The following is a 125,348-nucleotide window of genomic DNA, read 5'->3' as shown; positions in this document are numbered from 1 at the left end:
TTTTGGCTTAACAGCCCCTTCTGGGAATCAGCAGTAGGAGCCCCGGATATTTAATGAGCATTTATTATGTGCAAAGGCTATAACCCTGGTGGCGTAATGGTTTGGTGCACAGCTGCTAACCAAAAGATCGGCAGTTCAAATCCTCCAGGGGGTCTTTGGAAACTCCATGGGGCAGTTCTACTCTGTCCTATAGGGTCGGTATGCGTCGGAGTTGCCTCGACCGCAACGGGTTTGTAAGGCGATTTCACGTACATTATCTCACGTAGTCCTCAAAGAAGTCCTGCGAAGTGTTATTCCTTACTTCGCACATTAGTAAACGAAAGCTTAGACGAGTGAGGTGACTTACCCAACGTCATACAATTAAGTGGAGTCTGATTCTATTCCTTGTCTAATTCCAAAATTCTTGCCTAGATTAAGCTCTTTCTGCCGGTACAGGAAGAATATAAAATCTCCAGAAGTTACTGTTTCCTTCATGCCGTGCGTCTCTCCCTCCCCCAACCGACACCCCAATCTATCTATTCAGCTACTGTAATAAGCCACAGAAAACCTCTTGTTCAGCTTTCATTTTCTGGGCCTAAAGAATTTATGAGCAGTTTTTTCCTTCTTTCTGAAGACTTTTTAAGGGACAAAAAAAAAGAATCCCTTATGGGGCAGCCTTCACCTTTTAGAATCCTTTCAATCGCACGCAGCTGCTTAAAACACTAGGATGCACGAGATCAGTGATTTGCACGATATCCATATGAGGAATTATTTGAGGGGCACTTTATTGCCATAACTTAACTCACTGGAATTAGAGAGTGCTCTGAAAGCGAAAATAGGTTCATGGGAAGGAAAGAGTTGGGAGGCAATGTATAAGCAAGGAGCTCTTGGCATGCTGTTTTGAGAATGAAGCTTCCAGGATGCACCCTCTCAAAGGAAGGTACTGCTACAAGCAGGGTTGTGTGTGTGTGTGCGTGTGTGTGTTTTCTTGCAGCTGAGCAAAGAGACAATTTGGAATTCTCACCTACTAAAAGGCAGTTAAGTAGCCCCAAGAAAGCTTTCTGGATAGGAGGATGGGAAAAGGCAGTCCTCCCAGAGCCCCTATCCCCTAAGAGGTCCCAATATGGATGCATATACTAAGGAAGATACTGTATTTCCATCTTCCTGGTGAAAGATCAGTCAGTGTTGCAAAGGCAGAGAGATGTGAGGTGTCCTTCTCTCTTTTTACCTCTCCTTCCCCTTTTTCTTTCCGTCCTCATCAAACCACATTCTTTTTCAAGACTCTTAAAAATTAGAATTGTGGCAAGAGCTGTTCAGAACTGGATGGTTCCTCCCCCTGCTTCTTTCCTCTGCAATTCCATCCAGATCCACTCTGTTACAGGCTCAGGCCCCCTTTTTGCTCAAAGCAGGACATTAAGAGAATTCCTGCTTTAGTAACAAGAAGCAGCTCATCTTGGTTATGTAAAGAAAACAGTTTTCAAATTAAGTTACTTCTCTGGTGTAAAATTTTAGCTTGATCAAAAACAATCTAACTCAAGTCTTTTGTTTAAAAGTATTTTTCTGAAAGTGCTTTAAAAAATAGAGCATAGAGCGTGCCACTCTATTCAGCTTTCAATTGTGTATGTAAATGTAAATTGCTTACAGAAAGAAGACTAGGATTACAGACTACCTTGGATAATAGCAGTTATCATGTCCTGTACTGGTACTGAGTGTGTATATATATATATATACACATATGTATATGTATGTATGTGTTGGAAACCCTGGTGCCATAGTGGTTAAGTGCTACAGCTGCTAACCAAAGGGTTGGCAGTTCAAATCCACCAGGCGCTCCTGGGAAACTCTATGGGGCAGTTCTACTCTGGCCTATAGGGTCGCTATGAGTCGGAATCGACTTGACGGCATTGGGTTTTGGGTATGTATGTATGTATTATGTCATTTAATCCTCATTAACAAGCTTGTACATCTTTACATCCTTACTTTACAGATGAAGAAACAGAGGCTCAGAGAAACAACTTGCTTAAGATCACACAACTAAATAAATGGCCCTATTGCTGTCAAGTTGATTCCAATTCATAGTGACCCTAGAGGACAGAGTAGAACTGCCCAGTAGGGTTTCCAAGGAGCACCTGGTGGACTCAAACTACCGACCTTTTGATTAGCAGCGGAGGAGGGCTGGGTTTTACATCTAGGTTGCCTGACTACAAACCATGACCCTATATTGCCTATGTATATGGTACATGGACACCTCAAATCCAAAGCCAAACTTATTTCTCCAACATCCCCCCTCCAAGTTGTTTCTCCTACTAGGTTCTCTTAGTTCATAGTGTCATTATTCACCAAGATGATCAAGCTAAGAAATCTTGGGATAATTTTAGACTTCTTTCCCTCACCACCCCTACCCTACTCCTCCACCCCACCATACACACACACACACACACATCCCTCTACTTCTCTTTCCAAAATTCATCCCATCCTCCTGTTACAGCTTTAGCTTAGCCTCACATCACTTTCCTGCTATACGATTGTAAAAGCTTCCTAATCATGTCTGATTCCATTCTTGATTTCTGGTTTATGGAAGCCACAAATTTATGGACACAGTGTTGTATCGTGTAGATATGAATCATAATACCTCATTTATCTGAAGGTCACTCTTCCTGCAGACTCAGCCTTCTAAATCATAGCCTCAAACACCTATGTGAAGTCACTGGGGAACTTTCTAAATAGCAAATCTAAACCCTGTGCTATGGAAAAGCTGTGAGGCTGTCATTCAGGATTTTGCTGGCTTCTAATTTGACATGAACTTCTTTGCTAGCTTAGTTTATGCTTTTGTACAGGCTGCAGCAGATTTAGCATTGGTAAGATTCAAAGCAAGTGGAACACTGCTGCTAGAGGAGAGCCATTTAAATCTTCGTTACTCCAAAGCGTGGACGCCGGACTGGCAGCATCAGCATCGCCCGGGAGCTTGCTAGAAATTCAGAATCTAAGACTCCACCTCAGACCTGCTGAATCTGAATGTCCACTTCAAAAAAATCCTCAGGTAATTTGTAGGCAGATTAGTTTTAGACGCACTGTTTTGAAGAAAATTACATATTTGAAAATTGAGCTCTACAGCAAACAAATTGGGGGTGATTAATCACGTTTCCAGGAGACTGACATAGGCCTCTTTTTGAAAATAAGCTGTGAATGAATTTTAAATGACTCAATTGCTTTTTAAAAAGCTTGTATCAGGGCTATGCCCATTAAAATTTTCTCAGGCAGTGGTTGAGAACTGGGGTATCATTTGGAGTATAACTAGGGGGAAAAAACTGCCACTTACTATCCATGCTAGCCCTTACTTATGTACACTACTGCCTAACCATCAAAATCTAGGTATGCCCATGAGTGTCTCAGATTCATGCTATCTATGTTTCTGCCGAAAAAAGATTGAGAACTACAGGGGTAGTGTTTTTCAAACTTTCTACTGAATTAACTCTAATGGTAGAGGACAATGAACATTTATCTCTGGAGATCAAAGTACCCACCATAATCATGAATTTAAGTCTAATGTAGTATGTTAATCTAAATTTTATATTGTTTCATGTGTATAAAAATCCCACTCCCAACAGAAGAGGCAATGAGCAAGGTAAATTCCTCAAAATTTGTTATATCCTAAGATGATAAAATTTCTCCAGACATTATACAATTAAAATATCTCATAAATGAACAAAAACTAGATGTAGAAAGGGAAGAAGGTATGTTCCTAGCATTCCAATGGTATATCTAAACGTATTTTTACTAATTTACCTGGGATATATATATATGTATATTTTTTTTTCAGGGGATCAGTCAGGAGGGATCAGTCCCTGGAGAAGGACATCACGCTTGGCAGAGTACAGGGTCAGCGGAAAAGAGGAAGACCCTCAATGAGGTGGATTGACACAGTGGCTGCAACAATGAGCTCGACCATAACAACGATTGTAAGGATGGCTCAGGACCGGGCAGTGTTTCATTCTGTTGTGCATAGGGTCGCTATGAGTCGGAACCGACTCGACGGCACATAACAACAAGTGCATATAAAAGTCATAATTACGCTATACTGTGGTCTATAGGGAAACCTTGGTGCTGTAGTGGTTAAGAGCTACAGCTGCTAACCAAAAGGTCAGCAGTTTGAATCCACCAGGTGTTCCTTAGAAACCCTATGGGGCAGTTCAACTCTGTCCTATAGGGTCGCTATGAGTTGGAATCGACTCAATGGCACTGTTTTTTTTTTTTTTTTTAATGTCTTGAATAGTATAAGGGTGGACCAGCATCAAGGTCTTCTTCTAGCCTTGTAGTATTACTAATCAACCTCATTATCTTGATTACATTAAAAAAATTAATGGTAGGCTCAGTGATATTACAATGGCAGCAGTTCCTCTCCGTATAATACGTAACTACGTATCACACTAAAGTTTTAGTTTTTAGTTGGTCAACTGGATCAATGACCATTTACATACAACCATTTTTTCTCCCAAATCCAGGCATACTACATGTGAAAGATTAGTATGACAACTAAACTGAACACTCAGACACAAACTTTTATTGGAATATTTTATTTACATTTTATATTTAAAGAGAATCAATACAAATTGTGAAATATTTACAGCATTTCAAATCAGTGTACAAGAATGCAATGGTTTCATCCATTCTACATTCAGCAAACAAAAATACACGTCTATTCCATTTTTGCCTAAATTCTGCTGGAAACTATACTGGAAACAAAACTGTAAAACAAAAGGTAAGCCACACAGAATACAAATAAAGTGCATTTTTTTAACAGCTCTATTTAACTTTGGTGGATGAAGCTTCAAACTTTGTAGTAAGGCACCTGGAATTCTCTCCCCACCCCTTAATTATTTTTCAAACACCAAGAGAATGCATTTACAAAATTTATAGGTACATGGACAGAATTTTAGTTTATCTAATTTTAGCCCATTGAGATAAAATGTAAACGCAATTTTCCAAGTCAACATTATTTGGAAAACATTTCCTACAGATTAATTTCTGACAGCACTTTTTTTTAGATGAATTCAGACATAAAGACCAAGGACCAATTTTTGTGACTTACCCCTTCACATCACCATTTTCAAATAGCGTTGTAATTTACATACATACTGTGCTTTTGAAAATCCCACAAGTTTGAGAAATAATTACACAGCATTTTTGTAAGGAAACTTTTTGTCTATAATCTTTTGTCAAATTGATGTCACTAATATACCAATCTATTCGGTCCATATTCTCAATAAAGTATGCTTGACACACACATAGAGTACATTTAGCCTAATTTTCAAAACAAGAAATGGTTAAAATGAATATTTTGCTTTAGTCTTGTTCTATGAACTTAAGGTAGCTTAAATAGACGTTTCATGAAGTAGTAGCCTAAGTTTGCATTGCTTTTTTACATTACAGTTCCAGACCAATACAAGCACCTGGAGAAAAACCCTGACAGGTATAGCCCAAAGCTAAAGTAGTAGTAGTATTTTTTAATTAAGATACAATCACAAAATAAAGCGATTACAGCTACTTCACATTTTAAAAGCAAGAAGTTTTTATAAGAAAATTGTTATAAATGAAAAACGTGACTACTTGAAGAGAGTTCTGAATGTTTAAAAATGTTTTTGCTATCACCATTGAGAGGAAATTTGCCTATGAAAAACATTATAATGGGAAAAGGTTAATAGGTTAAATATTTTAAGCCATTAATTATAGCATAATAATAGTCATCTCAGCACTTTCAGTAGCATCCTTATCTTATTAAATTTATCCAGTTCATTAACAGTAAACTAGGCCCTGATTAGCAGTTCTGTTATTACTAAAGGTTCAAGTTTTCTATTGACACAAAATTTATGATTTAATTTCTCGAACAGCAGCCTCTTGATCAGGAGTTTCATCTTCTTCAAAGGTTGGGTTGTCAACATGAGGAACAACATCCACTGCCATGGAACTTGCTTCATGGTTTACCAGCTGGAGATTTTCATCTTTACACAGAAATGGCCAAAAAAAAAAAAAAGGGCAATTTTAGGATGATTTCACCCTTTTCTTCTTTTAAAACAAAAGTCAACACTCATTTCCTAGAAGCTTTTCTTGTCTAATTCCATCAAACTCTGATTATTACACTTATTTCCTTTTTTAAAAATAATTATATAATTTATTCTATGTCTTACATAAAGTATGTATGGCATTATTATATTGATTTGCAATTACTCTTTTGTTGATTCATGTATATGTGTTTACTTCTACCTAGATTATAGCCTCCTTAGGAGCAAAAGTCATGTCTTCTGCTTCTTTTCTATCCTAAATATATCAGTTCTCATTTTGGTTGCACATTTCAATCACCTGGGGAACTTTAAAAAGTTACCTGTGCTTCATATGCAATATATAAATACCAAACTAATAAATAATTAAAATTAACCAGGAAGGGCAGGAAGGGAGACCCCAAATGGAATATGAACAGTAATGAATGAATCTAATTGTATTACAAATGAGAAATATAACCATCCTGAAGAGGGTGGAGAAGAAAAAACTAATCTAACTCTGGGAAAAACCGTATCCTGTAAGGCTATATCCTGTAACACTGTATCCTGTAAGGCTAAAGACATAAAGAACTGTACACTAGTTAGTTAATTTGTTTTCCATAGGGATGTGACTTAGCAATGCTGAAACTATTTTATGTATATTCTAGGACTGAACAAATAAGTAACTATATTGTGGATAATGACAGCCAGTTTCCCACTGTTGGAGAAAGGATTTACAACTAAGGAAGGAGAGAGTAGAATGAACTCTGTGATGTTGGACTGGAATCAGATGTGTCAGTCTGAGCTCACTGTTTTACACATACACTATATAGATGGACAGATAGATGGACAGAGCAATAGATGTAGAGGTATGTATATATGTATGTGAGTACCTACTGTATTGTCTAGCTCTGTCCATTGAAAGGGCCTATAGCAACCACAGAACCCCGGTGGCTCAGGAGTTAAAAGCTCAGCTGCTAACCAAAAGATCATCAGTTTGAATACACCAGGCGCTCCTTGGAAACCCTATGGGGCAGTTCTACTCTGTCCTATAGGGTCACTATGAGTCAGAATTAACTCGACGGCAACAGGTTTGATTTTTTGGTTTATAGCAATCATGCCCCAGTAGCAATGAATATATCTAGTGCCTAAATCTTGTTTTTGAATTATCATTCTCCAATAAAAGGAACCATGGCTAGGGCAGGGAAGAGTATGAAATTAATCTAGATTCTAGCCTAGCGGTCAGCCTACAAACCAATATGCGACAGAGACTAATGACCCTCATAGCCTGAAATATTTTCTACCTGTCCCTTTACAGAAAAAGATTGCCAATCCTTTGCCTGGAATATCTTGTGGTGCCAGGAAGTAATGAAGTGATTAAAAAAAAATGATGGGGGCGTGTTGAAAGGACACCGAAGTCAACTTGAAGGAGTTCTCAATGGCCAAATCTAGGACAATCTCATATTTGCATAGGCTCTAAGTGTCTCTCCGCAAGATACTTAGTAATTACAAAAATAGCAACTTCACAAAGGAGAAATCTGGCAGACACCACCTTAACCGAGTGATCAAAGTTAGTCATAAAATAAAAGTGATTATTTTGTGTAACAATATTTTTTTTAACCAGTGAAAAGATATGGATATCATGTGCCTTTTGATATGAGACTGTGAAAAGGGCACAATATCACTTCTGTTGTATTCTTGCCAAAAATGGATGATTTTAATCATTAGGAAACAGCAGACAAATCCAAATGGAGGAACATTCTACAAAATAACCAACCATTACTCTTCAAAAGTGTCAAGGTCATGACAGACAAAGACTGAGGAACTGTCACAGATTGGAGGAGACTAAGGAGACATGACAATTAAATGCAATCTGAGATCTTGGGCCAGAAAAAGAACATTAGTGAGTCAACTGGTGAAATTTGAGTAAGGTCTGTAGTTTAGTTAATAGCATTGTATTAGTGTTAATGTCCTGGTTTTATTTCATAAATGTGTGATGTTAACATTTAGAGAAGCTGGGTGAAGGTCATACAGGAATTCTCTGTACTATTTTTGAAACTTTTTATCGGTCTGTAATTATTTCAAAATTTAAAACAAAAAAACAAAAAAACCTGTGTTTGGGCCTCACTCCTCATGGTTTCTGATTTAACTGCTCTACGGTAGAGCCCAGGTATACGTTTAAAGTCTCTCCAGGTGATTGCAATGTTCAGCCAAGTTGAGAACTCATGTTTTTACACAATAGTTCCCAACCAGCAGCAACAGCATCACCTGAGAAGTTGTTAGAAATGAAAAGTCTCAGGCCTCACCCCAGACCTATTGAGTCAGAAACTCTTGTGGTAGTGTTCAACAATCTGTGTTGAACAAACCCTCCAGGTGACTCTGATTCACGCTACAGTTTGAAAACCAATGTTCCAATGGAACTTAGAACAATGATGTGACATACAGATTTGAACTAATCAATTCTGTGTTTAAAAAGTTACGGATATCAACTATCATCATCATAATCGATGGCTTATATGCAGGATCCCTAAACTAGTAATTCATAATAGATGACATGCACATAATCATAGATAAAATTAAATCTATTCTAGGTAGTCATCCATTCAACACATATTTGAGTATCTACTATGTGGCAGGCTGTGCTAGATGCTGAGTGTATGATGTTATTGAATAGTAAGACATTGTCCCTACCCCAAGTAACTACAAAAGTTGTAACACAATTTAGTGCAATACTGCAATGATAGAAATTCAATGCAAACAGACCTAGGGCCATGCATGTGAATAAGGAAGGCTTCTCAAAGGGGGGTGAATCTTAAGGAGGAATAGGAATTAGACTGAGTTTTCACAATTTCTTGGAGGAGGAAGACCGGAAGAAATGGGCAAAGAGAAGACAGTGTCTCAAACTTATCGGTGGAATTAAGGTTAGAAATTAGGGGGTGAATTTGAGAAAAAAAAAAAAAAGATGTTGAATCAGTGGGAAGGAGGAGAGGGAAGAACCTAGGATCTTCCTAGTTTCTGGTGGTGGCACTACCATTTATTTAGATAAACAATATAAGAGGAAGAACACTGATTATTATTTCATCTGCTTTTCAAATTCCATGCAAAATCTGTTCTGCTTACACCTCCCCCGGAGAATAAAACACAAAAAATTAGGTTCGAACATTTTTTTTTTTATGTCTAGCAATATATTGAATTATCCTGTATGTTCTCCTTTATCTTCACTGAATTCTATTATCACATAGTTATGGTAGCAAAAGATCATCCGGGGCAAATAGACAATGATTCTCTATTACACATAGAATAATCCACAGATCATTAAGATTCTTATGACTACTTTATACTCTAGGTAATGTCTAAAGATTAGATTATAAGAAATATGAGGCCCGCTTTTGCATAGTAGTATTCCCCGTGACACCTTCAGAAATGGTACCTACGGCACTGATAAGCCTGGATGACAAAGGTTTATGTCATAGGATGCTGAAAATTTCCTCAGTCATCCTGACGATGAGTTTTTTTCCTACTTTTATGCTAGAATTAAAGTATCTTAAAATGAGGATTGAAAAATTTCTTTCAAACCCACACACACACACACACACACACACACACAAAAACCTGAAAAAGATTTGAGGCTAAAGAAATGAAGAATAATTTTTTTGTAGGAGTTTTCTCTTTCAAGGGAAAAAAAGTAACAATATCCTAAAATTTTTCTATTGGCATAGAATTACTTCGTTGCAATACTAATTCACATGAATTTTGAAAATAACATTCAATTTTAGTTTCTGGGATTTGTTCATTTCATGGTAAATAGCCAACAGGTGGCGGCCCATACCATTTTAAACATAGTTTCTTATCTGCACAAAAGATGGGCTCCTGAGAAGTTGTATGTAAATCAAGTTTTTGTAAATTGAATTCTATTTTATTATTTCAAGATTCCTTTATCTTAATTTATGATTGACCTGCAATAAACAATGACTTATAAAGTTTAAAGTTTCTCCTTAGCCCTGTAAGTAGTTAATAAGTTAACACTTTTGAATCATCCCCACCCCTGATGTATTTCATGCTTCATGTACATTTGGATATGTGTATATTAAGTTAAGGTAGGGGTACACCCTGTATTGCATTCTTTTAAGTAGAGAAAACTCTGAATGTGTTCATGGAAGAATGGAACATACGCTTAAAAAAAGCTGGCCTATTCTGAAGGGTATACGATCCGCAATGGATCACGTGGGGGGCGTTCGCTGACCCTTCGTATGGTGCTTACTTGCTGACTGAACGTGTTCCTCCAGCGGTGGTTCATCTGCTCCCTGTACTGAGGCATACCCAGATGATGCAGTCTCGCTGCGATTGTCTTCTTCATGAGGAGAGGTACTATTAGATGTTTCACTGGATACAGGCACTTGTAAAGATACTGATCCATCTTCAACATCCACCTGTGGAAAACAAGCAAATCCAAAGAGTCTCAGAGAATACATTTTTCATTGATATAATACAAGTTTCTTTGTAGGTGACTCATGAGAGCAATGTTTCTTAATCTTTTAAAACTATAATCTCTTCTTAAAAAAGATTTTTGTGGTAAAAATATACATAACAAAATATACACCATCTCAACAATTTCTACATGTACAATTCAACCTATAACCTATTAATGAACACAAAAATCTCTTTGTTGGCCCCAGCCAGAGCAGTTAGGGTAACTGGGTCCATTAGTGGGGAGAAAGACGATACCGGCAGGCTGCCCTCACATTGGACACGTTCATTTGGTTGATCCCAGCACTTCCTAACGTAATGCCTGGTACAAGGTAGGCACTCAACAAACAAAAAAGCAAAAAAAAAAAAAAAAAATCAAAACTTCATACTGCCCCCTAGGGGACCTGAGAATCACTGTCATCTACTAATCTCAACTCAATATTTAGTTGAGCTCAACTTTCTGTTGTGTATATTATGAAAATAGGTGGGTTTTTATTTATTAAACATAAAATAATTTAATATGATTTTTCACACTATACATGCTCACTTAACTGTAAGTTTTAATACTATGTAACAATAAGAAAGTAAAAAAAAACAAAGGGGTCAAAAGCCAAGTTTATAGTTTATGTGGTCACCATTTCAAATTCTGACCAAATAATATGTACATTTGGGGAGAGGGAAGAGCAAGGAAAATGGAGGTGGACCAAGATGGCACCTCACTGTCTCTATAAAAAATGACATACAGATTTCCAATTTTAGGTATAAACTATATCTAAAAAATAAGGATGTTATTTTCCTGGAGGCCTAGGTACATAAATAACACAATGCTTAAGTTCTTTCATATAAAAAGGGGCAATATTTACCTCAATTCCCAAAGCTTTGAGTATGTCACATTTGCACATGGGGCAAGTCCTGTGTTCTAACAGCCATGGGTCAACACATGTCTTATGGAAAATATGGCTAATTTAGGAAAAAACACATAAATTTAGTTGGGAAATAGTAACAACACTTTGCCTAATATACTAACAGGTTACCCTGTAATTTTAGTTAGTTTTTTAATGGATGCCTTTTTCTTTCTTTTTAAACTCTATTATAGCATTAATACTAAGAAGGAGCCACAGAAGCAAATTTTGGAAATTTTATAATACAGTACTTTGAACTATAAAGGCCTCACTACTCTAGGTTCTCGGCACTGGGTTTTTACTGGGTACTCTAGGTTCAAAAAACCATTTTTAGTACTCATTATTTGAAAAATGGCTAAGATGCTACCCGAGATGAAACTTTGTTCAGTATTTCAGATCTGAAACAATTATCTTGTCATTCCCTAACTGTAAAATGGTACAGTTTGTCATTTTCAATAATATAATACAATATAGTACTGACTACAACATAGTACTGATATTTTAGGCAATGTGAAATGCGATACATTTCAAGAAAACCATTATTTAACAGCTAAAATACTAACCTCAACCTTCAGGAGAGGAATAATAATAAAATCTAAAGAGTGAAGACTTCTATGTATGTGCTTACAAGTTGATTTTATTTCATTTTTTTCTCAAAAGGATTGTTATTCTAAATGAATTTAAAATTAAATAAGCCATTACTACCTTATTATACATATAAGTGTTGTGCTGGTTGAGCTCTCAATTTTGTATGGAATAGTCTAGAACAAATCGTACCAGATTATGGAAACTTTAAACAATTAGACATATCAATTTCAGTATTATTTAAAAAACCAAGCATTCTTCTATGTTTAAATAAAAATAAAAGTAAACACTTTCATTACATCAATTTGGAGACATTCAAAAGTTTTCCTCCATCACAAACATTTTTGAGTTCATCTAAGTGATGATATAAAAGAAAATCAAACTTACTTGCAGGTTAAGATTCGCACCAAATCATTCGGTTTATACAGTTCAATACACACAGCACAACTATCTCCATCTGGGCCGATTTCCTATAAGCAAATAGTAAGAAAACCACATTAAATGACAGAGCAAGATCAGAATATACATGTATTTAACCAGTATAAACTCCTCTAGAGGGAACAGCATCATATCGCTAAATATCACTAAATGACTATGTAACTATAAACTTTCAATAAGTCATTTAAAATTATTTGGATTGTTAAAAGATAAAGGAAAATCAATCAAAATGGGAACATAACAAAGAGAAACATTAGCACTGATTTGAAAGATTTTTCAATTCACAAAATGCCATTGGTACAAGTTCTATAACTGTAGTCAACTTTCCCTCTGCCTCCCTCCCTAAGGACACTTGTAATTACATTTAGGGTCCATCCAGTTAATCCAGGATGATCACCTCATCTCAAGATCCTTAATTTAATCACATTTACAAAGTCTCTTTTGCCACACAGGGTAACATTTACAACTTCCAGGATTAGGACCTGGCTATCTTTGGGGGCCATCATTCAAGTAGACAGAGAAGTCAGTAAGATTTACAAATGCCAGTGAAAAACAAAGTTTATAATAACATTTAACTTGAACAAAGGCCAGGTAGCATTGCTTTAATACAACATATACCTCGTCTCCTTGTTTCAGTGTGCGCAGTTGAAGTCTTCCAATAGCTTTTTTAGCATCTGCCTTTAATTGCCTCTGTAACCAAAAAAAAAAGCAGGTATTAAACTATTTTTCAAAAGAAATAACATGTGAAAATATGAAATATTTTTATAGGTAAAAGCCAATGTATAAATGAATTTTAAAAAGATAAAAGTATTTAATTCACCATAATAAATACCCCCATTTATCTGGTATCAGGCTGGATTTTTCAGATTACTGAAACTTTTCACTTATCATATTTTCCTGCCTTCTTAAACAGGCACCTTTGGGACCACAATGGTAAGGCTATGTGTTTTTATACCAAATGGATTTGGATGCTACACTTTTTCAAAGTAATTTTCCTATTTTCAAGCTCAGAGGACCTTAAAGTGCATCTTTTCCCATTTATTTTTTGAATCATGTCTTGTTTGGTAGAAAATGCACAGGATTTGAATTCAATGGATCTATACCCAAAATTTTACTTTGTTACTTACTAAATGAATAAGCCCTGAGCAAGTCATTTAATTCATTGAGCTTGTTTCCTTATCTATAAAATGAGAATAATAGGTGTAGTGGTTAAGAGCTACAGTTGCTAATCAAAAGAATGGCAGTTTGAATCCACCAGGGGCTCCTTGGAAACCCTATGGGGCAGTTCTACTTGTCCTATAGGGTCGCTATGAGTAGTAATCAATCAACTCGATGGCAACGGGTTTTTGTTGTTGTTGTTTAGTATGCTAGTGGACCACATGAGGGCGCTAATGTTTGGCCTCGCAAAGCCTGTTTCCCCTTCAGGTTTTTTTTTTTTTTTTACAGTGCTATTTGCTATCAGGAAGAAGAAATCGCTATTTACAACCAATACTGCCTTATACGGAGGGGAGATTCTGAGAGTAAAATAGGTCTTTTTTTTTTGTTCCACTGAACATATATATCTTGATGAGTTTGTTTATACAAAGGTAAATCCAAGGCTCATTTAGGGAATAACGACTAAAATGATATACACAAGTGAATCAGAAGTTGGGGGTTGGGAGGAATCTAGGAGGTGACAGAAAGATGAGGAAGAGAGGAGTCAATGAGAGACTATGTGGGGTGAACTGTTCAGTGGAAAAAATCCCAGCTGGTATGAGTTAGGTAGATAGATTGCTGCTGTTGACTTCGACTCTGAGTCATGGTGACTTCTGTACAAAAGAATGAAATGTTGCCTAGTTCTGTGTCATCTTCATGATCGCTGATGTGTTCAAGTCGACTACTGTGGCTATTGTGCCAATTCATTTTACCAACAGTATCTCAGGCCCCCACTGGCCCCTCTACTTCACCAAACATGATGTCTTCCTCCAGTGATTAATCCCTCCTGATAACATGTCCAAAGCAAGCAAGTTGGATAATGTTCTGTTGTGATCCATAACGTTTTCACTGGCTAATTTTCAGAAGTAGATCACCAGGCCTTTCTTCTGAGTCTGTCTTAGTCTAGAAGCTCCGCTGAAACCTGTCTACCATTGGTGATCCTGCTGGTATCTGAAATACTGGTGGCATAGCTTCCTCCATCACAGCAACACACGAGCCACCACAGTATGACAAACACCAAACAGGTGGTGGTATAAGATGTAGTTGTTGTTGTATGCCGTTGAGTCGATTCCAACTCACAGCAACACTATATGACAGAGTAGAACTGCCTCCACGGGGTTTCCTAGGCTAAAATCTTTATGGGAGCAGATAGCCAGGTCTTTTCTCCTGCAGAGCCACTAGTGGGTTCAAACCACCGACCTTTTGATTAGCAGCTGAGCACTTAACCACTGCACCACCAGGGGTCCTTTGTGGTATAAGACACTGACGTTTTTAGGTGCCATCGAGTTGGTTCTAACTCAGCAACCCTATGTACAACAAAACGAAACGATGCCTAGTTCTGTACCATCTTCACAGTCATTGCTGTGTATGAGCCCATTGTTGAAGCCACTGTGTCAATCCATCTTGTTGAGGGTCTTCCTCTTGTTCACTGACCCTCTACTTTACCATGCAGGATGTCCTTCTCCAGGGACTGGTCCCTCCTGATAACATGTCCAAAGTACATAAGACAAAGCCTCGCCATCCTCCCTTCTAAGGAACATTCTGGCTGTACTTCTTCCAAGAGATTTGTTTCTTCTGCTGGCACTCCATGGTATATTCAATATTCTTCTCCAACACAATACAAATGTGTCAATTCTTCTTGGGTCTTCCTCATTCACTGTCCAGCTTTCAAATGCATATGAGGTGACTGAAAACAGCATGGCTTGGGTTAGGTGCGCCTTAGTCTTCAAGGTGACATCTTTGCTTCTGAACACTTTAAAGAGAGGTCTTTTGCAGCGGATTTGCCCAATGCAATGTGTCATTTGATTTCTTGACTGCTGCTTCCATGGATGTTGATTATGGATTCAAGTAAAATGAAATCCTTGACAACTTCAATCTTTTCTCCATTTATTATGATGTTGCTCATTGGTCCAGTTGTGAAGATTTTTGTTTTCTTTATGTTGAGGTGTAATCCATACTGAAGGCTATAAGTCAGTGTTAATTTGAAGCAATTTGTCATGCTGGGAGCAAGTCTTTCCTTCCGTTTCAGTAAAATTAACCACATGCACAAATGCCTCAGGTGAATATATGTGGAAACTGAAGAAGAGGCTAGGTTTCACACCTGGATGGAAGCTGTGTGGAACAGTGATACGTGCAGCATGGCAAGATGATAAGCAATCTTCCTATTTTGAACCAAAATGAACTATTTTACCAGAAATTCAGCAAAAAGTCAGTGCTCAGAACCAGAGGTGATTATGAGGATGTAAATTGCTTCTTTGTGCCCCTAAATGTACCCCTCACCCCTAGCAGGGAGAGCCCCATGTGACATCTAGTTTGAAAATTAGTGATAATATAAATAAAGTATCTAATACAATGTCTGGCATATAGCAGACACTCAATAAAATAATTCACTAAATTAAAACAAAGTACCATTCATCAATAAGCATAACATGTCTATCCATATTGGTAACAAAAGTATTTTGGAAGGAACGATCCATGATATGGACCATGAGGAATATGTGAGGAATCTCCTTAGTGCCCAAACCTGTCTCCTATATAATTTTGTGAAAGGCTTACTGCCTAGGGAATTACTAGCCAAATGATTTCTTCGCAGGAAGAGCAGAAACTTCTCAGCAGACCAGCAAATATAGCTTAATAGAAACAGGTCTAGATCCTTAGAAGGAAAAAGGTGGTAGCCAAGGCCCTTCCATTCCTATTTTGGGACTTAGCTGTGAGTTAATTAACTCACAAGGGGAATCCTATGAAGGGCTTTATTCTGAGCACAAGTACTTGATTTTCAGCACCTCTCCCCTTCTATTTTCTTACTGGCATCATAAGTAAATAGTAGAGTGGCAGTGAAAGGAGGTACATTTGTATCTTTAGAGCTAATGCAGAGTTCACTTTAGTCCAATATCTAATTTGACAGATAAGAAAACTGGTGCCCAAAGAGGAAGAATGTCTTGCTCAAAGTCTCAGAGCTGGTTAGTGTCAGTCCCACTGAAGCCTAGAGTTAAGCGTTCCTTTCCCTTACATCAAGGTAGTGATTTGTTTTGACTATACCTTGGAGCAAAAAGCTAGTACTACTGCTTTCTTACATTTATATAGTTATTTTATAATTTAAAATAATTTTTTATAGCCATTAACTCATTGAATACTCAGAACAACCCCTGCAAGGTATCATATCTCCATTTTTAGGACAAACAAGCAGAGGCTTGGAGAAGTTAAATAAAATTTTAGGATAAGCAAGCAGAGGCTTGGAGAAGTTAAATAACTTGTCCAAAAGATGGAGCTGGTACTGGAACTATACTTTTCATATTCTAAGAGCCCATCACAATACACTGGTCCATAATTCAGCTACCTTTTGAGGTTCTTTAAACTCCTGGATTCTATGGTCTGCCAAACTGGCTGGTCCTAGGGTGAACAACCACACATCCATAGGGTCCTGCCAAACTTCACTACTTTCTTTTCCCATAGATCATAAGCTACTTAGACATTGAGACAAGAGAAAGATCCAAATGAGAAAAAATGGTCAACAAGAGAAAGTAATATAGTTGATAAGTTTTTGACAATCATTTTGCTCTTTGTCTTTAGAGCACTTCTGATTTAGGTTTAAGCAACAGGCAATATGACAGAATTGGGGAAATGCACTCATAAGAAAGGGATACATTTCTAGTGTATTTACTTGACTAAGTCTATATGTGCATATATATAAACAAACCTGTTGCTGTCCAGTTGATGCCGACTCATAGAGACCCTATAGGACAGAGTAGAACTGCCCCATAGAGTTTCCAAAGAGCACCTGGAGGATTCAAACTGCTGACCCTTTGGTTCGCAGCTGTAGCACTTAACCACTACGCTACCAGGGTTTCCCTTGTATATATATATATATGTATATTTATATATACATATATATATACACACACACATGCATATAAAATCATTGCTGTCTAGTCAATTCCAACTCATGGCGACTCCATGTGTTACAGAGTAGAACTGCTCTATAGGGTTTTTTGGGCTGTAATCTTTCTGGCAGATCACCAGGCCTTTCTTCCATGGTGCCACTGGGTAGGTTCAAACCACCAACCTTTTAGATTAGTAGTAGAGCCAAGTTTAAACCGTTCGTACCACCCAGGGACCTTAAGTTTATATAGTCTGATTTATTTCTCATTCTAAAGTATTCCATTCAACGTAACATAGTGCCTGAGTCTCCGGTACTAGTGCTTATCAATTTACCAGGAACAAATGTTAGATATATACCAAATCAAACTTGTTGTCGTTGAGTCGATTCCAACTCATAGTGACCCTGTAGGACAGAGCAAAACTGGTAGATTTGAACCGCCAACCTTTTGGTTAGCAGCCGTAGCTCTAAACCACTGCGCCACCAGGGTGCTGTTAAATATATAACCTTCTTTAATTATAGTCTAGACTGCAATGCAAATTAATTTGGAAGAGGGATCAAAGACAAGCTTTAAATATAATGTTTGAGTCTATGCCCATGAGGATAATAGAACTTACATTAATACCAATGCTAAGAAATGGAGTGAGGGGAAGAAAACAATTTAGGGTAAAATCCAAGATGCCAAAAGATCCTAAGCAAAAATTCCAAGAGATCTGTAAATTCAAGGATCTCTAAAAGATTTGTAGCATAGCACAAAACAATGTTTAACAAAGCAGCTCTGTCAAAAACATGTTTAAAAGGAAATTTGGATATTTCCCATAGCTCCTACTGAGCTTACATAAAGAAAAGAAAAGCCATTTTCTTTAAATATGGATGCAAGAGAAGTAATTTTGGTCAAAAGAACAAACTGGTATTTTTAGAACTCAAATGAAGGTCACTGGTAAAAGTGCCATTAGTTCTCAAAATATTTCACTGTCACATTGATACTAAGAGTTTCCAAGATGCATTCCTCCCTCTAAAAACTGAAATATGAGAACAGCATTAGGACCAAGTAGCCTTAATCATTTCTGTATTTCCCATAGTGCCTAGTCGTTGCTTCATGAATACTTTCCAAATTTAGAAAAAAGAAATAAACTGTCATGATGTTCTCACCCAAATCACTTCTCAGTCTTACTCATTAAAAGCCTCTACTCCACTAAATTTGGGAAAAGTTCAGAGAACATTTGTTGGGCACCTACCATGTGTCAGGTTCAACCCTAAGCTTTTTGCATGTGTTGTCTCATTTAATCATTAACAATCTTATGAAATAGGTATTTTAATATCCAAGTTTTATAGACAAGAAAAGTAAGGTTCAGAAGCTTGACTAAAGTCCAGACAGCTGGTTAGTTGCAGAGCTGTGATTCAAATGAAGCCCAGGTTCTATCTGGCTTTAACGCACACGATTGCCCCACTGTAGTACACTGCGTCCATTGTGTAACAGCAAAGAAGCCTTTAAAAGGCTTCACATTCCTTGTGAAGAAGATAAATGAAAGGAATAAGGGGGGATAAAAACCCCAAAAAACCTCAGGTCAGCTATTACCCAATCTAGCAATTCTTCCTAAATCGGCTATTTACTGTGATTTGGGTAAATTTTTTTAAAAAAAGTATTTCATACCAATAGCATTTATCTGTCCTACTCCTTCCCAATCCTAAGAGATATCTGGTCTAAGAATATTTGGCAGTAGAGTTGAAGACTCATTCAAAGAAGTTGGTTGTTAGCCAGTTTTCTGAACAGAAGCTTAATAACACTACTCTGACTAGTCAAAAACTGTGATCTCTCTAGTCATTGAATAATCTGTTACAGAGTTTTTTCTTTTAATTCTGACTGGAACTTTATTGGGGCTGAAAATGAAAAGTCAGGCCAATTCTTATATTACATGTGAAATTTTAAAATTATAGTGAACTTAAAGATATTCACCTAGTTCATTCGTGTATTTATAATCCAACTAGATATAAATACACAAATGAACTAGGTAAAAAATACATACTTCAGTCTAGTGATTTGTCAGCGTGGTTTTTATTTCCACAGCTTTCAGGCTTGAGCTTAACTGACATCCATATGAATGACACCAGGCTTGTAGTCACACCTAATTACTTGATGGGGGGGGGGGGAGGCGGCAGGGTGAGCAAAAAAATGAGAAGGGCTGATATAAGCAAACTGGATTTTCCTGCACTTAAATCACCACCCTTTTAAAGTAATTTTTTCTCATAAAAATTTGGCTCAGAGCTCTATAAAACAGGACCATTAAAATCAAGAATTGTAATCAGAGAGTTATTTTTCTCAGATCTATTCCTGTGACCAAAATCAATGTCTGATTCGTGTGGCTATTTAGGTATATGAAAACTGAAAGAAATCTGAGAAATCTATTTTTTTTTTTTAAATAAAAACCTATGATAACATTTGGATGAAAGTATTCCTAAAGGTAACAGGAGATGAAGGGTATAAAACAGATTCCCATAAGTCTATGGAACTACAGAGATGGGGAGAAATAGGAGTACAGCCCACTCCCATGAAGGTGATCACTATGACTGTAGGAAATGCAGTATACAGAAGAGCAAGGAGACTCAGAAGATAGGGTATGGCTCAGATTACAGCATTTTTCAAAGACAATCAACACCTTTAGAATTAGCAACATAAGAACAGAATAAGAGTAAGTGACTATATGAAAATTCTGGGGCCCATTATAAGAGCTGCCTTTTGTTCAGTGAGCAAGTCAGAGAAACACTGTGAAACTAGGTCCCACTTAGACAAGAATTTGTTTAATCTGCTCTGCTTGTATAAGAGCCAAAATTCCAACATTTCAAAAAAGGATCTGAACAGATAACATACACACACCCACCACAATGTGTATATATTGATAGTTGCACAGTATTCAGACATTTGATTAATCTTTCAGTTAACTTAATCTACTAGTAATGTAGAGAGAAAACTTAATGTAACCAGAAATATTTCAGATCTTTCTTAGTCATGCTTTAAGTTCAAGGACAAATTTTAAGACATTAATGGAAGCTAGTTCTTCCTTGTCTAGGGCCATACAGGAGTGCTTTCTCTTTCACAGTGAACTATAAGGACATGTGTGGAATATCTCTGCCCAGGGAGCTCATTTGAGTCTCAAAGTCCAAGGCTCAGATGAGTAGACTGGTCACACAGGCACATTCGGCTAGCACCCAACCTTGTTGCCTGAAACTCAAGAACAGAACAATGAAACCAGGTGCACGTCATCAGTTTTGATTGTTGTACAAAGCAACCCCGACAAGCCAGTAGGACATGGTTCATTGCTCCAGGTGTATATAACAAAATAACCAATCACTCACATAAGGAACACTTTAAGGGCCACACTCCCAGTGTTGGAAAAGGCCATTCATGGTTCCCTTGGAGACAAACAAGGAGTAAGCAACTAGACATGCTCTGTTATCCCACTCCTCACAATCCATCCCCTTACCCTTGGTCAAAGCCTATTTATAGCAAAAGGGTCATAATTATTCAGGCAACTACAGTTAGCACAAGATTTACATATAAAGTACAGTAAGACCCACAACATAAGTTTACTTAATACTTGTAAAAGCCAATGAGAGGTAGGAAAAGGCTCAACAAAACAATTCACCTAACCTACAAGACCATTATAAACAAGTCCATTATAAACAAGTCCATATTGTTGTACCAATTTAAATTATCCATTTACCCTCTTGAACTCTGTAATAAACTTGTGCAGAGCTATTTAATACAGTAATGAACTAAAACTAGTTCTTCCTTAGGCCAATCACTCTGTATTGGTATCCCATCCTGAGGAGGCTTTATTCAGTTTCCCAATACATTTGATCATCAATATCAGTATTATCATATGATTTATTTATATAAGGTAGTTGAATTTTATCAATAATACCAGCACTACATTGTATCACAGTATGGTTAAGATACAGTTGGGTTTGGTTACAGAATAATTCAGAATATCACAGAAGTGTTTATTAAACCTTCTCAGCAGAATTGGCCTTTGCCCATATGCCAGATATTATTATGGAGAGGTGTTGTCACCAGTGGTGATGATTCTGTCATTTCTAGATTCCATGTTAGTTGGGGACAAAGCCAATCATTTGTCTCAACTCACACTATTGTACAGTTTATAGGTTCCCATTGAGTGTTGTTGTTCAGCAAGGTCCATCTACCTCTGATGGGGTGCACGCGAGTATTGTTATTATTCCTATTTCTACTAGCTGGTCTTATTTTGGTCCATCCTTGGGTCAAGATCAGCCAGGATTCAGCAATGTAACTTACACTTTCCCCCAGAAAACGTCTATAAACTTGGGGATCCATATGTTTTCCAAAGATGCTCTCCCTGGGCCTCCACAGCTAAAATGGAAGGCTATTACCCCATGACTACTTGGGCTTCCATATGAAGTAAAATAGTTAATAGACTCTGCTGTGTCAGAGTACAAACTTTCCCAATATTGAGTCCCAGCATTCTATAGCATTATGTATTGGGTCTGAGTGAACACATTATTAAGGCTTTATGATCTTTAAATGTGGATTCCCACCTCTTGGAAGATGACTCCTTACAATCTATTTTAGCTAGTAAATCTTTTTCTTCTGAAAGTCACTCTTCATTAAAATTGAATTCATATTGCCCCATCATACCTAAGCTAGCTCCTATTTCACTTGGAGCCTTTTTTTGTTTAGTCTACCACATGTTGTTGCCATTTAGTACTAACTGCTTGAGTACAGTCAGGATACATGTACTACACCCCAAAACTGTTGGGTTCCCCATGCTGGAGTCAAGTGTATGGTGATCACTCTCAAATGTAGTTTAGTCTGAGTATGCCATAAGGTTTCCCATAATCTTCCTTGTCTCAGGTTAGGGTTGTTCCTAGGAGGAACATGAGTCCACCATGTAATCCCTAATATGTTATTTTCATCCCCAACCTATTAATACTTTCTATCCTGTTTAAAAGTTTTCACCCACAAAATGGAAATATGTTCTTCTATGACATCTTGGGCATGCAGCTCCTGTGTGCTGCCTACTATACATCTGGGGACCCATCTGAGCACATGGTCATCAAAATTTACAGCTACAGATTACAGTTATCCATTTGCCTGACATTATATACTTTGCATCATAATGGCTCAGAGGAAGAAATTACTGGATATACTTAATTTTTCCTAATACTTTAATGAAGGATAAGCTTCTATAAGTCAGTTTCATCACCATTTCTACTAATAAAATGATGAAAATGCAAATAAATGTTTAACGATAGTTATTACCATCACATGCATCAAGCTCTACCTATTAAAAATAGGAAGTCAAGGAAAATAAAAATTAAATAACATGTAAATGCCATTTTAGCACTCTCAAATATTTACAAGCAAAAGCGATTATCAACTGTACTTTAATCCTTTAGTCCTCAAATAAACAGATATAGTCCATTTAGTAGAAAAAGCAGCTCTTTCAAAAGCCTTCTTCAAAATGTGAGAAGTTTTAATGCAATTCTCAACCATTTGTACAGAATTTAAATTTTATAAAATATATGAAAATTACTTAAATGAATGATGAGATCAGAGTTAAATGTCCAATGAAACTTAGACAATACCAGGCAAAGTTCTTTATGAACCTTATTACGTGCTGATGGGGTTTAATGCCATGTTAATAGATTTATTACAGATAGCAGTTATAATACAGAAACACATACCCACCACAAACATACACACACCAAACACTTGTCATTGTAACTATAACCTCTGAATAGTTAGTCATACTGGGCATCAATTTTTTCCCAATCTCAGAGATAAAAACAGCACAATATACAAATGTCAAATATTAACACAGTGTGAAGATACCACATGGCCCAGGAATTTTAAACATCCTTTTGACCATGGCCAGTAACAGGCTGAACCTGCCACCAATGTGATAAGCTGCTTCTCTGAGAGGGACAGAAGTCAATTAACTTTAAACATTGAGATAGCAATTATTCATTACCATATGCTGATGTCTATTCTGTATGAAAGTTTTATGATAAGATTTCAATTTCTCATATATTCCTAAATTCAATTAACTTTCTTTCTAAATAGAAATCCTTCCCACACCCAGTACCCCAAAAAATAGAGTTGCTCTTTGCTTGTTGGAGAAAGAAAGCTTGAAGTGGCCAGGATTTCACTGAATTTGGAGAGATTTCTTCATATATATAAAAATATATTCTGTTGCCCCTACTAAACGATCAGTTGACAACATTAAATCCCTACTGGGCATTCTGGAAAAGTGGCACACTACTCTGTTGTGTTGAAAATAAATTTATGCGTTGGGCAAGTACAGTGAAATGAGTTCCTTTATGTGGCCTTTTGCCTTGGTTATTTGGAAACACAGCCTGAGAGATTTTTTTTCCCTAAACCCTGAGGAGTTACCTTTGTCTTAGTTTTCTACTCCAGAGGGTTTGTTACTTTTGTCAAGGTTGATTAACATTTCCTGGGCAAACTGTAAACAACTTGGGTTTGATATTTTTTGTCTGGTCCTGGGCTGCAGCCTGCCCTCTGACTGGTATGCACCTTGCAGGGATTGGTCAATAGACTATGTAAATGAGGTAAGTTGTAGCCTACTATACAAATGAAGTGCCTGTGGACTACTGAGAGGGGATTGGTCAGTTCGTGGCCCTGGTGGGAGTACCATGCCTTGAAATTGACAAGGTGTTTGTGTATTTAAGCAGCCAGCCCCACAGAGGTTTTAGAGACAGAAAGAAGCAGGAAGAGAAGCAGCTGGAAGAAGCAGAAAGAAGCTGAGAGAGAGAGAGTAGGCAAGGAATCTCCAAAAAGAGCTATAACACAGGTCAAGGGCTGTAACTACTGAAGACAATCAGAGGCCCAGAAGGGGCCCAGCAGCAGAGCCAGCAGCAACAGACAGCCAGCCCCACAGGACCTTGTCCCGAGGGGTCAGAAAGGAGGCTTGCACAGCCAAAAGGAGTTGAGAGGGCTGTCCTGAGCTGATGGAGACTTTGCCTACATGCTTCCTGATCCTGATCCTGAGTTGTACCCTGTTCATTAATAAACCACTGTATGGTCTGTGAGTTTTGTGTGGCCATTACAATGGATTATCGAACCCAGAAGAGATGTAGAGAGTGCTGTAGGAAGGATGGCTGGTGTCAGAATTGGTAAAAAGGTTGGAGAGTGGAGGTATGCCTGACTTCCACCTCACAGGGATCAGCTTTGGGCTGATCCTGATTCACATTATCCCCCCTGAAGTTGGATTCTGAAGCAACTAATAGTCCAATTTCACAGCAAGTAAGAGATGATGGTGGCTTGGACCAGGGTGGAAGCAATGGAAGTGGTGAGAAGTACTCAGATTCTGAATGTATCATGAAGGTAGGACCAGCAGGATTTGCTGATGGAGGTTATATGGATGTCAGAGAAAAAGAACAATCAAAATAACTCCAAGGTTTTGGCTTGAGCAACTGGTAGAATGGAGCTGATATTTTCTGAGATGAGGAAGACTAAGGGAGGTACAGGTTTGGAGGAGAAGATGAGGAGCTCAGTTTGGGCATGTTAAGCTTGAGATGTCTGTTAGAAATTCAAGTGGAGATGTCAAGTAAGCAATTGGATATTCAAGGTCAGAGGACAGGTCTGGGGTGGGGGTATAATTTGAGAGTTATAAATGTATAGATGAAAATGGCTGAGCTCACCAAAGGAATTTGGATAAAGAGGAATCAAGAGACTGAGTCACAGGGCATTCCTATGTTAAGAGGTCATGGAGATGAGGAGAAGCTAGCAAAGGAGGCTGAGAAGGAATGGCTAAAGAGACAGAAGGAAAACCAAGAGAGTGTGGTATCTTGAAAGACAAGTGAAGAAACTGTTTCATGAAGGAGGAAGGGATCAGCCGTATCAAATGCCAAGTCAAACAAGATGAGAACTGAGAAAAGATCATTGTCTTAACAGTACGCAGGTCCCCACTGACCTTAAAAAGAGCAGTTTTCTATGGAATGACGAGGGGGTCAGGGTCTGACTGCAATGGGTTCAAAAGAGAATGGAGGGAGAGAAATTGGATAGTGAATATACACAACTCTTTGAAGCAGTTTTGTTGTAAAAGAAAGGGGAGAAATGGGGCAAGTGGCTGGAGGGAGTGGTGGGGTCAAGAGAAGTTCTTCTGAATACGGGAGCAATAATAGGATGTTTGAGTGTTGATGGGAAATATTCAGAGAAAAGGGAGAAATTGTTAAAGTAGGACAGTGAAAGGGGACAATTTCTGGAGTGAAGTCTTTGTGAGTAGACAAAGAGGATAAGGATCTTGTATTCAAGTGAAGAGGTGAGCCTTTGCAAGGGGGACAGTTCATTCATAATAACACAAGACAAGGCAGAAGATATAGACACAGATGCAGATACATAGTAGATGTGGTAGGTGCTTGTGGAAGTACTCTTGATTGTTTCAATCTGCTCAGTGGAGTAAGGTACAAGATACAAGCTGAGGGTAAAGTTGGAGGAGGTGTTAGAAGTTTAAGGAGAAAGGAACACGTAGGATTAGTTACCTAAGCAAGTAGAAGAGCAAATGGCTAAGAAAACACAGACAGTATGATTGCTGGGTAGCGTTAAGGGGTTACTCTAAGTTTGTGGGCATGAATTTAAAGTGAGATCAGTCAGTATAGATGTAAATGTTTCTCTGCTACTTCAACTGTCCAAGATGCAGGCACAGAGTATGTGGAAAGTAGGATTTAACCAAGGTTGTACTTTGCCATCAAGGAGCAAGGGAACTGAAGATGTATGCAGAGACCATGGAATTTAACTTGGGTAAGGAGAAAAAAGGGGCTCCATGGCTGGCGTAAATGGTTAAGAGCTCAATTACTAATAAAAAAATTGGCAGTTTGAACTCACCCAGAGGCACCTTGGCCTGGAGATCTACTTCCTAAAAGTAAAAGCCTTGAAAAACCTAGGGAACACAGTTCTACTCTGCAACACATGGGGTCACCCTGAGTCAGAATCAACTCGACAGCAAACTTTTTTTTTTTAAAGAAGAAGAGTGAGGATATCAGGGGGATGAAGGACAGCTTGAAGGTGGTAGGGTCAATGACACACAAACACGGGTACTTCCCTGTTCAATAATGCTTTGGTATTTTTGCTCTATTATTTCGGTATTTCGTTCCTGTTTAAACATCAGTGTTGTACTAGGGTAGGAATTAGGAACAGGTGATTCTGTTTGGAGCCTAACACTGTATCATACACAAATTTAAACTAGTTTCTCTCCCCACCCCACCCCCATGCAAATACACACATGCACAAGCACACGCATAGATGCAAAAGAAAAACTGAAAGAGCACACACCAAAATAACAATGGTTACTTTTGGGTGGTGACTAGTTATTTTATGTGGGGTTTTGTGTGAAGGTTTTTTTCCCTTATACTTTCTAGTTTCTAAATTTTCTATATTGAGTATGTATTGTTTTTATAATTAACAAAAAATGTTTACTTAAAAGAACATATGTATCTATACCCGTATATAATTAAATGCTGGCTGTGCTCCCTAATGAGGTGTTAGAAGACTTGATCGAACAGGATTAAGTTCCTTGACAAGCTACAGAAAATAAAGATTTGAGATGATGGAACTGGTATACTTTTAAAAACTAGCAGGGCTCATAAAGCACATGCATGGATCATTGTGTAGCAAATGAAATACATTAAAATGCATGACACTAAGACTACAATTAAAACATCAGAAATATCTTAAAATTGGATGAAAGGACCATTACAAACCTGCTTCCTGCTTTGAGCTCTTGCATTCCGTAATCTTCGAGCAGAATAAAAGATAAAATAGCCCACAGTTGCTGCCGTAATTATAAAAAAAGACACAGAAACGAAGAAAATTGAATAGTGATTCACCCAAGGGCCATGTTTTTTCCCTACTTCGATGACCATTGTGACTTGTATGCCTTTTTGAATAGACTGTAGAATTTTTGTGCCTTTCAGATTGCCAATCATGATTGCAACAATGTCTCCTGCACCTGTAAAAGAAAAGGAATTCAATTTTAGTGTGGTAAAGCCTCCTTAGCATAAACATTCAGTTGCTAAGGTGATTTGAAATGAATCCCAATGAGACAAAGGAAGGATACTTACTCATTCAATTAACACCTCAATTGTAGGGGATATCAGCTACTTGAGACTTGGTTCCTGATTTTAAGGAACTCATATTTTAATAAGGAAGCTATGACATAAAACAAAGAAATAAAATATCTCCTCCCTGGCTCAGATTAACTCGAATATGGGGCCCCGTTTGCATCTTATATGAAGGCTTGCTTAAAGACAACTAAATAGTCCCCTGAATGACAGAAAATGGGGCTTACATCCTGAAGAATCTGAGATTTGGGAAATATAGAAATATTTAACTATTGCTTTCCTAATTTATAAGGTGATAGACTATATCGTGAACTCACTACCAAAATGTATAAGGATTTACATATCGAATTTAGTAATCTGAGATAAATAATGTTCACAAGCCCAAATGTAAAACCTATACATATGTCCATGAAGTGTCATTTTTCTATGCCCTCAAAAGTATTATAAAATTTGTCCATGGTACTCTAAAGTTTCACGTGGACCTAATCAGGTTAGCAGTGAGGATAACAAGAAAAACTGATAGAAATGTATGTTTCTATTCAACGTCAATTAAAAACAAGCCTGAAATTAGACCACACTTATTACTGAAGGTTCAATATTTATAATACCCTCCTACCCCCAACGATATATGTCTTGTGAAAAAAATAAAGAACAAACATCTTTCCCAGTGTTGTAAGAATGTCAGAGTACTCATGCCATTTCAATGCTTATCAATGTTTATGTCCCTTCTGGTTTGTATGACCTAAAACCAATAATCTTAAGCAAAAGAAAAGAGCGCTTTCAATGTTAAGAGATTGCCAACCAGAGAAACCTCCCACTAATATTAGGTTAAGGTACTAATCTGGGTTAATGATCAAACTCTAATCTGGAATAAACAGAAACACATACACTCACAGGACTCTAAAAAGCACCTTCAGACTAGAATTTAAACAGAAAAGTACTATATTAAAATAGTGTTCATACTTTCAATGATCAAATTAAGAGTAAAAATCTTAAAAAGCCATGTAAAGAGCAGAATCATCACCCAAGTAATCCCTTCAATTTGAGGTTCCTGGTGGTCACAGTCGGAATCGACTCAATGGCACTGGGTTTTTTGTTTTTTTGGGTGGTCAGAGTCTACAAAAGATTAGGCCCAACAAAAATACCTCACAATACACTAGCTGGGATCCTCTCCTTACTTGAAGTTATTAATTCAAAAAAATGTTCATAGGGTATTATCACAGATTTTTAAAGTTCCAAAAGACTATTTGTTACATATGATAGCCACTTAAACTCTTTTATAAATTTACTGACTCATGTAAGATCACTCAGTTCTATCAGAAGTTAATGACTCACTCTGTTCTAGGTTACGTGGTGAAATTTTCAAAAGAAATGGGGAACGAAGGAGTCTGAGATACAGATACCTTCTGTAGTATCTTTTTTCCTTTTTCAGTATAACATGACTCAAATATCCCTTACGAGCCTGGAGCTTTGGTTATTTTACAAGGGAGGTGCTCTTTTTTCAAATTGTTTGGGGGACTTTAAATATCTAGCTATGGCACTAAAAGCATAGACATTATTTTAATTCTATTTTGTCATTATTTGCCTTTTTCTACAAGCCATCTATCAGGAAAATTTCTGGTTATACAATTTTGACTACGTAATGTAGGATTCATTTCTGATACTGTAAACTATAGTCTCTGAAAGCATAGATAATTTAAAGATCAGGCTTTGAAATATCATAACTTTAAAGATCTCTTTTTAAATCACGTATGTCCTTCTACTAAGTTTTTTGACTAATAAAAGTAAGTTTTTATTCTTTTAGAAGATATGAGGTGGGTGGCAGGGCTGGGTGCTCAGGAACATACTGGCCATTGTGGTCAGATGGAAAGTAAAAAACAAGGATAGTCCAGACATGTACATAGTCTACACATTAGGAACAATACTGTGTTTCAAGCCCCTCAATCCATATTCATACATTATATATAACCCAACTATAAAACATCTATTGAATTAGCCCCGATCCTAACCATTAAGATATATATCTCTTCTTCCCCCACACTTGCAATCATCTAAAAACTGTCCCCCCTCCACTGTGCTTAATCACTGTTAATGGCATGACAACCCTTCTGGTCACCTTGGTTAGTAACCTCAGAACCATGTTTGAATCCTCACTGCTTATCTAGTCAGTCATGTAGATGTTGCTTCCTTGGTGTCTCCCATCATCAGATCTTTCTTTCCATTCCTGCTCTCTTAGTATACCCATTGCTGTCCAGTCGATTCCAACTCATACTGACCCTACAGGACAGAGTAGAACTGCCCCGTATGGTTTCCAAGGCTATAATCTTTACCGAAGCCGACTGCCACATCTTCTTCCGGAGTGGCTGTTGAGTTCAAACTGCCAACCGTTTGGTTAGCAGCCCAGGGTTTAACCACTGTGCAACCAGGGTTCCTTGCTCCTTTCTAAACTATTTCAGTACCCTCCTATAACTGGTCTCCCTATATGCAATTTTCCCCCTCCCCTTAAAGTTTCATTAGAGTTTCCTGGTTGACTTTGTCATCACTTGTTTGAATCATGCCTCTTCCTAGCTCAAAAAGTCTTTAGTGGTTACTTATTACTCATTAAAGTCTGACTCCTTGGCCTAGCATTTAAAGTCTTATATGATCTGGCCCCAACTAACCTTTCCAGTTTGATATATTTCTACTACTTCCCACCTTCTGAACAGTAAGATCCAGCCACATGAGACTGTCTAAATATTAGAGTTACTCACTTCTCATACCTCTCCCCTTATTTATTCTTTCCTCAGGCTAAAATGTCCTACACATCTGCTCTGATATGCCCTGCTCCTTCTCTTCCTACTTATTACTCAAGTCCTGCTCAAATGTTGCCTCCAAGCCAAACCCACTGCCGTCAAGTCAATTCTGACTCATAGCAACCCTACAGGACAGAATAGAACTACCTCATAGGGTTTCCAAGGCTGTAAATCTTTACGGAAGCAGACTGCCACATCTTTCTCCTGTGGAGTGGCTGGTGGGTTCAAACTGTCGACCTGTTTGTTATCAGCTGAGCACATTACCAATGCACCACCAGGCTTCTTATACAGTCTCCTAAATTGCAAGTGAGAATGTAAATGTTCCTTCTTTGTTCCCCTAACGCTTGCTTGGCTTTTAACCTCTATCCAGTACCTCATATTTTGTTTTACATTTCAATTGGCATGACTTATTCCTTTTCTAGATTAAGAACATTTTATAAACAGATTGTTTCTTCATTAGCTACAGTAATGCCTTCTTTTATCTGGTATTGTCAGGGGATTAGGTGTTCTATATAAGCAAATTTTTCAGGTAACAAAAGTTTGCCACTTTACACAAATATTTAATTTTAACAATTTTGAATGGACATTTAAAAAAGTAACCTATACTGCCCCATTTTCTTAACTAGGATATATGGATTCTGATTTATTGTTGACACTGGATCATCTTTATAAGCCATTATTTAATACAGTAAGTAATGTTATTTGTCCCTAAACTGCTATGATTTTGGAGGCCTAAGAATTATACAGTCTGACTCATTTTTTAGTTCTTGCTTAACTTGTTGTTTCTAGCAACAGCTCTCCTCTCTTTCTAATTTGATACTTTTAATCTATGGTTGTCTCTGAAAAAAAAAATGATCAAACTTGGGTCTAAAGACAGAATAAAATAGGCTTCTAGAGGGACCTTGAGGGCTTCGGTGCAAGTGCTCTCTGACATTTATATCGGTTGCTCACTGACATTTTTGTTTACTTCCTGAATCCTGGCTATGCTCTGGATAACTGAGGTTGCCAGCTAAGTGACTGGGTTTATCAATGAACTAGGCCCTATTCTAAGTGCTTTCCGTGCATTAACCTATTTAATCCTCACACCAACCCTATAAAGTCGGTGTTGCTATTATCTCCGTTAAAAAATGAGATTGACTAACTTGTCTAGGATAACACAGGCTAATAAGGTACAGAAATGGTAACTGAACCCAGACAGTTTGGCTTTAGTGCCTCTGCTTTTCACCACCATTGTATGTTAGCTCTCCATCTTCAATGAAACCTAACGCTATTAAGTTAACTATAAAAACGAAAATTAAATAGGTACATTCAGGGGTGTAGTGGTCAATGTTTAACAACTGGAAACTGGGGGTAGGGGAAGGAAGTACTAATTTGTACTGTGCACCAATTTCCATGGTATCAAATACTCCCACCATGACCACATTAACGCAGAGTTAGGAAGACATGGGTTAAACTGGCTGAACAAGCCAGCTCTAACACATCATAGTTCTGAATTGTCAAAACTGAAGTACAAATAGGATACAATTCAAAATTTAACTTGTAGCAAATGTACTTTGCTTACTCTTTTCACTTATTCATATCTACTTTTAAAAAACCAAAGTCCACGTACAATCCCAGGTTATATTTGTTTTTCTACTTCTAACTCTGTTGAAAACCACAATATAAGAAATGTACTCTGATACCCCAAAGAACAACAGGCTTCTTTTTGTGGAACAAACAAACAAACCTTTTCTGAGTGGTGTGTATATGTGGGTTGGGGGTGTTGCTAAATCAAGCCTTGCTGAGTCTTTTTCTCCCTTAAGCTTTTCTCTGTCCTTAAAATATGAAAAGACCCAAGGAGCTACTGTTATTCTTCAGCTGATTCTAAACTGCTGAAATTGAAATTAGTGTCTTTCTAAGTGATCTTTATAAAAGATCATAAAACATATTATGTGTGTAAAGTTAACCATTTATTAAAAACAGTATAGTTATGGTCATATTTGAAACTTATTCTGAACATTTTACCTCCCTGATTTCTGGTGTGTTGGAGAATAGGAAATTCAGGAAACATTTAAAATATACACAAAGGTCAGAAGCTTTTCTCCTCTTAAACTAGATTTGGAAAATGTGAAGGACAATATTTTTTTTCTAAGGGATGATTAAAATATAATCTTTTGCCTATTTGAAAGGGTGAGGTACTGCTATTACCTTCTTAGAGAAACTCAAAACATCTTCAGTGCCTATGAGATTTGACCTTCCTTGAAGACAGGAGTTCAGACCCTCAAGAAACCAAGTTCAATTAACAGATAATGAACCTATGTCATTTATGTTACAGAATTTTGCTTTTCAGCTGATTCTCTTACAGTAAACAAAAACAAAAGTAGAACATATTAAATAGATACAATTTTACCACAGTCTGTAAAATCACTGCTATATCCTCAAATCGAAGGCACTGTTTTTTTTTTTATATCCTCAAAATATTCTTACGGTTGCTCTTTAAGAACAATGGCAATGTACTAACAGACTCTTGTGCAGGTTCTAGAACTGTCTATTTTTCTATCCAAAATTTTCATTATAACAGCTATCTCCTTTGAAAAGTGCCAGGCTTAAGAAGCCAAAATGACTTGCACAGCTCAGCTGATTAAAACACAGTTCTAGTGAGATTAAAAAAAAAACAAAAAAAAAAACCTGTTGCCGTCAAGTAGATTCCGACTCAGAGCCATCAAGGCTATAATTAATTAACCTTCTTGTGGACCACTTATACAGAAGACAGATAGTACCCCTAACCTCATTCATTAAGTAATTTTTAAGTATCTACAAACACGCCAGGTACTGCGCTAGGCCTTGAGGCTAGAGAAAGAAATACAGTCCCTGCCCTCTAAGTATATGCAAATGTCTCTTATACATTAGCCATCCACCACTAGGAAGAATGTGATCTAAACCAGTGAACTGAATTGTGAATATCCATTATCATGATCAGGAGTAGAAAAAAATAAGTTCCAAATCACATTCCAAACTAATACTGGGTTAGTAGAATATACCCATTGCCGTTGAGCTGATTCCGACTCACAGCCACCCTATAGGACAGAGTAGAACTACCCCACAAGGTTTCCAAGGAGCGCCTGGTGGATTTGAACTGCTGACCTTTTGGTTAGCAGCCGTAGATCTTAACCACCAGGGTTTCCTAGTAGAATATAAAAAAAAAAAAAGATTTTTTTTTTGTATAGTCATACATAAAAAAACAAAACTTAGTTTTTCTTCAATGTCCAATAATTTGTAAAATAACTGTACCTGTTTTGATATTTCTCACTGGGTAGTGTTCCTTATTTAAAAATTACTAACTAGAAACAGCCTAGAGTTTGACCGAGGGAAGCAGCACGATGTAGCAAAAACAACACTGAAGTGGGAATTAGGATATAGGGTTGCAGCTTCCCCCTGAGGGAGGTAGGGTGTACTAGATTTCTATGGTTCTTATAAACAAGTCTGGCAAAGAAATGTTTCTTTTTCTATCTTTAAATGATCTCCAATTCAGCTATTAATTTCACATTGTTTTTCTAAAAAACATAGTACCCTTTCCAAGAAAAAGAAAAGAAAAAACTCTTTTATTTGCTAAGAGTGGCTGATGAGGAAAACTGACCATTAATTGGACAACAAACCACTTTGGCCTAAACCCCAGTCACAGAACATTTGTCATTTCAGGATTTGAGCTTTGTTCCAAAGGTGATTTGTGAGCCCATTTACACCCTTTTCTTTCCTGGACTGTTATACAATATAATTAAAACATATTAGTTAAATGCCTAACTATTTGACTTGTAGACATAAACCAACACTTTATTCATGAATGTTAATGCCTTGTATCTGATGAATGAAATTTCAAAGTTGAACAGCAGAAAAAGCTGTCATTTTTATAAATAGTTTATTAAGACCACTTTATATTTGAAAACTTATAAAATAATTTTATATATACATATCATATAATTTAATCCCTCACCTACCCTGTGAGAGATGTTTTATCTTTATTTTACAATGGGAAAATGATAAAGAATAGCTTATCTGGACCCTAGCTACTTAAACACAAGCTTTTGGGTCTAGTATAACTTAAACAACACTAAACTTGATACCACAAAGATAGGAACATCATTTGATTAAGGAATCCTTGAACTTTTTACTTAAAGATCATTAATAGTAAACAAAACATGGTTCAAGTTTTTCACGTTTTCACTCTGCTATCTAAAGTATTTGAGGAGAGGAGGTGGAGCCAACATGGCACTATAGACAGAAGCATCATGCTGTCCTTCCACAGCAAAGACCCGAAAAACTAAGTAAAACACAGACAAACGTCTATCCTGGAACCCTAAGCATCAAAAAAAAAAAAACGATAAAGAACTCAATGAGGCACCGATTGGGATAAGAAACTGACAAAGAACAGGCACCGAGGAGAGAGATGAACAGAGGTTCCCTATCAACTAATGCAGCATGGATTCTCCTTCTTGGACTCCTGTGGGAGATCGGCAGGCAAGGAGTACAGGAAAACAGCTTCACGGAGCTACCAGCAAGAGACAGAGCACCCAATACCAGTGATACACACTTTCCCACTCCCCATCCTTCTTCTCCCTGCTCAGCCTCTGTTGCTTCCCAGGAGGCCGAGTAACTGTAGTGCAGGAGGCGCCGACTCCGTGCCGCTTGGATTTGCCCCATTCACACCAGCCAGCTCCTTCAGGTGCCATTTCATTGTTGCTGATGTTGCTTTTTCTAGTTTCTTCCCTGCCTCTCACCTCCTCCCCCTTCTTTCTCTTGAACACCTGGCTCCGGTTTGCCATCTTTGCTTCTTCTTGACAGGCTGTGAAGTGTCACTGTGCTGGGAAACTGCATCTTTGGTCTGTACCACCACATTGGTGGGATCCATGGGGACTTTTTTTTATTTGTTCAGTCTGTTTCTTTGTTTTCTTTTTCTTTTTGAGGATTAGGAGCATTTTTTTTTTCTAGCCAGGCTGTACTGCATGGCTTGAGAGCAACTTGCCCGGTCTGCACAGCCACCCTGGTGGGATCCTTGGGGGCATTCTTTTTTCCTTTTTCCTTTTTTTTCTTTCTCCATTTCTCATCTCTCTCTACTTTCCTTCATTTCCTGTCTCCTGAATACCTGGCACCCGTGAAAGTGAGATCCCTGGGGGCTTTTTCTCATTCTTTTTATCTTCATTTCTCAGTTTCTTCTCTCTCTCTGCTTACCTTCTTTTCCTGTCTCCTGAACACCTGACACTATGCGCCATCTCTGCCTCTTCTAGATGGGCTATACTGCATGGCTTGGGAGTCACTTCCCTGGTCTGAGCACCCGCGACAGTGGGATCCCTGGAGGACTTTTTTTTTTCCTTTTCTCTTTTCCTTTTTCTTCATTTCTCAGTTTCTCATATCTCTCTGCTTTCCTTTTTTTTCCTGTCTCCTGAATACCTGGCATAGTGTACCATCTTCACCTCTTCTAGACAGGCTGTGCCCCAAGGCCTGGGAGCCATATCCCTGGTTGCCAGTGGGATACCTGGGGGCATTTCTTTCCTTTCTTAAAATTTTTATTTCTTTTTCTTTTTTCCTTTTGTTTTTCTTCATTTCTCAGTTTCCCGTCTCTCCACTACAATAGCAAGCTCCCTCAGCACTTTGGTTTTTTGGCTCCTGTTTTTCTCTCCTCTCTCTCCTTTCCCATACCCATTTTAGCTCTACACATCATAATCTCTCCCCTTCCTCCTGCCTACCTGCATCATGCGCTGAACATCACACCACTGAGCAACACAGGCACAGCCTACTGGAACCTGCCCTGCACTGACCCCTGGCCTGGCCTGTCAGCACCAGCACATGCCACAAACAACCCATCCCAACCCCTCCCCTTCTGCACCACAGCTGAACAGCTGGCCCTGCCCACTGGACAAGGAGGTGAAAAATACCATGCCCACAGACGAGCAAACAATAAAGAACACACAGCCTGTCTGCAGAGACATAACCAAAAAAAAAAACAAAAAAGCAGGATGAAACGAACAGATCTACAATCAATAGAGACAATAACCTCTGAATGTCCTGAAGACAGCAAATGATATCAAACATACAAAAAAAACCAGGACAGGATGGCTCTAGTAGGCGTCCAAAATAAAACACCAAATGACTTTCCAGTAGAAGAAAAGGCACTAGAACTACCTGAAAGAAAATTCAAGTCTCTAATATTCAGAGCTATCCCAGAGTTGAAGCAAAAAGCAGGCAAAAATGAGGAAAAAATAGACACACTCATGGAAAAGGCAGACAAGTTTATGGAAAATACAGACCAAAAAAAGGGGGGGGGGAAGAATTCAGGAAAATAATATAGAAACAAAATGTTAAAATAAATTCACAACAAGAAATCATACAAAAACAACAATTAAAAATCTAAAAGATAAACAAGATTTCAGAAATGGACAGTGTCATAGAAGGGCTGAGGAACAGCTCTGAAACAATGAAAGACAGAATCAACAAAATTGAAGAGGAATACTTGGATATGACTTTGAGGAAAAATCAGGAAAAAAAAGAATGAAGAAACCCTGAGAATTATGTGGGACACAATCAAAAGCAAAAATTTCCAAGTGACCGGAGTTCCAGAACAGGGGCAGAAAATGGAAAACACAGAGAGCATCTCTGAAGACTTGCTGACAGAAAACATCCCTAATATCATTAAAGTTGAAAAGCCGACCATCCAAGAAGCTCAATGAACCCCATATAGGATAGACCTCAAAAGAAAAACACCAAGGCATATCAATCACACTCACTAGAACCAAAGACAAAAAGAATCCTGAGAGCTGCTTGAGAAAAACGAAGTCATATACAGAAGGGAAACAAAGACTAAGCTCTGATTACTCAGCAGAAATGATGCAGGCAAGGAGGCAATGGGATGATATATATAAAACCTTGAAAGAAAAAAATTGCCAACCAAGAATAATGTATCCTGTAAAACCATTGTTCAAATATGACAGTGAAATTGGGACATTTCCAGATAAACAGAAATGAAGGGAATAATTAAAAGCTAAACCAAACTTACAAGAATTATTAAAGAGAGTCCTTCGGTCTGAGAACAAACAACATCAGACCACAGCCTGAATCTAGGATGCAAAATCGCACCAGCCAGATACCAATCTAGGAAATGAACTCTCAAAGACTATCCAAAATCAAAACAATTCCAACAGGGAACCAGAGAAGTTAATCTGTAAATGACAACAACGTCAGAACAATGAAAGAGGGAATAAACAGTGTAGGTACAGAACTTTCTAATGGAAAGGAAAGCAAGGTGATTAAAAAAAAAAAAAGGTGATACCAAGTAAGAACACACTGGTTCAAACCTAGGAAGATAAGGGTAAATTTCAAGGTAACCACAAAGAAAGTTAACAAACCTACTCATCAAAATAAAGAAGAAAAATATAGTCTCAATAAAAACAAAATCTAGAAAAACAAAAGAAGTTAAAAAAAATTCAAAAACAAAAGGAATTCAGCACAGGAGAGTAAGAAGAACAAAGAAAATGTCTGCACCACAAAAAAAGCACTACAAAATGACAGCAATAAACTCACACCCATCAATAATTACACAGAATGTAAATGCCCTAAATGTACCCATAAAGAGACAGTGAGTGACAGAACAGACAAAAGAACAGGATCCATCAATATGCCGTCTACAAGAGACTCATCTTAGAAACAAAGATGAAAATTTACTAAAAATGAAAGGAGGGAAAAAATATATCAAGCAAACAGCTACAAAAAAGAGCAGGAGTGGCAATACTAATCTCAGATAAAAGAGACTTTAAAACAGACTCCACCATAAAAGCCAAAGAAGGGCACTATATAATGATTAAAGGGATGATCCATCATGAAGACATAACCCAATGACAGGGCTCCAAAATACATAAAACAAACTTTAACAGCACTGAAAAGAGAAACTGACAGTTCCACAATAATAGTAGGAGACTTCAACACACCACTCTCCGTAAAGGACAGAACATTTAGAAAGAAACTCAACAAAGATACAGAAGAGCTAGAGGGCACAATCAGCCAACTTGACCTCATAAACATATACAGAACACTCCACCCAAGAGCTGCAAAGTACACATTCTTTTCCACTAGCACATGAAATGGTCTCCAGAATAGATCACACCTAAGGCCACAAAACAGCCCTCAACAAAATCCCAAACATGGAGATAATACAAAATATCTTCTCTGACCACAATGCCATCAAAGTAGAAATTAACAGGAGGAGTAGGGAAAAAAATCAATTACACGGAAACTGAATAAGACCCTGCTTAAAAACCACTGGGTAACAGAAGACATCAGAGATGGAATAAAGAAATTCCTAGAATCAAACTAGAATGAAAACACATCATATCAACACCTTTGGGACACAGCAAAGGCAAAGCCCAGAGGTCAATTTACAGCAATAGATGCACACAACAAAAAGGAAGAAAGGGACAAAAATCAAAGCATTAGCTACACAACTTGAACAGAGAATGGCAAAAGAAGCCCACAGCCACCAGAAGAAAGGAAATAATAAAGATCAGAGTAGAAAGAAATAAAATAGAGAACAGAAAAACAATAGAAAGACTTAGCAAAATCAAAAGTTGGTTCTTACAGGAGAGGGTGCAAATAACCCAAATAAGAAATGAAATGGGGGACATTATAACAGACCCAACCGAAATTTAAAAAAATCATAACAGAGTATTATGAAAAACTATACTCCAACAAATTTGAAAACCTAGAGGAAATGGACGAATTTCTAGAACTACACTGCCTACCCAAACTAACACAAAATGATGTTGAAAATCTGAACAGACCCGTAAAAAGAGAAGAGATTGAAATGGTAATAAAAAAAAACTCCCAACCAAAAAAAAAAAACCCTGGCCCAGATGGCTTCACTGGAAAATTCTACCAAACATTCAGAGAAAGCTTACACCAGTACTACTCAAACTATTTCAGAACATAGAACAGGAAGGGATACTTCTGAATTCATTCTATGAAGCCAGCATAACCCTGAAACCAAAACCAGGAAGGCAAGGACACCACAAAAAAAGAAAATTACAGATCAGTATCTCTCATGAATATAGATGCAAAAATTCTCAACAAAATTCTAGCCAATAGAATTCAGCATCGTATCAAAAAAATAATACACCATGACCAAGTAGGATTCATGCCTGGTATGCGAGGATGGTTCAACATTAGAAAATCAATCAATGTAATCCACTTCATAAATAAAAAGAAAGGAAAGAATCTCATGAGCATCCTAAGCGACGCAGAAAAGGCATTTGACAAAGTCCAACATCCGTTCCTGATAAGAACTCTCAATAAAATAGGTATAGAAGAGAAATTTCTCCACATAATAAAGGGCATCTATACAAAGCCAACAGCCAACATCATTCTTAATGGAGAGAGGCTGAAAACATTCCCCTTGAGAAGGGGAACAAGACAAGGGCACCCTTTATCACCACTTATTTAACACTGCTGGAACCCTAGCTAAAGCAATAAGGCAAGAAAAAGAAATAAAGGGCATCCAAGTTGGTAAGGAAGAAGTAAAACTGTTCCTATTTGCAGATGGTATGATACTATACATTGAAAATCCAAACGGCTCTATGAGAAAACTACTGGAACTAATGGAAAGATTCAGCAGAGTGGCAGGATACAAGATAAACATACAAAAATCAGTTGGATCCCTATACACCAATAAAGAGAACGATGAAAAGGAAATCAGGAAAACAATCCCATTTATAATAGACTCTAAAAAAAAAAATACTTAAGAATAAATCTAACCAGGGATGTAAAAGATCTATACAAATAAAACTACAAAACACTACTGCAAGAAGCCAAGAGATCTACATAAACGGAAAAACATACCATGCTCACGGGTAGGTAGACTCAACATTGTGAAAATGACAATTCTACCCAAAGCAGTTTACAAATACAATGCAATCCAGATCCAAATACCAATAACATTCTTTAGAGAGATAGAAAAACTAATCATTAAGTTTATACGGAAAGGGAAGAAGCCCCAGATAAGTAAAGCACTATTGAAGAAGAATAAATTAGGAGGATTCACACTACCTGACCTCAGAATCTACTATACAGCTACAGTAGTCAAAACAGCCTGGTCCTGGTACTGGTACAATGACAAATACATTGACCAATGGATCAGAGTTGAGAACCCCAATGTAAATCCATCCACTTATGGTCACCTGATCTTCAACAAGGGCCCGAAGTCCACCAAATGGGGAAAAGATAATCTTTTTAAAAATTGGTGCTGGCAAAATTGGATGTCCGTCTGCAAAAAAATGTAACTGGACCCATACCTCACATCATATACAAAAAACTAACTCAAAATGGATCAAAGACCTAAATGTAAAGCCAAAAGCTATGTACGTTCATAGAAGAAAAAATAGGATTAACGCTAAAGGCCCTAATACCAGGCATTAACAGGATACAAACCATAAGCAAAGTCTTAGTTATCTAGTGCTGCTATAACAGAAATACCACAAGTGGATGGCTTTAACAAAGAGAAATTTATTCCTTCACAGTAAAGTAGGCTAAAGTCCAAATTCAAGGTGTCATCTCCAGGGGAAGGCTTTCTCTCTCTGTTGTCCTTCTCATCAACCTTCCCCCAGACGAGGAGCTGCTCTGTGCAGGGACCCCAGGTCCAAAGGATGCACTCTGCTCCCAGCACTGCTTTCTTGGTGGTATGAGGTCCCACTGTCTCTTTGTTCACTTCTTTCTTTTATAGCTCAAGAGATTGCCTCAAGACACAATCCAATCTTGTAGAGTGAATCCTGCCTCACTAACACAACTGCTGCCCATCCTTCCTCATTAACATCACAGAAGCAAGATTTACAACATGTAGGAAAATAATACAATACCAAATTGATACACACATTTTTGGGGGAACATAAGTCAATCCATGACAACCAACAACACACAAACTCCAGAAGATAAGCTCGATTATTGTGCTCTTCTAAAAATTAAACACTTATGCTCATCAAAAGACTTCACCAAAAGAGTAAAACCCAAAAAATGAGACAGACATAGAGCCATGTTGGCTTACTTTCTGCCCTGTACCCCATATACTTTTGCTGTAGTTTTTGAAGGCAAAACTACATTAGTGAATTGGTGACAGACTAGATGTTGCATAAAAGACAATCTCTGGCAGATGAAGTTCTCAGGAAACAGCATATTAAAGACAGTAGGGAATTAGAAGTAACACTGTCCAAAACGTCACAGATGAATAATCTGTGGATGACATGTCACACTTGCAGGTAAATAAGTCTTAGAATTGTTATAAAAATACCGAGTCTTGCCTTGACTATTCTGATTTGTACTAGTGGTAGGTTTAGTATATTATGAAGAACTCATAGACTAAATTAGCATTTCTCTTTCTTTTGGTCTCAGGATCCCTTTATAATCTTTAAGGTTATTGAGCTCCCTAAATAATTTTATGTAGATTATTTCTATCGATATTTACCATACTAGAAATTAACACTGAAAAAATTTTAAAATATGTATTCATTCATTTAAAATAATCATAAATACTGGAGATTTCAGTCAATTTATTTTCAGTGAAAAGATTAAAAGAGACTGATGACAGTGAATATTAGGGGACAAATTGCATAAAATTATTAGATATGAAGTGTTGGAAAAGGTACAGGACTAATAGAGAGACCCGTGTATTTAACTTAGCAATCCTGGGGCAATAAGGCTTATGTCCAAACTTGAAAAGGCAAACTGGGAAAATAACAGTTACAATAAAATTTACTAACAATAAAGGTTACACATAAACTTTATAATATAAAAAACCACTAAAGAGGTAGAATTTATTAGACCGTTTGCTATTTGGAAACTTAGAAAAAAAGCACACATTATGCCAATACAAATTCATTTTATTCCATTAATAGACACATAGTTATTAGTGTATTTTAGAATGTGCTAATTTATTATGTTTATTGTTTGTTGTTTATCCTTGAGAATATAAGCTCCATGCAGCCAGGGACCGTTCTTTTGCTAATTCATCACTTAATATCCTGTTGGTCTCATCTGCCTCCAAGATTCTGGTGACTTGATCTGGCATCAGCTGAAGCTTATTCTCTGTGGTCTCTGAACAACTTCACTTGTACATCACTCTATAGTGACCTGCTTTGCCCACACTACACTTCCCTAACATCATGCCCCATAGCTCCCTATTGCTAGGTTTCTATGAAAGGTTGCCCAGAATTGAAGGATTACACAGGGTAGGATGGAGAGGTGGTGAAATGGAGGGAAGGAATCTGATACTAAGGGTAGATGGGATCCTGTGGATATATTCTTTCTTCTCCAGCAAGGAAGTACAGAGAAGTTGTTTGTATGGCTTCTCAAATACTTGATACAAAGCGGGAGTCATCCTCATATTGACTCTCCTTTCTTCCCTCTCCTGGCTTCTGTTCTCAGAATGCTTTTGACATTGCTTCATGCTCTGCCCTCTTGGAAACTAGACTAAGATATTCAATGATCTCAAGGACACGGTAAAGTGCCAAGGGCATACTAGGCACTTAGTACATATTTGTTGAGTGAGAGAACAAGATTGCCATTGATACTACACTGGATATTTGCTATTGTTGCCTTCCCAGACTCTATTCCATTATCCTCTGGAAAACATTCTCCTGAGTGTTATGGCTTGAATTCTGTCCCTGCAAAATGTGTGTCAACTTGACTAGGCCCTGATTCCCAGTATTCTATGACAAGTTCACCATTTTGTCATCTGAAGTGATTTTCCTGTTGCAAATCTTACCTCTATGATGTTAATGAGACAGGATTAGAGGCAGTTATGTTAATGAGGCAGGACTCAATCTACAAGATTAGGTTGTATCTTAAGTCAATCTCTTTTGAGATATGTCATAGATTGAAACGTGTCCCGCAAAAGTATGTGTCAACTTGGTTAGGCCGTGATTCCCAACCTGTGTCGTTGTCCTCCATTTTGTGATTTTCCTATATCATAATCTTTCCGTGTGGTTAAAGAGGATTAGGGTGTGATTTAAAACCCTTGCTCAGATCACATCCCTGATCCAATTTAAAGGGAGTTTCCCTGGAGTGTGGCCTGCACCACCTTTTATCTTACAAGAGATAAAAGGAAAGGGAAGCAAGCAGAGTTGGGGACCTTATACCACCAAGAAAGCAGTGCCAGGAGCAGAGTGCATCCTTTGGCCCCACGGTTCCTGTGCGGAGAAGTTCCTGGTCCAGGGCAAGATTGATGACAAAGACCTTTCTTCTAGAGTCGACAGAGTCCTCCTCTGGAGCTGACGCCCTGAATTTGGACTTCTAGCCTACTAGATGAGAGAAATAAATTTCTCTTTGATAAAGCCATTCACTTGTGGTATTTCTGTCATAGCAGCACTAGGTGACTAAGATATAAAAGAGAGAAGCTAGCAGAGAGACAGGGGGACTTCATACCACCAAGAAAGAAGAGCTGGGAGCAGAGCATGTCCTTTGGACCGGGGGTCCTTGTGCCGAGAAGTTCCTAGACCAGGGTAAGATTGATGACAAGGACCTTCCTCCAAATCCTGCAGAGAGAAAGCCTTCCCCCTGGAGCTGGCTGTCTGAATTAGGACTTCTAGCCTACTAGACTGTGAGAGAATAAACTTCTGTTTGTTAAAGCCATCCACTTGTGGTACTTCCGTTATAGTAGCCCTAGAAAACTAAGAGACTGAGCCTCCAAGGAAAAACATCCCTTCTGATCTTTCAGGAAAGGGAATTTGAATGAGACTAATTAATCTTCATACAGTCAGTAAGGAATGAATGATGTCGCTCAGGCTAATCAATGAATTATGTCTCTTAACATCCAAACACAGTATAATTTCTCTTCATGCTTCCAAGTCCCTGACATAATATATCTGCCTGTTGTTGTTAGGTGCCAGCAAGTTGGTTCCAACTCATAGCAATCTTACGTGCAACAGAACAAAACACTGTCCGGTTCTGCATCTTTCTCACAATAATTGCTATGTTTGAGCCCATTTTTGCAGCCACTGTGTCAATCCATCTCATTGAGGGTCTTTCTCTCTTTCAATGACCCTCTACTTTACCAAGCATGGTGTCCTTCTCCAGGGACTGGTCCCTCCTAATAACATGTCCAAAGTACGTGAGACAAAGTCTTTCCATCCTCGCTTCTGAGGAGCGTTCTGGCTGTACTTCTCCCAAGACGGACGTGTTCGTCCTTCTGGCAGTCCACGGTATATCCGATACTCTTCGCCGCCACCACAATCAGAGGCGTCAGTCCTTCGGTCTTCCTTATTCACTGTCCAGCTTTTACATGCACATGAGGTGACTGAAAATACCAGGACTTGAGTCAGGCACACCTTAGTCCTCAAAGTAACATCTTTAAACACTTTAAAGAGGTGTTTTGCAGCAGATTTGCCCAACGCAATATGTCGTTTGATTTCTTGACTGCTGCTTCCGTGGGCATTGATTGTGGATCTGAGTAAAATGAAATCCTTGAGAATTTCAATCTTTTCTTCGTTTATCATGACATAATATATAAATTCATCTATGTATTTCTCTCTCATTTGCTCTCTTGCTCACTCACTATCATTTTGTTGTTACTCCCATTAGAATATAAACTCAGTAAGGCCAGAATCTTTGATGTTTTGATCAGTTCTCTACCTCCAACACCTAGAATATACCACAGAGTAGATACTAATAACTTTACTCATTCATGAAGCAGATACTATGTCCCAGGTGCTCTGCTGCGTTCCATATAAAAAGAGTGAGTGAGCGAGTGAAACAGACGCAAGTCCCTAGTCCCTACCCCTATGAAGTTTATATCCTGGTTGATTAAGGTACAATAAATAAGAAAATAAGTGTATATATGTCTGTGTATATTAATAAAAAACAAATACATCTTAGTATAATTAACCTTTTTTTTTTATAAATAACTACATTTTTTAAAAAAGGTATTAAGAAGAGTGGCATTGTTTACCATTTGTGCAAACCCCTTTAATGTCTAACAAAGAAAACAGCAGGGTTTTCATATCTGCTTCTGCATTAGATCTTCTGTGGTACGTTGTTTTGTTTAAAATATATGGAAGAGATCTGTCCTCACACAAATATGTAGTTGGAAAAGTGAGGAGTGTTTTAATATAATTGTAGATAGTCTTCTTTGATACTACTACATCAAAACTCAACAAGTGGTAGTTAGGTACAGAGTAAAATTTGAAACCATAAATTTTGTACTTGATTAAATGAAAACCCACTGGTCGAACTTGTACTTTGAAGGGATATTTTTTCCATGCATGATTTTGAAATACCATACACTGGTCACTTGGAAAATCTTTGTTCCCTGAGTTATGCAGATCTTCCAAATGGTGACTCATTTCAAGATTAAACAATATTTTAAAAATCAGCCATTAATATCACCATTGATCTCAGCAAGAAAGTCTAAGTATCAGAGAGCTGTCAAGCTCATGTAGTGGATAAAAGTTTTCCAAAATTCTAATTTTTGCTTGAAAACCTATATTTTATCATTGGCTACAAATACTGTTAGTTTTCCTTAAAGTGACAGGTGCACAATAAAAATTAAAAAAAAAAAAAAACTGTCATAAAAAACAGCCCAAACTTAAAATAGTGAAAGAGGGAAAGGATAAAAACCACCTCAAAAAGCAAATAGTAAACAAGGGATAAAACCTGCTGTTCTTTCTCCCACCTTAAAAATAATTTTTTTTTATTCCACTCTTCACCCTCAGCCACAGTACCATTTTTTTTGCTCTCTTTGCAGCAAAACTCCTCAAATGAGTTGACCATGCTTGCTGTCACTAATTCCTCTCCTCCCATTCTCTCTTAATCTATTCCACCACCATTGCTACACCTAAACTACCCTTGTGTGACCTTTATATCAATAAATCAACCCTCATCTTTTTGTGACCCTCATCTTACTTGACCTATCAGCAGCATTTGACACAATTGATCGTCCTTCTCTTTGATATACTTTCTTCCTTGGCTCAAGAACCCCACAATCTCTTGTCTTCCCCCCCCCCTTCTCAATCTCTTTTACTAGTTCCTACCTCTTGATAATGGAGTAAACTGATCTCTTCTCTCAATCACACTCACTCCATAAGTATCCCATCCAGTCTATGGCTTTAAGTACCACCTAAATGTGAAGCTTCGGTGGCACAGTGCTGACTAAATTGGCACAGCAGCCCAGGGGAAAGGGCGAGAAGGCAGGAGGGGACAGGAAAGCTGGAAAAATAGAAATGAGGAACCCGAGGTCAAGAAGCGGAAAGTGTTGACACGTCATGGGGTTGGCAACCAATGTCACAATCATATCTGTATTAATTGTTTAATACTAATTTGCTCTGTAAACCTTTATCTAAAGCACAATAAAAAAAAAGTGACAGGCTCATTTAGTTCATTTATGAGAAAATGTTGTCCGAATATCTAATTCTCTGAATGATCACTGCCTGTTCGTTATTGTATCAAGTTAAAAAGTTATTTAAAGAAAATAGGTAATTTAGCTTACAACTCAAACAAGAGCACAAGTATTGCCTTGAGACAGTTGGTATCTTAGTTACCTAGTGCTGCTATAACAGAAATACCCTAACTGGATGGCTTTAACAAACAGAATTTTATTCTCTCACAGTCTAGGAGGCTAGAAGCCAGAATCCAGGGTGTCAGCTCCAGGCGGAGGCTTTCTCTGTTGGTTTTGGGGTAAGGTCCTTGCCATCATCTTTCCCTGGTCTAGCAGCTTCTAAGCGTAGGGACCCTGTGTCCAAAGAATGTGCTCTTCTCCCGGCACTTCTTTTTTGGTGGTTATGAGGTCCCCCATGTCTTTCTGTCTGCTTCTCTCTTTTATATCTCAAAAGAGCATTGACTCTAGATACAACCTAACCTATAGATTGAGTCCTGCCTCATTAACATAACTACCTCTAATCCTGCCCCATTAACATCATAGAGGTTAGGATTTATAACACAGAGGATAATCACATCAGATCACAAAATGGTGGACGACAACACAATACTGGGAATCATGGCCTAGCCAAGGTGACACAAATTTTTGGGGGACACAATTCAATCCATAACATTCTGCCATTTGGCCCCCCAAATTCGTGTCCTTGCCACATGTAAAGCATATTCACCCCATCATATCTTCACAAAAGTCTTTAATCAACTCCAAGTCCAAATTCCACCCTGGGGCAAAATTCCTCTTCCTCTGTGAAATCTAGAATACAAGTTATCTACTTCCAAAGTAACAACCGTGTAACAAGCACAAAGTAAACATTTCCATTACAAACGGGGGAAACTGGAGGGAAAGAAGGGATAACAGGTACCAAGCAATTCACCAGAATGCATTAGCTCTCATCTGTTCGCTGAAACCACTTAGGCAATGGCCCTGGCCTCTAGACTCTGGGTATTGGCCACATGCTCCGGATTGTGAGTGGAAGCCCCTCAGTCCAGAGTTTCAGCCCAGCTTTCCAGGCCCACTGGGACAGCAACTCTGCTCCTTCTGCTTTAGGTGGCCACATTCTCCTAGTCCATCTGAGTGGGAACCCCACCCCCTCAGCCCTGGCAGGCCCCTTTCTTCTGCCCCTTGAGCATGGCAGCCCCACACTCCAGAACAAAGTTCATGAAGATCTGACTCTTTGAAACCTAGCAGGTCATGGCCACACCCTTTGAGGACGAGCAGGCCGTGGTTCCACCCTTTGAGATTCCAGAGCTCATGGCCTACCCGTTGAGACTGAGGCAGCTCTGCTTCCTGTGCTCTTTGTCTCTTTGGCTTCTGCTTCCTGGTTCCTTAGACCCTTGGCCCCTTGGGCCCTTGGGCAAGCCTGGCATCTGCCCTGCTGGAGCAAGTGTTCCAAAGTTCTCTAGCCCCACTGACAAGTGCCTGGAGGTACCCCACTCCTCCAGGAAGCCTCCTGCCCAAAGGTACTCAGCTCTCTTGCTCCACGGGTCAGCTCCCATACCATCTCATGCCAGCTTCTTCGTTCTGCTGCTGCCGTTTCTCGCTGTCTGCGCTATCTCTGGTGTTACAGCTCTCCTCACTTGCTTCTGAGTCCTCACCAGAATTGTTTCTGATGCCCATAATTCCACCAACAGTCTCTTCACGGCAATCTAGGCTTTTACTATTAGGCACTTTAAAACTTTTCCAGCCTCTACCCATTACTTAATTCCAAAACTGCTTCCGCATTGTAGGTATATGTCAGAACAGTGCCCCGCGCCCAGTACCAAATTCTGTCTTAGTTATCTAGTGCTGTTGTAACAGAAATACCACAAGTGGGTGGCTTTAACAAACCGAATTTTATTCTCTCACAGTCTAGGAGGCTAGAAGCCAGAATTCAGGGTGCCAGCTCCAGGGGAAAGCTTTCTCTGTTGGTTTTGGGGTAAGGTCCTTGTCATCAATCTTCCCTGGATCTAGGAGTTTCTCAGTGCAGGGACCCCAGGTCCAAAGGATGTGCTCTGTTCCCAGCACTTTTTTCTTGGTGGCAAGAGGTCCCCCTCCTCTCCACTGGATTCTCTTTTACATCTAAAAAAGAGACTGACTTAAGATACAATCTAATCTTGTAGACTGAGTCTTGCCTCATTAACATAACTACCTCTAATCCTGCCTCATTAACGTCATAGAGGTTAGGATTTACAACACTTAGGATAATCACATCAGATCAAAACTGGGGGACAACCACACAATACTGGGAATCATGGCCTAGCCAAGTTGACACACATTTTTGGGGGACGCAATTTAATCCATAACAATTGGTATGCTGCAGACATGCTTTATGCCTACTTCCCATCCACCACACAGACTATATATTAAAAAAAAAAGTTGTGTACGAAAGGGTAAAGACTTAATAAACTATTCTCACTGATTCATCAAGGATACTCTTAAATAAAACTGACATTTTCTTTTTTACAGCAAGTGCATGGAGGAAAAGAATAAAATTAATATAGTTTGGTACCCCTAACTTAATTGGTGCTAAAGTTCCAGAAGTTTTGCCCACCACTCCTTCTGCACCACCTGTGTAAACATCAAGACAGTGAAAATGGCACATAACATCTTAGTATTTCTATGAAAAGTTTTGACCTCATGGACCCCTTGAAGGGGTCTTAGGGGCCAGGGGTCTCCAGAGCACATTTTGAGAACTGTTGGGCTAGATCAATGATCCGCAAAATTTGTTGTTGTTATGTGCCGTCAAGTTGTTTCCAACTTGTAGTGACCCCACAGGACAGAGCAGAGCTGCCCCGTAGGGTTTTCAAGGAGTGGCTGGTGGATTCAAACTGCCGAACTCTTGGTTAGCAGCCCAGCTCTTAAACACTGCACCACCAGGGCTCCCCCAAACTTTAATATGTTATGAACACTACCTGGGAAATTTGTTAAAACACTGAGCTCCCTGGACCTTATTCCCTGATTCAGTTGGTCTGGGGTGGGGCTCAGGAATCTGCAGGTTTAACAAGTTCAGTAGGTTATTTTGCTACAGGTGGTCTGTAGCCCATACTTTCAGAAACACTGGGCTGGAGTTTGATTATAGTTTGAATGTTGTTAAGGTTAAGAAATTTCAAGATAGTGGTCTAGCAACTCTGGTCAGATCAACCCCAACTCTTCACCATCCATAGAAAACTCTACCAATAGAATGGTTTTGTTTTTATCAGTAAATAATGTACTTCAATACCGAGAAGTATGAAAATTATCCATATCAGAAACAGGACTACTACTCTCCTATTATATCTCCATTTTCACCATAATATCTCACCTAAACCACTGTAACAGCCTCCTACCTGGTCTCCAAGTCATTAGTCTTGGCCCTCCAATTAGTTCTAACGGCTACCAGAGAAGTCTTTCTAAAATGGAAAAAGGTTCATATTATTTCTTTGCTAAACACCCTTAAAGCACTCCATTTCTTCTACAGAATAAAGTTCAAGCTCCTTTTTAAAGATCCTGACCCATCTTGTTTAGATGTTCTGCCTTAGCACTAGTACAGACTTGCCTTGAAATTATCTGGTTTACCTGTCCCTCATGAAACTATGAACTCCTTGAAGTTAGGGACTAGGCCTTTCATCACTGAATCTACAGTGTTTAACAACATGTCTGGCACATAACATTTGTCAAATAAATGTCTGATGAATGCAATTTTAAGTATGCTATATTCAGTCATAATTTGAATCTTGATTCAATCTGAAAACAAATGCATCCTTTTAAAGACAATTGTAGTGGGCTGACTGTAAGGTACCCCTCCCTCTCCCATGATCCCCACTGACAGTTGTTCACACCTTTGTGGAATATGCTCCCATTGAGTGTGAGTGACACCTGTGACTTGCTTCTAACCAATAGCATATGCAAAGGAGATGTGATGTCACTTCCACGATTATGCTAAATTACATAAGACTCCATCTTGCGAGCAGGCTCATCCTAACCAAAACCAAACCAAACCCATTACTATGGAGTCAGTTCCGACTAATAGTGACCCTACAGGACAGAGTAGAACTGCCCCATAGGGTTTCCAAGGAGCGCCTGGTGGATTCAAATTGCTGACCTTTTGGTTAGCAACCACAGCTCTTAACCGCTATGCCACCAGACTCACTCTAGAGACTCTCTTTACCAGCTTGATGAAGTAAGTGACCATGCTGGGGAAGCCCACATGGCCAGAAACCGTGGATAGCATGTAGAAATGGCAGGTGGCCTCCAGAAATTGTGAACCACCTCTAGGGGTGGGGTTATCTTCTCAGAGCTGGGGGTGACAACCAGTCTCCAGCCAGCAAGAACCTGAGGCCCTCAGTACTACAACAGCAAGGAAATGAATTCTGTCAACAATCTGTGTGAGCTTGGAAGCAGATTTTTCTTAGTCAAGCCTCCAGATGAGAACCAGCTTAGCTGAAACCTTGATTTCAGCCATGTGAGACCCTGAGTAGAGGACCTAACTAAGCCATGCCCAGAAACCTGACACCCAGACACCATGAGATAGAAGTGCATTGTTTCAAGCTGGTTATTTGTGGTAATTTGGTACATAGCAAGAGATAGCTAAAAGAGCAATTTTTAAATTTTTATTGTAATCTTAAACCTGATTTTTATCCAAATCTACAGGGCATGTACCTCTGAGAAATAATTTCCATTAGAAAAAATGAAGATCAATAGGAAAACCATGAAAATATCTTGAAACATTTTCAGAAACTCCTCTATTTCGTAAATAACCTATATTCAAAGAAGGCATATCTAGGCAGGACATGTCTGCCACAGCAAGGACAATTTATATATAGATAAAAAGTTAAACATGAATCCTACATTACACACCTTGGGTTTAGTGTGAAGTATACTGCCACAATGCAGACCCACTGAAATTACCATACTGCCAGAGTAGCACTAATGGTGGCAATAATCTCTCTCCCACTGGGCTCAGCTATACTTCAGTTTCAGGGTTACACTCAGGTGCTAGAACACATGGCATTTTAGCCTCAAGCTCAAGTTAGAATACAGTCATCCTAGTTCACTAGGAGAGTGATGGTTTGAGTACTTATGAGTAGGTTCAGAGAGCATGAAAGAGAAGGCTCGAAGCGATTGAAACAGTTTGAAACTCTGTACAACCTTGAATTCGTGCTGATACTGAGGAAGAGAACATAATAAAGCACGTTGTTGCAAGGCCATGCAAAAGTTGTAGTGTGTATGTTATTTAATAGGGTGTTCTGTAATTGTATTAAAATTTTATGCTAGTGTTTTCTATTGTCATAGTTTTTGTTTTGGGGTGGTAAGGTTTCTAGAAACCATATTCAACATTTGCCATTACTATTTATTAATGTTTTCTGGACGAATGCTAGTCAGTAAATTTCACAGCATCAATGTATTCCATTCCTTGGGATAATAGATTGTGTAATATCCAGAGCTATTTAGAATCTGGTAAGATTTGACGATACAAGATGAAGCAACTACCAACTAAAAACCCAGTGCCGTCGAGTCGATTCCGACTCATAGCGACCCTATATATATATATATATATATATATATATATATATATATATTTCTTGCTAGTCAGTACTTGCATATACACACACACACACACACACACACATATATATGGAAACTGTGGCGGCATAGTGGTTAAGAGCTACGGCTGTTAACCAAAAGGTCAGCAGTTCAAATCCACCAGGTGCTCTTGGAAACCCTATGGGGCAGTTCTACTCTGTCCTTTAGGGTCACTATGAGTCGACACTGACTCGACGGCAACGGGTTTGGTTTTGGTTCATGCATCTATCAGTTGCCTTTGAGTCGATTCCGACTAAGGGCAACCTCACATGTGTCAGAGTAGAACTGTGTTCCACAGTGTCTTCAATGGCTGATTTTCTTGGAAGTAGATAACCAGGACTTTCTTCCAAGGTGCCTCTGGGTGGGCCCAAACTGCCAACCTTTTAGTTAGCAGCCAAGCACTTTAACCATTTGCACTAACCAAGGACTCCAGTAAGATATATACAACAGGTTAAACAAAAAATTAGAGACTGTTTGTTGGGGAGTAAAAAAGGATAAATGGGAATTTAGGAGTTTCAGAGAAAGAAAGCTTGTACAAATGAACATTACAAATTATGATGATCCTTTTGTCCTTGTAAAGAGCCCTGGTAGTGCAGTGGTTAAGTGCTTAGCTGCTAACCAAAAGGTCAGTAGTTCAAACCCACCAGCTGCTCCACAAGAGAAAGATGTGGCAGTCTACTTCCGTAATTTACAGCCTTGGAAACCCAATGGGGCAGTTCTACTCTGTTCTATAGGGTCGCTATGAGTCAGAATTGACTCGATGGCAATAGGTATGGTATGGTTTGGTTTGGTTTTGTGCTTGTATTAGTCGGTTCTATTTTTCTGAAATGTGAGGCCTTGGGAAGGAGGATTTCAGTGAATAAATTCTTGTTGTATCCAGGGGAAAAAATATAGACACAGACCAGACCATAGCCTAGACTTTCAATGAAATTGGGACATGGTGTCCACCACTTGCTACCTTACCCTCAACCTTTCAGACTAGTGAAGCTAGCACAACTATGCATGCAAAGGACATGCACTTTGTACCTTAAATTTTACCAAACTCTAGACAGTGCCATTTTGTGTAGATCTGAAAGCCCTAGCTAAGTTGATATTTGTGGATGTTAGACTGAAATATCTTTATTAGCAAAAACAAAAACAAAATGTGAGCTCCCTGAAAAGACCACAGTGCTGGTCATAAAGAGACATTCAAACTTTTATGGAGGCATTTTCACTAGATATAATTTATTTGGGGGAGGCTGCTGTTCTTGTTATTAGATGTTATCGAATCAATTTTGACTCATAGTGACCCCATGTGACAGAGCAGAACTGCCCCATAGGGTTTTCTGGACTGTAATCTTTATGGGAGCAGATTGCCAGGTCTTTCTCCTACGGAACCACTGGGTGGGTTTGAACAGTCAAACTTTCGGTTAGCAGAGGAGGCTTCACTATTGTACCACCACGGCTTCTTAATGGGGAATTAGGTTAGAAATTTCATTTATCATTAAAGTTAGGAAGAACATTATGTTGAGAGCTAGAGTATTAATTTTAACCTGGCTACAAGAGCCAAAGGGTGCAAAAGTTCCAGAAATTCAAATAGTTAGTGGTCTATTAGGTGTCTAAATTAGAGAAAAAGAGAATTTGGTATGCCTCTGCATGAATTTTGGTATCATATAGTGAGTCGGAATCAACTCGATTGCAATGGGTTATAGTATATTAAATTCATAAATATGCAATTCCACCTGTAATAAATGTTACAAAAGCTAGCTTCTATACTAAGGCCTAGGCATTAATTATAAAAATAAACATGAACCGTGTCTCACTTGTGTTTTTATCCTTTCATAATAAATTGTTTCTGAAAGTCAATAAAGAGAATAAACCTAGCCTGTAAAACTACACTTTGAAGCCACATTGATCTGATATAAAAGGTACAATATTAGTACAAAGAAATATAACTGTTTGTCATCACAGTTGAAAACATTCTGTTCTTATCATAGTGAGGTAACTTTATTGGTTTAGTCACTCTTTGACCTTGAGAAAACCTTGATACAGTTAAAATATGAGGCCAGCCTAGAAAAAACAGGGAGAGAAGGGAGAAGGAGAAGTTGTCAAGTGCATGACAATCAGCATTTCTCAAGTTACATGCTAGATGTTAAGTGTTTGGTAAGAAAAAGGTTCTATTGATAAATAAATTTAGAAAATGCTGCACTGAACAAAGTTAAAAAGGTTTCTTTAGCATATCAAAGGCTCTGAGAAGCCATGCTGTAATAGGCACTGCCAAGCTCCAAGACAGGGCTATACATGGTAGTGTGAAGGTGGTTAAGCTATCCTTTAACAAGCCAAGCTCTGTATACTAAGCACTTTATATATATTATCTAATTTAGCCCTAACAATAACACTATGAGGTAGCTAAAATTATCATCCCCCATCCATTCCACAGATGAAATTGAGTCGTAAAGAGGCTAACTTGCCCAAAGTCACAAAGCTAGTACATGATAGAATTGGAATTCAAATCATGGTCATCTGATTACTAACTCCTCTCTCTTAACTAATGTACCATCAAAAAGTCCAGTCATTTCCCTTATTAGAGCTTAGTATCTTTTAATTTTATATATTTTGTTGTTGCTATCGTTAAGACTATACACAGCAATTCAACAGTTTCTACATGTATAATTCAGTGCCACTGATTACATTCTTCAAGTTGTGCAACCATTCTCACCCTCCTTTTCTGAGTTGTTCCTTCCTCATTAACTTAAAATCACTTCCCCCTAAGGCTCCTATCTAATCTTTTGAGTTGCTGTTGTCACTCTGATCCCACATAAACTCACTGCTGACAAGTCGAACTGCTGTTATTGTTGTTAGATGTCGTGGAGTCGATTTTGACTCATAGCGACCCCATGTGACAGAGTAGAACTGCCCCATAGGGTTTCCAAGGAGCAGCTGGTGGATTCGAACTGCCAACCTTTTGGTTAGCAGCCATAGCTCACCATGGCTCTTAACCACCGCGCCACCAGGGCTCCTCCATTGTAATATGCTGCCTCCCAATTCCAAATAGAACATTCGCCTTTGGTACCACAGATTGAAATAAAAGAGCAATCCTATAGCTTTCCTTACCATCAAAGGGTAATCTGTTGGCCTCTAATTACATTACTCAAGGTATACCAAGTCCCTTTTCTTGTTTGCCAGTTCAACCAAAAGGCATCAGCCAGACCCATCCCCATTGCCATCGAGTCGATTCTGACTCATAGCGACCAGCCAGACAGAAGCAGCAGAAAGGGTGGGGGTTGGGAGGTGGGGGTTGGGAGTTGGGGCAAGGGAAGTGACTGATGCTCTTGCTTAGGCTAATTTTACTCTCTTACATATCCTGACCTCTTGCCACAATTAAATGATGATGGTAGAAAACAAGAATTTGATTGAAACACCTTTCCAACTCAAAATATTTAGCAACTTTGCTCATGGTTCTATGAGTAAAGACCTCACTCATTATAATCACACCTTTCTAGCCTTGATCCAAATGAACTGCTGAATTCCTCTAAAGAAGAGGTGTGCCTACTTGAAAATCTATTGACTAAGCCACAAATCAAAGTTCAGATACGTTCTTAAACATTTAGGAACATTCTGAATGTTATTAAAATGCTATTAAAACAGAACCCTGACATAAACCAGAGACTACATCAGCCTGAAACCAGAAGAACTAGGTGGTGCCTGGCTATAACCGATGACTGCCATGAGAGGGAGCACAACAGAGAATCCCTGAAGGAGCAGGAGAGCAGTGGGATGCAGACCCCAAATTCTCGTAAAAAGGCCAGACTTAATGGTCTGACTGAGTCTAGAGGGACCCCAGAGATCATGGTCCCCAGACCTTCTGTTGGCCCAAGACAGGAACTATTCCCAGAGCCAACTCTTCAGACAGGGATTGGACTGGACTATAAGACAGAAAATGATACTGGTGAGGAGTGGGCTCCTTGGGTCAAGTAGACACATGGGACTATGTGTGCAGCTCCTGTCTGGCAGGGAGATGTAAAGGTCAGGGGGGACAGAAGCTGGCTGAATGGACAAGGAAACACAGGGTGGAGAAAAGGAACGTGCTGTCTCATTAGGGGGAGAGCAACCAGGAGTATATAAAAAAAAAACAAAAAACCAAACCCAGTGCCGTTGAGTCGATTCCAACTCATAGTGACCCTATAGGACAGAGTAGAACTGCCCCACAGAGTTTCCCAAGAATGGCTGGTGGATTCGAACTGTCGACCCTTTAGTTAGCAGCCGTAGCACTTAACCATTATGCCGGCGTATATAGCAAGGTGTATATAAGGTTTTGTATGAGAGACTGACTTGATTTGTAAACTTTCACTTAAAGCAAAATAATTTTTAAAAAACTAGTTTAAAATGAACAAAAAAATAAAACAGAACCTTGTTTGAACTCTGTTCTCAGATAAATTTTCTGATATCATAGATTAGGAAAACGAAACGCAGAGTCCTTAAGGTGAAACACACGGAGAAGGTGAGGTAGAGAGCTTCGGTCAATATTACAAAGAAACTGAGTAGAGAAAACTCTAAACCAGCTTGATGGGGAAAAATATAATATACTATACTTCATGAGGCCATCATTATAAGCAATAACCACAACAGAAACCCTAATGGGTTGTATTTCAAAAGTTCATTTGTAAGTCAGTTGTTTCGAACTAGGGACAACACATTTTCCCACAGTAATGTTACTAATTTTTTTTTAATGTTACTAAACAATGCTTGGGTTCCCAAATTACCAGCAGCCCACAGATTACTGCATTTAAAAATGCTTCGAGGACTAAAAAGTGCAATGCAAATATAAATTATTATTTAATCCACAGTGTAGCTTACATCATAGTTGTAAAAAAATTTCAGAAAACAATATACTGTAATTGCAATACCTAAAGCAAAACAAATATTTAAGAAAATGTAGACTTAATCAGGAGAATTACATGGCTTCAAGATTTTTGTGGCGTTTATTGGAGTGAGTTACAAACACATTCAAGATTGTTAAGAGTCTGAGAGCACTAGTTTGTTATAATGTTTAATTTCATGTCAAAAGATGGGGAATCACATAGAAGGAAGCATAAAAATCTTGAAAAGGAAGAAGGGACTCCAGGAGGGTGTGTGCTTATATAAGATTATCTAAAGTAGAATAAAGCTATGAAAAGCGGAGGAAGGAGGCAGTAAAACCAAAAACACCAATCCTGTTGCCGTCGAGTTGACTTCAACTCATAGCGACCCTATTGGACAGAGTAGAGCTACCTCACAGAGTTTCCAAGGAGCACCTGGTGGATTCGAACTGCTGACCTTCTGGTTAGCAGCTATAGCGCCTAACCACTACGCCACCAGGGTTTCCAAGGGGATAGAAAGTAGGACACAAAATGTGTTCTTCAAAAAGAAGCGGTATAGCAGCAACCCCTGAATTTGACAGCTTCTTGTGCAAACCACCAACTGGTGGAGTTTTTTTAATAGCAGAATATCATTTTAAGGAAACGTTAATTTAAAAACAAGTAATTCAATTTTAATGATGTATGAAATGCAAGTTTGACTAAGGTTATATGTTCTGCGTATTATTAATAAAGTATAAAATAAGCACACCATTACTCCCTCTACTCTTATTCTCATAAAAAAATCCCCCTTTTTTCTAGAATAACAAAAGTTATTGTCATCAGATGAACTCAGTGTCCCATGGGTAAAAATTGCCAATATACTGAATTCTTCCTACGAAAATCTTAAACTTAGCACTACTCTTAAAAGTACTGAACTGAATGGATAATGAAGGAAGATAGTGAGGGTAAGCCCACCACCCATCTGTCAGTTTGTCATACTATGGTGGCTTGTGTGTTGCTGTGATGCTGGAAGCTATGCCACCAGTATTCAAATACCAGCAAGGTTATCCATGGTGTAGAGGTTTAAGAAGAGCTTCCAGTTAGGAAGAAAGGCCTAGAAATCTACTTCTAAAAATTAGCCAATGAAAACGTTATAAATCATAACAGAATGTTATCCAACTCCCTTGCTCTGGTCATATCATCAGGAGAGATCAATAACTGAAGGAGGACATCATGGGTGGTGAAGTAGAGTATAAAGGAGGGCAAGGAAGACCCTCAGTGAGATGGGTTGGAACAATAGCTGCAAGAACAGACTGGAACATGCCAGATATTGCAAGGATGATGCAGGACTGGCCAATGTTTCATTCTGTTGTACATAATGTCACCATGAGTCAGAGTCGACTCCATGGAAGCTAAAAACAGTGAGGGTAAGCAGGCCTTTTATGGGAAAGAAACAAAGACACAAAGAAAAGTGACGGGTATGTGTGGGGAGGAGGAGAGAGATAAAAAGAAAAAAATGTAAATAGTAATATAAAGGGTAAAGAAAAGAGAAACATCCCATTTTAAAGCTAGAAAAGTCAGTCCTTAAAGTTCTTTAACTGTTCGAGGCTCGTTTTACAAATAAAGAAACCAATTAGTGTTAACAAGAAAGACTCACAGTGAAAATAATATGGGTTAGATATATTCAAAAGGCCAAAGAAATTCTTTTAAAATTATCCTAATAGTCTGTAAATCATTTCTATTACCAGGTATGCTTTGTTCCTATTGTTCTACAGTGACATTACTAATGTTTTCTTTAGGATTTAGCAATAATGTTGGAACTTTTTTTTTTAATAACTAATTTTTCTGGTTATAAAAGTAAAACATATTCATTCAAATGCTCTTTCAGATCAGAAAACATGGAAAAAGAATAATGAGGAGAACAATAGTGACCTATAATTCCACCAATCAAAAATAACCAATGTCAACATCTTGGTTTATTTTCAAAAATTAAAACATTTTTCCACCATTTGTCTGCAGTTTGCAGTACTGCAGCGGCGTGTGTGTTGCTGTGATGCTATGCCACTGGTATTTCAAATACCAGCTGGGTCACCTATGGTAGACAGTTTCAGCAGAGCTTCCAGACTAAGACAGACAAGGAAGAAGGACCTGGCAATCTACTTCTAAAAAATTTGACGTAAAAACCTTGCAAATAGTACCAGAACATTGTCTGATATAGTGCCAGAAGATGGAACCCCTCAACTTGGAAGGCACTCAAAATATGACTGGGGAAGTGCTGGCCAAGATGGTGGAGTAGTCAGATGCTTCCAGTGGTCTCTCTTACAACAAAGACCTGAAAGAACAAGTGAATCGATTATATATGATAATCTACGAGCCTTGAACATCAAAGGAAAAGTTGAGGAATCGGACTGAGCAGCAGGGGGAGGGAGAGACGATTCAGAAGCGCAAGGAGTTGCCGGACCTGACCTGCTGGGAACTGGTACCCAGCAGGCCGAATCCACTGGTGCGGTGGGAGGGCAGTGAGAAAAGCAGTGGTGTTCGGGATGCATTTTCCGTATCGGGAGAGACTGAGCTGCAGAGAATTCACTCATGCCTCCAGGGTCAGAGAAGAACATAACTCTCAGCACAAAATAAGTACTTGTTTTTAATCTACAGCATGGACCAAAAAACACCCCTTTGGAAAAAACTCTCTCCCATTTAATTGACCCCTCCCCACTCCCCACCGGACCCCAAGCAGGCTTCAGTGATAGTTGCTTTCCCTGGGCTGGACATAAGACCTGTCATGCACCATGAGCCATCTTCCTGGCTTTGGAGAAGGAACAAATTAACAAACAGGAAAAAATAATCTGCCACCTCCCCTAAGATGGGAACTCACGGCAGAAACAGCTCCCTTACCTAGGCACAGGCATAAGTGGTCCAAGGACTCTGAATGCCTTCCACCCTTGCATAGACTTGTGTGGGCCCATTTCAACAGCATAGGCCCTCATTAGCACAGTAAAACAGTGTATATGTCTGAAGTCTAACTTCTACTGTTTCAGCTATATGGTGGAGAGGCAGGTTCATGATGCTTGACACTGCTTTGCCTATAACGGAGGGTCCTCACCTACCCACATTAGGGGCCTGAGGACTGGTGGCTTCACCCACACTACCTACCCCCTCGACAGAGGTCCAAAGATAAGCGGTGCCTCCCAGTCCTTACAGCCAATAGCACTGGGTGCCCATAGTCTGGCTGCAAAACCCACCCACCTAGGTGCTCTAGGGAACAGGGAGACACTTTCCTCACAGGCACTCGGAGCAGTTGTCAGTCCCCTGCCTAGCTCAGCATGTGACCCCCTACTACATCCATACACCTGTGCCTATACCAATCATCCCTGCTTGTCTACGGCTGTCGGTGAAAACCTGTACCAGACACTTAGTGACCGACTACTTGGACACCTGAGCTGAATCCATACAAGAAAAGTAAACGGACTCCTGGGCTCATATACCTAGTAACAGCTCTAACCACCTGGTAACAGGATATTAGAGCTTCAAAGTCACCAATAATCAAACTAGCTCACTTGAGCAGCCTATCTGGGCATACCAAAACAAGAAGCCTGGCCACAGTAAGCAAACATAAAATAAATAAATACAATAACTTATTGATGGCTCGGAGACAACAGTCAATATCAAATCACATAAAGAGGCAGACCATGATGGCTTCAGCAAGCTCCAAAAACAAAGACTTAAGAAATCTTCCAGGTGAAGAGAATTTCCTGGAACTACCAGAGGTAGAATACAGAAGATTAATATACAGAACTCGGCAGGAGATCAGGCAAAACACAGAACAAGCCAAGGAACGCACAGATATAGCATTAGAGCGGGAACTTAAGAAGACTATACCCAGCACTCAGTGCCCTTGAGTCGATTCTGACTCATAGCGACCTTATAGGACAGAGGAGAACTGCCCCATAGAGTTTCCAAGGAGTGCCTGGCGGATTCGAACTGCCATCCCTTTGGTTATAAGGAGACTATAGAAGAGCATAACGAAAAATTTAAGAGGCTGCAAGAATCCATAAAAAGACAGCAAACAGAAATTCAGAAGATTAAAAAAATTTTCAGAATTAGACAACTCAATAGAAAGAGGAGCAGAATTGAGTCAACAGAAGTCAGAATTAGTGAGACTTAAGATAAAGCACTTGACACCAACATATTTGAGGAAAAATCGATAAAAGAATTTAAAAAATGAAGAAACTCTATGTGGGACTCTTTCAAGAGAAATAACCTACGAGTAATTGGAGTACCAGATTGGGGGGGAGGGGAATAACAAAAAGTCCAGAGAGAACTGTTAAAGATTTGTCGGCAGAAACCTTCCCTGATATCATGAAAAATGAAAAGATATCTATCCAAGGTGCCCATTGAACCCCACACAAGGTAGATTCCAAAAGAAAGTCACCAAGGCATATAATAACCAAACTTGCAAAAACCAAAAATAAAGAATTTTAAGAGCGGCTAAGGATAAACGAAAGTAATCTACAAAGAAGACTCAGTAAGACTAAGCTTGGACTACACAGCAGAATCAATGCAGGCAAGAAGGTAATGGGATGACATATATAAAACCTTGAAGGAAAAAAACTGCCAGCCAAGAATTATATATCCAGAAAAAATGTCTCTCAAATATGAAGGTGAAATTAGGCCATCTCGAGATAAACAGAAGTTTAGGGAATTTGCAAAAACCAAGACAAACCTACAAGAAATAATACAGGGAGTCATCCAGTTAGAAAATCAATACCACCAGACAACAACTGAAGACTAGAAAATAGGACAGAGCAACCAGGTATCAACCCAGACAGGGGAATCACAAAAATAAACCAAAGCTAAAACTCTCAAAACAAGAAAACAGAGACATCATTATGTAAAAGATGACAACATTAAATAAAAAAAGAGGGACTAAAAAATGTAGTCACAGATCTTTCATATGGAGAGGAAATCAAGGTGATATAAAGAAATAAAAGTTTGGTTTAAACTTAGAAAAAGAGGGGTAAATATTAAGATAACCATAAAGGAAACTGACAATCCTACACATCAAAAAAAAAAAAAAAAAAAAAAACGAAAACATAAAGACTCAGCAGACACAAAAGCAACAACAATGAAAAACAGGAAAAGACAATATATAAACAAAAATGACTCAGTACACAAAATTAAATGGAAAAAGAAACTGTCAGCAACACACATACACATAAAAGACTTCAAAATGACAGCACTAAACTCATACTTATCAATAATTATGCTGAATGTAAATGGACTTAATGCACCAATAAAGAGACAGAGTGGCAGAATGGATTAAAAAAAACATGATCCATCTATATGTTGCCTACAAGAGACACACCTTAAAGACACAAACTAAAACTCAAAGAATGGAAAAAATATATATCAAGCAAACAACAATCAAAAAAGAGCAGGAGTGGCAACATTAATTTCTGACAAAATAGAGTTTAAAGTGAAATTTACCACAAAGGATAAGAAAGGACACTATGTAATAATTAAAGGCTCAATATAACAGAATGATATAACCATAATAAATATTTACACACCCAACTACAGAGCTCCAAAATACATACAACACATTCTAACAGCATTGAAAAGAGAGATAGACAGCTCCAAAATAATAGTAGGAGACTTCAACACAACACTCTCAGTGGAGGACAGATTATCCAGAAAGAAGCTCAATAGACACAGAACATCAAAATGTCACAATCAGCCAACTTGACCTCAGAGACATACAGAACGCTCCACCCAACGGCAGCCAAGTATACTTTCTTTTCCAACACACGTGGAACATTCTCCAGAGTAGACCACATATAGATCATAAAGCAATCCTTAAAAGAATCTAAAACATCAAAACATTACAAACATCTTTTCTGACCATAAAGCCATAAAAATAGAAATCAATAACAGAAACAGCAAGGAAAAAAAATCAAACACATAGAAACTGAACATCACCTTGCTCAAAAACTACTGGGTTATAGAATAAATTAAGGACAGAATAAAGAAATTCATAGAATCAAATGAGAACAAAAACACTTCCTACCAGAACCTTTGGGACACAGCAAAAGCAATGCTCAGAGGCCAATTTATAGCAATAAATGCACACATCCAAAAAGCAGAAAGCATCAAAATCAGAGAACTATTCCTACAACTCGAACAAATAGAGAGCAGCAAAAGAAGCCCTCAGGCACCAGACGAAATCAAATAATAGAAATTAGAGCAGAATTAAATGAAATAGAGAACAGAAAAACAATTGAAAGAGTTAACAAGACCAAAAGTTGGTTCTTTAAAAAGATCAACAAAAAATAGATAAGGCATTGGCCAAACTAATAAAAGATAAACAGGAGAAGAAGCAAATAACCCAAATAAAAAATGAGATGGGTGATATCACAACAGACCCAACTGAAATTAAAAGAATCATAACGGAATACTATCAAAAACTGTACTCTAACAAATTTGAAAACCTAGAGGAAATGGACAAATTTCTAGAAACACATTACCTACCTAAATTAACACAGAGATAGAACAACTAAATAAATTTATAACAAAAGAAGAGAATGAAAAGGTAATTAAAAAAAAAATTCAACAAAAACAAGCCCTGGCTCTGATGGCTTCACTGGAGAATTGTACCAAACTTTCAGAGAAGAGTTAACACCACTACTACTAAAGGTATTTCAGAGCATAGAAAAGTACGGAATACTACCAGACTCATTCTATGAAGCCAGCATATCCCTGATACCAAAACCAGGAAAAGACAACACACAAAAAAGAAAATTACAGACCTATATGCCTCACGAACTTGGATGCAAACATACTCAACAAAATTCTAGCCAACAGAATTCAACAACATATCAAAAAAATAATTCACCATGACCAAGTGGGATTCATACGAGGTATGCAGGGATGGTTCAACATTAGAAAAACAACCAATATAATCCATCACATAAATAAAACAAAAGAACAACCTGATCTTATCAATTGATCTTATCATTTGAAAAAGTCCAACAGCCATTCATGATAAAAACTCTTAGCGAAATAGAAACAGAAGGAAAATTCCTCCACATAATAAACAGCATTTAGACAAAGCTGAACAGCCAACATCTTCCTAAAAGGAGACAGTCTGAAAGCATTCCCTTTAAGAAAGGGAACCAGACCAGGATGCCCTTTATTACCACTCTTATTCAACATTGTGCTGGAGGTCCTAGCCAGAGCAATTAGGCTAGAAAAAGAAATAAAGGACATCCAAATTGGTAAGGAAGAAGTAAAAGTATCTCTATTTGCAGATGATATAATATTATACACAGAAAACCCTAACGAATCCACAAGAAAACTACTGGAACTAATAGAAGAAGAGTTCAGCAAAGTATCAGGATACAAGGTAAACACAAAAATCAGCTGGATTCCTCTACACCAACAAAGAGAATGACGAAGAGGAAATCACCAAATCAATACCATTTACTATACCCCCCCCCAAAAGATAAAATACTTGGGAATAAATCTAACCAACTACAAGACACTACTGCAAGAAACCAGAAGAGACCTACATACGTGGAAAAACATAACTTGCTTACGGACAGGAAGAGTCAATATTATGAAAATGTCTGTTCTACCCAAAGCAATCTATAGGTACAATGCAATCCCAATTCAAATTTCAAAGGCATTTTTTAATGAGTTGGAGAAACAAATCACCAACTTCATATGGAAAGGGAAGAGGCCCTGGATAACTAAAACATTACTGAAAAAGAGGAACAAAGTGGGAGGCCTCACACTACCTGATTTTAGAACCTATTATACCACCATGGTAGTCAAAACAGCCTGGAACTGGTACAACAGATACATAAACCAATGGAATAGAATTGAGAATCCAGACATAAATTCATCTACCTATGAGCCATTGATATTTGACGAAGCCTTAAGTCTATTAAATGGGGCAAAAGACAGCCTCTTTAACAAACAGTGCTGCCATAGCTGGACATCCATCTGCAAAAAAAATGAGACAAGACTCATACCTCACACCATGCACAAAAACTAACTCAAAATGGATCAAAAACCTAAATATAAAATCTAAAACAATAAAGATCATGGAAGAAAAAATAAGGACAACGCTAGCAGCCCTAATACATGGCACAAATAGTATACAAAATATTACTAACAATGTACAAACACCAGAAAAGAAACTAGGTAACTGGGAGCTCCTAAAAATCAAACACTTAGGCTCATTCAAAGGCTTCGCCAAAAGAGTAAAAAGACAACCTACAGACAGGGAAAAAATTTTTGGCTATGACAAATCTGGTCAGTGTCTAATCTCTAAAATCTACAAGATACAGCAAAACCTCAACAACAAAAAGACAAATAACCAAATTAAAAAATGGGCAAAGGGATATGAACAGGCACTTCACCAAAGAAGACATTCAAACAGTTAACAGATACATAAGGAAATGCTCATGATGATTAGCCATTGAAAAAAAAAACCCAGTGCCATCGAGTCATTAGAGAAATGCAAATCAGAACTACAATGAGATACCATGTCACTCCAAAAAGGCTGGCGTTAATCCAAAAAACACAAAATAATAAATGTTGGAGAGGTTGTGGAGAGACTGGAACACTTATACACAGCTGGTGGGAATGTAAAATAGTACTACCACTTTGGAAATCGATTTGGCGCTACTTAAGAAGCTGGATATAGAACTACCATACAATACAGCAATCCCACTCCTAGAGAAATAAGAGCCTTCACAGGAATAGATATATGCACACCCATGTTATTGCAGTACTGTTTAAAATAGCAAAAAGATGCAAACAACCAAGGTGCCCATCAATGCATGAATGGATAAACAAATTATGGTATAGTCACACAATGGAATACTACACAACCATAAAGAACAATGTCAAATCCATAAAATACCTCATAAGATTGAGGAATTTGGAAGGCATTATGCTGAGTGAAATTAGCAGTCATAAGAGGACAAATATTGCATGAAATCACTATTATAAGAACTCAAGAAAAAGTTTAAATGCAGAAGAAAACATTCTTTGATGGTTACAAGGGTGGGAAGGGAGGGAGAGGGGTATTCACTAATTAGATGGTAGACAAGAATTATTTTAGGTGAAGGGAAGGACAACACACAATACAGGGGAAGTCAGCACAACTAGACTAAACTAAAAGTTAAGTTTCCTGAATACAATCAAACACTTCGAGGGACAGAGTAGCAGGGGCGGGGGTCTGGCAACCATGGTTTCAGGGGATCTAGGTCAATTGGCATAACAAAAGGTATTAAGAACACGTTCTAGATCCCACTTTGGTGAGCGGCATCTGGGATCTTAAAAGTTAGCAAGCGGCCATCCAAGATGCATCAACTGGTCTCAACCCACCTGGAGCAAAGGAGCATGAAGAACACCAAAGACACAATGAAAATATAAGCCCAAGAGACAGAAAGGGCCACACAGACTCCATCAGCCCAAGACTGGAAGAACTAGATGGTACCCGGCTACCACCAATGACTGCCCTGACAGGGAACACAACAGAGAATCCCTGATGGAGCAGGAGACAAGTAGGATACAGACCTCAAATTCTTGTAAAAAGACCAGACTTAATGGTCTGACTGAGACTGGAGGGACCTCAGAGTTCATGGTCCCCAGACTCTGTTAGCCCAGAACTGAAACCATTCCCGAACCCAACTCTTCAAAGATTAGACTGGACTATAAGGCTTAAAATGATACGGGTGAGGAGTGTACTTCTTAGCTCAAGTAGACACATGAGACTATGTGGGCAGCTCCTGTCTGAAGGTGAGATGAGAAGGCAGAGGGGGACAGGAGCTGGTTGAATGGACACGGGAAATATAGGGTGGTGAGGAGTGTGCTGTCACATTGTAGGGAGAGCAACTAGAGTTACATAACAATGTGTGTGTTTTTGTATGAGAAACTGACTTGAATTTGTAAACTTTCACTTAAGGCACAATAAAATATATATATATATGACTGCGGAAGAGTTGCCTCCTCAAAGTAGAGTCGACATTAATCACTTGGATGGAGTAAAGCTTTCGAGATGTTCGCCTGCTGATGTGGCAACACTCAAAATGGGAAGAAACAGCTGCAAACATCTATTAATAATCGGAAAGTCGAATGCACAATGTATGAATTGGAAAACAGGAAGTTGTCAAAAATTAAATGGAACGCTTGAAGATAGATATCCTAGGTATTAGTGAGTTGAAATGGTCTGGTATTGGCCATTTTGAATCATATGCTCTACTATGCTGGAAATGGCAAATTGAAGAGGAATGGCATCACATTTGTTGTCAAAAAGAACATTGCAAGATCTATTCTGAAGTACAACACTATCAGTGATAGGATAATAACCATACACCTACAAGGGAGACCAGTTAATATGACTATTATTCAAATTTACGCACCAACCACTAAAGCTAAAGATGAAGAAATTGAAGATTTTTACCAACTTCTGCAGTCAGTCCGAAATTGCTCAAACATGCAATCAAGATCCATTGATAATTACTGGTGATTGAAATGCCAAAGCTGGAAACGAAGAAGAAGGATCAGTATTTGGAAAACATGGCCTTGGTTATAGAAAAGTCACCAGAGATTGCATGATAGAATTTTCTAAGACCAACAACCTTCATTGGAAATACCTTTTTTCAACATAAATGGTGACTATATACACGTGGACCACGCCAGATGAAATACACAGGAATTGAATCAACTACATCTGTGGAAAGAGATGATGGAAAAGCTCAGTATCATCAGTCAGAGCAAAACCTGGGGCCAGCTGTGGAACAGACTACCAATTGCTCATATGCAAGTTCAAGTTTAAGCTGAAGAAAATTAAAACAAGTTCACAAGCCTAATTACAACTTTGAGTATATCTCACCTGAATTTAGAGACAATCTCTAGAATAGACTTGATGGTACTGATCACTAATGTCCAAAGACCAGATAAGTTGTGGGATGACATCAAGGACATCATACATGAAGAAAGCAAAAGGTCATTAAAAAGACAAGAAAGAAAGAAAAGGCCTAAATGGATGTCAGGAGAGACTCTGCAACTTGGTCTTGAATGTAGAGTAGCTAATGCAAATGGAAGTGTGGTGTAATGAATTACTTAATATGGCCTTTCAAGCCATGGCCTTGTAACTCCCATCTAGGTGATTGGTTGGGACTGTGTGATACAGTAATTGTGGCCCACCAAGTGGATCAGTCAGTTTTGTCTTAAAGGAGAGCCAATTCCAGAGCAGAGAAGATTCTACCACCACCAAGGAAGAACAGCCAGAAGCGAAGAGCACATCCTTTGGACCCAGGATCCCTGCACTGAGAAGCTCCTGGAAGCAGAAGACTGAGAGAGAGAGAGAACAAGCTGTAACTCTGAAGACAGTGAGAAGTGGTGGCAGAAAAGAACAAGCAGCAGAGACCCAGGAGCAGGAGTTGGCACAGTAGACTTCCCTGCCCATGCAGAGATAAGCAGAGATAAAGTTGAGTGCCTTTTGGGAGAGGCCCAGGGCCAGGGAGAGGCGAGCCTGCAAGCATGGCTGGGAAGAGGCTGTCCTGATGGAAGAACTGTATCCTCGAGTGTCCTTGAGCCAGAATTGTAACCTGTTACTTCCCTAATAAGCCCCATAATGGTGAGTATGGTCTGTCAGTTTGGTGTGGCCATTGCAATGAATTACTGAACTTAGCTGAGAAGTAGAGTGCTGTGGGAGGGACAGTTGGTGTCAGAATTAGTAAAGATGGCAGAGAGAGGAGGCTTGTCTGGCCTCCTCCTCATGGGAATCAACCTTGCACTGTTGATCTTGGTTCTCCTTCCTCCTTGTAGGGTTAGAGGCGGTCAGGCACTGCCCCCATGCTGTTTTTACAGGAAGAAATGATGATGTACAAGAGCTAATCTGAAGATTTCAAAGGGCAGCTCCAGAAGACAAAGTAAAGTATTATAATGAAGTGTGTAAAGACCTGGAGTTAGAAAACCAAAAGGGGAGAACATGCTCGGCAATTCTCAAGCTGAAAGAACTGAAGAAAAAATTCAAGCCTTCAGTTGCAATTTTGAAGGATTCTACGGGCAAAATATTGAACAGTGCAAGAATTATCAAAAGATGATGGAAGAAATACAGAGTCATGGCACCAAAAAGAACTGGTCAATGTTCAACCATTTCAGGAGGTAGCATATGATCAAGAACCAATGGTACTGAAGGAAGAAGTCCAGGCTGCAATGTAGGAACTGGCAAAACACAAGACTCCAAGAATCGATGGAATACCAATTGAGATGTTTCAACAAATGGTTGCAACGCTGGAAGCACTCACTCATCTATGCCAAGAAATTTGGAAGATGGCTACCTGGCCAAGCAACTGGAAGAGATCCATATTTGTGCCCATTCCAAAGAAAGGTGATCCAACAGAATGTGGAAATTATCGAACAATATCATTAATATCACATGCAAGTAAAATTCTACTGAAGATAATTCAAAAATGGCTGCAGCAGTACATTGACAGGGAACTGCCAGAAATTCAAGCAGGATTTGAAGAAGAGGGCATGAAACAAGACTCATTCACAACCTGTGATATGCAGATGGCACAACCTTGTTTGCTAAAAGTGAAGAGGACTTGAAGCACTTCTGATTGTCTTAGTCACCTAGTGCTGCTGTAACAGAAATACCACAAGTGAATGGCTTTAACAGAAGTTTATTCTCTCACAGTCTAGTAGGCTAGAAGCTCAAATTCAGGGTGACAGGTCCAGGGCAAGGCTTTCTCTGTTGGCTCTGTAGGAAGGTCCTTGTCATCAATCTTCCCCTGGACTAGGAGTTCTTCACGCAGGAACCCCGGGTCCAAAGGATGCACTCTGCTCCTGGTGCTGCTTTCTTGGTGGTATGAGTTCCCCTTGTCTCTCTGCCCGCTTCTCTCTTTTATATCTCAAAAGAGATTGGCTCAAGACACAATCCAACCTTGTAGATTGAGTCCTGCCTCATCAACTTAACTATTGCCTATTCTACCTCATTAACATCATAGAGGTAGGATTTACAACACATAGGAAAATCACGTCAGATGACAAAATGGTGGATGATCACACACCACTGGGAATCATGGACTAACCGAACTGATACACATATTTTTAGGGGACACAATTCAATCCATGACACTGATGAAGTTCAAAGAGCACAACCTTCAGTATGGATTACACCTTAACATAAAGAAAACAAACCACAACTGAACCAACAAGCAACATCATAATAAACAGAGAAAAGACTGAAGTTGTCAAGGATTTCATTTTGCTTGGATCCACAACCAACACTCGTGGAAGCAGCAGTCAAGAAATCAAAGGACATACTGCACTGGGCAAATCTGCTGCAAAAGACCTCTTTCAAGTGTTAAAAAGCAAAGGTGTCACTCTGAGGACTAAGATGTGTCTGACCCAGGTCATGGTATTTTCCATTACCTCACATGCATTTGAAAGCTGGACAATGAATAAGGAAGACGGAAGAATTGATGCCTTTGAACTATGGTGTTAGTGAAGAACATTGAATATACCACGGACTGCCAAAAGAATGAACAAATCTGTCTTGGAAGAAGTACAGCCATAATGCTCTTTAGAAGCAAGGATGGCAAGACTTCATCTCACATACTTTGGATAAGTTATCAGGAGGGACCAGTCCCTGGAGAAAGACATCACGTTTGGTAAAGTAGAGGGTCAGTGAAAAAGACGAAGACTGTTAATAAGATGGATCGATACAGTGGCTGCAACAATGGGCTCAAACATAGCAACGATCGTGAGGATGGTGGAGCTGGCAGTGTTTAGTTCTGTTGTACATAGGATTGCTATCGGAACCAATTCGATGCCACATAAGAACAACAAAGACGTTTTAGTTGCAGGCAGCATTTAAGTAAGCCTCTTTAACATTTTGTCTGAAATGACAAGTTAATATCTTTGAGACACACACACACATATCAACATATCAATTTTAATACCTTCTTTCAAAAGTCAAAATGAATATGTTAACTCAAAGTCATTGACCTGTACCTAAGTTGAACACTGAAATATTAAAGCAAAGTAAATTAGGAGTAGATTCTAAACCTAACTACCCCAATCAAGTTTCCCACAACTTAGCGTGAATCACCAAACTTTCTTCTAGAAAAGGAATCAATATTGCTATAAGCCCATGGGTAAATTCAAGCAGTAACCATACATCATAACGTACAGAAAGGCATGCATACAGCTCAAAGAGAAAAATACAGAACAGGAAATGGAATAACAAAGAGCCTTTGTGCTCTGCTTGGCCCATAGGGCTTCAAGGTGGGTGGTGTTAACAGCAAAGTATGGCAACTCTGAACTGGCTTAGGAATTGCCTCAAAAAGTGAATGTCTTGGTATTAACTGTGCTTGGTAGTAACTCCCTACAGTATTAGGGAGCTGAGTATCACTACGATAACATGGCTCCAATGCAGTAAAGAAGATTGTTTCTGTGAATGACTAGGCTCCCACCACATGCTGCACGAGGTCCTTCCCTCAGGAGATAAAGCTAACCACTGCATTGCATCAAAAATTCTTCATTTTAGCCTGGGAGTGGGGGCTTCTGGTGTTCCAGTACAGTTCTGTTTCTTGGTCTAGGTGCTGGTTACCACAGGTATGCTTTCTTTGTGAAAATTCACTGAGCTGTACACTGATGATTTATGTACCTTTTTGGTATGTATGTCGTACAATAACAACTTCAAATTTACAAATACAAAAAATTATTCTTCCTCGGGCAATATTTGTGATACCACTGCCCAATCAAATAAACTGTGGGGAAAACCCCAGCAATGGTTTACAGTTCAGTGGTTATCATGATAAAAGAAAAGCCATTTTAGTCAATGAGGTACTACTTAACCAAAGCAACAAGGAAACCAGGCTCAAACTCCAACTGTGACAAAGGCATCACCAATAGGAATATTGTGAGAGAAAAGGAACTAAAGAACAAATGCTAATCAAATCCTTTAAAAGACCAAAGCCATAATAGGCAATGCTTCCGGGTTAGACTAGACATTCATGGCTAGTAAGTATATTTTTACATAAATCTTGGTGGAGCATATTTTTGTTTATTTTAAATGCCCCAATTCACACCCCTCCCCATCACCATTTTTGTACTTCCTTTTTGCTAGCCAACAGAAGAGAGGCTCAATCCCCCAGAATCAAAGGCCACAACCTTCAAATATAAGTAAACCCACTTCCTATTTTTAATGATATGGGAAAAGCCGGATACAAAATTGGGCATACGGCATGATTACAATTTTTTGAAATAACATATATGCAGCGCAAAAGATAAAAAAGACAATGAAAACACACCAAAATGCTAAAATAATTACATCTACAGATTTTTTTCTTCTTTTTTCCATTAATACTCATAACCGTTATGATAAGTAGGATACAAAACTATACCTACACATGGAAAAAGAGACAAGAAAAAAGTACACTAAAATATTAGTTGTGCTATCACTGCACAGTGGAATTATTGGTAATTGTTAGTTTCAGTTTTATACTTCTCTGTGTTTTCCAAGTTTCCTCCAAGGCACATGATTAATTTTATAATCAGAAAATAACTTAGTAAACATCTTTGGTATTCTCCTCTCTTTCTTCCATTTAAGACTGGAAACAGAGATTAAATGTGACATTCTGTATGTGATAACACACATGTTGCAGAGACTGGGAATAAAATGTTCTTTATGTGCTTAGAGAAACCATTTGCTGATCGAGCTACATTTCCTTTTTTTTAAAAGGTTACATTTTACGTTATGAAAGTCCACGTTTACCAATATATTCAATAAAAACATTGTATTTAAAGACATAAATTGAATGCCAGTGTAGATAGTTCTTAAAACATCAAAAAATATTTAGTAACACAGGGAAAGTTCAATGTAAAAACACATTTGTCACTATTTCCACGTAACCTAGGTCATTATTATGCCATTAAAAACCATAAGAGAGTACAACCCGTTAACTGGCCCATGATGGTGATCACCATAGAAATTAGGGAGCATGCAATCTTGACGTATTTGTAAACTCTGATTCCTCCCACTAAACTCAACATTCCTTAAGAGGGCCGAGGCTTGATCTTCATTATTCCGTACCCTCTAGCAACAAGCGCAGTACCTAGCATACTGTACCACTAGTTGCCTTCAAGCTGATTCTTACTCATGGCCACCCCATGTGTATCACAGTAGAACTGTGCTCCACAGGGTTTTCAATAGCTGATTTTCTGGAAGTAGATCATCAGGCCTTTCTTTCATGGAGCCTCTGGGTGGATTCAAATAGTCAACCTTTTTGTTAGCAGGCAGCCTCTTGCACCACTCAGACAAACTTTATCATACAATAGATCCTTGATAAATTCTCAAATGAACTGAATTCTAATCCCATTCCATTAGTTACTTCTCTGGCATTAGAGCACTTGTGTGTTCAAGAAATTCAATAAGCATTTCTAGAGCGCAAGCAGTACAAAGGTTCCTATGAAGAATATGAAAATTAAAAAAAAATTAAAATAACTATAGTCTAGTAAACCATTGCTGTTGAGTCAATTTCAACTCATAGCGACTCTACAGGACAGAAGAGAACTGCCCTACAGGGTTTCCAAGGAGCGGCTGGCCTCTGGCGCCACCAGGGCTCCACAGTCCAGTAGGAAGGTAAAATATGTAAGCAAATAACTGCCAGCAAAATGCTGAGAGTGCTGTAAGAGAAGGAGAAAAAGAGAAGAGATTACTTTGTTTTGGCTGTGGGCTGTGGTGGGAAGATAAAAAGAATTAAGTTTCACAGATGAGAAGGCATTTGTGTTGGGTTTTGAAGGACGAGTGGGTTTCTGACCAGCAGAGCTGGGAAGTAAAGGATATGCAGGCAAAAGCAGAAGTACAAGCAATGGAACACAGTGGGAGAGAATACAGTATGTTTAGAGATCACAGGCAGGGTATTCAGAAGTCCTTAGGTGGTACAAAAGGTTAAGTGCTTGACTTACTAACTGAAGGTTGCAGGTTCAAACCCACCCAGAGGCACCCTGGAAGAAAGGCCTGGAGATCTGCTTCCAAAAGTTCAGAGCCAAGAAAACCCTATGAGTACAGTTCTACTCTACACACAGGGGGACACCATGAGTCAGAACTGACTTGATGGCAACTGTTTTGTTTTTTTTTTTTACAGGGTACTTCCCATGAGAGAAAGATATAAAGCCTCAAAAGTAGGCTGGGGCCACATTATAAAGAGGGTCGCTATGAGTCGGAATCAACTCGATGGCAACGGGTTTGCAGTAGGCCATGCTGAGAAATGTAGTCTAAATTTTATAAGTAATGGGCTTTTAAGCAATGGTATGCATGTGATCAGAGCTGTATTCTGGTGGCGATGTGGAGGAAGGATTGGAGGGAGAAGACTGGAGGCAGGGAGACCATTCCAGAGGCTAAGGTATTTGCTCCATGAGAAGACACAAGGACTGAAGGCAGGCTAATAACAGTTGCAAGAGAGAAGGGGACATAAGTGAGATTTAAAATAATAGAAACAATGGGATATGGCAGCTATTTATTGGAGGTAGACTGTTAACAGCCTGGGTGTAGATGCAAGGAAGAAGAGGTGTTAGGTGAATGAATAAAATAACAGAAATAAAACAAAAAAGAGGCAAGAGGAGAAGGAAGAGACTGTAAAAAGGCGGGGGTGGGCGAGAGTTTCCAAGAAGGGGTGGTCAACAGTATCAATACAGTACTGCAGAGATATCAAGAAGGATGCATTTGGAAATAGCTTTTGGGATGCTATTTTATGACGGTTATCACCATCCAATCCCTTTTCAACCTCTTCTGTACCAATCATTTTACTAAAAAAAGGTGTTTTCAAAGTCAACTTTCAGTAAAAAACTGGAAAACTAAATGTAAAAAGGTTGAGAGGCAATTAAAAACCTGTTGTTATCGAGTCGCTTCTGACTCATAGTGACCCTGTAGGGCAGAGTAGAACTGCCCCATGCGGTTTCCAGGGAGCACCTGGTGGATTCAAACTATGGACCTTTTGATTAGCAGCATAGCACTTAAACACTATGCCACTAGGGTTTCCTAAGAGGCGATTCAAACCAAAGCCCACTGCTGTCGAGTCATAGCAACCCTACAGGACAGAGTAGAACTGCCCCATAGAGTTTCCAAGGAGCACCTGGTGGATTTGAACTGCCAACCTTTTGGTCAGCAGCCATAGTTCTTAACCACCACGCCACCAGGGTTTCCAGGGAAGAGGCGATTAGTGGTAAGAAATCACTGTAAAATTCGGAAGTCCTTCGTGAATGGAAAAGAGATTGGTAACTTGAGGGGGAAGCAGTTATTTGAGAAAAGAATGACAAATGCAGGAGAGCCAAGAGATGACTTCCTTGTAAAGAATTCAGTCTACTCGCCCTGTACCTAAAGCTTTGAAGTTAAGATTTCAGATAATATGTACTCTGAAGTACTCTAGACTATTTATTTTCAAATTACGTCCTAAAAACATGATTCCATTTTTATTTTCTAAAATACATTTAACTATCTTAAAAACTGATTAAAAATAATAACAGTGTCTATATGCCAGGCACTGTGCTAAACACTTCATTTGTATTCTCATTGAATCCCAGCAACTTTATGAGGCAAGTTTATTATGCCCATCTTAACACAGGAGGAAACTGAGACTTAGAGAAGTAAAATAATGGTCTAAGATTTTAAAAACAGTCAATGGCAGAGCCCAACATCTTAACCAATATGCTCTACTGTCTTTCAACAATGTTACAAAAAAATTTTTTTTTTATAATGTTACAAGCAACCAATTATATCTCAAACTGTATGCTGTTGGAGACCACCAAATCATAATTTGAACTGATTGGTTCCTTCAGTTTTTTTTTTTTTGGCAGCCCTAAGGAACAGGCTGGAGGTGCTCACTCTATGCCAAGAAATATAGAAGACAGCTTCCCGGCCAACTGACTGGAAGAGATCCATATTTATGCCTATTCCCAAGACAGGTGATCCAACCGAATGTGGAAATTATAGAACAATATCATTAATATCACGCGCAAGCAAAATTTTGCTGAAGATCATTCAAAAATGGCTGCAGCAGTATATCGACAGGGAACTGCCAGAAATTCAGGCCGGTTTCAGAAGAGGACGTGGAACCAGGGATATCATTGCTGATGTCAGATGGATCCTGCCTGAAGGCAGAGAATACCAGAAGGATGTCTGCCTGTGTTTTATAAACTTTGCAAAGGCATTGGACTGTGTGGATCATAACAAACTATGGATAACACTGCGAAGAATGGGAATTCCAGAACACTTAATTGTGCTCATGAGGAACCTGTTCATAGATCTAGAGGCAGTTCTTTGGACAGAACAAGGGGATAGTAGTGGTTTAAAGTCAGGAAAGGTGTGGGTCAGATTTGTATCCTTTCACCATATCTATTCAGTCAGCATGCTGAGTAATTATTCAGAGAAACTGGACTATAAGAAGAAGAACGGGGCATCAGGATTGGAGGAAGACTCTTTAACAACCTGCATTATGCAGATGATACGACCTTGCTTGCTGAAAGTGAAGAGGACTTGCTAATGAAGATCAAAGATCACAGCCTTCATTATGAATTACACCTCAACAGAAAGAAAACAAAAATCCTCACAACTGGACCAATGAGCAACATCATGATAAACAGAGAAAAGACTGAAGTTGTCAAGGATTTCATTTTACTTGGATCCACAATCAACAGCCATGGAAGCAGCAGTCAAGAAATCAAAAGACACGTTGCATTGGGTAAATCTGCTGCAAAGGACCTCTTCAAAGTGTTGAAGAGCAAAGATGTCACCCTGAAGATTAAGGTGTGCCTGACCTAAGCCATGGTATTTTCAATCACTCATATGCATGTGAAACTGGACAATGAATAAGGAGGACAAAAGAAGAGTTGATGCCTTTGAACTGTGGTGTTGGCAAAGAATATTGAATATACCATGGACTGCCAGAAGAAGGAACAAATCTGTCTTGGAAGAAGTACAACCAGAATGCTCCTTAGAGGCAAGGATGGCAAGGCTGCGTCTTACATACTTCGGACACGTCAGGAGGGATCAGTCCCTGGAGAAGGACACCATGCTTGGCAGAGTACAGGGTCAGCAGAAAAAAGGAAGACCCTCAACGAGGTGGATTGACACAGTGGCTGCAAAAATTAGCTCAAGCATAGCAACAATTATAAGGATGGCTCAGGACCGGGCAGTGTTTCGTTCTGTTGTGCATAGGGTCGCTATGAATCGGAACCGCCTCGACGGCACCCGACAACAACAACAACAAGGAAGAGGGCTGCTATGAGTCAGGATGGACTTGAAGGCAATGGGTTTGGTTTTTGGTTTTTTAAGGAATAATGCTTCTCCTGCTATCCCTCTGCATATGTTGTCATGGATTGCAAAAGTTGTAACTCCACACAGATCTTTCACTAAATTCATGCCTGCACACGTTCACTCAAGGAAAATTGTGCAAGTACACACAACTTCAACCCGTGGGCTATGCTCAGTTAGAAGGCAGGCAAAGCTCAGGTCCATCTGCTTAGAGAAAAGGGGAAGAGTTTGTTGTGCAATAACTGGAGCACGTGTAACATGTCTCATCGTGACAATCCTACATTTTAGATGGCTTTAGTGCTTACTCTAACTTTTGAATGCTTCTTATCTGATTTTCATACTTAAGATAAAAATTTTGCTGATGCAAGGCTCCAACTACCTATTGTCAAATTTGGGTACACATCTAAACAGCCTCATTGTCCTAACTAATTGCTCTTATTAGTGGAGCTTCTCTCCAGTAACAAATTTTAAAGCAACTGCTCTAAACCAGTTAGTTCCGTTACTTGAAATAAATGGGTCTTCATAGTCACAGGGCTGTGATAGGCTAAAGGGGATGTATGTGTGATTTAGGCGAAAGTTTACACAGCAAATTAGTTTCTCATTAAACAGTTAATACACAATTTGTTTTGTGACATTGGTTACCAACCCTCAAGAGAGATTTTGACAGCAATGGCTTTTCCATAGGAGCCCTGGTGGCACAGTTGTTAAGAGTTCGATTGCTAACCAAAAAGGTCAGCAGTTCGAATCTATCAGCCGCTCCTTGGAAACCCTATGGGGGAGTTCTGCTCTGTCCTATGTGGTCACTACAAGTTGGAATCGACTCTACCGCAACCGGTTTGGTTTTTGGTTTGGCTTTTCCATATGAGTCAGAATCGACTTGACAGCACTGGGTTTGGCTTTTTTGGGTTTTTTTTCCATATTTGGTGGCCCTTGTGTAATTCATGGTAATATATACTGAGTTAATCAATACTTAAACTCCAGTCCTACCTACCACTATGATTCAAGATAAGTAGTTTTTGACCAGAGATTACAATGAACCCTAGACTTACTCTAAAGAATGAGCAAAGCAAACAATAAACCACTTTACAAATATTCAGTAACGCTTGTTACTGAATGCAACATGATTTTTCCCTGTGTTGAGAAGTAGTTCCTCCAGTGCAAGGGAGAAATGTGATTCCATACTTTAAGTAATTTGTTAGCTATTTTTAGCTAGTTATTCTACAGCAAGCTTTGCTATAGCCATCATCTTGGATAATAATAAAATTTTAAAATGTCAAAATACCTTTCTGAGCATAGTTTAAGTGATCAGTACTTAAGGCTTTAGTCCTTCATATTCTCCTGAAACAAGAGAACCATGACTGGATTACCAGTGTATTCACGTACGCAATTTGACAGTTGCACAGTCATATATTTGTATATTAAATTTTTGCATCCTGTTACCATTAACCTATTATAATAACATTCACTGAGTGTTTATTATGTGCTAGGTGTTGTTGTTGTTGTTTGGTGCCGTTGAGTCGCTTCCAACTTATAGAGACCCTGTGTACAACAGAATGAAACACTGCCCAGTTCTGCGCCATCCTCACAATCATTGCTATGTCTGAGCCCACTGTTGCAGCCACTGTGTCCATCCCTCCCATTGACAGTCGTCTTCTTTTTCGCTGACCCTCTACTTTATCAAGCATGAAGTCCTTCTCCAGGGACCGGTCCCTCCTGATAACATGTCCAGTGTATATGAGATGAAGTCTCCCCATCCTTGCTTCTAAGGAGCATTCTGGCTGTACTTCTTCTAAGACAGATTTGTTCATTCTTCTGGCAGTCCATCGTGTATTCAATGTTCTTCACCAGCACCATAATTCAAAAGTATCGATTCTTCTTTGTTCTTCCTTATTCATTGCCCAGTTTTTTCACATGCATATGAGGCGACTGAAAATACCATGTGCTAGGTAGTTGACATATATCATTCTCGATAATCACAACAATGTTACCTCCATTTTACAGATGGGGAAACTGAGACTCAGCAAAATTAAATAATGTGACCAAGGACACAAAGCTGTTATGTAGCAAATCTAGAATTTGATTCCCACTCTAGACTACAAGAAACCCTGGTGGCGTAGTGGTTAAGTGCTACAGCTGCTAACCAAAAGGTCGGCAGTTGGAATCCACCAGGCGCTCTTTGGAAACTCTATGGGGCAGTCCTACTCTGTCCTATAGGGTGGCTATGAGTCGGAATCCAGTCTACAGATACAGGTAATTCCAAATCATTTATATGAATGAATCTCATTTAGAGGAAATTCAAAGCCAAACCCTTGCATTTAGTCAATTGAAATTTAAAGGCTTTAAAAGTTAAAAAAAAATCACCACGTCTTTATTTTTATCAGCTTCTTAAAAATAATTTCATTCTCATCAATGAATTATCAACCAAGAGATGTACAGTTGTTCCTTTAATCAACATAAAATCTAAGAACCACAGTATTTTTGAGCTGGAAGGGATCTTAGAGTTCATCTGGTTCATTTTTGTATCTGTACACTGCCAACTTGGCCTCCACCCCCTACACCTATACTACCATTTGACATATGAGTAACTGGTACAAGGTCACAAAGCTGATAGAGGCAAAGAAGGTGCTAAATGAATTCAAATCTCTGAGTTCCAGTTCAGTGCTCTTTCTATTATGCCACCCAACCACTCAATACAAGTGCTCTCTAGGCAGAGCTTGAAATACTATTTTAAGCAAAACAAAAAACCTCCAGTAATTAAACGAGCAGATTCATCTCTCCAAGGACTCTCGCAAGCTAATCCTACTGGCTAGTCTTTATTGAGAGTGGATGATGTGCTAGGCTCTGTACTAAACTCTTGACCAGTATTATTTCACTTCAACCTCATAGCAAACCTGTGGAGTAATTCTCTCTTATTATTCATTCCCACTTGACCGACGAAGGAACCCAGACTCAAAAGACTTAAATAAAGTAAGCTGTCTGAGGTCACAGTACTAGTAAGCAATAGAGCTGGAATTTGAACCAAGGTCTGATTCAAGGCCCAGCTTTTAACCACTATACTGTTATTATATGTTTCCACTTTTTTCTCCAAATATTTTTTTCTTTGTCCTATCTATATATGACAGATTTATACATGTACTATATAAACAGTATATATATATTTTGTATATAAACAGTATATTTACTTATATATCTATACACACAATATATCTATAGATCCTGTATCTATATGTAAATCCTACATATCTATACAGATCCTATATGTATGTATAAAACCAATCCCTATCACAAAGATGGAGAAGGTTTGTAGAAGGATAACTGAAAGGCGGAAAACAGCTTAACTCACAACAGCTCCACAAATTTAAGAACTACCCAGACTACTTTTTCCAAAGTCTACCCAGAACCACCCAGTGCAGTCGAGTCTAGGCCTTTGTTATTCTCATGCATAACAAACCTTTTCTTTTTCAATAACATTAATCACCTGTTTTGCAACTCAATAACCTCGATCAGGTTTTTCAGAGGAAAACAAAAGCGTTGATAGGAGCATTCACTTGGGACCTGAGAGGGGCAGAGAAGAGCCCGAGAGCTAAGTAAAGTTTCCACCAAAATCGCAACGAGGTTAACAGGGCACAGTAACACAATCTTTTACCTGATACCTAGGAAACATGGAGAGAAAAAGAGGGAGAGAGGAGGGGAAAATGTGCTGCCAGCCTGAGATTGTTGAGCAGGACAGAGTGCGAAAGGGATTTCCAGGCAGTCTTCTCAATTATTTCACCGCTTACGGTGAAAAGTGGTTGCCCACCAACCACTTATGGTAATCACAGACAAGGCATTCGTGTGAAATGCCTGGTAAAGGGGACGCCAAGAGCCCAAACTCCCTCTTCCCGATTTGCCAGCCTCCGCATCCCGTTTGTTCTATCCTTTTCCATCAGGGAGGGAAATTCTGAAGGATTTTTTCCGCCCAGCCCCCACGCGTAATCTCGGCGAGGGGAGGCCTCTGCCCCACATGGTGGGTACAGAAAAGGCACTCGTTTCCTTTGGAGCAAGGGAATGGTGAAGAAGGGCGCTGGGGAAAATAAGAGAAACTGGACGTGGCAGGGGTTTGGAGGAGTGCAATTTAGCAGCTGCACTTACCTGGGTGAGACATGGGGATGACCTCATTGCGGGTCCCCGGGAAGTTAAAGATGACGGCTCCAGACGCCCCTCTCTCGTAAGCCAGATGGATTTTGTCTGCAAAGGTGCAGCCCCCGCCGCGCTGGATGAGGGCCAACCATGAGACTTGCACGTTGTTCCCCCAGTCCCCCGGGACCGTGGGCACCGTAAAATTCGTATGCGGGTTGCACGCGTTGAGTGCCCCGGGGCCGTCGGGAGGTACCAGGACCCCAGCAACGGGCTCGAGCGGCGAGTCCTGGCCGTACACGCCCTCCTCGCTCAGCTCCCACACGGTGCGGTTCACTCCGGTGTGCGGAACCCACCAGGACACGTTCAGGTACGCGGTCCACACTGCCTCGGCCCCCCGGCAGCCGGGGGCGTGCGGACTCAGAGCCAGCAGGAAGCACCATGCGAGCAGTCGGGAAGAGCCGCAACCACCGCGGCAGGAGACCCCGGTCGCCGGCGGCGGCCCCATGGCGCGCGCGCTCCGCGGCTCCCAAGGGCCCCTAGCACACACCTTCCTTGCGCTTGGCAGGACCCCGGCCTCCACCAGGTGTGCGCCAGGTGGGGAGGGGGCGGGGAGAGGCTGGCGCACGCCGCGACCTCGTTCGCAACCCAGACGCACGTAGCACCAGTAGGGATGTTGCCGCAGATGCAGCTTTTCGCAGCTCCAGTCTCCTTCGCCACTGCCGAGGCCAAGTCGGGCTCTGGGGCTTTAGCTTGAAGCTCCGCCCAGCCGACTGGGGGTAGAGGTGGCTGGGAGGGAGGAAAGGACACTGCAGGATCCGCCTCTTAAAAGGGTAACAGGATGGGAAGGCAGTAGAGTGAGTGGGCTCTGTGACCGTGTGCCCAGGTGTGTTGAGTCGTTTTGTGAAAAAATGGACAGGCGAGGAACTATAGAACCAGCTTTCTGATTAGGATTCGAGTCCGTTTTGAATTTGCAAGAATACATTTTCCCTCCCTAACATTTGCCTACAAGGGCGTTTGAGACTTAAGTGCTAGAATGTGAAAGTAAGTCTGAAAGCGCTGATGCAAAGGGTCTGAGTTTTAATTAGGAGAATTTGGGTAGGTGGGTGGCGCCAGAGGCAGGCTGTTTACTGATTCTCTAGAGAGCACGGAGAGTTGCGGGGTGGAGGGAGAGGCCCGCAGGAAAAGCAAGTTGTTAACCCTTCTTTGCTGGCCCCAATTGGCATTTTTCTCTTTACCTGCTCCAAATAAGCGTCAAACAGATTTATTTCCTTCTTACCCTTACCCTAGGGTAAATATACTGCATCAGACACCCCTTCTAAAGCAATCTTTGTCCTCAAAAAGGAATTACCCGTTTTACACACTCTAAAACTAAACCTCTTTTTCTCCACCTTCCACAAACAAGGTTTACCCAAATGGATACACCCGCACCATTCATGGCCTTTACTACATAACCTTTCTCCATTTCCAATTAACTCAAAGCAGTCTCTGCCCCACCTCAGCAATTCACTCATGACACTATTCATTATGATTTATCTTTAAGTGTACAGTTTTTGTCTACCCTGTCAACTATTACATTGTTACCTTACCTTACCCGTTGTCGTGGAGTTGATTCTGACTCATAGCGACCCTATAGGACAGAGTAGAACTGCTCCACAGGGTTTCCAAGGAGCACCTGGTGGATTCGAACTGCTGACCAGACCAGTAGCTGTAGCTCTTAACCACTGTGCAACCAGGGCTCCATTATATCGTAGGTGTTCAATAAATGTGTGTTGGATAAAACTGAGTTAATACACCTGGTGTCTGACAGCTATGAATAACTTTTGACCTTGGGGAACTTACTTTCTGTGTGCCTCAATTTCCTCATCTGTAAAATTGGAATAGCAATACCTACCTCATAGAGTTGTTCAGGTGATTAAATGAGTACATATATGTAAGTTACTTAAAACAGTGCTTGGCAGATGGTAAAAATTATAGGGGCACTGAACACCTATTAAAATAAAAAAAAATAGGATGGCTAAAATTTAAAACACCGATAACAGCAAATGCTGGTAAGTGTGTGGAGCAACAGTAGCTCTCATTCCTTGCTGGTGGGAGTATAAAATTGGACAGCCACTTTGGAAGACAGTCTGGCCGTTTCTTACTAAGTTAAACATAGGCTTACCATATGATCTAGCTATCATACTCCTAGGTATTTACCCAAATAAATTGAAAACCTTTGTCCACATAAAAACCTGCACACAAATGTTTATAGCAAATTTATTCATAGTTGCCAAAACTTGGAAGCAACCAAGATGTTCTTCAAGAGCTGAATGGATAAACTGTGGTACATCCATACATTGGGGTATTATTTAGCAATAAAAAGAAATGAGCTATTAAGCCATGAAAAGACATGTAGGAAACTTAAATTTATATTGCTAAGTGAAAGAAGCCAGTCTGAAAAAGCTACACAGTGTATAATTCCAACTATATGACATGTGGAAAAGGCCAAACTATAGATCCAGTGAAAAGATCAGTGGTTGCCAGGAGGATGAAGGCATGATGAATAGATGGAGCACAGGGGATTTTAAGGACAGGGAAACTATTCTGTATGATACTGTAATGGTGCATATATGACATTATGCATTTTCCAAAACCCATATGACTATACAACACCAAGAATGAGCCCTAATGTAAAATGCATCCTGACAACATGTCCAAAGTATGTAAGACATAGTCTCACCATCCTTCCTTCTAAGGAGCATTCTGGCTGCATTTCTCCAAGACAGACTTGTTTGTTCTTTTGGCAGTTCTTGGTATATTCGATATTCTTCTTACATACATAGTGTAAATACTATGATAGAGGTATGCACAGTGGATACCTCAGTAGTGGATAATATGAAAGAAGCACTTAACCCAGATCAGGAAGTAAGGGAAAGCTTCCCAGAGAAGGTTTTACCTGTCAGGGAGTTAGCTTTCTAGGCAGAGAACAACACAAGGAAAGGCAACTAGGCATGAAACAGAAAATGTTGGGAAACTACAGGCCCTATAATTCAAAATGGCTGGATCCTAAAGTATAAGGAGAGTGGTAAGAGACAAAGTTGGAGAAGTATACAAGGCCCGGTTCTTGAGGTCCTTTGGAAAAGCTGGGGAGTTTGGACTTTATCCAAAAACAAGGAATGATATAATCAGGGTTTTAAGCAGGGAGTGATGTAATCAGATCTGAATTTTAGAGATCTCTATGGCTTTTCTATAGGGTCTCTGTGAGTCGGAATCAACTCTACAGCAACAGGTTTTTTTTTTTTTTATGGCTTTTCTGGATAATATGTTGGAGTGGACAAGAGTAGAAGCTGGGAACCCAGATAGAAGATTGTTGGCAGTGCTCCAAGTGAGAGATGAAACTATCCTAGATTAGACTGGAAGTGGAAATGGAGAGAAGTAGACAGGGAATGCATTTTGGAGATAGAATCAATAGGACTTGGCTTAGAAGATAAAAGAGAAGGAGGAGTTAGGGATTACTCTGAGATTTTGGTTTAGAAAACTGGGTGGTGTTCAATTGGAATACAGGAGGAGGAGCAGGGTTTTATATGTGGAGAGAGGCAAGGAGGCGAGATAAGTTCAGTTTAGACATGTTGATTTTGAGGTGCCTATGAAAATTTTTTTTTATGATATAAACTAAGGAGCCCTGGTGGTGCAGTGGTTAAGTGCTCAGCTGCTAACCAAAAGGTCAGTGGATCGAACCCCATCAACTGCTCTGGGGCAGAAAGATGTGGCAGTCTGCTTCCGTTAAGATTTCAGCCTTGGCAAGCCTATGGGGCAGTTTTACTCTGTCCTATAGGGTTTTAAGTGAGTTGGAACTGACTACACCGCAGTGGGTTTTGGATTTTCTTTTTGATGGTGTAACTGGGTAGCCCTGATGGTACAGTGGTTAAGCACTCAGCTGCTAACTGAAAGGTCAGTGGTTCGAACCCACCAGCCCCTTTGTGGGAGAAAGATGTGGCAATCTGCTTCCATAAAGATTCTAGCCTTGGAAACCCAATGGGGCAGTTCTACTGTGTCCTATAGGGTTGTTATAAGTTGGAATCGACTTGACGGCAATGGATTTAAGATGCAACTAGGTAGAACTGTTTGTAGACTGTTGGATTTTCTGATTCTGAACACCTACTATGTTCAAGGAGCTGGAGAGGTGGGAGTTTACAGAAACAAAAGAAAGAGTCCCTGGTCTCAATGAGCTCAAAGTTTAGTGGGACTGTCGGTGAGGTAAACAGAAAATAACAGTACAATGTGATATATGTTATGCTTGTGTTATGGGAACAATGTTTTGAGGGCTATGGACACATAGGTAGGGTTGAGTCTTTAAGAACAAGTAGAATTACCCAAGCAAAGAAGAGAGTAAGGATGTTCAGGCAGAGGAACCAGCATATGGTATGAGAACACCAGGAAATATTCAAGGAACTAGCATTCAGTAGTTTTTTATGACTGGGATATTGGGTGCAAAGGGGAAGTGAAGTTAGTCAAGTAGGCTGAGCTAGAACAGGAAGAGTTCAGAAAACTCTTAAAAGTGTTTAAAGAGTTGTGGACTCAGTTGCACACACACCCATGCACACACACACATAGAGCAAATATGGCAAAATGATAACAATTGTTGAATTTGGATGGTGGGTATATGCACGTTCATTGTACTATTTTTTTTCAACTTTTTGTAATAATAAGTTTGAAATTGTGAACTTTATATTGAAATCAGTGGAACAAATGAGTGATAAGATCAGATCTGAACTTAAAATAGGTTGTTCTAGATACATTGTCAAGAAAGATTATGTGAGGGCAAGGCTGGAGGCAGAGAGGCTGACGAGAAGGCTAATGTCTCAGTACTGTTCTGGAGGTCTAGCCTAATAGTGGAGATGGAGGCATCAAACTATCATAACTTGATGACGTGGACAATTAAAATCATCCTATGAACTCCTTGCTCTGAGTCTATCCTCACCAAGCAACCTTCTTATTATCATTTAGCTCCCCATGCAAATATGCCTACAGGGAGATAATGCACTGATCAGCAAACACTAGTATCTGGTCCACTTGGAAGTTATACTTCTCATTATAAATTAATCAGTTGGCATTCTGGTTTATATATTGGTCTCTTGTGGATTTGGTTAAGTGTGAGTCAGTGCCCAGGAGCCCAGTCTCTGGTTATGCTTCCAATCACATTTCAAAGCTTACAAAACTAAGAACCAGACTGTAAATCATGATTGCATCAAGTTCCTTCCACTCTACAGAGGCTTGAATGAGTAACCCTCTTGCTTTCCCCAGCCATATCCCGTTGTTTTACTGTGAGTTATTTTCAAGCTGCAACAGAACCTTGCTACTCAGAGTGACGTATGTTGATCACGGGCATCTGCTTCATCAGGGATCAGGGAGCTTATTAGAAATACAGTATCTCGGGTCCCACCTCAGACGTATTGAATCAGAACCTGCACTTTAACAAGATCCCCAGGTGATTGGTATGCACACCAGCTTTTGAGAAGCACTGGAGCCTTGGTGGTACAGTGGTTAAGAGCTACAGCTGCTAACCAAAAAGTTCGGCAGCTTGAATTCAATAGCCACTTCTTGCAAACCCTATGGGGCAGTTCTACTCTGTCCTATAGGGTCGCTATGAGTCAGAATTGACTCGATGGCAACAGTTTTTTTTTTTTGTAACATGCATTATCTCATTTAATCCTCACAGCTATCTATTATTATCCCCATTTTACAGAAGAGAGGGTTAATAAATTATACAAGATCATATAGTTAGTAACAGAATGAGGATTCTGACACGGGTTTGACTCTAAGTATTTATGACCTGTAATGACGCAGTATCTTTCCTCTGGAGAGTGGCATTTACATTTTAACATCGCCTTATCCCAAAGAAACTTCAAGTGAACTATTTCTTGTTTGTGTTTCAGACACTGTGACCTGTAAGGGAGCTATTTGGGCCAGGAGCCTTTCTGAATTCCTTAAATCCTATCACAAAGGCAGTTGTTGTTGTGTGCCGTTGAGTCAATTCTGACTTATAGCGACCCCATATAACAGTGTAGAACTGCCCCATGGGGCTTCCTAGGCTCTACTAGGAAAGGTTGGTTTGAACTGCAGACCTTTTGGTCAGCAGCCAAGCGCTTGACCATTGTGCCACCAGGGCTCCTTCTCCAAATGCTACCCTGTCAAATATCTGTATCAGCAATACCAAACCGAAAGATGCCCTGAGCAGTACGCTATCTAATGTTGAACTGATAAACACAGCAGCAGCCTGCAGGAGCAACAGCAGGACACCACTGTGGCAGATTAAGTTTCTGATCACATTGAGTTTCTGCAGCGGCATGGAGATGGACGATAGTGTTCAGCGTTTAAATTTATGTCTGCAAGAAATGAGACATCACATCTGGCTTCTTACCATTAAATGACTAGCAAGGCACCACCTGGGACAACTAGTGCTTGGGTATCTAACAAATGCTGTGGCTATACAGCTCAACAATATCAGTGTAGAGAATGTATAAAGAAGGGATGGCAACAAAATGTCCGTTCTAGGCAGCTACTCTATAGGTAGCAAGAAGAAAATAATGGGAGTGTGGAGAGAGGGAGCAGCCAAACCAAACTAACCCAAACAAAAATCCAAAATGTGATGCCACAGCATACTTGTTTACAAATACAGGTAAACCTTGGTCAGCTCAAGTTGGTATACAACCATGAGAAAATAGGTGATTTTTTTTTAAGCAAAACTTTCATGCACCCAAAGAAAGAACAGAATTTTAGAGAGAGGCTTTACAAACAGTTGTTGTGTGCCATTGAGTTGATTCCAATTCATAGCAATCCTATATGACTGAGTAGAACTGTCTCATAGGGTTTCCTAGGCTGCAATCCTTAAGAGAAGGAGCCCTGGTGGTGCAATGGTTAAGTGTTCAGTTGCTAATTGAAAGGTGGGAGGTTCGAACCCAACAATTGCCCCATGGGACGAAAGACCTGGAGATCAACACTACCTTCAAAAGTAAAGGTAGGAAGGAAACTTACATTAATTGAGAACCTACTATGTGCCAGACACTTTACATGCATTATGTCATTTGATAGTCACAACAGTCCTATGAAGTAATAATATCCTATTATAATTTTGATTTTTCAGATGAGGAAAATGAAGTTCACAAAGGTGAAGTATCTTGCCAAAGATCACATGGCTAGTAAGTGGCAGAGTTGTAATTCACACCAGGGTATGTATGACTTGAAATTCCATGCCATTTTCACTCTGCTATGCTACCTCTTCAAATACATAGTAAGGATATTATTACAAGGTGAAAAGAATGGGTGTTTTTCAGGCACATCCAGTAATATATTTAGCATACTAAAACTCCTCTCATAAGAGTATTCTGATGTTCTGCTGAGCAGCCACAGAAATCCTAAATAACAGAGATTGAGAATACATCTGGTCAAGTGCCTTATAGTCATTTATAAATGTCTGCATCTTCAGTTGTACAGGCTCACTCACATGAATGTGTGGAGAGGAGTATATCTGCACATGTGTTATGTATGGAAAGGATATTTTATGCCTGTCTTAGGCTGGGAAACCCTGGTAGCGTAGTGGTTAAGTGCTACGGCTGCTAACCAAAAGGTTGGCAGTTCGAATCCGCCAGGTGCTCCTTGGAAACTCTATGGAGAAGTTCTACCCTGTCCTATAGGGCCGCTATGAGTCAGAATCAACTCCATGGCAGTGGGTTTGGTTTTTGGGTTTTGGTCTTAGGTTGGGTTCTCTAGAGAAGTAAAACCAGTGAAGCGTACATATGGGTCAAGTGTCAGGCCGGAGGCCTCTCCTGACTCACGTAGCTGCAGGGGGCTGATGAATCCAAGATCAGCAGGCAATAATGCCAGGCCGTTGGCTCAAGGCCCAAGAGCTGAAGGTCAGATGATGACAAGCCGGATGCAGGATCCAGAGCGATCAAAAGCCAGCAAGCTTTGCCAGAACATCCGTATATATTGAATGCAGGCCACACCCTGAGGAAACTCCCCTTACAACTGATTGGCTGATCATATCATGGAGGTGATTACATTATATAGCAAAATGGAGGATAACTATATCATTACATAACTACCAAACTACATCATTACATAACTGCCAAACCATAGAATCATGGCCCAGCCAAGTTGATACACAACCTAAACCATCACGATGCCCAATGATGAAAGCTAGTACAGAAAGGAATTATGTTGGTGGAGAACATTTCAGAGAACTCAGTTACAGTGCCCACTTGAAGACTACCTGGGATCAGAGTAGCAATCTTGAGTTTAGGGAGATGACTGAGAGGATCACAGGTTGCTGAATAGGGATGAGTGGGTAAGAGCCCAAGGCATGGGGGCAGAAATGGCCTGGGCAGAAAGCTGGGCATGGGAGGTGCTGGAAGGAGCTTTGGAGATGAGTAGTCTTTACCCTCCACTGTGGTATCAAGAAGAAACCCTGGTGGTGCAATGGTTAAGTGCTAACCAAAAGGTTGGCAGTTCGAATCCACCAGGCACTCCTTGGAAACTCTATGGGGCAGTTCTACTCTGTCCTATAGGGTCTCTATGAGTTGGAATCGATTCGACAGCAACAGGTTTGGTTTGGTTTTTGGTGGTATCAGGACAACCTAGTGGGGAAACTCATCCGATGTCACGCAGTCTCCTATCTTTCCTTTTCAGGTTTCTAGCAAGATGAAGACTCCAAAAGAATTAAATTTGTGACCATGAGAGAGTTTATGTATATGTTAACTAAAACAAAGAAAAACAAAGACTTGTGGAAGATGAGAAAAATGTTTATAATGGAGTGTGCCATACAAATATGACCACATATTTGAGGTTTATTTCTATTCCATTCATTAGATCTAGTATGCATCTCAGTAGACTAGATCCACAGAACTCCCCTGTTCCAGTCTCTGTTCTTATTTTTAGCTTTGCTATTGATTGTCTGCATGATACCAAGGAAGTCCCTATTTCTTCTTTCTCGATGACAAAATAGGGATAATGATAATTTAAAAAACTGTCTGTATAGATATACTTTGAATCACTTAATGTTCCATTAAAGGCTAACAAATCAGATAGTATATCTAATATAAATATCTGTGATCTTGCCACCGCCTAGGACAAATGACAGAAGAGCTGTAGAAGGGAGTGGGCCTGGCAGGCATGGATAAGATCATTTTTGTAAATTAGGGAGGAGTTGTTCTTAAAAGGAGTCCCTGGATGGTGCAAACAGTTAACACACTCGGCTGCTAACAAAAAGGTTGGAGGTTTGAGAATACGCAGAGGTACCTCGGAAGAAAGGACTGGTGATCTACTTCCACAAAATCATCCACTGAAAACCCTATGTCAGAATCAGCTTGAATCAACCGGTACTGGTTAAGTTCTTAAAAATGCACATGGGCAGTAAGTTTTTTTTAACCTACTACAGAATGGGATTCCTTTTCAATAGGAACATAATTTGATAATTCCTAGTGAAGCTGGGGCTTCTGAAAAAGCAATTCAAGAATAAGCATACTGTACTTCTGTTGTAGTACATAATCATAATCACCTATTGAGGCTAAGGCTTGCCCTTTAGAAGCTAAAGTCTGCATGAGTGTGGGCAAAGGCAGCCTTTGTATTCCAAGGGGCAAAGTCAAAAATACACAGCTGCCAACTATATGCATTAGGATTAGCTGCAGCTGCCGAGGGCTCAAAATTGACCGATAACTTGGAGTAAACAAGTATCTGGCAATAAGTGACCAGGTGCTAGCACAGAGTTGGAACAACTAAAATTGGCTGGCTTGCCTCTCATGGCTCACATAGTAATTAAGTTCTGTCACACCAGAATCAGATAAATATTATGGTTGTGTTGGTAGCAGGAAACAGGCAAGGGGCAAGCAGGCCTGCAACAAAAGGGTATTTATTTTATGGCTACAAAAATTACTTTGGTTTGACTTCACCACAAATCATGCAGCATAAAATATAGGAAGTTTAACAGGGAAAGATACTAATGGGTACACCAAAAGGAAAAAATGCCCAGATACACACCCGGGCATCCATAAAATCACTTTTCCTATAGCTGATAATCTTTCAACTAGCAAGGGGGTAGGTACACTTTTTCTTCTAAGCTATCCCTGTGTACTTTGAGTGCAGGTGGCATCGGTATACTCTATGTACTTTGTAACAAACTTGTTCAGATACAGAAGTCAATGACTGCTTAATATGCTGGAACTTGCCTGCATGTTGTCACCGTTAGAGCCACAGAAGGCCTTTTACCAGAGGCAATCTAGTGGCTCTGCAATGTTTGCCTTTCACAGAATACGAAAAAAAAAAGGGTGGGAGGGGGATGCAGAAACTGAAAGCGTTAAGCTCTTGTTTGTTTGAAGAAGAGGCTTATCAAGTTTATCTCCAATGATCCCACTAGTTCATAAATGTCTTAGTTTTTCTTAGATGATGGGTGAGGTGTTTACAGACCTGATGAGAGGATAGCTTTGGGATCTATACAGTGTTCAGGGCACAGCATCCTGCCTTCTATTTGTTTGAATTCAAAGCAGAATGAAAACTTTTCCGTACACACATGCCAGGAAGCAGGCTAACTTCTTGCAATGCTTCAAGATGCCTCACGTAAGGCATCTTAAGCAGAGGTTTCCAAGCTCCAAGACAGAGGCAATTGTCAATTACTTGAGTTTCATGTTATGTTAGGTAGCAGTGAACAAAGAAAAAGCAGAGTTTCAATAAAACAATACTTCATTGCTGAGAAAAATGTGCTAGATTAATCCCATCTGATCACTGAAGTCAGTATACAAACGTAGGAATAAAACATTTTTATGAAACTTGATGCTCTACGGTATCTCACATGCAAAATTGTTAAGGAATAACCATCACTGGGAATAGAAGAATTATAATTTTCTATTTTGGAGTTTCCGTTATTTCATTCATTCTCCAATTTATTCATTAAAATAATAAACATTTTTTATTAGAGCTTCTGCTGTCTACAAAGTTCTATGACAGTTACTAAGGAAGATAAAAAGATGGATACAAGAGGGTCCCTGCCCTTAAGGAACTCAGTCTAATAGGGGTAAATTGTCTCAAGAAATGTTTTATGAGCCTTTTTTTTTTTTGGTATATATGCATCTATATTATCAGCAATGTTGTTGTTGTTAGGTGCCATCAAGTCAGTTCTGATTCATAGCGACCCTATGTACAACAAAATGACACACTGCCCAGTCCTCCGCCATCCTCACAATTGTTGCTATGCTCGCACCCATTGTTGCAGCCACTGTGCCTTCCCATCTCATCGAAGGTCTTTCTCTTTTTCAATGACCCTCTACTTTACCAATCACGGTATCCTTCTCCAGGGACTAGTCCCTCCTGATATGTCCAAAGTACTTGAGACAAAGCCTCCCTATCCTTGCTTCTAAGGAGCATTCTGGCTGTACTTCTTCCAAGACAGATTTGTTTTTTCTGCTGGCAGTCCATGGTATATTCAATATTCTTCACCAACACTATAATTCAAAGGTATAAATTCTTCTTCCATTTTCCGTATTCATTGTCAAGCTTTCACATGCTTATGAGGCAACTGAAAATACCATGGCTTGGGTCAGGCGCACCTTAGTCCTCAAAGTGACATCTTTGCCTTTGAACACTTGGAAGAGGTCTTTTGCAGCAGATTTGCCCAATGCAATATGCCTTTTGATTTCTTGATTGCTTTTACTTCCATGAGTGCTGATTGTGGATCCAAGTAAAATTAAATCCTTCATGTCAATATTTTCTCCGGTTGTTATAATGTTGCTTATTGGTCCAGTTGTGAGGCTTTTTGTCGTCTTTTTGTTGAAGGCTATAGTTTTTGATCTTCATCATTAAGTGCTTTAAGCCGTCTTTGCTTTCGGTGAGCAAGGTTGTGTCATCTGCAAATTGCAGGGTGTTCATGAATCTTCCTCCAAATCTGGTGACGGACGCATTCTTCTTCATATAGCCTGGATTCCTAAATTATTCATTTGCCCATATAATCATTCAATATTGCAGCATGAGGCTTGAATTTTCCCTTCAGTTCTTTCAGCTTGAGAAATGCGAAGTGTGTTCTTCCCTTTCGGGTTTCTAACTTCAGGTCTTTGCACATTTCATTGTAATACTTTACTTTGTCTTCTCCAGCTACCGCCCTTTGAAATTTTCTGGTCAGTCTTTTATGTCATCATTTCTTCCTCTCGTTTTAGCTACTCAACATTCGAGAGCAAGTTTCAGAGTCTCTTCTAACATCCCGTTTTGGTCTTTTCTTTCTTTCCTGTCTTTTTAATGACCTTTTGCTTTCTTCATGTATGATGTCCTCGATGTCATCCCACAACTCATCTGGTCTTTGGTAATTAGTTTTCAATGCATCAAACCTATTCTAGAGATAGTCTCTAAATTCAGGTGGGATATACTCAAGTTCATATTTTGGCTCTCTTCAACTTGTTTTAATTTTCTTCATCTTCAACTTGAACTTGCATAGGAGCAATTGATGGTCTGTTCTGAAGTCAGCCTCTGGCATTGCTCTAACTGATGATGTTGAGCTTTTCCATCGTCTCTTTCCACATATGTAGTCAATTTGATTTCCTGTGTATTTCATCTGGCAAGGTCCACATGTGTAGTTGCCATTTATTGTTGAAATAAGCCATTGAAGATGTCATTAGTTTTGCAAAATTTGTCATGCAATCTCCAGCGTTGTTCTGTTACCAAGGCCATGTTTTCCAACTACCGATCCTTCTCTTCCAACTTCTGCATTCCGATCACCAATAATTATCAGTGCATGATTGCACATTTGATCAGTTTCTCTGCAGAAGTTGGTAAAAATCTTCAATTTCTTCACCTTTGGCATTAGTGGTTGGTACGTGAATGTATATAATAATCTTATTAACTGGCCTTCCTTGTAGGCATATGGATATTATCCTATCACTGACAGCGTTGTACTTCAGGATAGATCTTGAAATGTTCTTTTTGACAATGCGATGCCATTCCTCTTCAATTTGTCATTCCTAGCATAATAGACCACATGATTACTTGATTCAAATGGCCAATACTAGCCCATTTCAGCTCACTAATGCCGAAGATATTGATCTTTATGCATTCAATTTCATTTTTGATGACTTCCAGTTTTCCAATTCATACTTCATACATTCCATGTTCCAATTATTAATAGATAATTGCATCTGTTTCTTCTCATTTTGAGTCGTGCCAGTTCAGCAAATGAAGGTCCCAAAAGCTTTACTCCATCCACGTTATTAAGGTCGACTGTACTCTGAGGAGGCAGCTCTTCCCCAGTCATATTTTGAGCGCCTTCCAAACTGAGGGGTCATCTTCTGGCACTATAACAATGTTCTGCTGATAGTCGTAAGGTTTTCACTGGCCACTTTTTTCAGAAGTAGACTGCCACGTCCTTCCTCCTAGTCTGTCTTAGTCTGGAAGCTCAGCTGAAAACTGTCCAGCATGGGTGACCCTGCTGGTATTTGAAATATTGGTGGCATAGCTTCCAGCATCACAGCAACACGCGAGCCACCACAGTATGACAAACTGACGGATGAGTGGTAGACAAGCTACCTGGCCAATCAGCTGGAAGAGATCCATATTTGTGCCCATTCCAAACAAAGGTAATCAAATAGAATGTGGAAATTATCGAACAATATCATTAATATTACATGCATGTAAATTTTTGCTGAAGATAATTTAAAAGCGGTTGCAGCAGTATATCAACAGGGAACTGCCAGAAATTCAAGTCGGATTCAGAAGAGAACATGGAACAAGGGCTGTCATTGCTGGTGTCAGATGGATCTTGGGTGAAAACAGTGAATACCAGAAAGATGTTTACCTGTGTTTTTTGACTATGCAAAGGCATTTGACTGTGTGAATCATAACAAATCATGGATAAGGTTGCAAAGAATGGGAATTCCAGAACACTTAATTTGTGCTCATGAGGAACCTGTACATTGACCAAGAGGCAGTCGTTTGAAAAGAACAAGAGGATACTGCGCCGTTTAAAATCAGAAAAGGTGTATGTCAGGGTTGTATCCTTTCACTATACTTATTTAATCTGTATGCTGAGAAAATCATGCCTGAAATTGGACTATATGAAGAAGAATCCGACGTCAGAATTGGAGGAAGACTCATTAACAACCTGCGATATGCAGATGACACAACGTTGCTTGCGGAAAGTGAAGAGGACTTGAAGCACTTACTGATGAAGATCAAAGACTATAGCCTTCAGTATGGATTACATCTCAACATAAAGATAACAAAAATCTTCACAGCTGGACCAATAAGCAACATCATGATAAACAGAGATAATACCGACATTGTGAAGGATTTCATTTTACTTGGAACCACGATCAACCACCATGGAAGTAGCAGTCAGGAAATCAAAGACGCATTGCGTTGGGCAAATCTGCTGCAAAAGACCTCTTTCGAGTGTTAAAAAACAAAGATGTCACTTTGAGGGCTAAGATGCACCCGACCCAAACCATGGTATTTTCAATCACCTTATATGCATTTGAAAGCTTGACAATGAATAAGGAAGACTGAAGAAGAATGATGTAATTGAACTGTGATACTGGAGAAGAATATTGAATATTCCATGGAAACTGCCAGCAGAAAGAATAAATCTGTCTTGGAAGAAGTATGGCCAGAAAGCTCCTTAGAAGAAAGGATGGCCAGACTTTGTCTCAAGTACTTTGGACATGTTATCAGGAGGGACCAGTCCCTGGAGAAGGATATCTGCTTGTTTAAGTAGACAGTCAGCAAAAGAGAGGAAGACTCTCAAGGAGATGGATTGACACAGTAGTTGCAATGATGGGCTCAAGCATAGCAATGATTGTGAGGATGGCGCAGCACCGGGCAGTGTTTCATTCTGTTGTACATAGTGTCAATGTGAGTCAGAACCGACTCGAGGGCATCTAACAACAATAGTACTAAATATATACCAGGGTCCCTGGGTGGTGCAAATGGTTAAGCATTCAACTACTAGCCGAAAGGTTGGCAGTATGAACCAAACCAGATGTGCCTAAGAAGACAGGCCTGGTGATCTACTTCTGAAAAATCAACTATGAAAACCCTATGGTGTAGTTCTACTCTGCACACATGGGATCTTCATGAGTCAGTATTGCCTGGACAGCAACTAACAACAGCAACAAAAATATATACATACAAATGAAAGCATGTAAAACTGGTAAAATCCAAATACGGTGGGAAGATTGTATCGATGTCAATTTCTTGATTGTCATATTATAGTATAGTTATGCAAGTTGTGTTATGGGGGAAACTGGGTAAAGGGTATATGGGATCTCTCCATTTTTTATGACTGCATGTGAGTCTACAATTGTCTCAAAATAAAAAGTTAAAAAAAGAAATATATGTTGATTATAAAAATGTATAATGAATTACTTGAATTTTATTTTAGGAAATTATTTCTTTGTCGGGAAATTTGGATGTTTTCTTATGACACAAAGTTAAAAATAAAATAAAATTACACACATTTCTAGTTTAACTTTGTTGTCAGGAAACATAGAGCCCAAACAGGGGTGACAATGCCCACTTCTGATATAATGGTTCTTAATCTTTTCTGGGGTCAGAGTTCTTTCTGAAAATCTCATGAAACCTGTGTACATATTAAATCAACACACACAAACACACAATTTTGCGTGCAATTTCAAGGAATTTTTTGGGCTTCACGCAGCTTATCCAATAACCCCATGTTAGTATTCATCTAAGGAGCCCTGGTGGCTCAACGGCTAAGTACTTGGCTGCTAACTGAAAGACTGGCAGTTTGAACCCACCTAACAGCTCTGTGGGAGGAAGACCTGGCAATCTGCTTCTATAAAGAATACAGCCAAGAAAACCCCATGGGCAGTTCTACTCTGCCACACAGAATCGCTATGATCAAAAATCAACTTGAGAGCACCTAACCATAACAACGATGTTCATCTACTGCTACACTGTCCTATCTGGTGGTCACTAACCACATGTGAGTATTTAAATTTAATTAATTAAAATTAAAAATTCAGTTCCTCAGTCGAACTGGCCATATTCCAAGCACTTAATAGGCCAGGTGGTACATGGCTACATATTGAACATTGCAGAAATAGAAGTTTCTATTTTTGCAGAATGTTCTATTGGACAGCGCTGTTCTAGAGCATTTACGATGAGTTGCTTTATTAAAAAGAAATAACAATTCCATGTATTCATAACTTCAAGAATACTTCAACTGCATAAAGACCCCTGTGGCCCATCTACAGACCTACAAGGAGCTCAGCCTAAGAACCCCTCTTGAGATAGATTCTATTTTAGCCATAAATGTCTTATTTTATATTGGGTTTAATCAAAGGACTGACTTAAATCCTCTTTCCATTAGGTAGACTATATATCCCCAATTTGTATCATTTCAATGGCAGAAGAATACAGGGCTGGCACTTGCAAAATAGGGAGAATTCTTTCAAGTGCATGAAGTATTTTTGGAGGAAAGCGTAGACACAGATGAGTAGAGATATTAGGAGATAGCTGACTTAGTCTTATCTATATAACACTGAAATAACTGGTTAAAAAGTGGGCCACTCAGTTGCTCTCCTCGACTAGTGTCTTTTGGTTATTTTGGTGCCACGTAAACATGTATGATACTAATTGTGGCAAAGGGTTATTAAAATAGAAGGAGGGAGAAGAGCAAGGTTTTAAATGCTGTGATGGGAAAATAAATAGCTGAGTCGAGTAACATTTTAAGTGTTTAGATAGAAAAAAGGCGGGGAAAATGTAAGGGAACTTGAGTCTTGCAAAAAGTGACTTCCTGGTTCATTGTAATTTATCAAGTATTCAGGAACAGAGGGCATTACCCTCAGGTTGGTAGTCATTTACCAAAGCACTAATAATCTTTCTCTTATTAGAAAAACTATGTTCTTAAAATCTAAATAATATCCTTGCTTTCCTCTTCAGATATTAAAATCAACTTTTTTTGTCTTTTTTGAAATGAATTCCATTTTCCACCTAAACCTACGTACACACCAGAATTAGTGTATTAAAGATGTAGTTTTCTCAGGGTCACTGGTTTTGAGTCTTTAAAAAAAATTAAGTTAGCTCGTGGTTATGCATACCACTAGATGGAAAGCAGTGATGTAGATGATACAAAAGAGCAAATAATAGAAAGGACACTTGCAGTTGGCTTTGAAATGCATTTTTCCTGACGTTTTTCATCTTATGTTTTACTCAGGCATTCCCTTCAGACCCATAAGAGGTAATTCTGAAGTATGCTGAGTTATTAAAGAAAGTTAGCCTGAGATTTAAACACTGCCAGACCAGTGAACTAGGTGCCTGCAGATAATTACATTAATGGCATAACTTAGCATATTTACATTCTGTGTATCACCTTACTCCCACGAGCATGTAACCACTAAAGAGAATCTATGGCCTCACTGGTCTTATTCATTCCTGGAATTTATTTGCATCTTCAAGGTGCTTGGTTTTAAAGTAATCAATTAGATTGATTTTTGTTTCATTCAAATCTATTTGGCTGACCTTGACTGAGTATCTTGGTGCCCTCTTAATTGGAAGAGTTGCCATATGGTGTCAGAGCACATAGGAAATTTCACTTCAGATGCCAATTATAGCAAGTTAGTGTTTAAATCTGTTTAAGTACCAAGGTGTTTGGATTAGCCATAAAAATGCTCAACATGCCCTCTGCTGGGCCTTTCTTTTATAAGGTTAGAACAGAAAAGCGCTGTGTCATCCTGTTGTACAGTGGGTTGAAGAAAGGAATTCCACTGTAACTATGACTTCATGTGATGAATACACCCTAAAAACAAATTAACAAGTGTTTCTGGCACAGATAGGTCTGACTCATTTAGCTAGTTTCAAAAGAAAGGTTTAAAATACCATCTAGGCCCAACAAATCTAAGCCTTGGTTAAGTGCTTAGGAATTTCCCCATGTTTTATGAAACAAGATGATCTTATTGTCAGATAATACCTCCAGAAATATGTAAGCTACCTAAACACATCAACCATCCACAAGAGGATATCTGTGAAGAGATTGATGTTAATTCCAGATCTTTGCAGGGTTTACGAAGATGTATTTCTACCCCTATACCACTGTGGGAGTTTTGTCTGAGGCTTAATTCTATAAATAAGTGCATAGTCCTATAAATTAAGTGGGTATCTTACTTTTGGAAGACAATGGGGAATCAGATTCAGTGTTTTCTTTAGTAAAAATTATCTGTATATTCGTCATGGATCAAAATATTTTTCAACAATCTGTGTGATAAAGTAAAAAATACCCAACAAATATCTTCCCCACAACTTTCTTCACAGTTAAATGGGATTGTCCACAGTACAGTTGTATAAACTGTACACATATCACCCACATTTTGGTTGACCACATATTCCTACTTTTCATTTCAGAAGAGGCAAATCATGAAACTAGACAGAACTTAGAGAAACTATTCTTTCTACAGTCACCAGTGTCAACTGACATTCAAAAAGTGAAATCAGCCAGAAGATAGCTGGTTATTTTATTAATGAATTTCTTCCTCAGTCATCCCGGTCAGCATTTAATACCTCAAAATTTTTCCATTTAATCAAACTTAAAATTTTTCTGGACTCATTTAATTCCCTCAATTAAATAGCTGTTCTGAGTTTTCTCAAACATCATACTCAACTATTTATGCCACTTTAATGGTATAAATAATAACAAGTGCAAGAGTAGTGCTTGGAGCACTGGGAGTTTGCTTTTTGGTGTTTGTCAGTCTTCATTGCTTTTCTTTTGTTATCCGTGTTAGCAGCATGTCAAAGACAAGGGTGAAACCGACTCAAGGACAGGAAAACCCCACATTAAAATAATTGCAATGATCCTTTTTAAAAACATGGATTTCAGTCGAACATGATACTTTACTGTTTAGCTTGTCAGAAATCAGAATACAATTTAGGTAATAACTACAATCATCTGAAAGTAAATTTAGTAGAGATTGTTGTTATCGTTAGGTGCCGTCCAGTCAGTTCTGAATCATACCAACCCTATGTACAACAGAACAAAACACCGCCTGGTCCTGCGCCATCCTCACAATCGTTGCTAGGTTCGAGCCCATTGTTGCAGCCACTGTATCAATACATCTTGTTGAGGGTCTTCCTCTTTTTTGCTGACTTTACAGATTAAGATTAAAAGCTATAATTAAGAGCTATAATCAAATATTTCCCTTAACCCAGACAAGACAAGAAAATATTCATACAAGTATTTAGAATTCTTTTGGGTCCATATGACCCAGGGTTACCTCACCTTTATCAACTTGTACACATGTTCAGAACCTCAGATTCTAATTCCTGGATGGCAAAAGCAGATTGGGCTAACCTGAAAGGGACCTACGGATCTCTCTATAATAAACCTCATGGTCTAAAAAAGTATGTTAAAGTCTCCTAAAAGCCTGAAACATTTTCGATAAAAATGTATTGGACCATAATTCAGTCATGTAAATAAACAAGCGAACAAACAAAAAAGATAAAACTATAGAAGATTTTCAAGATAGACTAGAAAATACCTTTCAACAACATTCGCAAGTTAAAGAAGGTACTGATGTAACAGCAGCTCTTTCATCTCATTTCGTCAATGGGGTTAAACCTGAAATCGGAGACCTATTTCTAAAACAGAAATTAGAATGGGAAATAGCCCCTTTATCTGAGCTATATATAAAAAAAAAAGAACTATAACACCTGGCAAAACATTTTGAAAGGGCTTTAGAACAAAAATGAGACAGGACCCAAATAAACCTGTGGCCCTGAAGATCAAACAGCTAGTTTACCGATTTCCCAACTGACCACATAATGACAAGTACACTTGTAGATATTGTAAACAGAAGAGACACTGGGAAAAAAGGTAATCCTATCTTATGAAAGAAAAACCAAGATAAAGTACTCAAATTTGATCAACAAGGATGCTTTAAGGAAGGAAAAAGTATACAATATCCTGCCATACCCTTAAACATTCAAGTTTAATTAACTATAAATATAGATGGTTATCCTCATCAATTCCTGATACATATGGGTGTTATTCTTTTTACATTAAACCTTGCCACCTTTGCCCAACCTCTCTCTTGAAGTAGGCATACCACACAGGGGATAGGTATTTAAAAAACCACACATTTCCCCTATTTTCTAGCCCTTAACTATAATTTTTGAGCCTTTGAAAAATATTTCTTCCTGGAGTATGACACACCCCGGAAAATTTAGTAGGGAGAGACTTAACTTTGCAAATGGAATTGTAATATTAAATGCACACCAGAGGGACTATTTCATAAGGTTCCAGAGGACTCCTCTTCATAATCAAGCTGTGTTCGCTCTGGGTATACCTCTGCCTTCTTCTTTATATTTGATGCATATCCCAGGTAAGGATCTTGACACTATACCTGAAACTATATGAGCCGAAATTCCACTGACATAGGCATAATAACTGGAACAGAACCTATAAAAGTTCAGATAGATCCTACCAAACTGTTACCCAATTTTCCCCAATATTCCTTGAAGCCAGAAGCAAAGGAAGGGCTCAAACTCATAGTTGAAAGCCTTATATCCAAAGGTCTTCTTATACTCTGCACTAACCCTTGTAACATTCCCATCCTGCAAATGAAGAAACCAAATGGAAAAAAGAGGATATCAATTTGTTCAAGACCTGAAGGCTATCAATAAAATTGTTATTCCTTGCTTTCCAGTAGTAAAATGCAATCCTATCATCAATTCCTCTTGAAGCCTCTTGCTTCATTGTAGTGGATCTTTGCTCTGCCTTTATCGGTGTGCCTCTATACCAGGAGAGTCAATACCTTTTTGCCTTCACCTGGGGAGGACCAACAATATACCTAGACAGTCATGCCCCAGAGGTTCACTAAGCCCCCTCCTACTTTTCCCAGGTCCTTAACGAAGACTTAACAGATCTAAATTTCCTTTGTGATTCAGCTCTGATACAATATGTAGATAATCTCTTTCTTTGTTCAGAGAACAAGAACACCTGTAAAAAGGATTCAGTTTACTTACTCTCAGTCTTAGCTGAAAAGGGATATGAAGTTTCAAAAGACAAATTACGGTTTTGTTAAAACACAGTTCATTAGTTAGCGCATGACCGATCTCAAGATGGAAAAATACTGTTTCCTGAAAAACCAAGGACTATCCAAACTTATCCTAGACCCCTCCCAAGATGACACTAGGTTTAACTGGATATTGCAGACAATGGGTGCTAATTTTTTTTTCTTTCTAAGATTGAAACACTTCTTTATGAATTGACTAAGTCCTCAGTAAGAGACCTTCTCCTTTGGGAGCTCAAACATAAACAGGCCTTCTGTAACCTGGAGAAGATTCTTCAATAGCCTCCTTCCTTAAAAAACCCAAACCGAACCTGGTGCCATCGAGTCGATTCTGACTCATAGCGACCCTGTAGGACAGACTAGAACTGCCCCATAGAGTTTCCAAGGAGCTCCTGGCGGATTCAAACTGCCGACCCTTTGGTTAGCAGCCGTAGCACTTAGCCACTACTCCACCAGGGTTTCCCCGCCTTCCTTAGGCATCCCTAATTACAAAAAGCCTTTCTGTCTATTTATACACGAACCATCTGGTCAAGCCCTTAGGGTTTTAAATCAACTTCATGGGAACCATCAGAGACCCATCACTTACTATAACCTCACCCTTGACCTAGTTGCAAAGGATCATCCCCTTTATCTTAGGGCAATAGCTGCCAGTGCAAAACTTGCTGATGCATCTGCTGAACTCATTCTAGGCTCCCTGCTTGAGCTCATGATTTCTCAAGCAATGCAGACGTTACTACTGACTGAGGACACACACCACTTTGCAGCCAGCCAATTAACCTCTTAGGAGATTCTGTTATTCTCTCCCTGTCTGCAATACTCTGAATTCTGCCACTCTTCTGCCCCTACCAGAAGGGGATACTCATGACTGTCTTACCTCAGTTAGGGGACTCTCTGTACCTCACTCAGATTTATTACAGACTCCTGTTGAGAATGCTGACCTAATATTTGTTGATTGTTTATAGCTTAAACCTGAAACTGGAGTTTATCGATCAGGATGTGCTATCAGTAATAGAAGCTCTCCTTTAGAATATAGTCTTCTAAAAAACCTGGACTAAAATCCACCTAGACGGCAGAACTTACTGCATTTGCTAGAGTTTGTCAACTAGTTAAAGACTGGAAAGTAAGCATATATACAGGCAGCATATATACTTTTTGAGTTGTATGTTACTTTGGAATGCTTTGGAAACAAATGGGGTTTCTTACCTCTGCTGGAATCCCCAATAAAAATGGACAAGTTAAGAAGCTTTTAGATGTACTCCTACTTCCTAGAGACCAAATGGCAGCACCTACCCAAAAGCAAAGAACAGAAGGCAGGAAGGGACAGGAATCCTGGACAAATGGACACAGGGAACCCAGGGTGGAAAGAGAAAGGGGGAGAGTGCTGACACATTGTGTAGATTGCAACCAATGTCACAAAACAATTTGTGTATAAATTTTTGAATGAAAAACTAATTTGCAATGTAAACTTTCACCTAAAGTACAATCAAATTAAAAAAAAGAAAAAAGCTGCTTGATTTTGTGTTTCCAACCTAAGGCATCCCAATCTTCATATCAAGTGATTAAGTCATGCACTTTGTAGGAACCATTATAAAAGGACTCTATAAGGCATTACTCCTTACTCAAGAATTATACTGTCCTTACCACCCATAATCTTCTGGAAAAGTTAAAAGGATCAATAACATTCTTAAATTAAAATTAGCAAAACTTTCAGAAAACTTTGAGCTCCCTTGGCCAAAGGTTCTCTCTCCCACTAGCTCTATACCCATATGGTTCACTCCCTTGGGGGCACTTTGGTTATCCCCTCATGAATTGGTAACTGAAAGGCCTATGCATTTAGAGATTTCTATCTTAGACACTAGACTCTGCTCTACTGCATGCAGACATGGCAAAATATTGCAAGGGACACATGTGCTATACTCAGTCCTATCACCAACAGGTTAAGGCTGCTGTCCCACACGTCTTCCTAAACAGCCTCTTCATGATCTTCAACCAGGGGATTTTATCTTTTGGAAGAGGCAGCTGAGAAAAACTGCTCTTGAACCTTGTTGGAAGGGACCTGATCAGGTACTGTGAACAACAAATACAGCAGTGAAACTCTAAAGAGTCGATCCTTGGGTTCACATTTCACAACTAAAGAAGTAACTCAGAATTCTACACAATTCGAAGGCTACTTCAGTATGGGATCTCAAACTGAAAATTCTCAGAGATACTCCAGAAACAGCCAATCTTCAGAAGCAGACAGGTGACCTAAGAACTCTGGAAAAAGCAGATGACTGCAGATGGTGAACAGCTTCAGCTCAAGATGTTGGACCAAGACCTCTATCGAATTCCAGCTTTGTTTTTTTATCTGGGCATTTATAATCTTTCTTCTGCTCATTTTCTACAGACTCCTTGTTGTCATCCACCCTTAATGGCCCTTTTCCTCTTTACTTCCTTCATTATCATGATTGTTAGGTCAGAAATACTCACCATAACACCATTCTTAGATTATTCCATATTGTAAGTATCCACTGCCGTCAATATTACTGACTGCTGGATATGCCATCCATCACCAGGCTTCAATGATAAACACCTCTGGGCAATTCCTGTCTCATCGAATGAGACTGTAGGGAATTTACAGCCAATGACGTTTCCTCTTGCACCTACATGGACAAGTGACCTTAAACAAATCCACCTGTGACTTTGCTAATATTCTTATTTCCCAGAAAAAGAACCTATTATTACAATATACTGATCATACCCTAGATAATTCTAAACTTGAACTTAACAGCCTTCACGGAGCTATGGGCCAAATACCACCTGGAAGAGTCTAATAGCAATCCATATATGTAACCCAGCTAGTGTTAAGGGCTTAGTTATGGCCTTGTATTGTGAACAAGTCCTTTTTTCCTGCGCCCTGCTAGATACTACTTCCTTTGTGCCAGGATGCCCGGTCCTGTTTGCCTCAAGCTAATACCTCATGCACTTTAGGAATAGTATTTGTCTGTACCTAAAGATTCTAATTCTACAAAGTACCAAGGTTGGAGATTCTGACCTGAATGTGAGCTCCAAAATGAGGCCATTGATTATTCAGGCATACTGCCTGGGGAATTACTGACTCATAATTTAGGCAAACAATCAAAGCAGTATTTCCATTGGTGGGAATCATACAGCTAGAAAAGACTGCAAGAAACCTTTCACTAACTCTGGTAGAAGTTGTTAATGATATCACCTCCGTGCTAGATGGAATACAGATCACTCTTAGCTCATTGGCACAAGTGGTGATAAATTATCATATTACTCTGGATTTCTTGTTGACTAGTCATGGTGGAGGAACCCTGGTAGTGCGTGGTTAAGTGCTTGGTTGCTAACCAAAAGGTCAATGGTTCGAATCCACCAACTGTACCTTGAAAACCTCATGGCGCAGTTCTATTCTGTCCTGTAGGGTTGCTATGAGTCAGAATTGACTCAATGGCAATGGGTAAGTCATGGTGGTGTCTGTGCCATTGCTAATACTTCTTGTTGTACTTAGATCAATGAAACAGCCTTAAGGAAAAAGCTATGTGGCCCTCTAAGGTTGATCTTCATGACAAATGCAATTTTTTCTCTTGGTCTGGGTCGGGCAATTGGGGTTCCTGGTTCCAAAGAGTTTTATACGAACTTTTCGTTGTCCTTATTTTTGTCATAGTGATGGTGATGCTGATCTGTTGCATTCTATTGAGTCTTAAATGTTTTCATTCAGCTATTCTCTCATCAGATGATTACAATAATGATACAAGTATAAAAAGTTCAAGAAGACCTAGCAATACAGTTGACTATGAAGATGACTAAACAATCTTCAAGCAGTGAAGATCTGAATCTCTAGCTTTCCCTAAATTGGTGAAGTTCTATCAAGTGAGAGAATGACCAAAAGAGGAAACTGAGAGATTGAGAACAAACGGACAACAGCCAGACCATACATAAAAATGGAAGTCTGACTCAATCTGTAGCATCTATCCCTGGATGCCAAACAATCCCTGTAACAATGGGCCATAAATGGCCAGGACTTGATCAATAACTGACAGCTTTCTTAATTTTGGTCCTCGCTTCAAACTTAGGACCAACTGGAGAAAGTCTAATATGGAGTTCCTGGGTGGTACAAGCGGCTAAGTGCTACTAGCCGATAGGTTAGCAGTTCAAACCCACCCAGAGGTGCCTTGGAAGACAGGCCTAGAGATATGCTTCTGAAAGGTCACAACTTTGAAAACCCTATGAAGCAGATCTACTCTGTAACGCATGGGGTTGCCATGAGTCGGAATTGACTCAATGGCAACTAACAAAAACAACAGCCAATCACATAGGATGCCCCGCTTCTAGTTTGCCTGCCTCCAGCTTCCCCATGCCAACAACCTCTAATTAGGAGCCTTCCCTTTTTTCCACTCAAAAGCTTTCCCATTCTCCTACCCGCCTCTGAGTCTATGCCAAGTGCAAGTGATGGTGGCTGATTCCCTTGCTATACAAGCTCTGAAGAAATAGCCTTTGCTTGTTCTTATTTGGGTCTTCTTTGAGTATTTTCACAGTGCATAAAAGTTCTGCACTGGGAACTGTCACCTTGCACAAGAAAACCAATTTTTCTAGTGCTTTAGGAAGTATTCATTTACGTAACAGCAATTGGACTATTAACTCAAATTATTTACATTGTTCTTTGAAGCAGGTTTCTGTATTTCATTAGCTTTGATTACATTATTGCACAAGTCTGAAAATAGTCAAGTTATATATATTTTTAAAATACCCTTCCGCAGTTCAGAGATTATGCTGTAAAATAGGCCTTCCTTTTAAAGTTTTAACAAAATACAAAATGCAGCTTTATTATTTTTAAGTAACACAACATGCAAACAAATTGCTACTAAAAGAGATTTGCTACTAAAAGAGAAGCACTGCTGGGTCTGATTTAATGAATTGGGCAAAGATTGTTTGCAGGAAAATAGTTGCTTCTATATTCTATATTCAAAAATTTGAGTTGCTATTCTCTAAAGGCAGTCAATTGTCTCCCCACACCTCTAAGTGGCAACCTTCCATTTTTAACTTAAACACTGGTGAGAATTCAGGAGGTTTTTTATTATGTTGTTGTTGTTATGTGCCGTTAAGTCAATCCCAACTCATAGCAACCCTGTAGGACAGAGTAAACTGTCCCATAGGGCTTCCAAGGCTGTAAATCTTTACAGAAGCAGATTGCCACATCTTTCTTCCACAGAGCAGCTGGTGGGTTTGAACTGCCAAACTTTCAGTTAGCAGCTCAGTGCTTTAACCACCATACCACCAAGGCTCCTTGTTTTTATGATTTAAAGAAACCCATTGCTGTCAAGTCGATTCTGACCCATAGCAACCCTATAGGACAGAGTAGAACTGCCCCATATGGTTTCCAAGGAGCCCTTGGTGGATTAGAACCGCTGACCTTTTTTGGTTAGCAGCCATAGCTCTTTACCAGGGTTTCCTGTTTTTATTATACTCTACCCAAATTCACATAGTGCTATGCAGATCACTACATCTACTATAGCTTATATAGATAAGTAGAAGAGTAACGTTAATTCCACAATATTTTGCATGAAACAAGACCTGACTAGAATCTGGTTCCTTCACTCCATGACCCTATGTGGGTATAAGCGCACTGTGTAGGTGTGTGAGTCACTGGTGGTAATGGGGGCAGTTCCTATTGCCAGAAGCTTTATATAGAAACGGCTCAACAAAGAAGTCATGTCCCAGACTGCCACTGAAGGTGAGATGCCAAATAGCTGCAGGGGGAGCAGATAGAGATAAGAAGAACATTCTGTTAAAAGCCAGCAAAGGTGTCATGAAACTGAGGAATCCTAACCTTTCTGGTGTTACCACACATGGTTGACTATACGTAAAATTGTGAAGTTGGTAATATTTGTTTGCAGAGGCAAATATACTTCCTTTTTCAGCCACTTTCATTCGTTCATTTATTAGTGCATTCTTTTATCAAACAGCTCCTGAGGGCCTAGTCTGAGTCAGTCACTGTACTAAGTGCTATATAAACTGAGATGAATGAAACAAGGTCCCTGAATCTCCAGCAGACTAGTACTGCTTTCAGGTCACACCTTATCTACTTTATTTTAGTCTCAGGTTCTTATAAACAAATTCATCCTACGGTGGTATCAGTGTTCCTGGATGGTGCAAATAGTTAACATACTTGGCTGCTAACCGAAAGGTTGTAGGTTGCAGTCCACCCAACGGCACCTGGAAGAAAGGCCTGTTGACCTTCTTCTGAAAAATTAGTTATTGAAAACCCTACGGAGCACAGCCCTACTCTGAAACACACAGGGACACCATGAGTCAGAGTGGACTCGATGGCAACTGGCAGGTTGGTTGGTATGGTGGTATCAGTTGTTAAGGTTAAGATGTTACCCCTCCCAGGACTATGTGCCTTTTAAACAGTAACTCAAAGACTATCCTTTAAAACACAAAGAAATGCTGCTATAAGGATGCATGGAATTTTAGACAGCATATCACTAGAGTGGAAGCTATTTTTAGGCAGAGGGATTCCTGGCACCCAACAAATCACATCACACAGGTGAGTAGCTCCCAAATATTCCTCCAACACACAAAAACTAAAGCCATTCTCAAAAAGTAGAGGGAATGCCCTACCCCATCAGTACAAGAAAAAAAATAGTGATTAAAAACATTCAAATCGTACCACTGGCAAAAAGCCAAAAAGTCAGTATCACTGATTGAGAATTGACCGGTTGATATAAAGTAACTAGAAAACAATTTCATGTAGCTGACAATCTAATATTCTATATTGTTTAAGAGGGCACAACTATGACTAATGTATGACAGAGGAAGGCATATTTTGGCACAGTTTGAAAAATAACTTTCTAAAAGCTCTAGCTGTCTAGCAATGAACTTAACTACCTTGTAAGGTAATCGATTCCTTGTCACTGAAAGTGCTCAAACAGTAAATAGGTGGCCACCAGACAGGGTTTATTTGAAAGGATTCCTGAAGTATGTGAAAGGCTGATATTATTTTATGTTTAGTCCAGGGCTTCCAATCTGTGAGTTCAGGTTCAAACCCCTGGTGAGAATTTGCATTTCTAACAAGTTCCCAGGCAATGCAAATGTTGCTAGTTAAGGACAAAGTCTGAGAACCACTGGTAGAGCAGTGGTTCTCAAAATTTATTACATGGAAGAATCACCTGGGGATCTTGTTAAACTGTAGATTCTGATTTGGTATATCTGGGGTGGAATTGCAAATGGTTTGGACTGGAACGAACCCATTCAAAGCCTTGGTTTAGTCTATGAATCTATTAGTCTAGGAAAGATACAAATGAATATATACGAATCCATAAAAAAGCAAAATAGCGTGATCTAAACTATGCATATAAGTGTTGAATAGATGCTATGTAAAGGAGAGATCAGGGCAAACTGCTGGTCCAAAAAGACTTTCGGAAGGAGGCAAATTTGTCCCGAGATTTAAAGGTGATAAAGAGTCATGGTTAGGTGAAGCAGAGGGAGAATCAACCGAGGGGGGACAGACTCCTCAGCATCATATTATCATTGCAGTGTTTTGAATGTCTGCTATAGAATAGGCACTTTGCTAAGTGCTTTCTCTATACGCATTATCTCATTTAATCCTTACAACCACCCTGTAAAGTATTCCTGTTTTTCAGATGAGATGACTGGGATGAGAAGAAATTCAGAGAGGTTAAGTAATTTGTCCAAGATTACACAGCTAGGAAACAAACAGCTGCCCGGGGATTTGAACGCAGGTCTCTTGCCTACAATTTTCACGCTCCGAATCACTACTACGCTCCACTGCCTCTCATAGGAACCATGCTGCATGCTTGAAGGCTCAAAGAGGGAACTATGAAATGTAAAACTTAGGAGGACAGTATCTGATACATAATTGTTGTTGTTGTGTGCCGTGACTCCATGTGACAGAGTAGAACTGCCCCATAGGGTTTTTTGTTCTGTCATCTTTACGGAAGTAGATAGCCAGGTCTTTCTCCCATGGAGCTGCTCCCACGGAGCCTTTCAGTTAGCAGCGGAGCGCTTGTTCCACCCACCAGGGTTCCCTGATACTTAGTTGGCCCCTAGTGAATGTTTGTTGACTGCATAAGTACATCCTGGCCTTTTAGATTGTAAAATATATATATATATATATATATAAAATATATAGGGCTTTTTTTATTCCCATGTTACAAAACTCAGTTGTCAGGCAGAGATTGTTCTTCCTAAGAGCTCGCCTCCTGACCACTGCAGGGCTACCCTTGGCCCCGGCTATGGATATGTAAACAAGAACAAATAGCACTCCAGGTCTTTACACCCCAGGGTTTAACTTCACCCCTTGGTCTCCCAGGTGGATGAGGTAGCTTGTAGTAATGTGCATCAGGTTTCTCTTTAGGCCTTTAAGCTTCCCTTCTTGAGCAGATGGGCTGCAGGTTTCAGGTGAGAAAGGATGTATTCTTTGTGAAATGGTCAGAGAAACTACACATTTCCATTTAACCAAAATGCGATTTGCCCCTCTCTCCACCTGAGAGCTGCTCCAAGAATTCTTCACAAAACCCTTTGGTAAATATGGCCTTTTTGTAGATCCTGGCTTTTTGACAAGACTAATTTTCTAAGAGGATTTGCCTGTGCAGTTGGAAGGGTAGTAAATTTCTCAGAATTAACAACTGTGGTCTCCAACTGCATCTAACTTTACCGTGCATTTAGACACTGGCTACATCTTACATGAGGCTAATAAAAACAATCAGTTGAAGAAGTATTTCTGACTAATGGTTGTTTGGTTCATGCTGAAATTTTTAGAGCTAAAATGCTGTCAAACATCCTATTGGACTGTTTCTACACTCTTCCTCCACTGAGTTGACTGCCCTGGGGAAAAAAAAATCCAATGTACATTTCCGTTTAAAAGTTAAAAATATACACAAGTAAATGCAGCTTGTATTTAATTCAGGAATGCAGAATATCCAGTGTCATGGATTGAATTGTGTTCCCCTCAAATGTATGTCAACTTGGCTAGGCCATAATTCCTGGTAGTGTGGTTGTCCACCATTTTGTGATCTGATGTGATTATCCTATGTGTTGTAAATCCTACCTCTATGATGTTAATGAGATAGGATTAGAGGCAGTTATGTTAATGAGGCAGGACTCAATCTACAGGATTAGGTCGTATCTTGAGTCAATCTATTTTGACATGGACAGAATCTAGCAGAGAGGTGGGGGACCTCGTACCACAAAGAAGGAAGTGCCGGGAGCGGTGCACATCCATTGGACCCAGGGTCCCTACTCTGAGAAGATCCTAGACCAGGGGAAGACTGATGACAAGGACCTTCCCCCAGAACTGACAGAGAGAAGGCCTTTCCCTGGAGCTGGAACTGTGGGAGAATACATTTCTCTTTGTTAAAGCCATCCACTTGTGATATTTCCATTATAGCAGCATTAGATAACTAAGACATCCAGGCATTTGATGATTGAAATTTTGGTGTCCTTTACGGCCTTGGATAGGTTTCTATAGTTTTTGCTAATATCCTCATTTCCTTAACGGAGAGATAAGTACTTACACCGTTAGTCATAACAAACAGATCACTCCCCAGAATATTTGACTTATTAAAATGGCCCCAGATAATTTTGTCATGTGCTCATTCCTTATAATAATTTCCTATTTTTACGCAACAACCTCCAGACACTCAGGTAACACTAAATGTCAGCAGCAACTCAACCTAGATTAAAATTTTAAAGCAGTTCCATTTGGAAACTTGGAGCAGGTTAGTTTTATATTCAAGTCATTCTGTACCTGTTACCCTCTATTGTCCCCCCTTCCCCAAGCATTAACTTGTCTCTCCTTCCTCCTTGTGATCTATAATCACAGCTCTAGGAACTGTGATCTAGGGATCTCTGATCTGAATTCTTTCATTCTTCGTATTTTCATCTATATCCTGTTCAGCTCTGCCCTTCTAGAGCGTTCAAGCATCCCTGCTCTCTTGTGAATAAACTCTCTTGAGGTTATATACTCTGCCAGCCTTCTACACTGATAAACCAGCTTGCACTTGCCTGAAACAACTTTATTCCAGAGTTCGTTTCGAAATCTTTACCCTATCTCCACCTGGCCTCACATTTATGTCATACTTAGTTACTGACCCAAAAGGAAGCTAATTTGGTTAATATTCACTCCTGTGCTTCTTCCCTCTCCATACTGCTTATTATTTCCTTCTTCCACTGCTACCCTCCCAGAAACTTCCACTGTGTCCTCCAGATCTCTGGTTATATGACAGGTGCTTAACTTGTAGAATTCCCTCATCTTTTCACTGAGGGTTCCCTCTGTCTCCTGACTCGACCCAAACTCATTTTTTCCTTGAGGATACCACTTTCTCCTTCAGTTACTGTCAGTAGAGGCAGCTCATCCTTCTGCATCTCGTATATTTCATGGCTATATAGAGCCCAGGAGCCCCGGTGGCACAGTGGTTAAATGCTCTGCTGATAACCAAAAGGTTGGCAGTTCAAACCCACCAGCTGCTCTGCAGGAGAAAGATGTGGCAGTCTGCTTCCGTAAAGATTACATCCTTGGCAACCTATGGGGCAGCTCTACCCTGTCATATAGGGTCACTATGAGCCAGAATCAACCTGATGGCAATGGGTTATACGGTCTCTTGCCCCCACATTGCTGTTTCCACACCACACTCCTCCACCTTCATAAATAAAACTCCTTCTTCTTGGGGACTCACAATGTCTCGTTCTACTACCCTCTATTTCTTTCCTCCCTGTTTGGTATTAGACTAGCCTCCCTGTCTTTCCCCTTCCCCAACATTTATTGAAGGCTTTCCCATTTGGATCCCAGTCATCCTCTGGATTCCAAGTCCTTCCATCATCCATGGGGCTCACCTAACACTCTGACCTCATTGTGATTCAACTTCAGGAACTTCTGCTTCCATTCCACTTTAGGCATCTCACTACCAGGGCCATACTCTAGACATTATCGTCATTCTGATCTGCTTAACCTCTGATATCTTAACAGAAAACCCCACTTTGTGACTGTCTACCTTATAAGTCTCTCACTTTCATACTCCTACTACTGATCTTCAACTTCCCTGCTGTCATCTTCTGTAACCTTTAACGTCCATGTCGATGACGCAACATCCCTACATCATAATTTCATAAACCTTTCAGCTCCAATAAATTTACACTGTTGCCTTCTACTAGTTCTGCCATATTCTGCCTTTTACTAGTTGTATAAATGTCAGATCCCTCCTACTTTACTTCCTTCCTTGAGTGCAACGATCATGTCTTTTGTGTACAGTGCCTTGCTTAGTTAAAAACAAAACAAAACAAAAAACCAGTTGTTGTCGATTCTGACTCATGGTGACCCCATGTGTATCAGAGTAGAACTGTGGTCCACAAGGTTTTCAATGGCTGATTTTTCAGAAGTAGATGGCCAGGTCTTTCTTCTGAGGCATCTCTGAATGTACTTGAACCTTTAACCTTTCAGTAAGCAGAGAAGTACCTTAACCATTTGCACCACCTACAGACTTCTTATGCTTATATGTATTAAGAGCGTGGACTCTGAAGTCATGCTCTCAGGGCTCAAACCCCAACTTTTCAACTTACTAAAGCTGTATAACTGTGGGGAAGTTAATCAACCTCTCTCTTCCTCAGTTTCCTTATATGTAAAATGGGGATACTAATACTACATACCTCATATGGTTGTTGAGATTATTATACTGAGAAGATGCTTGGCACATAGCTAACAGATTAGTAATTATTAACAATTGCCTTAATAAAACAAACCAAAACACCCATTGCCGTTGAGTCAATTCCAGCTCATAGTGACCCCATAGGACAGAATAGAACTGCCCCATAGGGTTTCCAAGAAGCAGCTGGTGGATTCAAACTGCAGACCTTTTGGTTAGCAGCCAAACTCTTAACCACTGCACCACCAGGGCGCCACCTTAATAAAAGGAAAAACAGATTTTAAAAAGGAATTTGGTGCATGCATTACCGAAAGAAAAAAGAGCTCCAATTATTATGGGGAATGATACTGAGAGACAGTCATTTAAAATAGAAATGAAAAGCAAGTGAACTATTAAACGAATTTTCATTTGCCTCTATTATTACTTTCTACTGAGGATATACCAATGCACTGGTTATTGCTAGAGACTAGTTTATTTGACAATATGGTAAAGTGATTAGGTAGATGTTATGGATTGGATTGTATCCTCCAAAAAGATATTTTAAAGTCTATCTTAGTTATCTAGTGCTACTGTAACAGAAATACCACAAGTGGATGGCTTTAACAATGAGAATGTATTCTCTCACAGTCTAGGAGGCTAGAAGGCCAAATTCAGGGTACTGGTTCCAGGGGAAGTCTTTCTCTTTCTGACAGCTCTGGAGGAAGGTCCTTATCATCAATCTTCCCCTGGTCAAGGAGCTTCTCAGCGAAGGGACCCTAGGTCCTAAGGACAACCTCCCCACCTGGTTCTTCATTCTTGGTGGTAGGAGGTTCCCCTCCTCCTGCTGGCTTCTCTCTCTTTTATCTGAAAAGAGATTGACTCAAGATACAGCCTAATCCTGTAGACTGAGTCCTGCCTCATTAACATAACTGCCTCTAATTCCGCCTCATTGATATTATAGAGGTTAGGATTTACAACACATAGGATAATCACAACAGATCACAAAATGGTGGACAACCACTCAATACAGGGAATTATGGCCTAGCCAAGTTGACATATATATATATTTTTTTTAAATAATTTTTTTGTGCTTTAAGTGAAAGTTTTCAAATCAAGCCAGTCTCTCACACAAAAACCCGTATACACCTTGCTACACACTCCCAGTTACTCTCCCCCTAATGAGACAGCCTGCTCTCTCCCTCCACTCTCTCTTTTCGTGTCCTTTTCGCCAGCTTCTAAACCCCCTCCACCCTCTCATCTCCCTTCCAGGCAGGAGATGCCAACACAGTCTCAAGTGTCCACCTGATCCAAGAAGCTCACTCCTCACCAGCATCCCTCTCCAACCCATTGCCCAGTCCAATCCATGTCTGAAGAGTTGGCTTTGGGAACGGTTCCTGTCCTGGGGCAATGGAAGGTCTGGGGGCCATGACCACCGGGATCCTTTCAGTCTCAGTAAGACCATTAAGTATGGTCTTATGAGAATTTGGGGTCTGCATCCCACTGTTCTCCTGCTCCCTCAGGGGTTCTCTGTTGTGTTCCCTGTCAGGGCAGTCATTGGTTATAGCCAGGCACCGTCTAGTTCTTCTGGTCTCAGGATGATGTAGTCGCTAATTCATGTGGCCCTTTCTGTCTCTTGGGCTCGTAATCACCTCGTGTCCTTGGTGTTCTTCATTCTCCTTTGATCCAGGTGGGTTGAGACCAATGGACCAAGTTGACATATATTTTTGGGGGACACAATCCAATCCATAACAAAGTCCTAACCTCTATACCTGTGAACGTGGCCTTGTTTGAAGAGATAGGGTTTTTTCTTTGCAGATGTTAAAGGTCGGCAGTTTGAATCCACCAGGCGCTCCTTGGAAACTGTATAGGGCAGTTCTACTCTGTCCTATGGGGTCACTATGAGTTGGAATCAGTGGCAATGGGTTTGGATTTTTTGGCTTATCAGTTAAGTTAACCTGTTGTAGGGTGGGTCCTAATCCCTTCTGAGTGGTATTTTATAAAATGGGAGAACAGAAATGAAGACAGAGATACACAGGGAGAAGGTGCCATGTGAAGATACATCTACAAGCAGCAAAGGAACACCAACAATTGCCTGAAGCCACTAGAAGCTAGGAGAGAAGCATGAACAGTTCCTCTTTCAAAGCCCTCAAAAAGAATAGACAAGGGAAATACCCTGATTTGGGCTTCTAGCCTCCAGAACTGTGAGAAAATAAAATTTTGCTCTTTAAAAAGCCACCCACATTGTGGTATTTTGTTACTGCAGTTCTAGGAAACTAAGGCAGTAGGTCATCCCGAGAATAAATATTAAAAAATTGGATAAAAATACTATACACATCTAAAACTTTTTAATTAATATTACTGTATTAGTAAATATTTATGTGCTCAAAGCAGATTCTGAGCATAGGTGGAATAGGTTGTTGCTTTCACGATGTGATGAGGGACATTCTGAAATACCGTTTCACCAAATGCACTCTTCCACTGTTGTGTCAGTGGTCCTGATTTTATCACCAGTTAGAAATCGGATTCTTTCGCTTAAGGTGTGTTGTTTCCAGATGCAACAAATAAAATATCCCCTAAATTATTTTATTAAAATAATTCCTGAATATATAACAATTCCCTAAATGAGTAGGACATACAACTTTTAAGTTTAGATGGAGATGGATATAATTTATTTACATGAGGTCCCCGCTGCCTAGGGAAGGTAGGTGTCTTAGTCATCTACTGCTTCTATAACAGAAATACCACAAGTGGATGGCTTTAACAAAGAAGAATTTATTTCTTCACAGTAAAGTAGGCTAAAAGTACAAATTCAGGGCATCAGCCTTCTCATCAATCTTCCCCTGGACTAGGAGCTTCTCTGAACAGGGACCCCAGGTCCAAAGGACGTGCTCTGCTCCCGGCACTGCCTTCTTGGTGGTATGAGCTCCCCAACTCTCTGCTTGCTTCCCTTTCCTTTTATGTCTTGTAAGATAAAAGGTGGTGCAGGCCATACCCCAGGGAAAGCCCCTTTACATTGGATCAGGGATGTGACCTTAGTAAGGGTGTTACAATCCCACCCTAATCCTCTTTAACATAAAATTATAATCACAAAGTGGAGGACAACCACACAATACTGGGAATCATGGCCTAACCAAGTTGACACATATTTTTGGGGAACACAATTCAATCCATGACAGTAGGCCTACATGATGGAAGAGGGTTAGCTGGGGTAAGAGCACTTAGGAATCATGGAATCCTGAAAAGAGAAGGCGAAAGTACTTAAGAGGAGCTAGCCTACTTTATAGGTGCCGTGGTGGCGCAGTGGTTAAGAATTTGGCTGCTAACCAAAAGGTCGGCAGTTTGGATCCCCCAACTGCTCCTTGGAAACCATGTAAGGGCAGTTCTACTCTGTCCTAGGGGGTCACTATGAGTCAAAATTGACTCGAATGTTGTTCAGACATTGTCTGTCTTCACACACACACACACACACACACACACACTCATTCCTTCCTAATAATTATTAGTAATTCTGGTGGAAATCTGTGTCCTGGAAGAAAATACTAATATAATAAATGAAACATTAAAAATTTAGGAGGAAGAAGGCCAACAGCCAATCAAAGAATATGTTAATAAACAAAAAAGAGGTGTTTAAACTCTTACAAAATATTCCTTGTTGTTAAAATGGAGAAAAGGGATATAAAATTTACTTTAAGAGGCTCTCAGTGAATTTACTCATTTTGTTTTTTTCTGGAAAGCAGCATCCAGAGGTACTGGATCTTGATTTCCTTATAAACACTTACACTTTAACATAGTTGAATGTCTGTGCCCAGGAGAGGGAGGGAGCGAGAGAGAGAGAGAGAGAGAAAGGTGAACTTCTGTGAGAGTGTGAGAGAAATGATTGTAGATGATACTATAATCCTGTTATTGTAAGCCAGGTTATACTAAGGTTTATGGTGTTTGCAGCCTTTGATGAATTCCAAGCTTAGCTGAGTTATTTTCCAAACCTAAGATGTTATGCTTTTGTTTGTACGTTCCATGATCACATCATCCTTTTAAATAACTGTGTCACTTTTTGTTTAACTTGTGGTACAATGTGATTGTCCAATCTTTTGCTTATAAATATGTCTTTTTCTGGAGTCATCTGTAAACACAATGAAAATGTTTTCAATTCCTCTATCCAGGGCACCAATAAAATCATATTGGGGAAAAAAAGAAAACCAATATGGTCCCCTTTAATCTACTGTTTCTGTATGCCACTGTATTATTTCCTCCAACCTGACAATAAGCTATGGGATTTCCCCTTTGGATCATATCCTACAGTGAATGTGTGTGCGTGCATGTGTGTGTGTATACATATAAACATATTTATATAATTTGTGTGGGCCAAATCCATCAGCTGCTCCTTGGAAACCCTATGGGGCAGTTCTACTCTGTCCTATAGAGTCGCTATGAGTCGAAACCAACTCGAGAGCACCTAACAACAACAATATACGCATGTATATGTGTATATACGTGTGTGTGTATTCATATTCTAGCTTACCAATGAGAATAACAAAATTAAAAAACCTTACTGAAATTCTGAAACTTGATAAAGAGTATCTACCAGAAATTTCTAGCAAACAACACACTTAATGGTGGAACAGTGGGAGCATTTTAAAATTAAAGTCAGGAACAAGTCAAGAAAGTACATTATTATTGCTACTGGAATCTTAGATAATGGAATAAGACAGTTGGAAATAATTAGAAGGTATAATTAGTATTAAAGAAGGGACAAAACCTTGTAGAAAAAAATCTTTTACCTTAAAAATTCAAGAGAATCAATGGATAAGCTATTAAAAGATTGTCAGATGCAAGATCAACATCAATAGGGATGCAAGATCAATATCAGTAGCTTCCTTATTTATCAACAATAACGTTCACTGAAGTATTGCTTGTAAAAGAGAAGAGTTTAAAACAACCTAAATGTCCACCACTAGAGGAGTGGTTAAATAAATTTTTTTAGGGGAGTGGTTAAATAAATTATGTGTGTGTGTGTGTGTGTACACACTATGGAATATTATGCAGTAGTTAAGAGAAATGAATTAGATCTAAATCTGAATTCCTGACATGGAAATATCAGGAATGTCTACTGTTGAGTGGCAAAAGCTAGCTACAGAATAACTTCATTCATGTTAAAAATGAAACATAAAAATGACTATGTACTTCCTATAGGTATATGTGAAAATGAATAGAAAAAGTCTGAAAGGTTACATACTGAATGAGTAGCAGTGGTTATCTCTTGAGAGGGAGCTAGCATTGGGGTGGTAGTTGGGGGGGGCTTTAATGGTATCTTTAGGGTTTTTTTGTTTTGCAAGGAGCAGTATTGAAGTATTACTCATATAAGCAAAAATAAAAACAATTTCAAAATGTAATGGTTTGCTGAATTTGCCTAATCAACTTCATTTAAACTTGTCCATCTTTTTATATATACAAGGCAATCGCTTACTAGTTTCTTAAGCATTCATTCATTTAACAACTACTGAAGTCCATGCATTATGCTCAGTATAGTGGATACAACGGTAAACATGACAGACATGGTTTCTATCCCCCTGTAACTCACAGTCTAATGGGAAAGACAGATAATAAGCACATAACAAGTGGTTACAAATTATAGGAGGCTTAAACATGAGACCAGTGGGTTTTGATGGAGAATAATGTGGGTATGGTCAAGGGAGCCCTCTTAGAATAAGAAACATTTAAACTGGGATTTGGAGGGCCTGTTTTGTGTGATAGTGATGGTGGTGATGGGGCAAAAGGCAAGTAGAAAGGGTTGCATACATCAAAATCTTCCTGTATTGGAGAAAATGTTAGGTCAGGTTGGTTGAAGCATTGTGAGGGAGGAGGGGAGTGGAACTGTTAGGATGGAGAGTGGTAGGCAGAGGCCAGTTCACGCAAGTCCTTTTGGGCATGGTTAAGCTTAGGTTTCATTAGAGGAACAATGGACAGTCACTGGAAGGCTTTGAGAAGGGGAGTGATGTGATCTGACCTATGTTTTTAGAAGATCACTCTGGCTGCCATGTAGAGAATATGTGGGATAGGCTGCAAGGATGGAAGCAGGAACCCCTGTTTGGAGGCTAATTGTAGTAGTCAATACGAGAGATGATAGTAGCTGGCACTAGACCGATGGCAGTGAAGGTGGTTATACTTTGGAGGCAAGACTATGTGAAGATATGAAGGAGAAATTATTCAGGCAGAAGGAACAGAAAGGGCAAAAGGTTTTACATATTTCTCTTGATTAAGAAACAAAGAAGACTAGAGTGGCTGGGGCATGGTGATATGGGAGAAAGGGGCACAGGATAAGGGCTGATCATGAAGGGCCTTGTAGGTTACGAAATGAAGCTTTGATTTTATTTTAATTGGGACTGTTTTAAGTACGGGAATGACATTCTCTGAATTACATTTTCCACAGGATCACTCTTGTTGCTGCGTGGAAGTCAGATTCTGTGTAGGGACGAGAGTAACAGGGAGACAGACCTGTTAGGAGAGTATTGCAGTGGTCCAGGTGAGAGATGGTCTTGGCTTGGGATTGGATAGAATCAGCAGAAGCAGAAAAAAAGTGCATGGATTTAAGAAAGGTTTGGAGGTAGAATGAAAGGACTTTATGTTTAGTGAGATGTGGGAATGAAGGACAGGGAGGTATCAAGGGTTACCTGCAGTCTCTAGGGCAGTAAAGAGTTTAGTGGAATTGAGGGACTGAAAGGAACCCTGTGTGGCTAGAGCTAGGGGTGGGAGGATAAGAGATGAGGTCAGAGTGGTTAGCAGGAGCCAGGTGATTCAGGGTTGGCTAAGGGCATGGAGAGGTGTTTGAATTTACGCTAAGAGCAGTGGGAAGCCCCTGAAGGATTTTAAACAGAGTGTGATTTGTCTTTTCTAAAAAGCTGCTTTGGCCGTAGTATGCAGAGTGGGTTTGGAAGGAGACAGAGAAGCAGAGAGATCAGTTAGGAGGCTTTTGCAAGGTCTACAATAGAGAGGGTGATGTCTCAGAGATGGATAAAACCAGACAGAGTCAGGATTCATTTGAAGTGGAACTGATTAGTCTTCCTGAATTGAGCTCTTCTTTATGCAAATATCAGAGTCCAATTCTTACTGAAGAGTTTTTATTATTTTCTCACTTCATTTATATATTAACCTTGTATCTCCCCTTTCACTTCTAGAAAAATGTTTTTCTTAAGCATGTGAGTTTGCTGCTCAGACTAAATTCCTCCTTTCCATGCTCTAAAATGAGTGAGTTTGGGGGATTCTGAAATGCTGCAAACTTCTCCCTGTCATCCACTTCATTGGGCACAGTCAAAGTGATAAAAAGAACCATTTTATTTCTCCCAAATTCTTGACTTTGCTGAAATAAACTACATTAAAATTGAAGCATTTCCTAAGGCAATTTACCTATAAATAGCATATTTAATTTTCAAAAACTGTCAGGCTCAGCAAGCAAGTCCTTAACATGTTCTGAATTTTCTGCTTGGGTAGCTCAAGAGTCCTGACTTTTCTTGCACATCTGGGACAGAACAGGATAGCTGTCTCTGCAGCACTTGGAAAAGGTTGTTAAGAAGTTACATAGTTAAGAACAGCTTAAGCAGATACTTCTACTTCCAATCCCATCAAAATGCCAAGTCAAAACCCACAGCAAATTGGGAAACTTTGAATTAATGGTCTGCCTTCAAGTATTAGGCTATTTACTATTCCTTGTCAGTGGGAACCGTTCTTAGACTAAAGTTGTCCCCTGCAGAAAAAGAATCCTTCTAGTACGGAGGCTATAAATCAGCTGGGTCCAGGAGTAAGGGCATTCTGTGCCCACATCATGAAAATATGGGAGGTGAAGGAAGCAGTAGCATCCCTTAGGCTTGTTGAGGCCCTTGAAGGCAGCCTATAGGTAAGGAGACACAGAAATGTAAAAGGACACAGGGGAAAATAAAGTATTTTCGTACTACTAAGAGAGAGCGGGCAGATTATCAGTGAGAGAGGGACAAGCAGCCCCTGACATCTAGACCTGGCCTGGCACTATCAGTTGGGTCTTGGTGAACATAAACAATCTCACAGAACACTAACACTAGACAAGGCCATTCTGTGACCACGATGGATCAAGACAAAAACAAGATCATTCTATAGTCACGTCTGAACAGAGTCAAAATATGAACATCGTACAAGCCACAAAAATGACCAAACATCCACCTGTCCTGGCTTTACATGAGTGATTGCTGCTTCTTTACCAATTACGGCTTTAGCCTAGAGCCCTGGTGGCGCAGTGGTTAAGAGCTCGGCTGCTAACCCAAAAAGGTCAGCAGTTTGAGTCCAACAGACACTCCTTGGAAACCCTATGGGGAAGTTCTACTCTGTCCTATAGGGTTGCTATCAGTTGGAATTGACTAGAAGGCAACGGGTTTTTTGCGGGCTTTAGTCTTATCTTCTCCTAGGTAAGACTTAACATACCCAATCATAGAATTGTCCCTGCTTCCTGGCAGCATACAAATCCAGAACAAAGCTATCTAGGGTGACCAACTCTTCCCAGCTTGCCCAATAATGTCTTGGTTTTAGCACTGAAAATCCCATGGTCCAGGAAATGCTCAGTCTCAGGAAAAATGGAATGGTTGGTCACTGGCTTACTTCCTTAAACCCTTCCCCAAATCACCTAAAACAAGCCCAAATCCTTTAAGTCCTTTCTAACATCCCTTACTGAGGTGCCCATGGTTTTCCATAGTGTGCCTTCTCCCTGGCTACAACAAATAATAAACCCAACTTTTAAATTACAGGCCTGTTCCTAGCGGTCTTTGGCTGAAGGGCATTGACATCAGCAAAAAATAAAGAATACCACATTGAGGAAGGGTATTAAGGCCTCTGGAAATCCCTGGTATATTAAATATTCTTTGCCAACACCATAATTCAAAGGCATCAACTCTTCTTCAGTCTTCCTTATTCATTGTCCAGCTTTCACATGCATATGAGGCAACTGAAAACACCATGGTTTGGATCAGGTACACTTTAGTCTTCAAAGTGACACCTTTGCTTTTTAACACTTTAAAGAGATCTTTTGCAGCAGATTTACCCAATGCCAGAAGAACCTCTTGGAAGAAGTACAGCCAGGATACTCCTTAGAAGGGAGGATGGCAAGAGTTCGTCTCATGTACTGTGTAATTTGGACATGTTATCAGGAGGGACCAGTCCCTGGATGTCTTAGTCATCTAGTGCTGCTCTAACAGAAATACCACAAGCAGATGGCTTTAACAAAGAAAAATTTATTTCCTCACAGTAAAGTTGGCTAAAAGTCTAAATTCAAGGCATCAGCTCCAGGGCAAGGCTTTCTCTCTCTGTCGGCTCTGGAAGAAGGTCCTTGTCCTCAAACTTCCATTGGTTGAGGAGCTTCTCAGGCACAGGAACTCCGGGTCCAAAGGATGCACTCTGCTCCTGGTGCTGCTTTCTTGGTGGTATGAGGTCCCTAATTCTCTGATTGCTTCCCTTTCCTTTTATCTCTGCAGAGATAAAAGGTGGTACAGGCCGCGCCCCAGGGAAACTCCCTTTACTTTGGACCAGGGATGTGACCTGGGTAAGGGTGGTGTTATAATCCCACCCTAATCCTCTTTAACATAAAATTACAATCACAAAATGGAAGACAACCACAGAATACTGGGAATCATAGCTTAACAAAGTTAATACACACATTTTGGGGGCAGGGCATAATTCAATTCATGACACTGGAGAAGGACACCATGCTTGGTGTCATGGATTGAATTATGTCCCCCCAAAAATGTGTGTATCACTTTGGCTGGGCCATGATTCTGGGTATTGTGTGATTTTCCTATATGTTGTAAGTTCTACCTCTATGATGTTAATGAGGGAGGATGGGTGGCAGTTGTATTAGTGAGGCAGGACTCAATCTACAAGATCAGATTGTGTCTTGAGGCAATCTCTTGAGATATAAAAGAGAGACACTAGCAGAGAGACTGGGGACCTCACACCACCAAGAAAGCAAGGCTGGGAGCAGAGGGTGTCTTTTGGATCCAGGGTTCCTGCATGGAGAAGGTCCTGGACCAAGGGAAGATTGATGACAAGGACCTTCTTCCAGAGCTGACAGAGAAAGGCTTCCCCTGGAGCTGATGCCCTGAATTTGAACTTCTAGCCTACTTTACTGTGAAGAAATAAATTTCTCTTTGTTAGAGCCATCCACTTGTAGTATTTCTGTTAGAGCAGCACTAGACGACTAAGACACTTGGTAAACCAGAGGGTCAGCAAAAAAGAGGGAGATCCTCAATGGGATGGGTTGACACAATGGCTGCAACGATGGGCTCAAACACAGTAACGATTGTGAGGATAGCACAGGACCAGGCAGTGTTTCATTGTGTTGTACATAGGGTCGCTATAAGTCGGAACTGACTTGATGGCACCTAACAACAACAGTAAGGCCTAGCATGGAAAAATGAGACTGAAGGAATGAAGAGGTACAGGGAGCCAGGGAAGAGTTGAAGGGTGCCAAAGGCCTGAGGGTGCTACAGTGTGATTTCCTGAAAAGGTGGTTTTTAGGGGTTATAAAAGATGATGTGAAGGGAGAGAAGGTGAAGCCATGAGATTTGGGAGGAGGAAGAAAAGGAGAGAATGACTTTTTGGCCCCACCTTTCATACCAAAATAAAACAAAACACTAATGAAAAGACAGCAAAAACAAACAAAATTTTGGCTTATGTTATAAGATAATGATTCAGTCTTTAATGACCTAGAGGCTGTTCATATAGTTTTCATATCCACACTTGCGTCCTTATGTTTGTCAACTTCCTCGTGTAATAGTTTCTACATAAGGGAAATTTCTGGGAAGAAAGAAAACTAATGACATACTAGTTGACAGGTCTATAATGCAAAACTCTAAACCTGCAATTTTAATTCTGTATTGTTGAGATTATTCAATACTAAAGATCAATATTCATTCTACAAAATGGATGAACCTTGAAAACGTTATGCTAAGTGAAATAAGACAGTCACAAAAAGGACAAATATTGTATGATCCCATGCCCATGAAATAGCTAGAACAGGCAAA

At 39.5% G+C, this 125,348-nt stretch overlaps 1 protein-coding gene across 2 annotated transcripts; it reads right to left on the bottom strand.

Annotated features, from left to right (window-relative positions):
* Nucleotides 1-4,551: 4,551 nt before the first annotated feature.
* Nucleotides 4,552-82,350, bottom strand: RNF128 (ring finger protein 128). Of its 2 annotated transcripts, XM_003414818.3 has the most exons (7): nucleotides 81,648-82,348; nucleotides 27,234-27,481; nucleotides 13,025-13,096; nucleotides 12,356-12,438; nucleotides 11,345-11,441; nucleotides 10,276-10,444; nucleotides 4,552-5,978 (listed from the first exon to the last, which is right to left on the bottom strand). In XM_003414818.3, exons 1-7 carry the CDS (start codon nucleotides 82,138-82,140, stop codon nucleotides 5,845-5,847), a joined length of 1,296 nt encoding a protein of 431 aa, XP_003414866.1. In that variant the 5' UTR covers nucleotides 82,141-82,348; the 3' UTR covers nucleotides 4,552-5,844. The 2 variants fall into 2 exon arrangements, with proteins under 2 accessions (XP_003414866.1, XP_010593006.1); XM_010594704.3 differs by lacking the exon at nucleotides 11,345-11,441 and having other exon boundaries at nucleotides 5,875-5,978; nucleotides 81,648-82,350.
* Between the last annotated feature and the right edge of the window lie 42,998 nt (nucleotides 82,351-125,348).

This window comes from Loxodonta africana, chromosome X (genome assembly GCF_030014295.1).
Source record: "Loxodonta africana isolate mLoxAfr1 chromosome X, mLoxAfr1.hap2, whole genome shotgun sequence".
Lineage (NCBI taxonomy): Eukaryota > Metazoa > Chordata > Mammalia > Proboscidea > Elephantidae > Loxodonta > Loxodonta africana.
This window is presented reverse-complemented; position numbering and strand designations above follow the sequence as displayed.

Excerpts from the sequence above, each read along its gene's own strand:
- RNF128 (XM_003414818.3), bottom strand. The coding sequence starts at position 82,140 with ATGGGGCCGCCGCCGGCGACCGGGGTCTCCTGCCGCGGTGGTTGCGGC. Across the intron at positions 13,097-27,233 it reads GAGCTCAAAGCAGGAAGCAG|AGGCAATTAAAGGCAGATGC; the intron begins GTTTGTAATGGT and ends TTTTGGTTACAG. Across the intron at positions 5,979-10,275 it reads GGAACACGTTCAGTCAGCAA|ATGAAAATCTCCAGCTGGTA; the intron begins GTAAGCACCATA and ends TTCTGTGTAAAG.